Here is a 142,109-nt window from a genome sequence, read left to right on the forward strand (position 1 = left end):
GAGATGTGACCTCCAACGCTGCCCTGCTGAAATCCCCTGGGATTCTCCAAAGGCCTCTGCCTCCAAGGAGAGAGCCTCTTCAGTCATTCAGCTATTTAGCAAATATTTATTGAGTGTCTGCTGTGGGCTTGGTGCTGTGCCAGACTCTCACTGCACAGAGACCTGGGAGGCCAGAAGAATGTGCAATGACGGGAGCCGGAACTGGAGGCAAGAGACCCCAGGCCCAGCCCCCCCACTCTGCTTCCAGATTGCTGAGTCTCTGCGGGCACGTCACTTAACCTCTCTGGGCATGTCACTTAAACTCGCTGGGCCGTAGTCCTCCTTATCTAATAAAAACAGAGGACAGACAGGATAAAGTGGCCTGCCTGATGCCCATCTGATGAAGAGAGGGTGGGTTGAGAGGGGCCAGCTACAAGGACACACAGTTCTTGGAGGAAGTCCTGTGGGGTTTACTTGCTCACGTGTAAACATCCCCAGGTCACCTGCTTGGCTCGATACTCGATGCCCTAGTTAGGGCTGCTCCGTGTGGCTGGTCGGGTGTGGTGTCAGCTGGATGGAGGCCTGGCCACTCCTGACCCGAGGTGGCTTGGCACTGACCAGCCCTGGCCCGGTGTGGTCACCCGAGCTAGCACTTAGCTGCCTGACTCAGGCCCCAGCTGGGGTACCAGCAAAGGGCCCGCTGGCTCCCGGCCCAGAATTGAGCGGGGCTCTCCTGCTGGTCTTGAGGTCACCCTGGCAACTTCAGGCCCCTGTCCTTGAGAAGTGTGATATGTGGCAGAGGCCCCACAGATGTGAACGGGATGAAAATGCAAGTCAGAGACAGAGGCGGGCACTGGAGACCCCGTGAGGTGTCAGTGCTGGGGGACTGCCAGAGTGGTCAGAGAAATCTCAGCAGGCTTCCTGGAGGAGGTGGGTTTCCAGCTGAATTTGGCCAAGGCGAGCCACGGAGCCCCTGTGTTGTACCGTGGAAGACGTCGAGACACCTGGGGTTTTGTCCTGGCTGTGCCAGCGACCGGCTGGGTGACACTCTGGGCCTATTGCTGCCCCTGCTGGCTTCGATGCCAACAGCTGTTAAACTGGGAAGGTGGACCAGATCCCTTCTTGGGCCCATATCCCGTGGTCTGAGGATGAATCCCAGCGGGACAAGCTCCTACTTCTCCTTCCATACTTCATTATCCCTTAAGGGATGGCAGACGAGCTCCAGGGACTGTTTCCATCTACTGAGCTCCTCTTGTGGTCACACCAGCTACCTGCACCCCATCCCTCACCTCAACATTCATTGTCCCCACCCCTAGGAGCACTGATAATTTGGGGGTCTCTTGTGCCCAGAACACAAGGATGGGTGTCAGGAGCAAGTTATAGGGAGGCAAATTCTAAGTTTACAGAAGAAAGAAGTTTCTAATATGGAAACCTACTGCCCAGTCGCCCCCCCCCACAACCCTACCAAAGATGTACTGAGCTCCCCAGCCCTGGAGTGATGCAAACAGAAACGGGAGAACTGTCTCAGTAGTAGTAGAACATTCGGTAGTACTGAGTGTTAGAGAAGGGATGAATCGGAAGGCCGCGCCAGAAGTTCCTGGGGGACTGGTTAGGATGCATAGTCCCGCACCCCTGCAATTCTGAACGTGTTGTTTGGAAAGACGGGGCCCAGGCTCTGCATTTTTAACAAAGTCCCCCGGGCGACAGCAAGCGCTGGAGGATGACATCGGTGGCCCTCCCCACCTGAGCTTGGAAGGTGCCAGGGCAGCCCATCCTCAGCTGCCTGGAGGCATGACCCACGGGGACCCACGTCCTCAGGCCTGGAATGGGGGCCGGTGGGAGGCCGGATCGAGGCCAGTTACTGCCGCTTTCTCTGGGAGCTCATTTGTCCCCGGCCCCCCAGCCCTGCCCCTCATCCCTCCTGGCGCCCCCCCTGCCCTGGCCCCGCCCCTGCCCGGGAGAAGCCAGACAGGTGTGTTTGGATTTGTTTGTTCTTGGTTCCCCTCCTGCCCAGCCCTCTCCCCTCACTAAGCTGTTCTACATGTAATTATCCATTTTATCAGGGTGAAAGGCCCTGCAATTCACTTGTCGAAGCCCTAACGAGGCAGCGTGGATGCTTTCAAGTCCGTAAAGAAAAGGGAAATCCTGCTAGAATTGGCAACTTAATTCACCAAGCCAGCCTCGACAGACCTCATTAAGTCCCCGTGTATTCATTTCAGGCTAATGGCTGTCATGCTGACTGCTGTTTGATTTGCTGTAATAGACTTTTATGGCGTTCCAATTTGCTCAAACGTGTTTGCCTGTGTCTGTGCCCAGCGGCACTGCTCCGCTACCTCCATTAGGGGCGTGTGTCCGCCTCGCTGACCTTCAGCTCCTTCCCCGTCCACCGTGTCCTCCTGGGGCCACCCCCTCAGCCCTCCAGGTGTGCCCTGGGGAGGCGCCCCTGGGTCCAGGATGTTCGGGCTGGAGGATGGGTGTGAGGTTAGACGTCAGATGCTGCCAGGTGTCTCCTGGGGTCCAGGAGTCAAGGAGGGCCTCTGTGATCTCAGGGACGGCCGTGTCCTTGAAGTTCTAACAAGTTCAGCCGCCTTTGCTGGCCATTCAAGGCTGCTACCCACCTGGCCTCAACCTGCCTTTCTCAACTTACCTGCTGGCTTCCTCCGCACGGATCGGCCCAGGGGCCGATTCAGTGCCTGTGAGCGTGTGTCTGTGTCTCTCTTTTCTCTCGCTTCAACGCACACACATTGTACTGTTCTAACTAGATGCGGAGTGTTTGCTTTCTGCTCTCAGCCTAACTCAATTCTGCCTGTCCTTCGAAGCCCGGAGCTGATGCACCATGCCCTGATCTACTCAACTTTTTTTTTATTCTTTTTTTTTCTTTTTCCTTTTTCCTTTTTTTTTTTTTCTTTTAACGTTTATTTATTTTTGAGACAGAGAGAGACAGAGCCTGAACAGGGGAGGAGCAGAGAGAGAGGGAGACACAGAATCCGAAACAGGCTCCAGGCTCCGAGCTGTCAGCACAGAGCCCGACGCGGGGCTCGAACTCACGGACCGTGAGATCATGACCTGAGCCGAAGTCGGACGAGTAACCGACCAAGCCACCCAGGCGCCCCTCAACTTTTTTTTTTTTTTTAAAAGTTGCAAATGTTTTCAGCAAACATTTGCTGAAAAGCTATGGAGCAAGGCCCAGGGATTCTAAGCTGACTTGGACATGTAGAAGAGAGAAAACGGACTCTGCCGCTGGCCAGCTGTGCAGCTTTGGGTGGTGACTTAACCTCTCTGGACCTCAGTTTTCTTCTCTATGAGACAAGAAACAATATTGGCCGGGTGGGGTCATTGTGAGGTGTAACAATGCAGGTGGGTAAAGCCCTTAGCCCAGTTTGTGGTACATTCAGTAAAATGCTGGTGATTAAGACCAAGGCCTTGTCCTTAGAGAAGGTAATCTTACAGAGACAAAAACACATAAGAGGGATGTCTAATGAGGGGTGCCTGGGGGGCTCTGTCGGTTGGGCATCCGACTTCGGCTCAGGTCATGATCTCGTGGTTCGTGAGTTCGAGCCCCACAGTGGGCTCTGTGCCGACAGCTCGGAGCCTGGAGCCCGCTTTGGGTTCTGTGTCTCCTTCTCTCTTTCTCTGCCCCTTCCCTGCTCATGCTCTGTCTCTCTCTGTCTCTCAATAATAAATAAACGTTAAAAAAAAAAAAAAAGAGGATGTCTAATGACATATAAATGTACTAAATGCCGTGGTAGCTTAGGGTGTGCCAAAGCAGGACGGAAGCAGGAAGGAATGACCTGGTCTATACGCAGGGCTATTTATTTGGGACCTCACAGGATGTGTAGAAGTTTGGTAGTCTGAGAAGGAGATTATGGTGCCGCTGAATATCATATGCCTTCTGACCTTTCTTTAGCTTCTTTTCATATGTTGGAATTTCCAAAAGAGGGAGATGAACTCTAACCCCCGACCAGAGATCCTGTTGAGGAGGGACAGTGGCTACATGGGTATGTGTGTCCCTTGCAGGTACCCAGTCTTACCTAATGGAAATGCAGCTGGCCTGGAAGTAGGCTCCCTGGGTCCCTGCCCAGGTCACTGTGACAGGCAGGTCCTGCATAGATCTTTGTCACCCGTGGCTTCAGATGACCAGCTGTGAGATGCGGAGGAGGTTGGAGGAGGGAAGGTTGGACGGAGATGAGACAACAGGGGCCCGAGAGACTGAGAGTACTTGCCTGAGCCCCCGGCTGGGGGTAGGGTCCAAGCCAGGTCCGAAGCCTTCTGGCCCTGGGTTCCCCTAAGCCGCATCGTCTGTCCATGTCATTCAGCAAGGACAGATGAAAGTCACTCCTCGCTGTACCTCCTTACTAGAGACGGGAAAGCAGGGAGAAGGATATTCCTGGTGACCGTTTGTCGGTGAAACAAAATAACTCATTTCTATGATAATAACAGTAAGTTGACACCGTGGTTACTGTTGAGAGTTTCCTACGTCCCCACGGCCACGCTTTCCGTGGGGGAGCTCACTGAGTGCTTTCTCCTACATCACAGGCTAGCCGCATGCGCGTGTTATTCCCATTCTGCAGGTGTGGACGCGGGAACAGAGAGGCTTCGTGACTGGCCCAGAGCTCATCAGGGCTGGGGCCAGGATGAGGAGAGACAGGCCCGGGTACTTGACTTTTGGCAGGTTGCTTCCATTCTACCCGAAAAATGGGAATAATTACGCCCGCCTTGCAAAATCGTTGTGAGGATTAAAGTAAATGGGACCGCGGGCGGGAAGTACTTAGCACAGGGCTCCGTATAAATACGTGTCCAACGCACGGCCGTGGCTGTAGCCCTCTGTACATTCGTCTCCCCAACCCGCCTGAGCGGGGACCGTGCGCCCTCAGCACCCAGCCCGGGGCCTGGCCCGTGGACGAGAACTTCACAAACAGGCAGAGCCCCGCGGCTCCCTCCACGTCTTGGGCACTTGGGAGGACAGCGGGATCACTCACACAAAGCGCTCTGCCCCCGCCAGCTCTCTTCACCCAGGCGAGGGGTGCCTTACTGCTCGGTGAGAGCAGCCGGGCCAGGCGCTGGGGTGGAGAGGGTGCCCACACTGCACAGGACGCCTGAGACCTCACTGCTGGAGCTCTCTAGTGCCCTCTGTTGCCCGCCAGGTCCTGAATCTCAGCCCTGCGTCCTCTGAGCGGTGGGCACACAGGGAGCCCCGGAGTGGTGGCCAGACGAGGCCCCGAGCACGCGGAGGTGGGCATGACCAGACTCATTAGCACCCACTGGGGCCGACAGCGGCGGCCCCACTGCCCCCCTCATGGCGTGCCCATCAGACGCTGAATGATTTATAAACTGCATCCTCGGTTTGCAGCGAGGGGTGGGGGGTCAGGGGGGCTCCCACTGGCTTGTGCCCGCCGCTCCCCCTGAGATGTCAGCTCTGCTCAAGAGAGTGTCGTCTCCCACGCCAGGAGACGCAGCCCCTTGACAGGCCATATTAATTTATACCTTGGGGCCATGGTGCCCAGCAGCCCCCTCTGCATCTATAACCACCCACCTATTGATCTGGGAGAGGGAGACCAATAAATCATCTCAGGGGCTCTGGATCCTGCTGACCAGGGCCAGAGTGGTTTGTTCTAGCCAGGCGGCAGCCCCAAGCCGTGCCACGTCTCTGTGTCTCTCGGCGAGTACCCTGAGGTGCTCATGCCCCCTCTGGCCCCCCGCCGTCAGCACGGTGACGAATACTTCCTTCCGCAGCCGGCAGGTGCCACAGCCTGCGGCGGCCAGGGCAGTGAGCTTTGGGCTCGTGGGGCTGGAACGACATAGGCACGTGGGCAAAGCCGCAGGGCCACGTGTTTCTACGTCGTCTTGAGCTGGAGCACCGCGTGCGTGCTTATTTAAGTAATATCATCTCCATATCCGAGTGTTTTCAGCATCTTTCATTTGTCCTCTTGTCGACTCTGTAAGTGAGGGGAGAATTGTTCTTCCCATTGAAGAGACGGGACAAACTGAGGCCGAGAGAAGTGGACCGGCCTCTCCAAGTCCCCCAGAGTCAAGTATACTTACGGCTGGAGCCATGGCCTTGCTCTTTCTCTGTCTCAGCGTCTTCGCATATGTCCTTTTGTAGCTTGGCCATGGCCTGCCTGTAATTTGCCCGAGGTTGCAGAGAAGAGGCCTTGAGGGAACCAGGACGGGGGCGGATGGGCAGGGAACTGGGGGCTGTCACATCGCGCCCCATACGCAGGCTGCGGTCGGTGGTCCAGTGGAGAAGCTTCATTCAGCGCCCGCTGCCCACTCTCCAGAGTGAGGACCACCTCTGGCGGTCAGGACCCTGCCACGGTCAGAGTGACACGCCTTCCTAGTGACCTGCAGGGTTAGTGTGTCCCCACCTGTAAGATATCAGTCCCCAGATGCGCGTGCCACATTGTTCCGCGAGAAGTAGAAGCCCCATCCCTACAGGTAAACACCAGCCTGCTCCCCAGGGGAGCCAAGGACCCCGGGTCCCCCATGACCCCTGCGGCACCCCCTCCTTCCATGCCCGTGGGGGCACGGCCAGGGCTGTGAGCACCCTCTACCACCCTCTGCACAAGGAAAGAGGGCAGCACGCACGGGAGCAGGAGACAGAAGGAGCCCACGTGTGATTAAAATTATTTTTTGTTTGAACGGTAGTAATGCTCTTAATCACACCGGTTTCCTCGCCGATTCTGGCTGGGAGTCTTCGGGGGCTCATATAAGTCTATTGCGGTGGCTGCAGGACCCTCGGCCGTGAATATGAAGCGGGGGCCTATGTGCAGAGCCCAGCTCACGTGCATTAGGGATTCTCTGGCACATGCTGAGCACCTTTTGTTGTGCCCTCCGCCCTTTAAATAAAGACCCTCTGAATGGAAGGAGTTGAGAGCCGGCTGCTAGGAGATGTTCCTGCAGCAGTATTGGACTGCCAGCCTCACGTGGCCCGAGTCCACCTGTCGTGGCCTCCTCTCCCCTGCGGTGGGGCCTATAGCCAGAGGGGTCAGGTCTCTGGCCTACACCCCTTTTCCTCCAGGCAGTGGGGTATCCTCAGACCCTGGGTGGGCAGCGGGCGAAGGAAACCGATAGTCAAAGAAGGACCAGGTTTTGCCTTATTGCAACTGACTTGCGCTCCCTTTGTGACATGGGGACCCTGGTCCCTACTGTGGCACACTCTGTGAGACAGCCGCGCACACACAGGTTCTGACTCCAAACTGGGAGGCCATGAGCAAGATGCTTAGTCTCTCAGGGCCTCGGTTTCTTTATCTGTAAAATGGCGGTATGTTGGGTTGTGGAAAAGTTCAGGGAAAGCACATTATGAAGCGCGGCATTTTTGGGGGAGAGGATTGGTATTCCCGTCGTTATGAAGAATTCTCAGAGAACGTTGGGAAAGTAGCTTGGGGTCCAAGGAACCTGACAGAGAGGCTCCGTTGCTGTGGACTGATTGCTTGACACAGGGGTGTTAGTGGTCAAGAAGCTTACGGCCCAGTGGGAGACAGGAAGCATGTGGAAAAAATGAAATGAAAACGTGACAAAGAAAAAAAAGGAAACGGTCATCGAAAAATAACTGACAATGGCCTGAGATCAGGCCTTCCAAATGGGTTCCTGGGAACCAGCGCCAGAGGGACTGAAGTGACTTGATCCAACCACACATTCTGTAGAGGTCAACAAAACCAGAGAGAGGAAAAGATTTTCCCCAGGTCCCCCCAGAAATCAGTGGCAAACCACTGAAGACCTAAGGCGATCAGGGAAGATTCTCAGGGACATGGTTTCCAGAACCCAGAAGACCGAACCCATCCATTCCTCTGCAGGAGATGCGGCACTGTTTTCCCGGGGTGGGGGTGGGGGGGGGCTGATGCCCAGAGCAGGGACGGGGAGGGGTGCTGCCTCCTGGGCTCCCACAGCCCCCCGCAAGCCCCAGGGCAGTGGCCTGATGTAGGGCACTGAGGCCCATGCTGAGTGTGTTGGCTGACCGCCAGCAGTCTGCCACTGTTTCTCCTTGTTCTGGGGGCTCTGGAATTTTGTCGCAGCCCTTTCGTTTGCCCAAACGAGTTGGAATATTGTCAGAACAGCCCGAGGACAGGCCTGGCAGCCCCCGTGACATTGAGCCCCCCCCCCGCCCCACCCTCCCCATTCCCACAATAGGCTTGTTTGGATGTGTTTGCAGGCTGCCTGACCCACCTTGTTTTCTACCAGGAGGGGGAAAACAGGGGAAAGCGAGCAATCTCTTGGTTGGTAGAATTATTATAATTTCTCTGATTCCTTAGCAGCCTTTAATTACTTTGCAACTTTGTGGCACAGGCTGGAAGCCAGGAGGGGCTGGGCTCTCCCTCTTTATAATAACCTTACGCGGAAACCTCCCGTCCGTCTATTAAAAAGACGGCTCTTCTCTCCGAACGCAATAATGCAGCCGAGAGATTTCACCCAGGGCGTAATCACTAGGTACAATGTAATCTTCCCGCTCACTGTCTTCATCACCAATCGGCCAGCCCACCTTCCAGGCATGGGGGACTGCCAGCCACAAAGAGCCGAGTGTCCGGTCACGTCCTTGTCCAGTAGGGTCACAGGCTCAGGAGGGACCCTCTCCCAGTCCTTCCTCTGAGAGGGAAACGGCACAAAAGCCTTTTCCCGCTGACTCCTCCCCTCTCTGCGCCCAGCCTCGCCTCCTGCCATTCCCAACACAAACCCTACATGCTAGAAACCCATCCCTTTTGCATGAGGTTTAAGCTTCAGGCTTTCCTGTGCTTCCGGTCCAAGATCCTCACTGTGGGTGGCCGCTTTCCTGCCGCCCTGCCTTTGCTCATGCTGTGCCCTCCCCGGAGATGCTCTCGTCCATGCCCCCTGCACGTCTTTCCCCCAAATCCTATTCTTCCTTCCTTCCTTGGAATGGTACAGTGGGGCAAGTGGGGGAAGTGGGTACTGTGTCCCCATTTCACAGACAAGCAAGCCAAGCGTTAGAGAAGTCAGAAGACTTGCTAGGTTATTCCCTTTTTGGAAGGGGCTGGCTGGGATCTGACCCCAGACCCTTACCTGGGCTTCTCTCTGCTGGGCTTGAAGGCACAGGCTTCTTTTTAGTCCCTGCCCTTGGAGTTGCTTCCTACACCCACTCCATCCTGGCTTGTAAACCCCACTCTGAGATGTACCTTCTGCCTCCTGACCGTGGCCTGACTTTTTCTGCCTTGCGGTGGCCTCAGGAACACTGTGGGCAGAAGTTAGCTGGATGTAGGCCTGGTTGCTGAGCCTTCCTGGGGCTGACTGAGCCAGAGGGAGCCTTTCCTGTCTCGGTCACTTGTCTGTACAGCTCAGTGAGTTAGAGTGGGGTGAACTCTAGCCTGGAAGGAGCAGGAACCCCACCACCTGTGGCTGGGAGACGGGTCAGGCACTTCCCCCTTCCAGGGCTGCGTGTGTGAATTTGCCCCTCTGTTAAGTGAGACTAGGAATCCCGGACCTGACCATGCCATCGTGGAGATCAAGGACAGGACTGATAGGAAGGCCTTGAGCTTAAAGCCTTGTGCAAGTGGGACAGATTAACCCCTAGAGTATTTTCCCCCATGCACCCTTCGCCACCAGCTTCATGAGTTTTCTTTTTTCTTTTTTCTTTTTTTTGTTTTTGAGTCTATGTATTACTTAAGTACCTTTACAGAGAAGTGAACAGTCATAGATGTTCAGCTTTATAAATAATTGCAAAGTGAACATATTTGTGTAACTAAAACCGCATCAAGAAACAGAAACTCTCAGGGCACCTGGGTGGCTCAGTCGATTAAGCGTCCGACTCTTGATTTGGCTCAGGTCGTGATCTCACGGCCTATAAGTTGGGCCCCGCGTCAGGCTCTGTGCTGATGGTGGGGATCCTGCTTGAGATTCTCTCTCTCTCTCCCTCTCTGCCCCTCCCCTGTTCATGATTTCTCTCTCTCTCTCTCTCTCTCTCTCTCTCTCTCTCTCTCTCCCCCTCTCTCCCTCTCTCCCTCTCTCCCTCTCCCTTTTTCTCCCCCCCGCCAAAATAAATAGGTAAACATCAAAGAAAAGAAACTCTCCAGCACCTAGAAGCCCCACCATGATTCCCTGTCTCCCCTGCCAAAGGGCAATCACTACCTTAGCTTCTATCCCCACGGAATACATTTGCCCGTATTCATTTTTTCTGCCTACCCTCTGGTTTTTATTGGCACCAAAGCTCAGGAACGGGCAGCCTCCTCCAGGAGGCCACTTCCCACGGTGGTTAGGATCGACGTGTGGGTTAGTGGTGTCATCCTGCTCACTGCGTCCACCTACAAGTCCCTGGGAAGCGTCCCGTCTCTGGTAAAATGGGTGTGGTGCAGACACAGGGGTGCCACTGTGCTCATCCCACAGTGTTGCTCTGCCTGAGGCTGTGATGCTGTGTGTGCGGTGTTCAGGGGGCAGCCTGTGCTCAGAGAGACTGGAGGGACTCTCCCCTGCAGGCATCCCCCCCTGGGCAGCCTCTCCCAGGGTGGGCTTCTCTCTGCAGGTGGATATGGAGCTGCCCAGCTCCGGGACAGGAGGATGCAGGGGAAATGGAAGCTAAACGCAGTGAGCAAAACTTGGGCCGCGTGGAAGGAGGAAGAAACACAAGGGGAGGGGCCCTTTCCCCTTAGTGCCTCTTCTGGACCCCACAGGAGTCCTTCAGGTTAGTAAGGAAGGTCTGATTGTCCTGACATGTTATTATAAGCCAGAGAAGTGAGCCCAGGCAGGTTAAATGACTTGCCCAAGGTCACACAGCTAGTCCCGGATTTTGTCCTCATTGTACTGCCCCCAAAGCAAGTCCAAATGCATTTTACCCCCCCAGCGTATCCACTCAGGGTTTGGGGTTTAGTGAAAGTGTCCGCTGCCTTCAGAGGAGCCAGCCTTGAGTCTGGAGAAGGTGGAAGGAGGAGGGTGTCTGGTTAGGACAAGGATTCTTCCGTAGTGACCTTTATTATGTTCTAGCACCTTCAGTCTCCCACAGAGCTGTGGCTTATATCAGCAACCCAATCTGAGCTCTGCGTGCATGCGCGCGCACACACACACACACACACACACACACACACACACAAAGATCTTTAAAGGCTTCTTAGCAGCAGCTTGAAGTGGTTGTTTTTTCTTTCCCCTTCATGGTCAGGGTTGGGGCAGGGCCAGGGCGATGGGAGAAGACGAATAAAATCTCCTAAAGACCTGCATTTCTCCCCACCTCCCCAAACCATCAGATCCCTCAAATTCAAGGGCCACCAAACCTTGAAAAAAATCCCCCCAGTACAACCCAAAAGGTGGAGACGCAGGGAAATACAACAGCAGCTATTGGGGCGGAAAGCCCTAAATGGTGTGGAAGTAATGTCTAAAGTGTGTTGGCGATTACAGACATTTCCACGGGACCACGCTCAGGCTGCATGGGTCGGTGCCAGCAGCGGTGGGGAAATAAATAAATAAGTGAGCAAGCGTCGGAGATCCCGTTAACTGTTGCCGTGCGGAAGGGAGGGATGGGGCAGGTTGCTGGTGAGGGAGGAAGGAAGGTAGACAGGCTCATTCATTTGTTGTTCAATCCATCCATTCATTCCACTGTCCTGAGTCCCTGGGAGGCACAAAGAGTACTGCTAAAACCTTTCTGTAGTTGGTGGCTGGAGTCCCACAGGCTGGTGGGGTCTGATCCCAGCCCCCCTGCCAGCTTCCCCGTGACTCTCTGCTTCCCTGCGCCTCCACCTTCTTTCTGGTCCCTGAGAGCACCATGCCACAGGGTCTTTGCACGGCAGTACCGTCCCGTTTTTCATGAACTCAAATCCCCTGAGATCTTCGATCCCTGATTGATCTCTTTTCCCAGTACAGAACCTATCCCTGTGTTTTGGGTCTTCGGAGCATCATAGCTGTGGTCTTGGGATATAATTGGTCACTTATTTCCAGGACTGCTTGATCACTGTCAGTCTCCCATGTGAGACAATGGGCTCCATGAGGGGCATGCCCATGTGGCCGTTTCTCCACCACTGCACCTTCAGGATCTTGTGTCCTGTGGGGACCCAGTAAAGATTTGTTGCATGATACAGTTGACACTGCTTGCCTTCTAGGAGTTTCTCTTCCTCCTCTCCTCGGCAGCCCATATCCTTTCAGTGAGCAATTCCCTGGACCAGTGCTTGGCATGCCGTACGATGGAAGGCACCTCAGAAGTGCTAACAAGTTCCCCACCAAGGCCTTCCGTCCCACCAGACTTCCCAGGCAGCCAGCGGGAAATGGTGGGGCTGTTGGAGGAAGGGGTGTCATTAAAGGGGCTGGGCTGTGGTAGACAGAGGAATAGCCCCACGGTTGTCCATATCCTAATCCTGGGAACCGTGACTGTTTCCTCGCATGGCAAAAGGCTCTTTCCAGGTGTGCTTAAGGACCTTTGTAGGGGAGATATCCTGGCTTTTCTGTGTGGGCCCAATGTAACCCCAAGCGTCCTGATAGGAGGAAAGTGGGAGAGTCAGAAGGAGAAGTGACATTGGAGGCAGAGATCAGAGAGACAGGTTTGAAGGTGTAAAACTGCTGGTCTGCCCGGGGAAAGAAGGGTCCGGAAGCCAAGGAACATGAGTGGCCTCTTGAAGCTGGAAAAGACATGGAAGCAGATTCCCCTGCAGCCTCCAGAAGGAATGCAGGCTGCTAACCCCTTGATTTTGGTCCTGTAAGGCCCATTTTGGACTTCTGGCCCCCAGAATTGTAAGATGCTCAAGTCGCAGTAATTAGTCGCAGCAGTGAGAGGAAGCCGATACAGGGTGCTAACAGGGAGGCATAGTGGTGGCAGCATGCATTCTACAGGCCACCCCTAGCAACCCAAACTCAAGTTCGCTTGTTCCTGTGAGATGCTTCAGGCAGGAGGACTGGTGTCCCGGGGCTGGGCTTCTAGATATACATAGGTGTGAGGCTGGCAGTCACTGGGGATGATCCATGAGGGCTAGCCATGGGGCAAGGGCCCCTGGAACTGGGGAGGGCAGCTGGCTGGGAAGGGGCCCTGTAGAAACTGGGAGGGGTGAGGTGGGTGAGTCTGAGTGCCTGTGTGGCGAGCGTGGAGAGGGAGAGCTTTTAGGTGAGTGGGGGAGAGCGGTGCCGAAAGGGGCTGCGTCCGAGAACTGGCCGCCACACCACTGGGTCCCCTCCCATTGCACAGAGGATGGCTTAGCAGGGGCCAGAGTGCTGGAGACCCTCCTGGAAAGCTTGGCCTCAGGGCACCAACCAGCCCAGAGACCAGAGAGAGAGGGGAGTCTCTGCTTGGCTTGCTTCCAAAGTGACAATGACTGCAGGAGTGTCAGCTCCAGGCGCCTGACCCCACCCTCATCCACTCATTCATCAAACATTGCCTGGGTGCCTCTGGATGCCACGCCCACGTGGGATGCTGGGGACACAAGACCATGAGCCACGGTTCCTGGCCCCCAGGAGATCCTGGCTGGGCCCTGCTCTGTACCCACAGGGCACCCTTTAAAACGGGAGGGGAGGCCAGTGCTTGAGGACCTGGGCAGCTACGACCCAAAGCCAAGCTGTCTCTAGGTTGCTGAGGGGTGGAGTGGGGCCCCCCACCCTTCTCCGCTTGGTGCTACAGGAAACCCGGGTCATGCCTCCCACCTGCCCAGTCCTGGCTCCTGAGCCCCTTAGGGCATGAGGCATGTATTGCTGTCTAGTGCGTATCCCTCCAGGCAGCAGAATTGGACAAACAAGTTCTAAATGAGCTCAGCAAATTGGTTCTCTCTGCTCCGTCCCACCCCTCTGCCGCCCTGCCCTGCGGCAGGCTGGGCCTACCTGTAGGTCGCTCTTGGTAGGGCTGGGGAGGGAGGGAGCAGGGACTGACTTGGGTCTGAGGCAAGCAGAGAGAAACCCCCCCACCCCCCCCCACACACACACACTCCATCTCTGGGCCCCCATCTGCTTCATTATATCTGAGGTGGATAGAAACCCCACGAGATGGAAACGGCCCTCCCAGAGGGTTCAGGGGCATTACGGAGACGGGGCAGGGCACGGGCCTCTTAGAAGGCCTGGCACGGGTTCGTGATCATACCTTTTCCTCTGACCTCCTATCCCAGCCTCTGTTTATACCATTTGTCTGATAGGTGGGTCCTCCGGGTCCCACGTTCCAGCATTTATGATCTGATTAAAGATAGGGTCTGTGCCTTACAATTCCTTGAACCCATAAGCTCCGGGGGTACTGGGCATACGGGAGGCGCGAGGAACGACAGAAATGACAGTAAAGGAGACTGTGCATACATTCACGCGTGTACTTGTTATGGCCAAGCTGGGGTATAGGTGCTAGGTCTATTCCCGTGTTCAAGGTGGGGAATGTGAGGCTCCAAGAGGTTAAGTCAGTGGCAGAGCCAGGATGTGAGGCCTGGCAGTGCACCCCGAGGCCCCCCAGACTGTGCTGCACCTGTGTTGACAGTCAAGGGGCTGAGCTGTGCCATGTTCCTGTCTTGTACATCAAGTGCCCGGGACACTCAGGAGCTAGCAGGCAGCAGACCAGCGTTAAGACTTCTGGGCTGTGGTTTCTGGCAGGCCTCTCGAGGTCTCCCCTCATCCTTCTCTCCCAGGACAGTGCCCGGTGCGCCACGGCCGGCATGGGCCAGAGACAGTGGTGGTGCCAGTCACCTCTCCCAGGCCTAGAGAGCCAGGCTGGGCCCCGGTCCTGGGGAGACAGCCTTCTTACCCTGCACCAATGCACACACGCATGCACACGCCTCAGGCATGACGTCCGCCCTGCCTCCTCCTGGCTTGTGTGTCTCCCTCACGGGTCAGCGCCCCAGAGTGGTAAATCATGGACAAATCGGCCACAGCCAGCGGGAGGCCAGGAGGACAGAAGGAGGGGACACTGCCATGAGAGCCATTAACACCGAGCCGGCCAGGCAGGCAAAAGCACAGCTGATTGGGGCAGAGCAGACCAGCCTCCTCTGGGCCCTGCTCTGTAGCCCTCTAAGATGTGACATGGGAGGGGACACACACGTGGAACATGCGTGCTCCCTGGGAATCACTGAGCATGCAGGGTTCACGGCATGGATGCTTGGTCAGGCCTCCCCCATGAGAACAGTTTGCAGATGGGGACAGTCACTTCGCATGGAAAGTGGCGAGAAGAGAGAGGCTGGTTTCTGCCTGGAATCTTTGGGCTCGAGCAGACCTCATTCCCCTGCCACCCTCCATGGACAGCGCTGGACTGGGATTCTTCCATACATCCTTGGGCCTCCCTGGGTCTCAGTTGACCCACCTCTACAGTGGGGTTAATCCCCTTAGCTCTGACCAGCTCCTTGGCTGGTCAGTGTTATAAGAAACAGATGAACCAATGATGTTATGGGGTGTAAACCATGGCCCCAGTTCCCCGGCCGTGTTCCTGCTGAGTGATGCCATTGGACCATGGCATGAAGAGGGGGGTCTACATGGCACCCCTGCCCCCGGGAGGAGAAGGCAGAGCTACTGTTGTGACACAGAGGATCGCCATAGAACAGGCCACCCAGGGCACCTCTCCGGACTTGGACCTCAGTGTTCCTTCCCCAAGGTCGAGGGCCAACCAGTCCCAACAGTTGCTGAGAAGTGGGGGCATGTGTTGGAAAACCGAGGTCGGGGACCCCGGTGCCCTCTCTGGGTAGCCGTGCCTTGGGACGGGTCCCTTCCCGCAGCGTCGCCTGGAGGGATTGCAGGCAGGCAGGCCTGTCCCTTCTGCACGGCTGGCCTTGCAGCCGGCCTGCAGCAGACACGGCTTTTTTGTTTTTGGTTAAAAAGCCTCATTGGAGCGTTATGATATTGGAATGTGAAGGGTAATTGAGCTGAAAGCTATTCTCTTCCTGCGACCGGCACGATAGGAGTGATTGAGGCGCCCGGGCCTGCGCACCAGCCTGGGAATCCTGATGAAAGTTCTGTGCAGAGATGGGGGTGATAGATGGAGTAGAGCGAGGCTCCCCGATCCTTCTTCTCACCCCAGGGGCCCAGGCCCACCCTGCAGTGTGCTCCTCTGAGACTCTGAGCTGCCAAGCTAGGCCTCCACCCACCTGGGGTAGAGATGGCCAAGGCCTCGGGGGGCTGAGCGCAGGCAGAGGGTCTCCAGGGACAGGTCCACAAGGAGAGGGCTGGACATCAGACTGAAACCAGCAGAACAACCTATTAGCTGCAGCCTCTCCCCTTCTTACTGCTTTGTCTTCTGATAGGACTCATCTCCTGCCTCTAGCCCGCAGAGGGTTCTCTCTATAATTTCTGCATTTCTATCCCCCCATGTTCTACCCGACCTCTGCCAGTATTTGGACAACTCCAGTGTTTTCTAAACTGGTTTTTTTTTTTTAAGTTTGTTTATTATTTTGAGAGGGGGCCGGGGGAGAATCCCAAGCAGACGCGGGGCTTGATCTCACGAACTGTGAGATTGTAACCTGAGCCGAAATCAGGAGTCAGACACTTAACTGACTGAGCCACCCAGGCGCCCCTAAAATGGGAGCCCTATTAGCTCACATAGGAATCATCTGAGGATCTGATTAAAATGCAGATCCTGATTCAGCGGGTCTGCGGTAGGGCCTGAAACTATTTCTGCCATGCTCCCGTGTGATGCCGACGTTGCTCCCACCTTGCTTTGAGGAGTAAGGTTCTAGGAAGTAAGCAGCCTCCAGATTCTCAGTTCAGGGCCCAGCTGTGAGGAGACACCACTTCCTGAACAGGGCTGCCCTCTGTGGTTGTGCGGGTAGAGCACTGAGCAAGGAAGGGGGTGCTGGTGCAATCCAGCCCAAGCGTTGCTCTTGAAGCTGGGTACCTGGAGCTGGGTGGCATCACCTGGCAAAAGGAGCACGTTTTTCTTGGCACAGAGGGGCAGTTTGTGCACCAAGCTATGTATTCACAGGGCGGGGTCCACTCCAAAGGGGTGCCTTTTTCTGATTTCGTACAAAGGCGCCATACAGACCTTGCCCCCAGACTTCAAGCTGTTGCTGTCGGCCTGCTTCTGCCCACCCTCATCCTCTTCCATCTCACTGCCCAATCACCCAGCTTCTTCTGGCGGAATATGGAAGTCCAAGGAAAAGGGAGACTGGAGTGCATTACACTCATACGCTTCTCCCTGCAGTCACCCCAGCCCCTGCTGGGTGGGGAGAGGGGGCCCAGGCCTTCCTGAGCCCCGGATGCCTAAGGAACAGATCCTTTCCAGCCTCCTGCTGCCTCCGTGCCCAGAGAGCTCAGCTGGGTGGGTGAGGCTGGGACAGGCCCCTGTGTCCCAACTGGGGTCTGCTGCAGGAGGGGGTGTCCTTGAGGAAGGAGGCTCTGGCTCACCCCAACCCAGCCTGTGCCCTCCCCCTAGCATGTACACACACACACACACACACCCACACACACCATACTCAGTCTCTCGGCGTGGTCCATTATTAATTGCCATGCAGGCTGAGCTGAATGGGTCCCATCAATATGTGTTCCAGCAGCTTCAAGGAGCTGGGGCCTTTGGTGGGACGCCACAGCTTATCTCTCCCAGCCAGGCTTTCCCTGCACAGGACTCCATTGGCATATAACGAGCCCTCCTTGGGGGCTTCTGGGCCCTTGTGCCAGGCCCAGCAGAGGGAGAGAGGCCCGCCCCTTCCGGGCTCCGCCCTGCCGGCTCCCAGCTGAGCACAGGCCTGCCTCTTGCCCTGCAGGTGCCTCCAGGCCAGGTGGGGGCCTCTCTGTGGCAGCGGAGTCACAGGACGGGCCTCTGCAGCTGCCATGCCCGGTTCCCAGCCCCCACACCCGGCCTGAAGGGACCCCCTTACGCCTTAGACTTGACTTCCCTCATCCTGCTATGCCAGCGGTTGCAATGAAACTGTCGTTCTTCTGGCCTGGTGGCATGTTGTCGGTGGGCACGTGTGCAGGGCTGGGTCTCTGGTCTCGCAGGTGGGCAGAGCACCATCTTTCCCAAGCACCTGCCACGGCCTCTCCTCTCGCATCCAGCTGCCTTGGGTTGGCATTCACGGCCCCTCCGACCACCGGAAGAGGGAGGAGTCCAGATGGTCGTTTGTTTGTTTCACCTCTCCTACCAGCGAACAGAGTCATATGCACAGTGACTGCTTTTTGGACGATTAATGCTTAATCACACACGTTCCGCGTGCCAGGAAATGTGCTTCGTTTCGTTCTTAGGCCATCCTGGGGAAAGGGATGTTCCCTCTTCTCATTAGGCAGATGAAGAAGCAGAGACCCAGAGATGTTAAGTGGCTGCCCAGGGTCACACAGCTGGCTAGCAGCCCCTACGATATGGATGACAGATCTAGTGCCCCTGTGTGGACACTTGCCCGTGACATGGAGCTCCCAGCTTCCTGGGGCCACGCAGGACATGTTCGGCCATCTCAAAATAAAGAAATTACCCCTATCCATTTATCCAGGCTTGCTGGCTAGGATTGGGCTCCGCCACCATGGGAGGCTGCCGTGGGTTGAACCCACCTCCTTGGGCCCATTAGCACCTGTGTGTGAGCCTCTGGCCGGCTTGTGACATGCTTGATAGGAGCAGAGGGGCCTCAGAGTAATCTCTTCTTCTCCAGGACTCCCCCCGCTGTGAACCCCTGGGCCTCATCTGCTCTAGCTTTTTGACAGGGAAAATAGTGAGTACTCCCACCCCCCGGAGGTCATAAGCCCAGTGTCCCCTGCTCAGGATTCGCAACTCCCTCTGTTGGGGGTCCCCAGACTCCACGGGTACTAACACACCTCTAAAAGTATGGCTTTTCTTGCCTTCTAAGATGCCCATTTGCCCCTCCTTCTAAAATATATGAAATTGGGATTCATCTGAGTTAGCCACCTACAGCCTGTGTCTGCACAAGTAGTGACCACAGTCACCTCACCAGAGTGTGGCTGAGCTGTTGCTCCTTAGCTCTCTGCACCCCCAGGAAGTGGCCCAGGGCTGCTGCCCTTGGAAGCATGGGCATGGCTCACCCCTCCCAGGCCCAGCAAAGCCAGGCTGAGTGGGGGCGGGAGCGGAGGCAGGGGCTGAGGATCAGAGCCTCTAAAGGCCATCACTTCTCTGATCCTCTTAGCCATAGACAACACCCACATTTGGCACGAGAGTGGCCTTAGTGAGGGTCAGATGGGGCTGTAATGAACTGAAGACGTGTGGCAGCTACAGAGGAATAAGTTCCTGTGTCGGCAGGAAGTGCCGACATTTTGGACTCTTCATCTCGGCCCGCTTCATCAATAGTGTGGTGTGTCAGTACCAGTCCCTTTGGACCGAGATTTTCCTCATCCCCTGACCCCGAGTGTGGAAGTCAGAGCCCAAGTGGGGGGCAGCAGTGGTAAGTTTTGCATTCTGTTCACAAGTTCAGTTTCTAAGGAGTTGAAGAGTTGGGGACTGGACCGAATACTTCTCACTCTTATTCAGAAGACCCTTAGTCCTCAGAGAGATTGTTAGCCAGCCCCTCCCGGGAAGAGGCTGACCCCTGCTATCCACAGCAAAAGGCAGAAGGAGCAGCTTGGGAGCCGGGGTGGAGACCCCTCCAGGGTCCTGAGACTCGGGGAGCTGAGTAGCTTAGGCATCGGGACCTTTCGGAGGGAAGCCAGTCAGCCCCCTCCTCCCCCACTGCCGCCCTTCCCAGAAGTCCTCAGGCAAGAAGGCTCTAATTGATGAACTTGTTCCTCTGTAGCTGTCACACGTCTTCAGTTCATTACAGCCCCATCTGCCTCTCACTAAGGCTGTTCTCTTGCCAGCCTCCCGGCTGGTCTGAGGGAGAAAGCACACGCAGCAAGAGCAGCTGGGATCCGAGGCCCCGTGATTATCTTGGAGAGTCCAATCAGGGTAATGGCAGGTCCTTCTGGAGGGGAACTGACCGTCGGACAGGGGTGCTGGAGGGGGGATCTTGAGGCGGTTAACCCTTAGCCATCTAAATCTGGAGGCCAGGGCCACAGCCAGGCACACCTTGCTAGTGCAACCCTGCCGGTGGCTTGGGAGTCACTTGGAACACCTAGGGGCTGGGCCGAGACTCAAATAAGCGTGGCCTTTCGAATCTGTAACCCTGAGCTCTCCTTTGACACAAAGCACTGGAGCTTTCAGGCTAGGAGTGTTACGTATCCGGCACCATGGGGCGCGACCCTCCGCGATGTTCTGCGCCCCCTGGGTGGGCTCCCGCTCTTGGTGGAGTGTGGATCGCCGGTACTGCCTGAGTTCTAGATGATGCTCCGTAAGTGTGTCATCGAACAAACGTGTGGAGGGGCAGTCTGCTTCGCCGCCGGATCACAAGCCCCCTCTGATGCCAGTCCCGTCTTTGCCACCAGTCAGGTGACTCTGAGTGCCATCATTCACTATTGGACTTTGCACCGTGAGGATATGACCACCTCCTTGCCCACCTCCCTAGGGCTAGGCCCCGCCATGCTGTATTTGGCCTTCGATTTTATGGGCGGGACATTCAACAAATACTGGCTCCTAGGATACGGAAGATACAGCCTTGCCATCCAAGGAGACACGTAGAAACCCACACAACTGTTGAGCCCAGACCCCAGATACCACCGGGGGCTGCAGAGGCTGAAAGCCACTTAGTCGGGGAGGCAGCTTTTGCTCCCCACTAAATGGGCTGAGGTGGAGGGGAAGGGTTGCCCAGGTAGGGGGTGGTGGTGAGGAGTCAGCACAAGGAAAGGCCTGGAGGCTGGAAAGGGCCAGGTATGCTTGGGGAAGAGTAAGGACAAGGTTCTGGAGCAGGCCCAGCGGACATAAGTGAAACACAGATTGAGTAGAGCCATAATATAAAGGAGCCCGTGGTTTGGACTTTCTCCTCTCTGGTAGTAGAGAGGGGTGGAGCGCCTTTGTGCCAGAGAGGGATGCAGTCAGAGCTGGGCTTTGGGGCAGGGTCTCTGATGGCGGCAGAAAGAACGGATGTGGGTGGCAGAGCTGGACGTGTGGATATTCTCTGCTCCCCCCGCCCCACCGCTACATCGTCAAAGCTGTCTAAATCTATAACTCCCTGTTTTAAAGAAGGCACTGTCCCACTTCCCGTTTTCCCGCATTATTTTTTTCCTCAGGTTTCAGAAAACATCTCCTTTGAGGCTCCCACTGTTCCCTCCTCATTTCCGGCCAGGCTCTGAATTTTAATCATTCTATTTTCTTTACCGATTTTATGATAAACAGCCCATGTTTTCCGACGCCTTTCCTAAGTGTGTCAGGCTGTCCCTCAAGGCGCTGATGCATCCCTTCACTCTGAGATGCCCAATCTCATCCCCACCCGGCGGCGTGATTGTCCCCAGATCTCACTGGTGCCTTCCGAGTGGCCGGCACATCTCCAGCCCACCCCAGATCCATAAAATTTGGGGGCGAGTTCCATCATCTCAGGCTGAATCTGGGTCACTCTGGCTCATAAACTAACCCACAGAACAGACCCCTTCAACTCGAGCAAGGGACATCTGTCCTGATTTTCACAGTTTTCCTGCCACTTCCAGGTCTGGAAGGACTGGCTTCCCCTGGCAACCACTAAATGCACCACCACTCTGCTGAGCAGAACTCTGCCACGCCGTGGAATCCCCCCCGCCACCCCGACCCCGGCTTGGCTGATGCCTGACCCCAATTCAGGCTTTGTTGCTGAGAGAGAAATGAAATCAGTTTATTGAACCTCTCAGAGCGGGGTGCTTTCTTGAATTGCCTCTCGTTTCTACTGTTGAGAAGGATCTTGCCAGCTTGGTAGGCACACCCATGTCCTACCCCCTGCCCCCCCTCCCTGCCCCGGAAGGCTGTGGCCACCTCTCAGAACCAACAGTTAAGCTCCTAGGATGGTCGGACCAGGTCACCTGCAACGTTAGAGCCCAGTGACATTTTAAGTCTTCCACCCCCATTAGCTCTGCGCTGAGGGGGGTAATCCCCAGGTATGCTAGGCGCCAAAGGTAGGGCAGATACAGACATTGCCACCGGCTACTTCACTCGGGGACCTGAACTCTCGGCTCCCGGAGCACCCCCTCCCCGGGCTTGGACAGGCAGAAGGAAAGGCCCTTTCAGATGGGAAAGCCAGCAGTCCCGGGCCTGATGCCTGAAGAGCCCCCGTCTTGCCCTCCCTGCCCCGGCGGCCAGGAGACGGCCCCTGGGGGGGGCTGGGTTCACTTGGCCTCTGTCCTCTGGGGCTCTTCAGGGAAGCATGGCTGACTGCCTGCTCCATGCCCAATCTCTCCCATCCAGACTGCTCATTGCACTTTTTATGGCTTGGAGCTGGTGGTTTATGGAGCAGGAGAAAGACAGCAGTAGAACTGAAGGAAGGGCAGACTGGTTGGGGGCGGGGTGGATGGGGCTTGTAACCTCTGGTTAAGCCCAAAGACATTTGTAAATTATGGCCCGTGTCTTCCTTCACTCTCATTTTGCATTCCTGATCAGCTCATCACTTTCCGCCGGGAGGGGGTGAGCTCCGGTCCCCCTCACACGCGGCCCGGGACCCTCCGGCCCTCCTGGGTCTCGTTCTAGGTGCCGCGGCGTCTTTAAAGCCACAGGCACCACGAGTCCGTTCATTTTTCAAGTTGATCCTGACTCACAAATATATTGGGGCTCATGGCATCATAGAAGGCTTTGCTCTGCATCCTGGGAGCCCAAGAAAACCGCCTCGTGCTGAGACCACTCCGTGGGTTGTGAGAAACAGGAAAGAAGCTCGGTTCACGGGCAAACCCCCATCGTAACGGGCTTTTACTGTGTGGAGCTTTGCGGGGTAGGATTTGACCTGTGTTCTGCCCGTAGAACGGTTTGAGTGTTCTCTGTGCCCGTTGGCACTCGCCCTGGAGCTGGCTAGCGGGAGGAGACTCACCCCTCGTGTCACCTCCCCCAGGGCAGGTTCATCAGACTTGGATAATCAGGCCAGGGCATAGCTGGGGCCCACCCTCACCCCTGTGCCCTGGGACGCGGTGACTTATGTGAGGCAAGGGACATCACGTCTCCACTCTGTCACCCAGAAGCGCTGACCAGGCAGCTGTCTGCGTGTAGCTTTGAGTTTGGACACCAAGGAAAGTGCCCATAACCAAAGCAGACACCGTCAGCCCAAAAGAGAGAGTCCGGGAAATGGCTGAGGAGAGGACACGTGCTCTTGGTTGACGTTCTTCGTCCGCATGTCGAGGGCCTGGCTGCCCTGGGCTCCACGCTGGCCAGATGTGAGGGGGCAAGCAGAAGGGCAGGTCCCCTCCGGCTTGGCATGGCCCCTGCCCTCAGGTCGCCTACATTCCGTCACAGGAAAGAGAACCTAAAATAGAGGGGCTTCATGGGGACAGGGAGACAGAGGGGCAGGATTGCTCTGTGGGGTGCAGGCTGTGCACTCCCCCCTTCTGGGGAGACCCGTGGGGGCATAAGGGCCTACCTCTGTGGAAGGAGGACTAGAGCCCAGGATAAGGTCTGGACAGATGCTGAGGTGATGACAGAAGTGGGCAGAGGAGCAGAGGCGGGGACCGCGCGGTGTGGTTGGGCTGGTGAGGAGGGCTGGTGTGACCGAAGCGGGGCAGGCATCCAGGGGAGGGGGGGCTGGAACCAATGGAAGGAACTGACCATGGAGGGCTTTGAAAGGCATGCAGAGCATTTGCTTTCCAGGCAGTGGAAATAAGGAGCCTCTAAAGGCTTTGGGGTGATGTCGTGCCACACGGGAGTGGATTGGGAAGGGGACTGCCGTGAAATGGGTTGAGCGGGCAAGGCTGCTGGGGTTTGGACTGCACCTTCCATCTAGGGTGAGGCTGGGGACCCGCTGAGGGGGCGAGGTCGAGTTAAAGACCAGGGGTCATGGAAATTCCGCCATCGATAATCCGTCCATAGTCCTTCTGTTCCTTCCAGACCTAAAAGGGGGTCAGCGGGGCATGTGACGTGACAGAGGAAAGGTCCTCACGAGCCAGGGTCACAACAAGACAAAGAGGCTGGGAGCCCATGTGTCAGGTGGTAAAAGGACCGACTCGTCAGAGCGCATCAGTCGTTAAAGGGTGAGCGTCTCAGACACGTTCCTCATGCCACAGGAGGCTTCATGGCCCTGGAAGGTGGTTCTAGTCTGGCCTATAAAACTGGAACAAGAACTTGGACTGTCTGGATATTTGTTCGCAAGACTGTCCTTGAAGGTTCCATTGTTCCTTTGACGCCGTAGATTTGACAGAATCACAGCACGAGCCAGTGTTGACCCCTCAGCTGTTCCCCACCCTCCGTCCCCATCTTCCCAGCTCCCACTAGGTCCACAGCTGAGGGCCAGGAGGTAGGAGCAAGGCACAGCAGTCACCCTTCGGGGCCGCAGCCCCTACTCCCCAGACAGAAGGGCAGCTCGGTTGAATAGTGTGTGGAAATAATGGGATTTCTCCAGAACCATCGGTTATGTTTCAGAGCCAAATCATAACAAGAAAGTCATTAGTAGTAATAAACACAGCAGAGAGGATCCGTCAGGGGCCTGACAGAGACCCAGTGGGGAGGGGGACAGCATTCCATTTGCATTGTCGTTAGCTAGCAGAATGTCACCGACACCCTCCTCTCTCCCCGCAGAAGTCAAGATTCACAGAAACGCATTAATCCGAAGGATTTTTCTCTGGTGTTGTGATGCCAAGGACAACACAGCCAGTGATAGCCTCGCCTCTTCCAAGCGGCTCTTTATTTCCTTTAAAAACTGAGAGTTATCAAGGCAGTTTCCACGTTCCCCTCCCTTCCCCCTTTGCAGGGCCCAGAGGAGCCCAGCAATGAATGAACTCTGTGTGTGCCTGTCCTGGGCCTCTGGCTTGTCTCTGCTCCCTGCCCCGTCAGTCTGGCTCTCCGTCTCCCCAGCCCACCCCCCAAAAAGAGCCAGCTGCCGGCCATCCCAGTCGCTTTCCAGGGCCCCGAACTAGCAGCGTTAGCCGCCATCCGCAGAGCCCGTAGCGTGGGCCAGCGCCGCGGTGACCGACTTCAGAACGTCCACGCATTTCCGGCTCCTGGCTCCCCCGAGATGACAGCGTTAGGATCTTATTTCGCCAATGAGACTGAGACCGAGGAAAACTTAAAAAGTCAGCTACCGGCGTTCACTTGGCTGGTGTAGAGCAGAACTGGGATCCACACCCGTGGTTTTCCCTCCCCCTTCCCTGCAGGGTGAGTGCCCAATAAACGCGTTGGTTCATTCCTCGCACAGCCCTCCTGAGTATGACCCAGGAGCCAGCATCGTCCTTTCCATAGGAGTTAGCTGGGGCCCAGAGACGTTGCCGACATTCTACAGCAGGCAGAGGAGAAGATAAACAGGTCCGTGTTCCTTCTGCCAGCACCCACGCCCACGAGTCTCCTTTGGTTATGCCGCTCAGGGAGGGGCAACTGGGAAAGTGATAAGTGCGTTAATTTTCAAATACACTAAGGGTGACCCCAAAACTGTGAGCTTCTCACACCCTCCCACATGTGCTAATAACTCACCGCCAGGTCCCCAAGGAGCCGGGACAAGGAGGGGAATATGTCAGTCTGGTGCTTAGCTGTTTGTCTGGTTTGTGGTTATGACGGCCACCAACGTCCTAGGATTCCGGGGCCCTGACTGGCCTCGGTGGCCCGCTCCTCACTTGACATTTGGGGAAACTGAGGCCCAGAAAAGAGACGTGAACTGTGCGTGGGCACACGGTCGGCGGAACCCTTGGTGCCCCCAAGACCCCTTCTCTTCCTGTTCCCCGGTCATACCCAATATATCTTTTCCTGCGGTTCAGATTAATCTGATTTTAGCAAAAACAGAATAGAAAGCAAGCGCACCGGAAGAACCCTCTGATGTTGGGGCAAGTGTATCCTGGCAAATGACAGGCACCCAGAAGGACTGCCTTGTTGGTGGCTATAGCACACTGTGAACTCCCAGGACTTAGCTATCGATCGTAACTGTTTGTATTTTCTTGTCTTTCATTGAGCACATTTGGGCTCTGAAAGTGTACCAGGTGATATCGTGTGCATGAGTCTATGAAATCCTCACCCACACCTCGTGAGGTCGACAGGACAGTCCTCATCTCTCCGGTACAGATGAGGAAACGGAGGCTGCGTTCACAAGGGAAAGGGAAAGGACTGGAAATCAGGAGACAATGTGTGAGTCAGAGAGCAAGAACCCTGGGCTCTGTGACTGCTGTCCCCTGCCCCCAGGACTGTTCCTGCCTGTCTCCTGGGAACCTAGGGACATGTCTCAAGTCCAGACATGTGTCCCTTTCCCACTCACTGCTTCCTGTTTCTGTTATCCCAACTGGCAGGCGAAGCAGGTGACAGCGCCCTCTTAAGGCCAGAGGCCTGCACTCGCCCTCCCCATGCCCCCCTGGTCTCCCGCTCTGCCCGGGCACCCCAGCCAGGAACTCAGAGTGAGCCCCTGGGTTTATGGTGCTCCCCAGGCCAGGACGGACTCCTCTCCTGCCTGTCCTGCCCCTGGCCTAGCACGTCACGCCTCCTGGTTCCTTCAAGCAGGGAATCAACTCAGAATAAAAGTCTGCAGCATCGGCTGTGCTCAGAGCCAGAGGAGGGCCACACTTCTGCCTGCCCCCCGCCTTGCTTAGCCTCTCTTTCTCCGATGTCTTTCTTTGCCTGCTTGTGGCTTTGTTAGACACATGTCAAGCCTGATGAACTAAATGATGCAAAGCTGGAGATATAACAGCTCATTTTATCTCTCATTTCAAAACCCAATTTGTTCTTGCTGTCTCCTGAGGGCTGCACTACGAGCCCAGCCTCTCCCCGACCTGAGGAACTCTGCGTATCCTGTCCCTGTCCCCGGCTCTCTCAGCCCGCGCTCTCTCCCTCCCCTCCTCTTCCCCTTCCCTCTTTCCCCATTTATCCACTTCTCTGACTTGCTTGGTGTCTCTGTTCCTCTCCCTCCCTCTCCCTCTCCCTCTCCCTCTCCTGCTCGCCCCCCTACTCATCTTCCCGCTCCTCTCCCTGGGGACAAGCTGCATGTGTTCGCCTTCGTTCCATTAACCCGTTAGCTGGTAGAAGAGCAGTAGCCGTGCTGGTCGAGGCACGGGTGGCCGCGCGGCTGGTGGTGCGGATGGCAGGGAGTTGGTTGGCTTCGTGACCTTGCAGCCTGGATCCTGGCTGGGGACTCAGGAGCCTCTCTTTTAACAGGACCCCCCTGGGATTCGGGCGGGGTGGGGGGGGGGACTTTCTGCTCCTTAGGGATGTGGAGCACCCACCACTATCTCAGGTGTCCAGTGACCAGGTGACATGACTTTTCTCCTGTCTCCCCACCCCCACAGCCCTGGGTGGAGGGATGGGGCCTGAGGGGGCTGAGGTCCCTCACAGACCAGAGTCCACGACCCTCCCAGGCTTGCACTGGGAACCTACCCCGTGAGCAGCCTAGACCCTGGAGCCAAAAACGGCTCCTCGTCCTCCACCTTCCCCACACGTCACTTGGCAAGTTCGGCCTGAGTGGGTGACTCAGTGCATGGTGCCAAGCTGCCTGGGATCCTGTGGGCACGGCTTATGTGGCCCAGTTACTTGACCGTGGTTGTAGAGTGCCCTGCCCATCCCAGCCTCCCGGGCGCAGAGCTCGGGCCCTCGGGGCTTGACAGGAGTGGGGACCGCTCTGATCGCCCTGCACAGGCCATGCACGTGCTCCTGGTGATGACCCGATATGCCCTCCACTGCCCCAAGAGGCTGGGGGCACGATCACCCCAGCCTATCCCTTCCCTGCCCCCTTTGAACAGAGGAGGGGAAGAGCTTGAGATGGGCCGGAGAAGACCCTTTCGGGAAGGAGTGTCTCCTCCTACCTTTGTCAGGCTGTACCGACTAGACCCCAGCCCGGAATCGCCGGCCTCCCGGCTCTGTGCTAATCTGAGGTCCCCGGGGAGGACTTCCCTTGGGCCTCTCTGGGGCCGGGGATAGGGCTTGCCCAAGACAACACAGCAGATCAGACTGCTGCCTGGCCTGGGACAAGGTGGTGTCCATACTGTCTCTGATTGGGATGGATGGTCTCCCTCGTGAACCCTGCCGTCTCCACCCCAAGGCCTGGCTCTTGGGGCCTCGGATTCCTGGCAAGGAGACCCCACCGAACCCCATATCTGGGGTGGTCAGGAGGAGGCCAAGGATAGGACCCCCGCTCTGCCACCCCACATAGCTTTCCCTTGTACAGTTATACAGGCAGCCAGAGCTCTGTTCCTCCCATATACAATTCTCATGCAGCTGATGGTCCCCTTGGAAATAGACAGTCATCAGGCTCTTATGGATCTTTCAAACCCCCTTTTCTCCCTAATAATCCCTCCTCTGGGGTGGTATTGATTCCTAGCCGCCGGCAGCCTCTTGGTATGCCAGGGCCCAGTTTGGGGTGGATAAATCGCTGTGCTGTCATTTTCACGCAGCAATTACCCGCTCTGATTCCTCTCCTCCCGGACCCCTGCGCCAGCCACACAGCCACCTGCTTATTGACAGCATATCAAGACCAGGCCACCTGGGCAGGGGGCCCGCACACTCAGGAGCCACGGGAAGTTGGCAGGCACAGAACTTTGGGAAGGCGGGCCTGGGGTCCGACTCTGGGCTGGAGGGCAGGAGGGAGGTAGGTCCCCAGGGCTGTGGCTGCTGGGTGGAAAGCTCTGCACCCCAGCCGTGGACTGGGAGCGTGCCCGTGGTGTGGCCCGGCACTTCCTGTGACTCCCCGTGCCCCTGTGAATAGAGAAGCGCTGTTCCATCCAGCTTCCTCCCTGAGCCTTTCCACCCCAGGCTATTCCCAAGGGTTCGGAGCCCAGACCCAGCTCAGCCTTGTACATCAGGGCTGAGCAAACACATTCCGGAAAGAGCCTGATGGCAAATGTCTCTGGCTTTGCAGACCACGCGGTCTCAGTTACGGCCACTTAACGTTGTGGTGGCACAAAAGCAGCCACGGATGACAAACGGGCATGAGTGTATTCCGATATGACTTCACGGGTGCTAAAATTTGAATTTAATGCAATTTTTCACATGTCACGAAATAGGATTCTTTGACTTTTATTTTTCAAAACACTGAAAACCGTAAAAGCCATTCTTAGCCATTGGGCTATAAAAACCAGGCAGTGGGCTTAGATATAGCCCATGGGTCATAGCTTGCTAAGCCCCGATTTAGATGGAAAAAGGCCTACAAGGATTTGTGACTCCCCCCACCCCTCCTCTCCCCGTGTTCCAGATGAGGAAGCCCAGGTTCTTAGCCACATACAGGAGGAGGGCTCCCTGTCACAAGAGATCTGTGGGCACATGCAGACCTTCTTGGGGGAAAATGGGGAACAGTGGGCTAGAGGATGAAATAGTCCAGAAGGAACTTCCAGCTCCAAGAATAGCGATTAGTTTATGACTGATTATTCAGCACTTGTTCCTTTGTCTAAATGTGTTTCGAGAGCCTTGGTCCGAAGGCCCCACCTCCTACAGCAGGACTCAAGGCGCGGCCTCCCTGTCTATCTAGCGGATATCTGCTCTCCAGGGCCCCTCTGCCTATGAGTCTTGTCTCTGGAGCAGCTTTTCTCGGGGCTTTTCAGGGAGGCTGAGCTCAGCGGGCGCCTGGCTGGGCAGGAGGCCGAGGAGATAAGGCCAGCCAAGGCCTGGCCACTGACACCTGGCGTGAAATTGAAAAGCACCAGACTCCTGCCTGCACAGCCCGGTGCCCTGAGTGAGAGAAGACCAGAATGGTGAATGAAACCTAACTGGCCCCAGCCCGGCCGCTGGGCTGGGCTCCAAGCCGCCACACTTCAGTCCTCCTGGCCCCTCCTCCAAGCAAAAGTGTAGGAAGGGTAGGCTCTTCTATGTTTGGCTTCTTTGAGGATGCCAGTGGCTCTGACCAGGGAGCCCCTTTCCAGCGGTGGCTTGGAGGGGCTTTCATGGGCCGGGATTTGTAGTGGGTATAGTGGCCCCTTGGGTTTGGAGGGAAGAGGGAGTCATTCGGGAAGGGGGTTGGTGAGTGTGTAGACTTTGCCCCTGTGGAATTATGCCCACCCAGAACTTCTCAGGATGGCCTGGTGCACAGACTCACAGAATGCTCCTGCACTGGCCCCGTTCCACAGGTGAGGGTACCAAGTGAGCTAGCCACGTGGCCCTCGGTGTGCAGGGAGTCAGGTGCAGGCACAGGTCCCTGATTCCTGGGACAGAGCTCTCTCCTCTGTTCTAGAAAGTTCTGATCCAGAACCTGTCACCCTCTGGGCCTCCTGCCCTGCAGAACTCTGTCATCCAAAAAGCCCTGAAAGGAAACGTTGCTACAGAAGGCCTGAGGGTCGGGCCCGGGGCAACCCTCCTCTCTTCTCACCCTCACTGATAAAGCACCCAGTAGGGGAGGACAGATGTTGCCAATGTCCTCTCCAGGGTCCAGCCCCCAGGGGCAACTGACCAACTGCATACTTATTAGGATCCCTACACCACCGATGCTGCTGGGTGATTTCCTGTAAAAACACCAATTCATCATAGATGGTTCCGGTTATAACAATGTGAGCAAACCGGGGGGGAAGACCTCCATCTTTCTATCGGTGACTTGAATTTTCCCATGATTCCTCATACTTCTCCTGACCACTCTGGCAAGGGAAAAGGTTCTTGGTTTCCACTTGACAGATGGGAAGATAGAGGCCCAAAGGGCTACTCTGATCACCCTCAGGCGTTCCAGGAGTTTAGGGGCCAGGGTGGAACTGAACCCCCCAGCCTCCTGTGCTCAGCCACCTCGACCCCATGATGAGGAGAGGGGCCGGTCTGCCAGGAACTGTTGCTTCTGAGTGACTCGGTTCTCCCAAAGCTACTGAGTACTGGTGGCTAGAGTGAAGAGTAGCAGATGTTGGGCCTCTTGGAGAGCTGAGAAGAAGAGAAAAGGGTGAGAAAAGGCAAAGTGGAGGCGAGAGCAGGCTCCATTTTCCATCCCTACAACCCTCTCCTGCTTTAAGGGGCCAGCCTCGTCCTTGCGGAACACGGGGAGGATGAAGAGGCAGGTCTCGGCTTTTAATCAAAGTTACACTAGCTGGAGCTTTTCTCTTTCACCTGGCTTTATTATAGCTATTTTTACTCTAAGGTGAGAAGTTAATGTTCCTGATTTTTACCGGACTCCGGTCTACGTGGCTGCCGTAGACGCAGGCAGGGTGGAGGAGAGTAGTGGAAAAAAGGGGGGGGGTGGGGAGAAATCAAGTCAAATAAACTCACCTCACCCAGCAGACCAAGAGGGTGGACAGAAAACAACTTTAATAACAGGGGAAGCTTCCAGAGGTGGGAGCAGGCTGGTGAAATCAGGCCTAATCAGCCCTAGCACGAGGGGTGCCAATCACCCCCAGCTCCACCAAGGGGAGGGCCACGTGGAGAGTCTCGGAGCAGGGGGCCATGGGGGCTGGACAGCGGGCAATCAGGGCCCTGGGAGGGGAGCCTGCCCCGGCCCCCGGCTCCCACCCCCTCCTCTGGGTTCTGGCTGTCAGGGTGGGGGAGGGGGGCTGGCAGAGAGGTTAACCGGTTAGCGACCAGACGAGGGAGAGGCCCAGGGGCATGGGCGTATTGCCCCCAACCCTGAACACCCTGCCCACATTCTGGCATGAAGCTGGGGTCACCAGGGCCACAGACAAGGCCATGAGGCAAAGACCCTTGGCCACAGCTGTCTGGAGGGAAAAGACACTGCGGCTTTACCTCCTTCTCTCTCCACCTTCAAAAGGAGTCCTGTCATTCTGAGTTGACTTCTCAGCTGGTCTAGCAAATGATGTTCTAGTTTCTTCACAGTTTGGGAGTCGTTTTCTGGCTCGATGCACTAAATCTGGAGCAGTTAGCCGGTAGCCCGTGGCTAGGGTCTGGTATCCGCCTGTGACTGCAATGTGGTATAACCTGTGTCAGCCCTGGGCCGGGGTCAGGGCTCCCCACTCTAGCCATAGCAGTGGCAGAAAATGAGCCCTGCCCCACCCCTGCCCCCCATAGATTCCTGTCCTAGGAAAGACTGGCAGCCTCCGGGCACAACCCTTAGCCAGAAGCCCCAGATGAGATAGCCAGAAAGCCTCCCCAGCCTCTTCTGGCCACGGATGGTCTCATCTTCCCAGTTCCTCCTAGAAGGAAGAAAGAGGGCTGCAGAGAGGAGAGGTAGGAAGGGGGCACGGGTGCCCCAGGCCCTGTTTCATGTTCCAGGGACAAGGGGGCGTGTCAGGGAGGGGATAATGGAGCGTGACCCTCACAGAGGTCAGCGGCCTGGAGAGAAACCCGTTAGGCTGGTCATACCCACCCTTGAATTCCATTCGGAGTGGCTCGGGGCTGCAGCTCTCAGCCCAGCAGCCAGCACCCGCTGGATCCCCTGGGTGGGGCTGCAGGTGGACATTTTCCATCTGCCCCACTGGGAAACCTTATTCTCTAGGAGCCTGTGCCTTTTGCCTAGTGAGGGTCAGATGCCACGGGTCACCTCCCTATCCCTTCACTCAGTCAGAAACAGTTCTTGAGGGCTTACAGTATGTCGGGCACTGGCCTCAGCGGTGCGGACCCAGCCCGACAAAACTGACAAGGTCCCTGCCTGCTGTGGAGGAGACAGCCGAACCCACACATAAATCTGTGTCTGTCGCTGAGAAGGGCCATGAAGGAAAACAAAGCGGGCAGGGGCTCTCGCGGAATCTGTGGCCAGGGAAGCCTCTCCGAGGACGCCCAAGCAGAGACCTTGAGGGAGTGAGGCACACAGTCTCCTGGGGATGACGATGCCAGGCAGGGACCACCCCCCACCTCGTACCCCACAGCATGAGGGCAACACCAGGAGGGCTTCTGGAAAGGAGCGGACACCGAGGGGCACCCCAGGGCCAAAAAGTGGAGGGGTTTGGAGTCTTGTAGAGCCGGGGCATCCAGGCTTGCAGGCTTCTGACCCTGCAGCCTCATTTCCCCTCTGATCTGATGGCCATGGGGCTCTCAGACTCAAGGTAGGGACGCTCCAGTCTTCTGACTTCTATCCCCCCTCGTGCCTTCCCTCTTCGTTAGTGGCCATGGCCTTCTCACAAGCGCCCCTTCTCCATGTTTCCTTCAGCTGACTGCACCTCTGTCCAGGGTATCTCCCCTCTGCCTTTAAAGCTTGTGGAGACACGAGTGGAAAAAATGGAGGGATCTGTTCATGCAGAGAACAGATAATCAAATGGCTGCTCTGTGCTAGGCAAGGAGCAGCCCGGGAAGGGGCCTCCGGAAGCTTGTAGAATGGACACCCAACCCAGGTTTGGGAGTTAGGGAAGACTTCCTGGAGGAGGTGATAACAAAGTTGAGACCGAATACGCGTAGCAGTTTGCCAGCGTGTCCTCTGCACCTAGAACACTGCTCGATACATACTAGGTGCTCAGTAATTATTTGTTGGATGAATTAGTGAATGAGGAAGAATGTTCCAGTCGGGGAAACAGCATGAGCACAGATCCAGCAGGTACCAGATCCGGGTGGTGGTGGAGCTGGGAGCCAGAACTCAGACTCAGAATCTGCCTGTCACTGACACCCTCAGATTGCCTTCCAGACAGCACGGATCCGCGTGCCATCACCACCTAGCAGACTCCAGAATGTCGGAGGCGCTCAGTTAGGATTTGTTGAATGAATGCAAGGGAGAGATTTTGGAGCTGGTGTGTCCCGAGGAGAGTGTCAGTAGGGGGGTGCCCCGGATGTCTCTCGTTCAGCAAACGTTGTTCAGCGCCAGCCATGTGCTGGGCCCTGGGGGCACAATGGTGAACAGAACCAGACGCGGCTCCCACCCTTCAGGGGCTTAGTGGGGGGAACAGAGGGAAATAGAGTCACATAATTATAAGGTGAGATTGGAGCCCCCAGGAAAATCCCAGGGGGCCAGTGCAGCCAAAATCTGAGCTAGACTGGGGGATTCAGAGAAAGTTCTGGAGGAAATGGGACTTGGCTGAGATGTGAAGGCTGAGTAGACATGAATGGGGGTAAAGATGAGAAAAGAATTCTGGTGGATGGACAGCACCGGTGGCTCAGAGGCCGAGAAGCACCTCGTTCCTGTGAGGGGGTGAAAGAGGGCCCTGCGTGGCCGAGGCAGATGAGGACAGGAGGGCTGGTGAAGGAAAGGGGCTGGAGACCTGGGCAGGGCCGGGCCGTGCAGGTTCGTGGAAGGGATTCTCTGACATTGATCTGAAGGTCAGCAGGGAGCCACTGGGCGGTCATTGGAGCATAAGCCACACAATCAGATCCATGTTTGAAAGAGTTCATACCAGGCCCTGGTGGAGTCTCCATTGCAAGGCCCAGGCAGGAGGCTGCTGCAGCCGTCCAGGCGGGTAGACACTGGGAAGGGCAGACCAATGTTTGGGAGAAGAAGTTGCTTGGCCGACTCTGGTTTCTGGCTTAGCAACCGAATACAGAGAGAATGTGTTGCCATTCACAGGGCCAGGGACGCGCTTCCCAGGGGAGATGCTGAGTTTGTTCTTGGACGAGTTGAGTCTAAAAGCACCTTTGTGACTTTCACGTGGCTTGTTCAGAACCCCTAGGGACCTCCAGGGAAGCTGGGGGTCCCTTGGCTGCTGCAGCCGGGGGTAAGGAGTGGGTCAGCCTGTCTGGCCCTGCCAGTAACAGAAGCCAGAAGAGAGGCCCAGCGGGGTGAGGTCAGTCAGAGCCTGGCCACGGCGCTCCAGCCTGCCCGGGGCCTGTCAGTGGAGTGGTGACAGAGTGCATTTCTCTGCACCAGAATAGATTTGAGCTTAGCAGTTGGCTCTAAGTGCTTTTTGCCCTGACGTGTGGAAATGAGCGCTATGGGCAGCGGGAGGGCTGGGATGGGGGAGGGAGCCCAGGGGACGGGAGCCACAGCCTGCTGGGGCCTGCTGCTTGCCTGAATAAATACATGTTTCCCTGACAGCCACATCATAACTGTCATCTTGGTGGGGAGTGGGGGGTGGGGGTGTTTCAGGGCAGAGAGGGGAGAGTGTGTCTGCGTGTGGGCAGTAATGGCCTATGGGTTGGTGCCCCAAAGTCCAGTGGCATCGGAGGACAGGAATATCTCAAGGTCCGGGTAAAATGGACAGAGCCCGGCAGCTTCTTCTCCCTTCTGTGTCTTCCTGCATTTAGCAAAGATCTTGGCCAGAGGCGCTAACTCTCCTCCAAGCCAGGAATTGGGAAGCAGGGGAAGCAGAATCTGAGATGGGCATTGAGGTGGGCTGGGAAGAGGCAATACAGAGCCCCTGGGGAACCAGAGGAAAATCCAGTGTGCCCACGCAGCCACCATCTAGATCTCTAGGGCTCAGTGCCAAACCTGGCCAAGGACACAAGGAAGAAGGAAGCAGTTACAGTCTCCAGGGAAATACTTAGTGGTTGACATTTCTTGTAGGGGAACCAAAGAACAGCTTTTGTATAGTAAAGGCTTCATTTAGGATCAGTGTCGCGCAACCCCTCATCCAGTGGCAAAGTCTATTCCCGTGGAGCGGTCATTGCCTTCGCCACTTCTGTGGGGTGTAGCCTGCGCTCAAGCAAAGCCCTCTGAGAGTTCTCCTTGAGAAACCAGCTGTGAGCGTGGTTAGACTGCCTCTGTCTTGGCTTGAGAGAAGTGACAGGCTGCCTGCAATTCCTGTAATTGATGGCTCATGAGGCAGAGACAGTAAATAATTGTTCCACAAGTTTCGAGAGTGAGCGTAATTAGTACAGTTAACAATCTTAGGTGATTAATTGGTTCATTCAGTACCAGTGTGAATGGGGGAAAACGTGAGCAGGAGAGGGGGCTGGAGTCCCCCCAAACACCTAACTGTGGGCTGTGGCCCCCTTCTAGCCGGCATCTCATAGCCAAGTGGCATTCACCTTCTACAGCGAGGACTCCTGGGGCCAGGGCGGAGGGCAGGTCCTAGGGCAGCAGCCAACACGATTTGGCCACATTAGCAGCATCTCATGGGTGTAAAAGCTAGATTTGGCTCCCATGGTGTTTTACCTGTTAGCCAAAGGTCAGAAAGCTGTTGTACGAGATAAGACCGGCCGATTGATTCTCGTAGGCAGGTGGGAGGAACTGATTCATGGAGTCCCAAACTCCCTGGGTTCAAAGGACCCAAGAGGTCATTTAACCAACCTCTTGGCTACCGTGCTGAACTGCTCTTGGGCGTTCCCGTCAGAAACTGGATCCTATTTTAAAATCCTCCAGGGAGAGATGTTCTAAACCAGGGGTAGCAAACAGCTCTCAAATCATGTGTCAACACCAGTTCACGGATAGAAGCTGCTTAGAGCCCTGGGCTGGGAACCCCAGGCTGAGTCCGGGGAATAGCACTGCGATCTCTTGGCACTTTCTGCCCTGGGTGCAGAATGGAGGAGGGGCAGCCTGTGTGCCAAGGATTTGCAGAACTAAAACCCACCTGGGTCATCCAGGCCCGCCTGATGCTTTCTTCCAAGTGTGGTTTCCTGGGACCTTCCCTATGGCCCTTTCAAAGCAAGAGTGGTCTTGGCCTCAGCTTCAGGGAACTGAGAGGGTGTGAGAAACAACCAGGGTGGAAACTGTAGACCCAGTTTGTTGGTCCCTTTCTGGCCCCCGCAAGATTACAGCCCAGAGCCCTGAGCCAGGGGAATGGAGAGTAGCGATTGGCTGGTCGGGTCATCCAGGCTCTACCTAGTCTCCACCAGGATACTGACCTTTCCAGGCAGATGGCAGCTTCTCCTTGCAAAAAGCTGGTGTATTGGGAGCTTGGGGACCAGGCAGAGCTGAGTCCCACGCGTGGCCCTTCCTTACTCGAGCTGTGGATGGGTTTGAGCGCTCAAAGCGTCTTTTGTGCCCTTTCCGATGGGACAAAGCCTCTGGGCCCTGGTGAGGACTGCCGTGGAGAAAGTGGATGCTACTTCTAGCACAGTGTTGGTCATCGGGCCCCTGGATTGTGTCCCCAAGACCCTCAGGGGCTTGAAGACCAATCTGACGTGGGGAACCTCGGAGAACAGACGGCTGCTATAGCTGCACCCATTCAACCCTCATCAAGCCAGGCTCCACCCCTGGGCCATGTTGTTTTTATTCCTTTCCCCACTACCCCTTTCTTAGGGACAGAGGGTATACTGGGTGTGCTGGATAGGGCAGACCAATAGCAATCACACCCCTTACACGGAGTCCCTAAGCCTGGGGCAGGGCTCTGGGGACAGAAGTTCTCTGGAGGTTGAGGTGGGAGGAAGAAAGGGAGGAAGAGCAGGTGCAGGGAGGTCCGGAAGAGGCTTTTCGCTTTCACTGCCACAGAGCCAGCCACGACCGGCTGCCTCCCCCAGCCAAAAGGCGAGGGAACACTCGCAGCAGAAAACATATACACATATTTGCAAGCTACAGTACAAACGAGCCGCAAACCTAATGATTCGTGATTATTATTTGAAGGGTCCCACTGTTACAGATTTATTTGTCATTTCTTGTAATAACACCAACGGTAATGAATTCATTTGTATTAATGTGAGTGTCACAAGGACTTCCGTCGAAATTCTGCATTAATTAATGTACCATTAAAACAAAGTGTCGCCCAATTAATATCAAATGGAGGTAAGGCTGCCAGGGTCCTCTTCATCTGGGTTTCATTTGTAATTCATGGTATTAGCACCCCTGCTTAATGAAAGTCATTTGCAATTCCTACCCGTGGTGTCTCCTACTTCCTGCGGGAAGGCCAGTGTGCCCCTCTTTCACTGGGCGCCCTGGGGCCAGGAGAAGCAGAGATGGGGAGCACTCTTTCTTGGTAGACATTGGTCTCCACGTTCATAATTCCAGGAGGGGCTTGAGGAGACCTTTGGGAGGTCCTAACCAAGTTAATCATCAACTTGAACCACCAGGAAGGTGTATGGAACCACTTTCTCTGGGTTGTGTTAGGAAAGGGAAGGCTGGTTTCTTTCTTTCTTTAAATTTTTTTAAAATTTATTATTTTTTTTAATGCTTATCTTTATTTTTGAGACAGAGAAAGACAGAGCATGAGCAGGGGAGAGGCAGAGAGAGAGGGAGACACAGAATCCGAAGCAGGCTCCAGGCTCTGAGCACAGAGCCCGACGCGGGGCTCGAACTCGTCAACTGCAAGATCATGACCCGAGCCGAAGTCGGACGCTCAGCCGACTGAGCCACCCAGGCACCCCTAAAATTTATTATTTTTGAGAGAGTGAGAGAAAGCACGTAAGGGGGGGAGGGGCAGAGAGAGGGGGGAGGAGAGAGGATCCAAAGTGTGCTCTGTGCTGATAGCATAGAGCCCAATGCGGGGCTCGACAGACCATGACCTGAGCTGAACCTGGCGCTTAACTGACTGAGCCACCCAGGTGCCCCTTGGCTGGTTTGTTTCTTGGTCAAGTCTGGTCTTAACGGAGGCAGCCATGGCTACCATAGGACTGCCTTACCCTGGGCAGAGCAGAGTGCTTCTGGGATTCTGGGTCTCCATCTTTTCTTGGGGTCGGTCTAGTAGTCTTCTCATGGTTTTGTGTGCCAGGCTTCTGGCTGTCCCTAAAACGAGTGATGGAGCCCATGTGCCTTGATGTACCAGCCACAGTAGACCAAAGAATTGGAACCCCTGCCGTGTGCCTCCCACACCTCCCTCAAAGGGTGCCCACCTCCTCAGATCTGTGGGAACAGATGCTCCATGCCACCCCAGCCTTTAGAGCCCTCATGGTCCCCTACTATGGGAACGTTCCCAAGGACAACAGAGAGGGGTATCCTCCCTCCTCGGGTATGTTCCTTGGGTGTCTGGACCTCCCTGGGCCATCCTTACCCAAGCAGGAGAGTGTCATCCATGTGACCCCCATCAAGTCCCCTCTGCTCTCTGGGTCTCAGTGTTCTCAACTGTAGAGTAGTGACTGGGAAGGGCAGCGCTCCACCCTGGCCGTGCATGAGAATTCCTCGGGGAATTTAGAAGCACAGAGGCTGGGGAGGGCCCTGGCACTGATATTGTTTCCAAGCTCTCCAAGATTCCAAGCCCTGGCCTAGGTGATTCTTCAAGTCCTTTGTAGCCAGGATAATTCCAGTCTCTGCCTCTTGACTCTTAAGCCATTTCCCAGCTCCCCCACCCCCACCCAGGCCAGTGAGTTCCTTCAGCTGCCCTCTCTCTGCCTGGGTCCTGGGCCCATCAACCCCCTCTCTCCAGCCCTCAGCTCTCCTGCAGCCTATGTGTGGTCTCCCCCAGACTGTCGGCCCTTAAGCCCCTGGGCTCCAAGTGACAGGTTCTACTTATCACATCACACTGCCTAAAGGGCTGGCAGTGTTAGCCACCGGGATTGGGGATCTAACAGGGAAAAACACACCAGGCCTGTGCTGCCTCCTTTACCCACCCCTTCAAAACGCACACCCCAGCTGGGGATAAAGGGGCACACTGGTGGGCGGAGCCTGAGGGGCATGGGGAGGAGAGATGAGCAGAAGTTGTATTACTTGAGCTGTCTCCTTTTTCAGAATCCACTTATTAGCCTCAGCTTCCCATAGATGTAAGGCCTGCCCTAAGGAGATTTGCATATTCATTTTGTTTAACATGATTCATCATTATGCAGGGGAATGAATTTGGGGGCGGGGAGATGGAGCCCCGTTTGTGAGCCACGGAGCCGTGCACCGAAAGCTCAGGGCAGCATTGGAGGCACCACACGGCCAGCGGGCTCCGCTGGGACAGAGATGGGGTGAAGGCCACAAGGAGGCTTTCCCTCAGCCTTTTATCCAGGACTTTTGTCTCTGCTGAGAGCAGAGCAAGGACCTCACCCTTCAGAAGCATCCCCTCCCCTTCCAGACCTCCCCACCAGAAGTAACATTTGCAAAGCACTTTACAGTTTATAGACCCTTACACGCACCCTGAGAAGGAATAACATTATGATAGAGCCTAAGGTGTATTGAGCAGCGATTTTGCACAAAGCACTCATCGTGTGTTATCTCCTGTAAGCCTCATGATAATCCTGTGAGATAGATCTTCTTATTCCCATCTCACTGTAAGGAAACTGAGCTTCAGAGAGGTTGCCTAGCTTCCCTAAAGTCACACAGCAAATAAGGGCTGGAGCTGGGACTCACACTATAATTTCCCTGATGTATTTGCTCTTTCAAAGCCTCCCTTTGTTGTGTCTGTCTTCCTCCCCATAAATAACCACCTGGAATTGCTCATAACCATTTCTCTTTCGGAGGGGTGAAGAGTGTGAGTGTGGCCAACATAGTCTTGAACTGTGTTATTCGATAAATATGTTTGGGATCGCTGGATGAAAGAATCGGACAGCTCCTGATAGATGACTAACTCTTACACTTCCAGCACCTTCCTGGTGACGTCTGACACTTGTTGCTTTCTGAACCTGGAGCCTCTGGGTGGCCTGAGTTGTCCTGTGGCAAGCCCCTTAAACGTCACTAGTAGACTCTGGCACTTAGCCAGCATGACAGGATTCCCAGTTTCTCAAGGTCATCTTGGCCATCCCCCTGCTTCCTAGACCTCGTACACTTTGCTCACTCATCACTGAGAATAATATAGCATGGTGGTTAAGAGCTTGGGCCCTCGAGCAGCCTGCCTGGGTACAAACCCCAGGATTCCTGCTTACTACCACATGGCCTTGGACATCTGGATAATGGGAATGGTAATAGTGTCTGCTCCAAGGCTTCCATAAGGACTGTACAAGATAGTGCATGGAAAGTGCTTAAAACAGGGCCTGACATATACGATGTCTTCAATAGATGTGAGTTATTACCTGAGACCCACGGAAGTCTTTTTCTTACTTAAAAAAAATCCCAGGAGACTCCATGCATCTATTCATTGTCATTTTCCGTAATCTAGCAAATCTCAAGACGACCTCATGCCTCAGCTGATCCCTGTTTCCATTCAGAACTCAGCACCCTACAGTCCTGGGCTCAGGGACGGTGTCCTGGAACCTAGACAACCCAGGTTTTGTCCCTCCAGGGTAGCTTTTTAGAGAGAATTCTTCTGTAGGTCACATCCAACCTTTCCCTAGTTTTTTTTTTCTCTTCAAATTGTCTACTTCTGCAGAAGGTGGTGATTTTTATTTTGACCTTTGAGATTTCAAAGCACTTCCTCCACTGTTAACTCATTTTGTCTCCCCTGCAGAGCTATGTGGAAGGCAGTACGGGAATTGTTATACCCATTTCCTGGGTGGGAAAACCGAGGCATCAATGTTTGCATCAATGCTCTGTGACAACAGAGAAGGAAGTCCTGCAGATGGTTATTGGAAAGCCAGAATGCGACCCAACATTTCAGAACTGTTGTTTCTGAATTTTTTTCCAGTCAGGCCAACATGCATGGGGAGTAATCATCACCTAATGAATGCTTCCAGGTCTCCAGAAGCTGGTTTCTAAGTCCCTGCCGGGGGAGGGAGGCGGGCTGGCTTCCGGGAGCCAATCAGTTTAACTTTCAAGTCGGGGAGGGGTGTGAGAGTAAAGCTAAACAGCCCAGGTCATCCGGATCCACTCCTCTGCTCTGTCACTCCTCCCATAACACACAGAGAGAAGCAGAAACTGGTTCCCTGGGGGAGGGTGTGGCACTGCCTGGTGTTGAAAGCAGCATGCTGTGGGGACTGGGGCCGGTGTGGGCACAGGGGCCACCCCACCATCATGGCGCTCCTGTCCTGTGCTCTCTGCACATGGCGTTCAGCCAGCTGCTGGCCTGTCCATGGTGCCCTGTGCTCCCACAGGTCAGCAAGTGAGAAGGTATAGAAGGCGTCTGGGGGAGGACAGGTGCGTGGACAGCCCTGGAATGTGGTGCTAATGGGAGGTGGCACTTGGTGGAGGAGGTGCCTTGGAACTCTACTGCCGTTCCTTATATAGGAAGGACACTGGGCTGGGGCTGGGGTGGGGTTGCTGCAGTGAGGGGTGAGAAAAATGGCCTGGGGTTTCCTTAACCTCTGAATGAGGAGGAGTGGGGGCCTTTGCACACTTAAGGATCATACCTCGCTCTGAAAATCAAGCTTCTGAGAAGGGAGGGAGGGCCCAGATGTCTGTTGGATGAGGCTTCTCCCAGCCCTGCACACCCAGCACGTGTGTAAAGGCCAGGGCCCATGTGTGTGGGGTGGAGAGAGAGCATCTCAACCTCAGCCTGGGCACATATGCCTAGAAACCTGGGGAGCCAACAGCCTTTTCCAGGAAGGGAGTGTCGTCTCTATATGCTGGATGGTGATGCCTACTCTCCAGGGAAAATACCAGAAGGAATTTGGATGGAGGACACAGAGCACCATGAGCAAAGGCTAGAGGTGGGCCCACACCCTGGGGGCTGCCCTGTAGAACAGTCTGGCCAAAGCAGAGTGTCTCAGTGGGGCAAAAATGAAAGCTGAGTTTAGAGAGGGAAGCTTTGGTCAGACTGTGGTGACATTCGAGGCCCAGGAGACCTTGCCTTGGAGGCAGTGATAGTGTCTGAGGAGGAGAATAAGCTGGGAGATCAGTGCTTTAGGGCAGTGACTTTCTGGGATCAATTACAGGGTCAAGGCCAAAAAAAAAGAGGAAGGGCTGCAGTAGACCAGCCTGTAGGGAGATACAATTTTTTCCACTTTTATATTAATTTTTATCAGAGTCATATTTGCATGAGTTTAAAAGTCAGGTAGTAAAGCCAGGTTTATAATAAAAACATCAATGCCCCATCTCGCCCTTTCTCATTCCTGATTCCCACCCTGAGACAGTCTCTTTCAATTTCTGATCGTTACCTTCTTATTTCCAAATTGCATGCGTGTACATTTTTCAGTTTTAGATATTGACTTCCAGCTCTGAAGGATGAGAATGGCACTTTTGCCCCACCCTCTACCTCATCTCTGCAGTGCACACACACACACACCCCACTCCTAACATGCTCTACCCATCCGCCCGACTTAACCAGAGCCCACATGACATTTAGTGTCTAAGGCATTGTGACTGTGTACATATTATTCAAACTGTGCCACATAGCGTACTGAAATTAAAAAAAAAAAATCCTTTTTTGTTTTCTCTGGAGTTAATGATTACCTCTCTTTCTTATTTGTTTGCTTAGGGTTCTGTGAACCTATCACTTATTCTAAATATTCTGACATAATTAAGTATCTCCTCTCAGTATATTAAAAGTATATTGATTTTTTTTATCAGTTTGTATTTCTCTTGGCAGCATTCCCCTTGGAGCATCCATCCTCCAGCTCCACTCCAGACGGGCTGTGCTCTGGTTCACTTTGCTCTTCTGGAGGCTAAGTGGCTGAAGACACCTGTGTGGGGCATGGGGGATGAGAGGGGAATCACCCAGAGAATTTCTTTGTCTCTTTCTACGTGGGTCCCATAGCTTCCTCTTTCTTGGTTCACACCCTCTGAAAAGGGATTCATGGGATTTTTTTTTTACTCTGTTTGAAAAATGTGTTTATTCTAAACACATATTTGTTGATAGTTTAGCTGGGTATAGAATTCTAGAATGAAATCGTTTTCCTCATAATGTAAAGTCATTTCTCCTTTGCCTATAATGTTGCTGTTAAGAACTTCAGTGCCATTTTGATTACTGATCCTTTGACTAGACTTTTGTTTTCTCTCTGAATGTGTCTCAGATTTTTTTTCTTTTTAATCTGAGGGTTTGGAAACTTCATAGTTTTATGCTTCAGTGTGGGTCTGTCTTCAGAACACAGTGGCCGTTTTCCATCTGTAAACATGTCATTCAGATCTGGGAGATTTTTTTACCTCTCTTTTCAGATAATTTCCTTCCCTTCACTTGCCCTGTTTCCTCTCTCTCTGGAACTCCTATTAGTTGGGTGTTGAATCTTCTGAACTACTTCTCTAATTTTCGTATTTTCTCCCCCAGTCTCCATCTCTTTGAGTTTTGTCCTACTTTTGGAGAAATTTCTTTATCTTCCAACTCTTCCATTAAGTTTTCATTTCTATTATCTCTTCCTCTTGGAATGTTCTGATTTCAAAGACGCTATGTCTTGTCTCTCTGGATGTTAAAACATTCACTTTTGGGGTGCCTGAGTGACTCAGTCAGTTAAGGATCCAACTTGATTTCAGCTCAGCTCATTATCTCACGGTCATGAGATCAAGCCCTGTGTTGGGCTCCGTGCTAAGCATGGAGCCTGCTTGGGATTCTCTCTCTCTCCCCCTCTCTCTGTCCCTCCCCTACTCGTGCATGCACTCACATACACATGCACTCTCTTGCTGTCTCTCAAAATAATTAATTAAACATTTGAAAAACGTTACTTTTGTTATTCCTTCCCACTGTCCCCCTACCCACCCCTGTCTGTCTTTCATAGTAGAGGCTCTCCTCAAATGTTTCATGACCCTCAGTTGTATGTTTATATTTAAGAGTGTGTTCACATTTAGGCACATGGAAACCTGCTGTGTGTGTTAGGGCAGGGTAGGGTGGAATGCTCTTGTCAACCAGCAGACTTCACTATGGGGTGATTTGGTGAGGACCTAGCTGTTTCCTTGCGAGAACTCTACCATGTTAATATTAGTGTTTTCTCTGAGGCAGTTTTCCTATCTCCTGCCAGGCAGTCAGTATTCAAGAGGCCAACTGGCTAAAGAGGCCTGATTGGGGATGTGAGCGGAGGAGAGATGCAGATTTTCATTGGACCTCCTTGTTTTCAGTGCCTTATCCAGCTCCCAGCCTGGGTCCAGAGCCTGACTAACTTGGCCCCTTGAGAAAGTAGACCTCCTGTCTTCTGCACAAGCCAAAGAAGGCATTTGGGAGTCTGACTACTCTTTAAAGATTTGCGGTTGGTCTCCCTGGTTTGGGCATCACCTGGTATCTCCAGCTTCTGATTTTCCAGGGTTCTGAGTTGCCAGCCTGAGCTTTGGCTTGCCCCTCTTTCCTAAGGCAGGCTCCTGTCCCATCAATTCCTAGTTTCCAGGATTTTGTCAACGTCTCTCATCTGCTTTTGCCTCCTCTCCTGTTCTTTTTGTCCTTGTGGACCTATGCATTTTTAATTATCATATTGTCATTTTGGTGAGGGGTTGGGACAAAAACAGAAATAAATGGACGTGTTCAACCTGCCCTGTTGAATAGGAAGTCCCGATTCTGTTAAAACATTTATTGAATGCCTTCTATAGATTTGCAAGTGACAATGCTAGGTGTCACTGCAGAGGTGGCCAAGGTAAATAACAAAGAGAAAAGGAAGGATGTGAGGAATGTTGAAGCAAGAATTGTCAGGTGCTGGTGCCTAATGAAGAATGGGGGGCAAGTCCAAGATCACGCTGGCAGGCAAAGACCCTCACAGGTGTGGGGAAGTCAGGTCTGCACTTTGATGGGTGTCTTCCTGGGATTCAGAATGGGCAGTGCACAGCTGGAGGCCAAGAAGGAGGGGGGGACTCAGATGGACAGGCCAGAGCTGGCCCCAAGGAGATGTGGAATAGCTAGGAAAGTGCTTTAATCATGCCAGGGTGTGTGGCACTCAGAGCTCAGCCCTTTGGGGCTCCTTGTGCCCACAGGGCTTGTTCCTCCACCCAGCAGTCTGCCCAGCTCTCAGGGAAGACCCAGCACCTTTTGGGGTCCAGTGCACATCATGTGAGAGACAGCAGACACTGATAGAGAAAAGAGACGTTGTGAATTGATCTCTTCCGGACTCTTCTGCAGAGAGACGTGCTGGAGTGCCCATTATACACATGCGGGCTTGTGCACAAGCCAGTGTGCCCTCTCCCTGACCAGAGGGGACCACCTGAGACATCCATCGGGGCCCTGTGGGCACTTGCCTCTCCAGGTCCCCTTCAAAGCACTGTTTCTCCATTTGGACCTGCTTTCAGCTGGAGCTCGCACACTCTTTCTTGCCTCTTTGAGAAAGAAATATGGTCCGTCTCCCACAGACCCCGTTTCTCCCCTTCCCTAAGCTGGAATGCCACAAAGCCTCTATAGCTTCACATTTGGAATGACACCCTCCCCAAGACCCCAGTGGACCCCTGCCTCCAGAGTCATCAGTGAAGTGGCACCTGCTGTGGCATTCGATGGAAACTAAAACACCAGCACCTCCCCTTTGCCCCAGGAGCCCCCTTGTCAGAAAGGCCTCTACTTCTGATTTGACTTCCTCTTGGCCCAGTGGGAGCTCATTTCCTGATTCCCAGTAGAAGTGTGCAAATTTTGGGACACTCTCTTCCTTCTGAGTTTTTGGGGGGCTAAAGCTCCCCATCAGCCTTCCTTTCTCCAGTGCAAACAACCCAGAGCCCCCCCCCCCCCCCCCCTCCTCCGCCTCCCATGCCATTCCCAGCCCTTCCAAGGAGGGAAGTGAGTGAATCAGCCCTACTTGAGCAGGTACCCTGAGTCCACTCTCCACCCTCATCTGCAGGGTCCCTGAGGTCTGGGGACACAGAGGTGACCTGAACTTGAATCCTAAAATTCCATCACTCACTTACAAGCTGTGTGACTTGAGACAGATTGCTTCATTTCTCTGAGCTTTCATTCTTCCGCTCTGGGGGAAAAGGAGGTGATGAGATAATATTTGATGGCTCCTGGGCCTGAGGATGGAGGAGTGAGCTCCCTCCCCGCCCCCACCCCACCTCAGGTGGGGGGCGGTGGGGGGGAAGGGGGCGGGCAGCAGCCCAGCCTCTGAGCAGCACGCGCACGTTCCAGGAGCGTCTGTTCCCAGCTCCGATTCACCAAGGCGCCCGCACCTTGTCAGAACTCCATCTGTCAGGAATTTATTACTAATGCATTTTATAACAGGCTTTATAATAAGATATTAAAGACTGTGGCGGCATCCAGCAAGCATTCCATAAATATTAATAACGCCTTTAGAGACGACACCTACAGTGGAAATGGTAGGGCTTCTTGCGGAGGTGGGGTCGAAGGTACAGAATAAATCGAATTGAGGAGGGTACACCGCGAAGATGAGAGGGTACGGTGTGCTCTACTTCCTTTCTCTTGGCGCCTCGAACTTTTGTTCTTCTTTTCCTTTGTTCACAACTGTCCCTCTGCACTGTCTCTTTTTCTCCCTTTCAGTTTCTTCCTCTTTCCTTCCCTCTCTCTCTTAGGCGTGCTCTCCCACCTCACCCCCTGTTGCTCCCCTGTTGTGCTCTTTCACTGTCCCCTCCTAGTTTCCTTTGTCCCCTGTCACCTTCTTCTCCCTCCCCTGCCCCCTTCCTTACCGTCTCTCCTTCTCCGTTTCCTGCGCCCTCCCTCTCTGCCGCTCCACCTGCCCGGCCCCTTCCTCCCTTCTGCACGCCCCCCCCCCCCCACCCCACTGTTCCAGTGAGCACCCCGAGCCACCTCTGTAGAAGCCTGGAGTGTAATGTAACTCACACTGCATGTGAGAAGTGAGCTATTTATCATTATTATTAACGAACAAGATCCCTTGCACAGCAGAACATTCCCAGAGTCTATTCCCTTGTCACCCCAGGAGTAGCAAAAAGATTTATTTGTCTCTGAATTGCACAGGGTGGCCCATTTGCAGCGGGTCCATCAGAAGTGGCGTGGAGCTTAACCGGGAACTGGAAGAGGCGGGGGCCTGCCCTGTCTGCGACCTGCGTGGAGTGGGCCTCTGCTGAGAGTGATCCAGCTGGCAGTGCAAGGGTTTTGCAGGGGGGTGGTGACTAAACACTGGTCCCTGCCTCCCAGGAGGCATGGGCGGTGCATCTGGGGAGATTTCCCTTGAAACGGCCCAGAACCTATGAGGGAGTGGGCAGGCCTGGGCGGGAGAAGGAATGGTCATAGAGGAAGGGGTGCTGGGAGCAGAACTGGGGCAGGGAAGCAAACCAAGAGGCCTATCTCAGAGGCAGGAGTAATCACGCCCCGTGGAACCTTTCCTCCAAAGACCAGCCGCCCCTTTCCAACAAGAAAGTGGACTCAGGGCCAAGTCTACAATGAACATGTGGGGAGAAGTTGCCCTAGAACGGGGCGGCCCACGTCGACTGGAATGGGCCTTTTGGCCCTGCCTCCACAGCTCAGGACCACCCTGGCAATGCTTCTGTAGACCCCTGAACCCCAAGCCTAGACTCCGTAGGAGTACCTGCCCCTGGTTTCCTTGCCTCCAGGTGGGCAGAGCCTGGCCTTGCAGAGCATTGCTCATCCAGGCCTGTCTTGGCTGAGTGTGTCAAGCCCATGATCAAGCTGTCCCCTGCCCGCCCCTGCCACCTCCACATTCATGCTGATCATTGCAATGACCTGAATGGATTTGCATGTTAAATGGAGTGTCTGGGGACGCTTAAAAAGGAGAGGGAGCCCGCATTCATTCATCTAGGCTGTTTTATTCTTCTCCCCATTATTACCTCCCTTGCCCCCAGCAGTCTAGGAGCAGTGGTAGGGAGCTTTGCTTTCTGTGGCCCAGCCTGGGCGTTAAAAGGACGGAATCCCTGCCGGCAAGAGTCAGGCTGAGCCTGGGGCAGAGCTGCAGGGATGAGGAGGCCTTGCCTGTGGCTGGATACATTCTGGGGGTGCCACGGGGCAGGCAGGAGCTGAGACCCACGGAGGACAGTGTAAGCCAAGGGGGTAGCCATGGGAAGGACAGCCCAGATTGAGTCTCTACACCACAGCCAGGGATAGAAAATGAAGTCCAGTCAGGGCCTGTGACGACCAGGGTAGGGGAGGCTCTCAGAGGCCCTTGTCTCTGCTTTTCTGTCTCACTGTGCTCATTGTCATCGCTGCACATGGGCTTCCTTGGCCTGCCCGTGGCTTCTCTGCTGCCTGGTAACTGTGGCTTTCTGCTTGCCATGGTGCCCACCCCAGCCCCAACAGATAGGAAGAACCTTTGTCAGGTTTGTGCAGAAAATTGGTTTAACTTGCAAGGCCCCATCTGATTGGCCTGTTTGAGTCAGGTGATTACCCCTGGACCAATCAGATGTGGCCTAGGTCTGAAGGCGCTTGGTACAAACTTGGCTGCCTACATCCATCCCCTTGAGCAGAACTGTGAGTACAAAAAGCATCTTTACTTGGAAAAAGTGTGGGCGGGGAGGCAGGGGTTGGCAGTCTCTGGATGGGGCAAATAAAGCACTATATGTAAGGCAAGGCATCATATTTCCAATCGTGGCTGGACTGGATAATCCCCAAGGCTCCTTCCTTGCTCCTACATGCAAGCCATCCCTGAGTGGTGCATGGTCAGGCCTGGCCTCAGGTTTAGGAGCTGTCTCCAGGCCCCCCCTCCGACCCCTTCCCCAGACCCCAGCCCTCTTCTCCCAGGCCCTCCAAACCGGCTGGGGAGGGTCTCCAGATGTTCTCCTACCCTGGATCTGTCCGCAGCAGCCATGAACCATCAACAAAGATGTTCTCTTTCTGAATTTTTAAATGCCCGTTTGTCTAGGTTGATGATGAAGAGATTGATTGGCTGTTTTTAATATCTCCCTTTAAATAGAGCTCATCTCACCCTGCTTGTGATGGTATTTTATTACCATAATAATAATTGCAACGACCATTTATTGAGTATGGTTCAATATTGCCGTGTGCCTGGCTCAGCAAGAAGTTTTTTGGGTTTTTTTTTCGTACCTTGTCTCACTTAATTCTTTCTTACAACCCTGGAGGTAGGTACCGTTAACAACTCCGTTTTTACATTTTCCCTGGTACAGGGAAACTGAGCCAAAAGAGTTCAACAGCAGAAGTTTGAGGTCTCCAGCCAATAAGTGGAGAGAGAGGCTGGGACTCAAACTTGGAGGGGGGGTGCAGGGGGGTCTGACTCAGCATCTCTGCTCTGAGTCACCAAGTTCTACTGTCTGCTTGGAAGCCCGGGTGTACCTGGCTTCACAGAAGAAATCTGCTTGCATTGAAGGGGCAGATCTTTAAAGGGGGTACATCTGCACATTCGCATGAAATAGCTGCGTACTTGGAGAAGCCCCCAGTGTCGGTGCTGATGACCACCACCCCCCGCCCCATTCCCCTGATAGAGCATGGCACCCGGGACCTGAAAAGCAGGAAGTCAGCATTCTTTTCCCTCCAATGGCTTGTCCCTTCTAAGTATATGAATGGCTCTTTGCCAGGCCCGTTTAAAACCTTTCGTAAGTTACGCACAAATTAAATGGGTTTTCACTGCCGGGCATGAAACATAATCTAAGAAGGTCAGACACAGGGCCATTCCCTCTTTTTCCCCCTTTCCCCTGTCTTCTTGGATCTCGCTTTTAAATCCTCTAATCAGTTGCCCAGAGAGCCTTTGCCCCGGACCGTGAGTTATGCACGGGTGAAATGTCCCCTGCTCCCCGAGGCAGGGGGCTGCAGAGCTGACATTCTCGAGGGAGCCATCCCTTCCCTCTGGGCACTGGCTCTGTGTGGGGTGTGCTCTGAAGTGCTGTCTAGCGGCCTCACAGGGGGCTGGCTGCTCTGAAATGGGAACGTGTCCCTCCCTCCAGTGGCAGAACCCAGGCCCTGATGGAATGGCTTGGAGGGTTAGGCTGGCTCCGGTGCTCGCGTATGCTGTGCGTGTTGGATCTAGAGGGAGAACTGTAGTTTGGCTGAGAGGCTTGTAAAGATCTCCTCGAGCCCCGTGCCATCGTGGTGGCATGTGAGGGCGGGCACCGGCTCCACTGAGCCCAGTGCCAGAGGGCCTCAGACTTCGGGGCCCTGCGTGCGGTGGCCCTGGGTATGTATGTGCAGAGTGCCTGTATCCATCAGGTCCCCAGGGAACAGTTCATCTCAGTTCCAATAAAGGCATTTCAGTGAAGAGCCATCTTACAGAGGGTGGGCAGGGCGAGGGGGCATGAAGGGCTGTTGAGGCACCTGAGACCAGCAACAGCCCTTAGGGCTGCAGGGAAAAGGGGAGGGGATAGCACTGCCTGCCTGGACCCCACTGAAGGCTGCAGCCAGGGAGGAGGGGCGGCTGGCCTGGAGCTGGAGGGAGTGGAAAAGTATCCCCCAGGCTCCTTCTCCTCCTGCCTCTTTCCCAAACTCTGAGCTCCTACGAGCACCTCCCCCTGGCAGAAGCTAGTCTGCAAGGGAGCCTGGGGGTGGATGCTGTCCACTGAGGTCTTGCCGGGGGCAGGGGGGGTGGGGAGACAGAGCAGGGTACTCTGCATCTGGAGGGTGCAGACAGAGGATGCCCAGCACGGTATTATTAATATTCATTGTGCGTCTTGACACCTGCCTGCCCTCCCCTCGAAGGCGTTCTTGTCTACAAGTCTTCTGGAAGGCACCAGATGACAAAAATCCCAACTGCCAACTTCTAAGCACTTATTACATGCTGGGAAATTTGCACTCCTGAGCTCACGTTCTCTTCACACTAACCCTATGGGACGTTATTGACTCCGGTGGACAGAGAGGGGATTAAGGATCAGAGAGATTAAGGAACCCAAAGACACACGGCGAGGCTGGGGCTCCAGCAGAGGCCTATCGATCCCTGAAATCCTGGCACTTGTCCGCTCTGCCCCCTTGCACACTTGATGCTCTTCTGGAGGGAAAGAGAGCATCTGTTTTCCAAGTCACCGAGCTGAGGAGGGAAGGCCTAGCAAAGGAAAAGGAGGTTCAGAGGCTCCAAGGTGTGAGGCAGCCTGCTGGGTTTGGAAAGTACAAATAGCTCTACCTACCAGGAAATATTAAACTGATAAGAATAGATGCTACACATGATCTTAGCTAAAGGCCACTAAGGGATACCTGCCAGGAAATAAAGTATGAAGGAGGAGATGGGGCCAGACCATGAGGGCCTGTGTCCTGTGCAAAGGGGCACTGGGGAGTCATGGATGGTGTGGAGGAGAGGGGCCTCCCTATCTGCCTCCTGTGCTCAGTGCTGGTGGGAGAAGGACAGGTTATGAGCCTGTTTATTCAGCCTGACACATGCTCAGTGATGGGGGAGAATCCGCACACTCAGAAAGAAACAATGGCAACTCCATCACATCGTTCTCCCGGGGCCCCTTCCAGCCTAAGCAGGGGTCTTGTAAAGAACACTCTTGCCTCAAGCAGATAGTCCCGGGGAAGGGTTGCCAGCATGCCCCAGTGAAAGAAGTTGCTCAAAGCGGTGACACAGGGCCCACGTCACGGCCAGCAGCACAGACAGGAGGCAGCAACGCAGATGCCTTCCTTGAGAGAGACCCTGCAGGTGTCAGAAGGGACCCAGTCATTATCCCAGCGTGAAAAAAACACAGGACCAGGAATACTGTCTCTGCCCTCAGGGAACTTACGGGCTAGTCCCACACTCCTGGCCAGGAGGCTTCACTCAGGCTGGCACTGACACAGAAGAGTCAGGACGAGAACTGCCATGGGTGTTTAAGAGAAGTATTTAGCGTAGAGCTTAAGATCGGTGGCTTAGAATTGGACCTGATTTCAAGGCCACCTTCTACCATTGCCTAGCTGTGTGCCTTGGGCAAGGCACTTCACCTCTCTGAGCCTTAGCTTCCTTTTCCAAAACCGGATACTAGCTGCCACCTAGAAAGCTACTTGTTACAGAGGTGGACAGACGCAGCGCACAGCACAGGACCTGGCATGTAACAGTCAGTCGACGGGAGCGGGGATTGTTTTTACCCTCTCGTCTCCACGAAGAGCCTCATTAGCTTGCCCATCTTCAGATGTGCCCAGAGCTCACTAAATTATGAATCGGTTCCTTCGCCCAGCATTTTGCCGGCGTGGCTCGCGTGCCAGGCCCTGTGGCGGGCGCTGCGGTGACAAGAGCTGGCCGTCGGGCAGAGATGCAAACAGATCCCGAGAATGTGCTGAGCGCTCTCTGGGCAGCTCGCGCATGTCTTGAGAGAGGACACTGACTGAACACCTGCCATGTGCCAGGCACTGTGCTAGGCAAGGCAGCTGGAGCCCTGTGGCTTCCACGGAGCACGGGCGCTGTGAGGGAAGACAGGCGCGGGCCAAGGAATTATAGAAGATATGTGGATGATGAAAGCATCCAGGGTGAGGTGGGAACCTTAATATAAACAGCGGGGGGGGGGGGGGGGGGGGGGAGGGGCTGACCTGCCTTAAGGGTCTAGAAGGTTCCATAAGGAAGCAACATTTCACCAAAGACCCCACGTCGGAAAAGGGCAGGGGTCTGTACGTAGTGTATAGCAGAGGGAATCATGGCAGGCTCCCAGGAGGTAGTAATATTGGAGTGGGGCTTGTGGGCCTCTCGTGGCAGGCTGCCATGGCCCAGGGATGGCTTGTGGATGCCCTACCCCAGGGCAATCCGAGTAACCTCCATGCTGCCAGCAAAGCCCTCGGGGCCCCCGGCCACCTGCCTGTAGTGTGCACCTCTCAGCTCCCTGCCCTTGGACCTCCCGACACACTGACTCCCAGGTGCCCCACCGAACCCCCCGAGCCCGAGGCTTGGGCAAAAAGGGGCACTCAACGGACGAATCAGCACCACCAAGAAACAGGGGGCTTGGGGACCAAAAGGCCCTCATCCAGAACTCCAGGATGAGCAGATCATCTTTAGAACTGGTGCTGTTACGGCCACCAGGAGGCCATCAAAAAAAGGAAAAAAAAAAAAAAAAAAAAAACAACCAGATACTGCATTTTAAATTCCTCTGAACCCTCTTAGAATAAAAATGACAAAGCCGCGGGTCCGGTTGGCTGGAGGGACGTGGTTAATGGGCTCTGGGGGAATAGTCACCGACGAAGGCAGCTGCTCTGAGCACTTCTCACCCTTTTGTTTGCTTTGCTTCACCCCCAGAACACACCGGTGGGGACACCCATCTTCATTGTGAATGCCACGGACCCCGACCTGGGTGCGGGCGGCAGTGTCCTCTACTCCTTCCAGCCCCCCTCCCTGTTCTTTGCCATCGACAGTGCCCGCGGCATCGTCACGGTGATCCGGGAGCTGGACTACGAGACTACGCAGGCCTACCAGCTCACCGTCAACGCCACGGTGAGTCCCGCGTGGATGTCTGCCTTTCCCCCCCCCCACCCCAGGGGGAGAGCAATGGGACATCGGCGTCCTTCCCTGCTGGTCAGGCTCAGCCATCGTGATGCTGGTGATAGTCACAGTGAGACCAAGGGCCGGGCTGGGCTGAGCACTCGGGTGGATGGTCTCCATGAATCCCCACGGCAGCCCCAGCTCATAAGTAATAAATGCCAAGTGACCCATGTTACAGACGAAGAAACTGAGGCACAGGAGCCATTCCGGTGACGGTGGTGACTCAGCAGCTTCACTCCCGTGCCCGCGCTGGTAATCCCACAGGACATCCGTGGTGTGGGGTGTCCCCTTGCTCTCTGGAACATCAGGCCGAGGTGGGAAGCCAGCTATGTCGTGACACCACCCGACATGCAGGGACCAGAGGGTCCAGGCATCCTGAGTAGGGCACGCTATGTGCTCCAAGGACCGCGCTGGGGCCTGGAAATTCCGGGTTCAGTTAGTGAGGAGAGGGAGGAGAGAGAGAATCATCGTCCCGTTATATGGCTGACGCTGTTGAGACTCACAAGCCGACGAGTAGCAGGGAGCGAGCATTCAAACTTGGCTTATCTGCCACCCGTCCGGGGCCCCCACGGCCAGGAGTTTCTGAGTTTCCAGAACATCACAGCGGCTCGGCCTCTGTCGCCTGCTGTTCGGGAGGACCTGAGGGACAGGCAGGCCACACCCTAAGCGGGCTCCTACCCCTGCCTTCCTGTCTTGCCTGCTCCTGCCTCTTCTCCAGGCACAGCCGGAGCCCTCAGCAGGCCGCAGGGCAAGAGCTGGTGGCCGTTTGTCCCTTATCGCCTGACACACGCCCTCTGGCCCCGTGTCGCTGCAGCGGGGACTGCCAGTGGTGCTGGGGGCTCCGCTTGGCCGGTCACAGAGCCCGGATCCTGGGGTAAGACACACGGACTAGGTCGAGGGTCCAGTGTGAAAGGTGGGGCTCCCCCAGGCTTGGGCAAGGTGGAGAGAGGCCCCAAGAACCAGGAAACGCACTCTTTTTCTGGGGAGGCTGCTGCAGGAGACATTCACGTTCTTCCCTTTCTCCCCTGGTTCCGTGTTCGTCGCCTGGGAGGCCACGTGTGCTGCTGTTAGTAAACCTGACTTCTGGGACCGACGGGGCTTGTGAGAGCAGGGTCCGCTTTCTGCACGCACCTGCACCCTTGTGCGCTCCCTTGCCCCCGCACCCAGCTGCGGTGTCCCTCCCGCCACCCGCCATTTGCCCACACCGGGGCCCAGAAATGCACAGACGCTTGCTCTCTTTCTTGCTATGAGCCTGTCTCTGTGGAGTAATTTCCATCTTCCGTAAAAATGGCTTTGGGCTGGTGGGGGAGAGACCAGAGCTGGGCACAGGCTCAGGTCTGGGTGGCCGGGCCTGTCAAGAGGCCTGGGCTCAAGCTGAGACGGTGAATACAGTTAAATTGCTGTTAATCTCCCAGCGCTCAGGCCCTGAAGCAATAGAACGGGAGCAGCCCTTCGATATTGATGGCTCCTGCACCTGCACAGTCCCCCCTAGGACCTGTGCTGTGCCCTTGGCTGCTGGGCATTTCCCCAAGGAGAGTCTCCTGTGTGACATCACAGGGAGCAGGGTGGGGTCCCAGCCGCCACGGGGTGAGCACCAGGTGGGGAAATGTGAGGACTTCCCCGGAGACGGCTGCCGAGAGCTGCAGGCCCCAGAGTGGCAGCTGGGAGCCCAGCGTGTCGCCTGCCCTGCCAGGGTGCCCTCTGCCATCCCCATTCCCCAGCCGTGGAATCCGAGATAGGCTGCATGGGGACATCTGTGGCGGGAGCAAGGCTGTGGCCCCAGGACTGCGGGACGGAGGGGAGGGCACGTGCCAGGCCGGACAAAGCCAGCTGCCCACAGAAGACTGCTAACGGCAAATGAGGGTCACTGGCCTCCCCTGCTCCGAAAGTCAAGGGGCTTTCTGTTCCTCCCACTCTGGCCCTGTCTGCCTGGTTGTTCAGGTCCCTGGCGGAGAGCTCTTACCACGGGCAGCCCCCAAGCCTGGGCTGTGGGTTCCATTGTCTTAGAGTCTGGGAAGGTGTCTCCCTGATGGATCCTCTGCCCAGCTCCTCCTGCATCCAGACTCTCCCCCACCCTACCGCACGCACCCCTCATCCCCAAAGTCCCTCACCCTCTCCGCGACTGTCCCTGAGGACTCTTAGGACAACCTGCCCTCTCCCCCGCCAAAGACTCTACTGCTGCACCTGTGTACCTGGAGGGCAGGAACAGGCTCTAGGCTTGTTGAAATGGGGAGAATGCTTTGCATCAGTCAGGTCACCCCAGACCAAGGGAGACCCCATCAGAGGACGGTCACTCTCAAATCCCAGACCAGAGAATGTACAGGCCTGAGGGTCCACGGAGGTCATTGTGTTGAGCCCCTTCGTCTCCCAGAGAAGGAAATTGAGACCCCACGAAGGAAGAGAACTTAGGCAGAGTGACCCAGCAAGTCAGGGGCTGAGATGACGTCAGGGCCCCGGATCAAAACAGGGCAGGTTTGTATTGCAAAAGGATCTGAGTTTGAGTCTGGGCTACACATGCACCATCTGCGTGACTCTGGGCAAGTTACTTAACCTCTGTGAGTCTTGGTGAACATATCTGAATAATGGGCACATAGTATCTACAAAAGCAAACAAGGCGCGAGCGCAGTGCCTGGTACGAAACGTGTATTCAGCGTGTAGTTTCTGTTCCTCTTGGCTATCGTTATTTGATAGCAGTGGGCTATTTAATCAGTTTATCATGGGGGGCTGTGTATTTGGGGGTAATAGAAGATATGTTTCTGATTTCCTCTCCTGGTGAGCTTTCATAAGACTAAATTTCCAATTGACTAGGAGGGTTCAAACACGGCCTGCCTGGCCACAGGGGGATGGCCTACACGACCTCTCAGGATTTCTTCCTGGAGTCCCCCAAATGTCACATGCCCCGGAGCTCCCCCTGCTGTTCTGTCAGAAAAGTTGCTTGACCACTAAACCCTGGGTGCAGACGGGGAGGGGGCGGGGATACAGGTCTCAGACTGGCCCCCTGTCCTGTGAGAGGGCCTTTCTTCTGAGGAACGCCCATCCTGGTCCTTCCCTTGCTGCCCTGGGGTGAGAGGGGGCAGGAAGTAGGCATGACGGCAGCCAGTGGCCTCTGCCTGAATCAAGAGAAGTTGCTAAGGACAGCACTGTCTCTTTACCCCAAGCCGGTCATCCCACCCGTGAGGTGTCCAGCATGATCAGGGCTAGGCTGGGCGGGGACGGGGGGGGGGGAGATCTACCCTAACCCTCCTCTGTGACACTGGATAAGCCACCTTCTGCTGGGCCTTGGGGACCCTGTTTGCGTTTTCCTGCACAGGTCAGAGATCACCGTGGGTTCTTAGAGTTCTTGAACTTCTGTGTACTAACGATCTTTGTGCAGGAGTGTGGGAACCTGTGCGTATATAGGCACACAGGTTTGTGCACATGGGTGTCGTGTGTGCAGGTGTGTGTGTGTGTGTGTGTGTGTGCGCACACGTGTCAACAATGTCACAACCTAAGGCTGTGTATTCTCTGTCCTCTAAGGATCAAGACAAGACCAGGCCTCTGTCTACCCTGGCCAACTTGGCCATCATCATCACAGATGTCCAGGACATGGACCCTATCTTCATCAACCTGCCTTACAGCACTAACATCTATGAGCATTCTCCTCCGGTAAGATGCTCCCTGGCCCTCGTGGGGCTTCCCTCTGAGCTTCCGTTGGGGCCGGGGGCCCTGTTTGGTAGGACAGGCTCTTCCTTGGCATTTCTTATTCCCTTCAATCCCTGTGCATGTCGTGATGGGTGTCTTGGCACAGTGAAAACCCAACCCCGTCTTCATACCGCACCCCGTGTCCTCACCCTCTCACTTCATCTCCAGAGGGTTCCAAGAAGCAAAACACAAAGACTTACTAGCATAAACAAACAGGAGCAGCTCAGAAAGATTTATGTGGGATACTGGGGATGCCTGTGGAACCAGCCTGGTCTGGAGAGCACATTTGGACTCAGCCAGGCTTAACCAGATTTGGGCTCAGCCATATTCATGGGTCGATCTGCCTCTCCCAGCCAACCAGTGCTGCCTAAGATGGCGGCCGTTTGCCCCTCTCTCCCCAACCCTCTCTGGCCTGGCTCTTCTCTGAGAGCACACAGCTCTGGCTGCTCCTCCTAACTGCTGTGTCTTTGGATTTCTCAAGTCCACGTTTTCAAAAGAGGCACCTGGTTGGCTGCGCTCATGGTTTTGTGCCACGTTGCACAGTCACCGATCTCCAGCCAGCCGGGAGATTGGCTGCCCTTGGGCTCTGTGTCTGCCTCTGGTTCAGTCGGTTGTGACTGGGAATCTTCGAGACCCAGACGTGCTACTGCCTGCTTGGCAGGGGCTGGGAGCGGGCAGCTTCACTCGCCCATCCCTTGCCTGGTCGCCATCCGTGGTTTTGCGCAAACTCGACTAAAACACACACTAGGCTGATAAATTAAGAAACGCTGGCTCCTCTCGGCAGGTGCAACCCTGGACATGCAGCTTGGGGAGTCTTTTCTGTGGAAAGAAAAACGTGCCCTTCCTTTTGACGGAGCTCGGTGTGCTTAGAGGAAAGACACACAACTTGGAGAGCAAAGCAGGGCACCCACATGCACACCTGCATAGGCTCACAGGATTAGGTTATCAGTGAAAGGCAGGCTTCCCTTGATCAGGGTGAAGACTGTACCTGTAAGGCCACCACAGGCCAGGGAAGCCTGACCTCCAGTTTGGAGGCTGTGGTCCATCCTGACCATGGCATCCTCGAAGCACTGTGCTTTAGTCTCCGGGTTTGTGAGGGTAGTAGCCATGTCTTTCTTGGGGCCAGGTATGGGCTGGAGGCCCTAACAGGCAAGATCCTTTTTAGTCTCCTGCTGCAGGCATCTGGAGATATTTTTGGGGAGATATTTTCACCTTCTCTTTCTTAGTGGTCCATGGACAGCAGGACCTCTAGCTTTTGAGGCTAAAGGCTATCTCCTTCCAAAGTCTCTTTGCTACCCCCACATCTTCTCAGCCCAGGGAGTCCTTCCCTGGCCTTTCAGAGAAGATAGGCCCTTCCAACTGCCCCTGGCCCCTAGGTGTCCCCTTCTTAGCACTCAGCACTCTTGGACAGCTGGCTCAGCCTCTGCTTCCCTGCTGGACTGGAAGCGTAGTTGGGCAGGGATTGGGACTGCTGTGGGCATAGCACATCAGGGGTGCTAAGGATGTGTTTGTGGAGTGAATGAATGAATGAATGAACGAATGAACGAACGAACGAACGAACAAACGATGTCCTGGTCAGACCAGCCCTCTCACCATCCTGCCATCCTCATCACCCCTTATGGCTGCTCCTATCACCAGTACAAAATCTGCCCGTCTATTGGTTCCCAGCTCACTGGCCACTTTTCTTTGATTTTTTTTTTTCCTGGCTTTATCCTCACCAGCCCGCAGACGTAACCAGCCATTTCTTTCCCTCACCCCTCCCTGTGTTGCATAATTTACCACTGAATTATAGTTGTCCCTATAATGTTCACCGACGTGTGAGTGGGTTATTTTGGAGCTCCTGGTAGTCAAGGTACCTGAGTCTCTGGGACCTGGTCTCAGGCTTCCAGTGGGTCTCCCAGGGCATCGTGCCCAGGGCTGAGTGCAGAGAAGATGCTCAAAGCCAACTTGTTGGTTGAAGTGAGGATGTGTTGGTGACCAGGCAGCCAGGGAAACTGGGAGCAGGTCCCCGCACCCACCTTGGCCAAATCACACACGCTCTGGATGGCTTCCTCGCTGGGAAACAGACTGGGAATGTCTACAGTAGTGTCTCCATCCCCCGAGGGCTTCAAGGATTAGAGGTTGCATGCTTGTGTAGAGTACCCAGCGAGGCATTCGGTCACAGTGGTTATGAGTAGGTTGTCCCTTTGGCGCCATGAGGCCACTAAAGCCAATGCCCCAGGAGCTCCCAGGGAGCAGGTGTGAGCCCCACCACTTAGGTCACGACTGGGCTCAGGGGAGCCAGACGAGGAAGTAAGGGGGAGGTTTCAGACTTTCCCGGGCACCCACAGAATCTTCTCGTGGGCACACAGCTCGGCCTCTCCACCCTGTCCCCACACTTAAAAGGAACACTGTCACTTGTGTGTCCCTAGCACAGCCTTTTCTGCTGCAGGCCAATTCCCATATACCCCAAGCGTGATTTTCCCAGGCTTCTAATCGGTTTCCATGCCTTGATCCGGGCCCTGCGTGTCCCTTTACAGTGTGGAATCCTGACTTAACTGAGTACTTCCCAGGCCGGCCAGGGCCAAGGAGCACTGTGGCAGGCCCAGCCTCCTCGACCCGAGGACCCAGGCATCCCCACTCCCAGCCTTGCCTCTGCTGGCCTCGGGGCCTCCATTCGGACCCCGGCCCACTCTGCCTCACTCTTCCTCTTTATCTGCGGCTCCCAGCATGTATGCCTCTCTCTATCAGTGTATCGGGCCAGCATGCCTCATCTAAAGTGTATATATTACCTAATAAAATCCTTCTTATTTGGGATTATTGCATCAAATTTTAATTTCCTCACTCGAGCAGCGGCATGTCGACCTGCCCGTCAGTGAAGGACCGATAGAAGGTGAAAAGAGCGGATAAACTGCACAAATTACTGCCAGCTGATGCCTATCAGCCCTTTGACTGGAATTGACTGGAATTAAGGACTGAGAAATAGGATTTTCTGCCTCAGAATCTGCTGTGGCAGCTCTTGTCGGAAGTCCCCTGCAGCCCCCACGGGCCCCCTCCCCCCACGGGTGCCTCCCACCTCCTGAAGCAAACTGTGTCCACCTTTCAAGTCCTTAATCTTGTCATGGAACCGGGAAAGCAGTCCCAGGGGAGAGAGGTGGGCTGGGACCCCCGAGGCCTGGCAGAGCCTGATGGGTTATAGCTCCAGCTCCTGTCCTGGCCGCTGCTTTGGAAAAGGCAGGCCACCCAGAAGGGAGACACAAGTTCCTTCTAGAGAAGTCTGAGCTCCTCTCAGCTCTGCCCCCGACTTCCCCCGCCAGTACCCAGACCTCGGAGGCAGGGGCTGTTTCGCACACCTCCCCCACCCCTGGCTTTGGCACACCTACTGGGCACAGAGCCCCGGGCCTGTCACCTCTGCCAGCCGTGGAGTCCCCCAGACCCACCTCAACCCAAGCCCTCCATTCCCCAGTCATCCGCACCCCACACTTTGGGACTTGAGACCAATTCTAGAACCCTCTGAGCCTCCGTTTCCTCACATATTCCCCCACACTGGGGCTTGTGAGGAAAACGTGAGAGTACCTGTGTTGGGTGCCCAGCGCGGTGCTTGGCACAGAGTAGGTGTTTAACCAGTGCTAGCTCTCCCTGGGCTGTTAGCTGCTCTCTCTATAGGACACCCAGAAAACACCTTACCCGTAGAATGCGTGGTAGGATTCTGGAGTGCTAGGGAGTCTGAACGTGCCGAAGTCCTTTGGAACATCACATGCATGCGCTCCCTACGGAGAGGCAACTCAGCTTGCATCAGATCTCACGGTGGTCCCCGTGAACAGTGACCGTCACGTCTATAGCATTTGCTGTGCGTCCTGGGTGCAGTTCTAAGTGCTTCGCAAATATCAGTTGCTCAGGGGTGGAGGCTGTCATGATACCCATTTTATAGATGGGGAAAACAAGGCAGCGAGAGATCAAGTAATTCACTCGAAGGGTTCGCAGCCCAGACAGCCTGGCACCAGTCAAACCCCGAACCCCGTCACCATACCGCTCTATCCGCCACCAGGAGCCGGGACCCTGGGGGCCTGTGCCCCCTTAACCTCTCAGGGGAGCCTCCTTTCCCAGGAGGCCTCCTGCTTACAACATGGGTTCCTGTGACAGGAGGAGCCTCGTGGCAGGGTGGACCCTTCCCTGACCCTCCTGGGCCTTCCCACCTACTCTCCCAGCCAACCCCGCCCCTAGCTGGAGGGCCAGCCAGTCAGGGGCCTGGCTCTGGGCCGGGCAGGGGCCATGCTTCCCCATCCCCTCGTCTTTGGAAATAAGTTTCAGTATATTGAAAATATAATTACTGAGACTCCGAAACAAGAGCCGTGGGATCCCAAGAGCCCCCATTCCTCCCCGTTAATTCCTTCTCATAACATTTCCAGTCTTTGTGGCTGCACTTGTATTAAAAGCTCAGGGTTTTATTAAAAATGGATTTATTTACCCAAAAAGAGATGAAACCCCAAACTTTGTCAGGAGCCTGTTGGATCTCACTTCCCAGAAGCTCAGGTGTGGCTCTTCCTGGGGAGAGCCGGCCTCCTCGTCATCTCATCCTGGATTGCCTGCCGGCCCCTCGGAGCCCCACCGGCAGCCCAGGGTGGGAGTGCCCGTGGGGAAGGTGCTCCCAGGACTCTTTGGCCACCAGGTCCCTTATTTGCACGGGCCACCACCGGCCCCGTTTCAGTCCTCCGGGGGTCACTAGGCCCAGCTCAGCCCAGCCACTCCCGGATTGTATGCCCGGAGACCTGCGGTCGCTCCTTGAGGTTTCTTGTTTAGTGACCTTCTAGAAAGGTGTTCTGGTAGCCTCAGGGCCCAGTTAACCTGGCAGGCTAGTCTGTGCCCTCAGCAGGCCAGGGGCTGCCTGGGACCTGGGAACCCTCATACTGGAACACGTTTGGGGCCCAGGCCACATGGGGCTCTAGAAAAGAGGGGGTTGTTCCCATGTCCAGAAAGCCCATCCTGACACCCAAGACTCACACCGTTGGGACCTCCCCCTGGGGACAAATCCAGGCCCCCCCTATGTGAGGAGTGGCCCCCAGAAAGGCAGACACCCCCAAAAGTGCCCTGTGTGGGGTGATACCAGGGGGAGCAGTTAGCATAGACTCTACAAATCTGATGAATGCCTCCTGAATGACCCCCCCCCCCACACACACACACACACAGATGCCTGGGTTTGGGACCATTAACTGATGTTACAGGAGAAGAGTCTGTCATCAGACCAGAAAGCCCAAGAGAGCAAAGGCTAACAGGATTGTTGTTGTTGTTGTTGTTTTAACCACTTTACTAACTTCTAGGAGCCTTTACTACACTAAGCCCAAGGGAAGGATGGGATATGTAAGTGGTCCCGAATGTGACATGAGCTAATGCTTGTGAAGTGCTTAGGTTGGTGCCTGCCACATCACAGGGACTTTCATAAATGATAGCGTCATTATCACAGAAGCTGGTAGACAGGCAGTGTTGCCTGGAGGGCAAGAGCATTTTGTAGGCAAAGTATCTGACTTTGAACCCTGGTTTCACCATTCATTCGTTGCAATGGGACCACGGCCAGGCCCCGTAACTCGAGTTCCTCAGTTTGCTCATCCGGAAAATGGGGCTACTGGGGTACGTGTGAGGGGGAAACGAGTTCCTAGCAGGCGTTTGCCGCAGCAGAGTGAGTGCTTGAGAAAGAACAGCACCTGCCTTAGCGGGAACTTCCTGGGCTCTGACCCCCTTTGGGTCCTCAGAACCCACCTGGGGAGATGCTCATTTAATGATGTCTTTCTCTGACTTGGTAACAGTCTATTTCCCCCCAGGGGGTGTCATCAGAGCTCTGGGATCCCTTATCCCAGCGGGGGGGGGGGAGCAAGGAGGGAGCCACATCTGCTTTCTGCACGGCCTTGGCCTCGGGGCAATGGCCGTGTTTCTCCTGGAACATTCTCGCCTTCCCTCAGCCCACCCTAGAGGTGTTCCAGATTGCTGCATACCTGGGGCCAGGAGAGGATGGAGGGAGAGATGTGTAGGGGCAGCACTGCCCCGAGTGAGTGAGGTGGTGAATGCCCCTTCTGTGTCTGGAGGGGAGGTGTCTCGCTCCAGGGCCCCCCTCCCCCTCAGAGGGCCTCCGTGTCAGGGAACAAGACTCTCTCCACAGGAGAAGGTGTTCAGGAGCACGTGGCCTACAGACTTCACCCTCTAGCTGACAAGCAGCAAATGAGTGAGAGGCAGCATATCAAGGCCACAAGAGTTCATCATTAGACATGTAAATGCCAGGGTTGACATTTCCCTAGGGGATGGGGACAGGGCTGTCCTGCTCATTATTTATTTATTTTTTCTTTTTAACATTTATTCATTTTTGAGAGACAGAGAGGGACAGAACGTGAGCAGAGGAGGGGCAGAGAGAGAGTGAGACACAGAATCCGAAGCAGGCTCCCGGCTCTGAGCTGTCAGCACAACGCGGGGCTCGACGTGGGGCTCGAACCCACAAACTGCGAGATCATGACCTGAGCCGAAGTCGGACGCTTAACTGACTGAGCCACCCAGGTGCCCCTGTCCTCCTCATTATTAACCAGGGAGAACTGTAGCCCAGACGAGAATCTCAGGCTGGCATGGTGGACAGGCTTGGCTGGCCAGACAATGGTGTGCTAGGGCCTGGAGGCTAAGGTGAAGGTTGCCGTGGGCAAGGGACGACCCAGCAAGTGGTGGTGGTGGTGAAATGAGAATCGTCTTGTATACGTTCATTCATTCAATCAGCCAACCGACCCATCAACTGACATGTGAATGTGCCCATTATATGACAGGATCTCTTCCTGGAGAGTCTTATGGCTCCAGGCCTCTGCCTGTGCTGCCTAGTTTGCCTTCCGGATCATTTTCTCTCCCTGGAAAACTACTCATTTCTCATGACCCGTCAAAATGTTGCTGCCCGTATAACCCTTTGCCAGCACCTCCAGGTGGACTTCTGCATTTTGGGGTACATTTCTGCATCTAAGCACCCTAATGTGTGTATAACAGTGCCTGTGAATCTGTCTGCGACCCCTCCCCATAGACTGTGTACTCCCTAAAAGCGGGGACCCCCGAGTCCTCATCCTGGTGGTCCCAGAACCTGGCTCCTTCTCCCCCATTGCTGCAGGGAGGATGAACAGGGTGTGCGACAGAGCCATTTGAGGCAGGAACCGCTGGTGGTACTGCTGGATAGGGCGTGGTTCATAGGGCCTTGGTGGCCTCCCGGGTCATCCCTAGAGATACTCACTTTCAGGATTTATGATGCTTTCGTTAGTAGAGTAATTGATCCATGTTCTCCTTTACTGAAGTCCTAGTGAAAGCAAGGTCCCAGGGTTATTGCTGTTACCCGTACTAAGGTGGGACAACTGACACCAGAAAGGTGCAGCAACCCTCCTGACGTCCCACAGCAATTTGATGGGTGGTTGAGAAAGAGATGAGATCTCTTGTCCCCCAGCTGGATGCTCTTCTTTCCTGGATGCTCACACCAGATGGAGGGAGATGGGGAGGCAGAGAGAGAATGATAGCATCAGCAAGATTGGGCCTCCCCATGGGACTCTGAGGTGTTTGCCAAGGCCTCAGTGTTATGTCCCCAGGGTGATGGGGACAGCCGAGACCTGAGCACTCAGCAGCTACTTCCTAGGCTGGCCTTGCAACAGGGAGGCCACCCAGGGGGGTGGACAACCAAACTCAGGTCCCTCCTCTCTCCTGCCCAGGGCACAACCGTTCGAGTTATCACTGCCATTGACCAGGATAAAGGACGTCCCCGGGGGATTGGCTACACCATTGTCTCAGGTAAGTCCTTGGGAAGGGAACTGAGTGGATGAAGGAGGGAGGAGCCAGGAAGGAGGAGAGGTGCTTGGGACTGAGGCTAAGGTGTTGGGGGCTGCTGGGGTGGTGTCGGGTGACAGGAGTGTGTGCCACTGTCCAAGGTCCGAGACATGTGAGCACTTTGGGGCTCCGAGCCCAGGTCATTGGGGACTCCCATCTAACCTCCTTCAGTGCTCTGTTTTTCTTTGTTTTCTTTTCTGACTTGATGAAAGGGTGGCATTTGTACATCATTTTAGAATGAATAGAGCTACACCTCAGCTGATTTCATGCTCCCATCACATTTCTGAGCATTGGGAGTTCATGTCTGGTCGCAAGGGAGGCACAGAGCCCCTCCTCTCCCACCCGCTCTCTCGGTTGAGCGGAATGGAGACTGGCTACAAAGAAGGTTCTGGGAGATGGCGTCCCTGACCTCATATCCCCACCCAAAGACAGATCATGTAGCAGCTCCATTTGGCTGTCCCAGGACTGGGTGGCTTTGGAGAGAGGGAGCCGGTGACAGGCCCATGAGAGGCTGCTCACTCACGCACACTCTCCGGCTCTGTCCCTGTGTACCCTGCCCACCACACATGTGGCCTCCTTCCCTGCCCACTGGTCCGTGAAGGGTCAGCCTAGTGCATGTGGGCAGGCCAGACTGATGGCCAGGAGGATGGCAGGCCACCAGGCCAGTGTCTACCCCGGCGCCTCTCCTGACCACACCTCCACAACAGAGAGCAACATTTTGGGGACATATTTTCCCTAAAACTCAAAAGACACCAAGGTGTAATGATGACGAACGTAGAGGATGGAGTCTCGTGAGTGTATTGCCTTGGGATGGTCTCCATACCTCAGTTTCTCAAACATAAAATGGGAGCAGTAGGAGTACCTACCTTGGATGGTTAAGGGTCAGAAGACTTAATATATGTAAAGAACCCAGTTAATGGATCTAAGGTCCTTTATAAGTGTCAGTTGCTGTTATTATTTTTATTGCTAGCAGCCAATAATAACCTTGCAAAGTTGGGGATTAGCTGGTGGGAAGAAGCACCCCCCATCCTCAGGAACGCAGGAAATCAGGAGCATTGTGGGTTCCCTGTGATCTGCAGCTGCTGGCATGACTACCATTGTGTCTTCCAGCCCAGGACCCAAAGCAAATTCCACCCCAGCTCATGTGGTCAGCAGCAGCATAGATTTGGGCCTCTCTTCCCCCACCCCACTTCCTCCCCATTCTGGTGCCCCACACAAGACTCAGCAGAGTAAACACCAATATGGACTTGTGGAAGGAAGGAAGGAAGGGAGGGAGGGAGGAAGGAAGGAAGGAAGGAAGGTAGGTGACTCCAGGGTAGTGGGTTTTCAAATTCCAGAATGCCCAAGGATCACCTGGGGCTCCTACCAAAAATAGAGTCCTTGGCACCCATGGAGAGTTTCATGCTGTGGAACTAGGGTGGGGCCCAGGAATGGTCCTTTGTCACAGTGCCCCAGGTGCAGATGGTCCTAAGGCCAGGGTGTGGGAAAGCTAGTCCTAGGAAGGAAACCGTTCTGCAGGAAGGCAGAGTCCCCCCCCCCCAGAATTTGGGGGCCCTCTCCCACTGAGCAGAGGAGGGAGGCCCATGCTGGTGTTGGTCTCCTTTATGAGTTTTTCGATTTGGGAAGCAAATCAAGTGCCTCCCAGGGGCAAGGAGCTTGTGCTGGAGAGCTGCAGAAACACCGGTGAGCCCCAAGGATGATAGTTGAGGGGTCAGGATAAGGTAACAGCATGAAGGGGACACCAGGCTGGGTGGGGGATTGTCTCCTCATCTCATTGCCTGTGCACTGGTTCCAGACATACCCCCGCCTGGATGAGGTGGGGAGCAAGGAGCCAGGAGCTAGCCTGCAGTCACGGCCAGACGGGAAATTCCTGCAGTGACACTGAAAGGCCATCCTCCAGGGTGTTGGTCCATTCCAGGTTCATGCTGGGTGCTAGGCCACCAGCCTCAGACCCTGAGGCCCTCTCCAGCCTTCAAAGATGGCCCCAGCCAGCTCTCCCTCCTCACCCCATCCCCTGGGAGCAGGAGGCTGGAGGGCAGAGCTGCTGAGCCTTGGGTGTCTGAGCTGGGCTCTGGAACCTGAAGTCTGGGGCCAATTGCCTGTGGCAGCATCCTACGAGATTTCCAGAGGCATGCTCTCCTGGGCCAGGTCCCCAAGTATGAACCGCAGGATGAGAAAGGAAACCCGGAATGTGAAACTACAGGTAGGCGATGTGTGTAAAGGTGGGGGCAGGAGGCAGAAACTTCTGGAAGGCCTGGAGCACTTAGCGTAGCTTTATAGGATTCCCACTGCCAGCAAAGATGTGCTTTGAGGGCTTTTTTAGAAAGGTTGACAAATGGGTTTCCTCTCACATGCCAACTGTGATTGATTGGTAATGGCTGCCTGAAGAGGACCCGTGAAGCCAAGCAGGCTCAGTGCGGTACTCAATTGGTAGAGCCTGTTACTGATGTGGAAAGAGAGAGGGCAGCATGTGCAGCAAATAGTTGCCATCCTTGCCAAGATAGCACTTGGACTTCGCTTATAGGGTAGCCTTGATGGTCCTTTAACTCCTTCATGGGTGTTTGTCGCCACAAAACCCGCAGCCCCACCCAAATCCTTTTCAGGCAGCTGGAGGAAAACGTTTCCCTTTTCCTTCCCTCCCGATCCTGCTGCCCACCTGCCTGTTCCTGCCCGCCCTTCTCTGGCCCTGGGATGGCATGGTCCTCCTGCAACCTGGCCTCACCGTGAGCCTAAAGCAGGCAGACCAGCAGAAGGGCGAAGTCCCCCAGGGGAACAGGAGACTGAAAGCTAGGATGTGGCCTCAACTCTACTTCATTCGACCACCATAGACACTGCTGCAAAGCACATTGTCTCCCAAGGATCTGGCCTCACACACATGCCTTTCCAGTGATGTTAAGTCTCGGCCCTTCCCTGGGAGGCTCAGCCAGTGTCTGTTTGGCTTGAAGCAGGAAGAAGGAATGCCCCCCAAGGGCATCTTCACATGGACTGCCCCAATTTGGCCCTGAGTACCCTGTGGGAGCCTGCTTCAGCCCTCAATACTAGGGAGCCATTTTCATTTGAGAGGAAAAACAAGGGTCTTGGTGGCTCCTAGAGCCAGGTGTGAGTCCCGACAGCCACGGAGGGTGACCCAGTCTCTGGGCACCTCCAGAGCCTGGGAAGGGGGTGGCTCTGTCTGTATGTGGGTGGACACAAGTCTGAGCCCATGAGTGATCCATGGCGTGCGGTTAACCTGCTGGGCTCCTTGAGGCCCCCATCCCCTCTGGGCTGTTTATCAGCCCTGCAGCTGGGGGGATTTATGTCTGCACACCAGCACTTTCGCCATTACTAATGACCCCTTTGTTTTGCCAAGAACAAAGAGGCCTTCAGAGGTAAGTTATGGCTCCATTGCCATCAATTTGTTCTCAGCCTCTTGTGGCCAAACTGAGACTGAAGAATGACAAGGTTCTTTTCCACAGAGGACCTGGCACGGACCCCATCTGCTTCCTCAGCTTGTGCCTGGCCTGCCACTCACCAAGGGCATCACTTCATTCAGGACCCGAGCAAAATGGGGCTCCCGTCCCCAAAGGCCAGCCCAGCCCGGGGTCTCAACAGACACCTTCCTTTGCCAGATGGAGACAGTCCTGCTTCAAGGGGCAGCTGTGGCCCTCCCCATACAGAGCACTGGACTTGCAGTCCAGAGTTGTGGGTTCAAGGCCCAGCTCTGCCACCTGCAGCAGTGTGTCAGAGAAAGGCGTTTGACCCCTCTTAACCCCATAATCTTTAACCATGGTACAGGGTTAATAATCCCTATGGCAGATAAAATGGTGCCAGAGAGACTCTAAAGGGCCATAAAGTATTAAGCATTATTAATTATCAAGGAAAGATCAGGCCCAGGGGTCCTAGGAACTTCTATTCACTCATTTCTTCCTTCATCCATTTAAGTAGGGAAGCCGTGGAGAGGGCAGGTTCTGTGGCTGCTGTCCAGGGTGCTGACCGCTAGCTGTGCTGGCCAGTACGGTTGCCCTGTGGCTACTGAGCTCTTGATATGTGGCTAGTCTGTAAGATAACCCAGGGGATTTTGAAGACTTATTATGCAAAACAGGTTATAAAGCATCTCATTAATAATGTCTTATATTGATGACATGTCAAAGTCATATTATTTTAGATAGACTGAGTGAAATACAACATATTATTAAAATTAATTTCATCTATTTTTTAATGTTGAATGTTTTTAATGTTTAATGGCTACTAGAGAATTTAAAATACCACATGTGGCTCACATCCTATTTGTGTGGGTAGCTCTATTCCAGAGTCAGACCGCCTTGCTCGCCTGCTACCACTGACTGTGTAACCTGCGTCAGTTTTTCAGTCTGTGAAATGGAAAGTAGGAGTAGCCTGAGCCTCATAGGGAAGCTATGCACATACAGAGAGCAAAGACACATAAGTATGTAGAAGAGTGTCTGATTTTATAGTAAGTGCTCAACAAATGTGTGCTCTTGGCATCCACCCGCATTGGATCAAGGGTCTTCTCCGAGCCAAGAGCTGTGCTAATGTCCTGAGAATGTGTGGGACTGGAGGCACTGTCTTAGCCTCTGGAACCTGTAGGGTAGGTGGGGAAGCAGACTGAGATACGTGGGCTGCGTCGGTAGCTATTGACATGGAGTGATGGCTCCCTGGAAGGTCCATTAGACTGTTCTCTCTACTTCTCTGTATGTTTGAAAATATCTGTAATAGGAAGTGAGGAAGAATCCATGGGAGGGGCCACCTCCCCCAGCCATCGCTGGGGTGAGGACACTCACCGAGAAGAGATCATCTAAGCCGCCCCCTGACTGATGAGCAGGAACTACCCGGGAACTGTGGATTTAGGGTGTTACAGGCAGAGAGCACAGTGTTTACCAGGATCCCAGAGCAGCAGAGAGTGCGGTACATTTGTGGAACTGCAGTAATCCAGCATGGCTGAGCGCAGCCTGCAAGGGAGACCTTGGGGAGGGGAGGCCACAGAGGGAGGCAGGGCCCAGCCATACAGGGTATGGAATGCCCAGCTCAGGAGAATGTGAGGCCTTGCTCCTGAGGGTGGTAGCAAGCCAGTTCTAGGGGGGGGTGGGTGGGGGGGGTGGGGGGGGGTGGGAGATGTTGTTGAGGTGTGTTGTGTGAAGCTCCAGTGGTCAGTCTGGAGCCAGTGGGCTGGAGGAGGGCAAGCAGAACAAGCAGGCCCAAGGGGAGGCTGCCGTGGTGTCCCCCAACTGGCTGTCACATTGGGAAGCTGGGATAGCACAGCCAAAGGAGGATGAGGAGGCCGAGGTGACAGGAGGTGACTGATGGGGCAGGTGGCACAGGACCGGCCCACTGCCTGAGATACCTCTCGAGCCCCCTTGAGCAGGGAAATTGCTTACTTTAACATCTGACTATTGTTTGTTCCAGAGAGGAACCCTGTCTTCCTAAGTACCCTTGAGTGGGTGACTGAAACTCTCAAAGGACCAGTTTCCCCAGCTTTTAATGGGGCCAGTCATATCTTTCTCGCAGAGTTGTGAAAATAAGCATAAGTGAGGCCACTGTCTAAAATGGGCAGCGTTTGGTGAGTGTCACATAGGTCAGTTGCATGGTAGGCCCTCAAAAGAGGCCAACCATTTATTTCCCTCCTCCCTCAGGGAAGCAGGATGTGGCAGAGGCACGCAGGTGTCATGCTGCCCGAAGCCCGCATTCCTAGCCAAGGCCACTCTCACATGCTAGCAAGCTGGGCTCCCCCAGTGGCCAGGAGCCCAGGTTGAAGGCTTCCATCAGTCATCCCCAAGGGCACTGAGGATTCTGTCCTGCTGTCACCTTTCTGCAAATACCCAGAGTTTTTGTGGTTTCTCCATCCCCTGATGTAGGGAGCCCATCTACAAGAGGCTGTAGAGCAGCGGTTCTCAAAGTGAAGTGGGGGCCGTGGACCAGCAGCAGCAGCCCCTGAACTCTTGTTGGTCATGGGAGCTCTCAGGCCCCACCCTGGAACTACTGAATCAGATGCCCAGGGCAGGGGGCTTAAGGAGCCCTCCAGGTGGTTCTGACGCCATCTGAATCCTTATTGGAAGCGTTTTCATTTTCCACACGTGCTAGACTGATGGGTTCTGTCATTTAATTCTCTCCTTCCTGTAACTGATGCTGAACGGACTCCTTTCCAGTGCCTGGGGTGTGAGGGTGTGGTGAACAAACCCTGGACAGCGCTTTCTACCATGTCCTGCCTTACAGCCTCTATCTCAGCCCTGCCACACCTTCCAGGCTACAGAAGCCCCGCCTCCCTCATCGTCCTTGCCTTGCAGGCCATGTCCCTTTTCCCATCACAGCCCTGCCTGCCTGGGCCTTCTGCAGCTCTGGAGTGTTCCCCAGGGTAAGGGGCAGGGAGAGCCATTTATTGGGTGCCTGCCATGTGCCAGGCACTGGCTGGACACATTTATCTCTCACAGCAGTCTGTGAGGGAGACGTTATTACTCCATTCTACACACAAGTAAAGTGAGGATCTGCGAGTACATAGACTGGCCAAGGGTCACAGCTACTAAGTGGAAGAACGTGAATTTTTTTAAATATTTAAAAAAAGGTTTTTAAATCTTTATTTATTTTTGAGAGCGACAGACAGAGAGAGAGAGAGAGCATGGGAGGAACAGAGAGAGAGGGAGACACAGAATCTGAAGCAGGCTCCAGGCTCCAAGCTGTCACCACAGAGCCCAACGTGGGGGGCTCGAACTCATGAACCATGAGTCCATGACCTGAACCGAAGTCAGATACTCAACCAACTGAGCCACCAGGTGCTACTTTTTAATTTTTTTTATGTTTATTTTTGAGAGACAGTGCAAGCAGGGGAGGAGAAGAGAGAGAGGGAGGCACAAAATCTGAAGCAGGCTCCAGCCTCTGAGCTGTCAGTACAGAGCCTGATGTGGGGCTCGAACTCATGAACTATGAGATATGACCTGAGCCAATGTCAGACACTTAACCAACTGAGCCCCCCAGGCTCCCCAGAAGAACATGAATTTGAACCCATGTCCCTCGGGTTCCAGAATACATCCATTTTTCATGATGACAGTGGTCTTCAAAGTGTGGTCCCCAGACTGGTGGCATCAGCATCAACTTCTAATAATGGGAATTATTAGAAATTCAAAATTTTGCACCCCAGTCTAAGCCTACTGAATTGGAAATTCTGGGGGCAGGGCCAGGTGATGCTGAGGCTGCTGGTCTGGGGACCACACTCTGAGAAGCACTGGTCTGGAAAAGCATGTGTAGTCGATAAGGGCGATATCACCCGCAAGGAGGTAAAAGTGTGTTATGGGGGGTGAAAAATTTTTACTCTGTTTATCAAGCACAGCTGTATATGTGCAGACATATCTGTGGTATTGGAATTTCACGAGGGGAAGCAGTTAGGAAAAAATATCTTAAATGGCTGGTAGCAGGGGCAATAATGAAAGGAAGGTTGAGAAACAGTGGCCTGGAATCGAGAATCAGTGAGCAGTGTCAGGGCTGAAACCCCTCACTCCTGCTTGAAAGGCAGTGGCCTCACTTCCAGTCATGTTGGAGACTTGCCCAGGTGTGTTAGTGAAGGACAAAGCCCTCACTTGCCAGTCCTTTGATCTTATGTCAATATTAACAAGTGAGGACGTTCCTTGAAAACACATTGAGTGCTTTGAAATGAAGGCTGCTTGTGTGTGAATGCACGTACAAGTATGGGTGTGCATGTGCGTGTGTGTGTGTGTGTGTGTGTGTAGAGAGAATAGTCAAATACAGTCAGACTTGCTCAAGCTTACACATATGCCAATAACTGGACTGGGCCCCTGGCCGTGGCCTGGCAGGGGGTAGCTATCACAGGAGACCATATTTTGAAATACATCAAAGCCCTTGTGATTAAGAGGTCTGGTGTTTTTTCTCCCCCACCCCCTGAGAAGTGAAAACTTGGGAGAATCAGACCTGCCTTGGACACCTGAATCTCATGCCACAGCCCCTGGCTTGGGATAGCATAGCGGGTGCCTGGAAGCACGTGAAACTTCAGGACATCTGGCTCGGCACAGGGCGAATGGCCCACCTGGCTGGAGCCAAGAGGTGGCCAGGGAGAAGTGAAGGGCAGATCACAGACAGGTGGGGGTGGGAGCAGTTGGTACAGGGCATAGGAGGCAAAATGAGTGGGTTCTTGAGCAAGACTGGCGGTGGGGAAGGGGAGCAGGGGGCCATCAGAAGATTCATCTTGTCTGGACAGATTGGAACAGGAGGCACGGGAACGAGGAATGATCTGCTAATAGACTGTCACACTAACTGGGTGGCAGGGGTGGTCATTGAGGAGATGTACGGGAAGGAAGGCAGCAGGCTCTGGTGATGTACTGAAAATAGAAGCACAAGAGAAGGAGGAGACAAAGAAGCTTCTAATCTCTGAGTCGAGGTTTCTGGGGTCCTGGTGGTGGCCTAGACAGAAAGGGGCATATTCATAAGGAAAGTTGATCTGTTTACACCTGTGATTGCTACCCTGGACGTACGTCAGCACACATACCAGAATTTACTGATCACGTACTGAGGCAGACATCACTAGCTGATTCCAGCACACTTTCCCGCCAGCCTAGACAGGCCACCAAGCCTTACCCAGCCCTCCAGAAGCCACTGACAGTTGGTAGGCACTCTCTCTAGAGCTGGAATGAATGTGTGCAAGGTGTATTCCTTTTGCAGCCCATGGCTTTTTCAAAACTATCTGGGGACAGTGCCTCTGGCAGGTTTTTTATGTGATTATACAAATACATTGGCACGTTATTTACAGTTCTGCCCCATCACCACACCTAAATGACAGTGATGAACCTCAGGAAAGCCTGTACTTCATTCTCCCCTTGATCTTTCTCCTTCCTCTCTTCAGGGGCGTGCTAACCAGCTGGCCTGTTCTTGCTCTCAGTGGCTCTCCTTTGCGCCCCTTTGTGATCAACCAGAGAAGTCTTTGCTCTTCCCCCCTCCTGTAAGGAGACCCTATGTGCTCTTTGCCAGGATCAGCAGTTTGCCCCTTGCTTCCCATGGATAACGTTGGTCAGCAGACTTTTGAGAAGTGTCATTGCCACTGGGTCTGAGACCCTCCCTTCCAGCTTCTTCTCTCTCTCACATCCTCTTCATGGGCAGGAGTCTGTCCTGTGCTCAGGATGCTATAGAACCTCCTACGTATACTGTGGGAGGACCCCCCAAGATCTCCCTCTTAGGCCCAACTCAAACCTCTTCTGCTACAGGTCGGGTCCACCTCCCTAGCTGGGCAGGGAATGGACCTCAGCTCAGCTCAGGGAACCACGTCTCTGGGGTCTGGCAGACCAGTCACGGCTGGAGGTTGCTCACAGGGGCTGGAGGTTATCCTAGCTCTTGGCTGGAGGTTGTTTGGCAAGGAGGTTCTAGTCCGGTTTCCCTATGTCAACAAACATTTGTCTTTTTAACAAAGTTGATCCTTTTCCACTTTTCCTCATCTGTAGGGTAACTGCTTTGTATTGGACTTCCAGGGCTTTGAGACCTTTGGGGGATTATGAAATTAGCCACCATTTATTTTGCATTCTCTTTCTGTATTACCTCAAGCACAGGGAACTGATTCAGACATAATTCTTGGATCATGATCAACATTGGTCTATGTTGGCCCTCTTTAGTTTCATTATTAATTTTTATTTAAAAAAAATTTTAATGTTTATTTTTGAGAGACAGAGACAGACTGCGAGCAGGCAAGGGGCAGAGAGAGAAGGAGACACAGAATCCGAAGCAGACTCCCGGCTCTGAGCTGTCAGCACGGAGCCTGACGCGGGGCTCGAACTCACGAGCTGTGAGAACACGACCTGAGCCAAAGTGAGGCGCTTAACCGACTGAGCCACCCAGACCGCCCCTCATTACTAATTTTTAATGACACTAATTTTTAATGAAATTTTTAATGACCCACCAACCAACCCAAGAGCTCAACTGTCACCCATACCTCATATCTGGCTCTGTTCCTCCCCATCCCTATAGCCTTATCTTTGAATCTTGTGTTTTTTTTCATTCCCTTGCTTTTAAGAACTATTTTGTCACATATAAATGGATCACATGTTGTTTGGGTTTAGTTGTCTTTGAACCTTACTTAAAAAGTGTCATGTTATGCATGGTCTCCAGGGACTTATGTTTTCTACCCAATATTATGTATCTGAGATTCAGTCATATTTTTTTTTGTGTGTAGGTATCATTTGCTCATTTTTATTACTGCACATTATTCTATCGTGTGAAAATACCCCAGGCAATCCACGTTCCTATCGATGGGTGCATGCATTGATTGCTGCTATTACAAACCGTGCTGCTACGGACAACATCTTGTATGTCTGTATGTCACAGAACATGTGTGAGAGTTGCCTTGGGCCAGACATCATCTCTGACCCTCACCATCACTCAAGGATGTGGCTGACCAGAGCCATTTACAAACAAGGAAACAGCTCACGTGCTTAGGGTCATGCAGCGCGTAAGTGGTGGACGCAGGATTCGTATCTAGATCCTTCTGCTTCCAAAGTCCACATTCTTTCTGCCATCCTTTACTGTTCCGCCTGGGAAATGAAGTAATTCCTGTCCACCCACTGGTCTGTGTGTGGACTAGAATCCCAGGATTCGTTCACACAGTTAACCGTGAATATTGATTGAGTGCCTACCGTGGGCCAGGCTTCATGTTAGACCAATGGCGAAGTGAAAGCCACTGTCACTGCCCCCGTGGAGCTCATGTCCCACTGGGAAGGAGGGGAACTAAATAAGTCTGCAGAGGCGGTGCCTGGTGGCTGGGGAGGAAATACCGGGTGAGGAGAAGGGAGAGGGACCGTCTGGAAGGGGGTCAGGAGGGCTGGGCTAGGCAGGTTGTTGTGCTTGACTCAGGACCCGCCCTACGCCACCCCCTCCCCACCCCCCGCAGGCTGTGGGCATTGGAGGAGACTTTGCCCCTCCCCTCAGAAAAGGTCTCAAATACCTTTTGGGGGCTTTGAACCTGAGATGAGCCCTCTAAGCAGCTCAGATTCCCAGCTCCCTTTTTCATCTCACTCCCTGGATGACTGCTCAGCTTTCAAGGCAGCCCCCAGCCGGGGCTAATCTGAAATAAAAGTTTTTATTTATCTAGCTTGATACCTGGTGCAAGGTTAAATCATACAAGAGAAAAAGCAATAAAAGAGAAAGATTAAGCGAAAGGCGCCGTCTTAGGCATGCCCTTTTGCAATATGGTTACAAAGATATTAAGCCTGAAGTCGCCCAACAACCCCACGCTGCGGTTCCCAGTCTCTCTGGGCTCAGCTCGGCAGGCGGGGCGGAAGGAGGAGGAGCGGACGGGGTGGGGGGCGCAGGAGGGGGCCGCCCTGGGGCTCCCCGACTGGGTAAGTAAGCAGATGGAGTTCTAGGAGCTCAGCCCGTCACCATCTCCTACCCCCACACAGCTCTGATTCATGACTTCCCGGGGGAACAGAACCATTGCATCTGCCCCTTCGTTCCTGTCAGCATATCCACGTCTTCAGTGTTTTACTTCGTGCCGGCTACGGGCAGGGCACCCCAGGGAGAGAGGGTCTTAGACCCGGTGCTCCTCCCGGCCAGCCTGGGCTCCAAGGGCAGGTGACCCCAAGCAGGTCGCTTCTCCTGTTTGTGCCTCGGTCTCCTCATCTGTAAAATGGGAATGTTAACGGGGTGAACATTAGCCAAAACATTATTGTCTGGTGACAGGCACAGACAGGAAAAGATACTAACGTTGCTCAGCATGTAGGTGGGAAGGGAGTCTCTAAAAATACAAAAGTCATTGGCTCGTGCCTGTCTCCCCTGCCTGCAAAACCTAACACTTCAGCTCTCTGTAAAATCCCCAAGTGTCGCAGGGGCCCCTGGAGGAGGGGGGATGGTGGAGGGGAGAGGGTGAGGGAGGCAGTTCCCATGTGCTATATGATTGACCTGGTCTTTTGCCCCTGACCCCTTGCGGGTATCCCCTGCACCAAGATGGAGGTGGGTGATTCACCAGGGCCCCTGCTGGCAGCGCCTTCCACAGCCGTTGGAACGGCCCAGCTTCCCTTAGATGCACCATGACCCGGAACCAAAATGGATCGTGGGCAGAGACGGGCTGCTTCTCCTCCCCTAGCACAGCTGTGCTCGGGATGTGGGCCCCATGGCACCCCTGCTTGAGTCCCTGTGCACTGCCTGCCCCACCCCTGTAAACAGCTCCTCCAACTCCAGCCTGCAGTCCTCCTCTCTGTAGGGCCCAGACAGGGACACGGGGACACCACGCCACCCTCCCCACTCCCGTCCCTCCCACAGAACCGTGTTTTAAAGCAATTTAAAACAAGAAAGGGAAGGGAAGGGACCTTTCTTTTAGCCAGAATGTCAGCCACTGAAAGCCCACCCACCAGGTCACTTGGACATGTCCAGTTTGGGCCCCAGGGAGAACCCAACTGCACAAGTGATTCATCAGGAAAGCTTAAAGCAGAGCGTGTATAACAGATGCCTCAGGAGGTCAGAAAAAGGTTTGTTCTCTGAGAAGACAGCCGTCTTGTGATGATTTGGAGACTGTGAGGAAGGGAATTGTCACCAGCCAGGGCAGGGAGGGTGTGAGCACACAGGCAGGGGACTTCCTCTTCCGCCCTAACACCCTCTTACGGCATTGGGACTCACACTGGAGAGCTCTGAATGCCAGACTAAGGAGCAGCCGTGATCAGTAATAATAGCTAGCAGTTCGTGAATGCTTAGGAAGTAACCCACATGCTTCGTCGGCATCCACTCTTTTAGTCCTGCCAGGAACCCCAGGAGGTGGGTACTAACTATCGTTGTCGTCCCCTTTTACGGATGAGGAAACTGAGGCCCGGTTGCCCAAGGTCACATGGCCGGTGGGAGGAAGAGCAGGCTGGTTCCACAACCTGTACCTCTCCAGGAGCCCTGGCCTCACTGCCCCCTGCCCGTTCTGAGCACCTGTTGGGGCTGCCGAGGTTTGAGAACCACCAGACCTACCTCTGGGGTCAACCGTCTCGCTGTGCCCCACGGCCTCTCTGCCTCTCCACCTCTCTGTCAAGTGCTCCGCCCGAGTCAATTAACTAGCTGCCCCATTCAAATATTTGACCAATGTCCTGGAAACAGAGATTTCAGGGCAGATACTTTCAGACATTGATTGAAGTGAACAAACACTCTGGCACAGAATGAATTTATTGTTCTCACGGTCTCCTGCCGCGCTGTGCTCCATCCCGGCCCCCCACCCCAGAAGGCACTGCTTTCGTGGGGGAAAGCAAGGTGGGATCAGGCTGCCTCAGTTTTCCAGCTCACGCCCCTCCCACCCGCTCCTGCTGGAGGTGCAGGAAGATACCCCACTTTGAGGGACCACATCAATGAGGCGCTTTTGAATCAGTGCAAATACAGGCTGAAGGGCACTTCACAACAGCGTCCGGCATAGCAAGGGTTATTTTAAAGGTGCCAGTGGCTGATTTTTCTTCATAAGGGTGGCGGGGGTCTTTAGTTCCACGAGAGCAATTTAGGTGAGACTTAAGGAAGCGTTTTGCAAATGAGGACTTGAGGTCCTGGGGTGTTGTTGGTCCTCTAGAAGTCTGCAGGGACGGGAGAGTTGCCCGCTCACGACTCAGCAGATGCTTAGCAAAGTCTTGAGCTAACCTCCCTGCTTGGCCATCCTGGGGAGACAGGCTCTAGAATGGAAGCTGGAAATGGAAAACCCTTCCGTCGGGAAGCTTTGAGGAGTTGTGGGGAGGTGACCTATGAGAAGTCGATCATCCGTCCACAGAGCACCCACTGAGCAGCAAGTGTTGTCAGTGAGTCCTTAGAAAGATCCAAGGAGGGTGGGCAGTGCTAGGGGGCTGGGGCTGGGGCGAGGGCAGTGGCTTCCCCACATGCTGATCCCCCAGAGAGGTGATTTTAAGTGGTGCACGGGTGGGGCGTGAAATGACATCGAAGCACACAGCGAAGCGGTTATCCCTCTTCTCAGTTCTCTCTCAGAATGTCTGTTTCTGTCAGTTTTGTCCAGGACAAAGTCTCTCCTTTGGCTTCTCTTCCCATTTAAGGAGAGCTGGCTGGAGCCATCAGATGTCAGGCTGATGCGGCTAAAATCTACCCACGTAGGCTCATTTTATCCATTTTACAATCAGTCCCCATTATGGTCAGTGAACTGGTTCTCCGTCTGTGAAACTCCTAAATACATTCTGTTGGAATGAGTTGTCGAAGAAAAGAATCAGATTAAAGAAAAGAGTAGATAATAATAATGCAAGTTGCAGGCAGATGTGGCAAAAATTGGGAGGGTGGCATCCAAATGGTTGAGGCTTAGGCATTTTGATGGGCAGGAGACCTGAGCTGGCCCTTTCCCCAGCTGTAGCGTCAGGGGATGGGATGGTGGAGGCTCTGAGAGTCACATCAATACACGCAAAGTGCTCAGAACAGCGCCTGGCGGGCAAGAGCTCAGGACGTGCCAGCATTCTGTTGGGTAGGATCGTGTAATGAAGCCACCTTGGAAATGGAGGAGTGCTAGCACCCACAAGGCGGCATCACTGGGACAGAGGGTGAGTGGCTTAGATGGGGAGGGAGGCATCCTGGGAAGGGGGTCTGACCAGAGCAGAGGCTTAGTTAGAGAGAGGACTATCATGAAGAGTCTACAGGGCAACTGACTAGCCAGGCTGCAGAATAGGGAAGATGATTTGAAGGGTCTTGAGGGTCAAGCAGAGGGGCGTGGAGTGTTCCTTTCAGGGCATCTGTGGTTCCAGGAATCTGAGAGCACTTAGGAAGCTTCAGGAAAGGGGCCTCCCGCAGGAACCCCGGGCAGACCCTCCTCAGAGTGGGGCCTTCTGGGAGGAGGGACTGAGGCAGGAAGGTTGAGTACGCTCTCCTTTCTTACAGAGTTTCCCATGGCTACCGTAATAAACCACTACAAAGTGTGGCTTAAGGCAACAGAAATTTATTCTTTTATGGCCCTGCAGACCGGAAGTCCAAAATCAGTCTTACAGGACTAAAATCAAAGTGTCAGCAAGGCTGGATCCTTCTGGGGAGCCCAAGAAGGATCCATTTCTTGCCCACCCCAGCAGCTGGTGGCTGCCAGCTTTCCTTCATCGGCCCGTAGCTGCACCCCTCCAATCTCTTTTCCCCTGGCCACATAGCCTTTTCTTCTGTAGTCTCATCTCCCTCTGCCTCCCTCTTCAAGGCCCCTTGTGGTGACAGGTAGAGCCCAGAAGGTAATCTCTCCATCTCATGATGCTTAACTGAAAAACATATGCATGTAAAGTCACATTCAGAGATTCCAGGGATCAGGAGCTGGCTTTGATGGCCATTATTCAGCCCACCTCTGCATCTTTTCCCCACCCTAGTTATTGGCCCACTCATCTCTCTCTATCCCACTGGCTCCCTCATGATCCCACCTGGTCCATGATGACCATACCACCCCCTCTCCATCATGGCTGCCCCTGGACTGTCCTTCTGGCTTCCATCTCAGCTGTCAACCAGCTTCATATTCTAGTTTTCTAATTCCAGACTTCCTGCAGGGGGTCAGGTTGGCCAGTTCATCATCACCAGCAGTGTCCACGAGCCATAGGGAGCTGGCAGCCTGAGGCGGTGTCACCTGAGGCAGCCGGTACAGAAGAGGGCAACGGGGCCATGAGCAGGGCGGGCCCTAATCCTTCCAGTACATCTTAAACGATAGGCCAATGGGACAGAATGCGGCTGTTAGAACTAGACCCACATATAAACACGGGAAGTTGATATATGGAAAAGGTGGTGCCACAAATCAATGGGGAAGAGAGGACTTGTTTAGTAGCCGGCGTAGTTGGGGAAACTAGCTCACGATGTGGAGAAAAATAAAGCAAGAGCCCCACCATACACCGTATACCAAAGTGGACTTCAGACGGATGAAAGACGTCAACATGAACAGTAAAATATAAAGCTCATAAAAGGAAACGTCGGGGTATATCTTCATGACCTTGTGCTTGGAAAGGACTCAGCGCCCAAAGAGCACGTGCCGGAGATGAGAAACGGATCTACATCAGAGGATTTCCAATTCAGTGGGAATTATATAGACGAAGGTAACAACAGAGGACCTGTAGGGAGAAGATTTTTGCAGCAATTGTAACCAACAAGGGTCTGTAGGCTATAGGAGGAAGCCCTGTAAATCAGTAGGGAAAAGTTGAGAAATTCTATGGAAAAGTAGGCAAAGTGTATTCACCAGGATGGGAGAGCCCGCCGACTAGGGAGCCCCAGTACAGAGGTGCTGAAGCTGAGTAGAAATCAGGGCATTGTAATGGCGCCTGCGATGACCAACCTCTTCACACCCCCCAATGTGGGCACCTGGGCCACGTGCCCCCCTCCACTGCCTGTTTCATGTGATCTCAGATGAAAGCTGAGCTAAGAATGGATTCCAAAGAGTCATTTTGCAGTTGGCGTCGTGCTAGTAAATCCTATCTTTGAACTCCGCTTACATGCAATAGTATCTCCTGCCCCCGAAATTCCGTTCTCCTCACTCGTAGACCTGTATTACAAAAAAAAACTGTGCTCAATTATTGTTGTATTTTGAATTTCACCAAAAATGTTGTGGCAACTTGTTTTCTCTCTTGTTAGATAGGGACCAACATAATGTCCTCAATTTTGCCTCAAGACCTGCAAACTCGAGAGAATTTACTATGGCCTTTTACAGAAAATGTTTGCCAACCCCTACACCAGTATTCTATATCAGACGCCACAAACTAGGAGGTTAAATCACATGAAATCACTATTTTTGCAGGTCAAAAATGGTGGAATGTCGGCAATTTCACATGGCTCGGCTCAATAGATGTGCAGATAGAAGAAGAGATAAATCTTTACAACCCAGTGTGGAGTGGTAAAAGAAATAGAAAGGAATAGCCTAATACCACATATGTAAGGTTAAAAAGCCAATAGCGACCGTGGATATTTAACAAGAATACGTACATGTGCAGGGACATTTTAGCAAAGCACTGGAACTAGGAATTTGACTTTGGGACAAGGAGGTGGCAGAAGAAGGGCTAAAGAGGAAAACCCAACTGTGATAACAATTATCACCATTTATTGGGTAATGGCCACGTGTCCTGCTTTAAGCAGCTTACCTGGGTTCATTCATTTGCTCCTTATAGCACCCCGGCGAAGAAGGTACTATTGTTCCGTCACAGATGAGGAGCACAGAGCTCAGAGAGGTTAAGTAATTTGTCCAAGGCTGCTCAGCTTGTCAACATTGGAGCCAGGACTGGACACAGGCAGTTGGGGCTCCCATTTTGGAGATCAGATCTGAAGTCAGGAAAGCTAGTGAAACCCAGAGGGATGTAGGTGCACCCAACAGATCTGGCTCCACCCTTGTCCCTCAAACCCAAGCTGTCTGTGCCCAGCAACCCCCTGCTATTCCCTTCTCACTTCTGCACAATTCAGAGCACACCCACCTTAGCAGCTGGCCATGCTACAGGCAAAGAGCCAAAGAGTTAGGAGGTATGGACACTGTCCCTACCTTGACCCCACCTTGGGTGATGGGATGTGCCACCCACAGGATGAAATAACCGACCACATGCTCCCTGAGAAATGGCTCTGGCTTTGGTGTGCTGAGGCAGCAACTTTGGATCTGCTCAAATCCTGGTCTGAGCCAGGTCTGAGCTCAAATCCTGGCTACCAGTGCAACAGCCTGTGGGACCTCGACAAATCACTTCTGTAAATTGAGGTTAAAATACGCACTGCAGAGGGAACAGTGCTTAGCACAATGCCTGGCATATAGTTAATGCTTAGTAAGTTACTATTATTCCCAAGTTCATTGACTTCACCTAGGGGAAGTGACCATTTCCCATTGCATGTTCTTGACAGAAGGACAGTCAAGAAGAGTGGGCAGGGGCCTATCTACCTAAGAAGCCTGTCCCTCCCTTATCCATCTGTCTACATCCTTCCCTTGCTTTGAACTTGGTCTTCCCGCCCACTGCCTCCAGAAGCCCTCCCTGACCACCCAGCTTTCACGGTCTGGTTAGTTGACGGAAGCAGGTTGGTCATCGGATGTGCACGCTCTCCAACCAGCTCACCTTCCATTTTCTCTCTGACCTGTCACCTCCCGCTGCGTACACAGCCCCATGCCACCTCTGGGCTATGACTACCTGCTGGGCTCAGGAGTTCACAAGGCTCTGCCTCCTTTGCCTCATTCTCTCCCTCCCCATCATGGGGATCGTGGAATCCCCTGGAATTCGCATGTCCATCAGGCCCCCGGGATGTGAGCCGCTGAGGCTGAGGCCTGTTTGGGCCCCAGCCACATTGCCCTGAGAACCCAGAAAGAGGCCAGGCTTTCTGGAGGGGCTCATGTGGACTGAGCAGCTACAGGGGACGTCACCTAAGTTATCCGTCCTCAGGATGACACTGCAAGGGACGGCTGCCTTCCCACTTTACCTCTGAGAATATGGAAGCCCACCCAGTGCGGCCTGCCCGGGAGTACCCAGGTCGTGTGTGGCATGGCCAGCACTTGGCCCCCAGCCATCGGCATCCCACATCCAGGACCTCTGTCACTCCCCAGCCACCTCTGCCCAGAGGGGACCATCTAACACCCACGTTTCTACTGTGATATTCACTCCCCTCCCTGTTTCTCCAGGGAACCGAAGGCTGCACCAACCGTCTCTGCTCCGTGGCCCTTGTGACTCAGAACAGCTAACTGGGGCTTGGCTAACTGTGAGCTGGCTCCAGGCAGCCCTCCTGCGGTTAGCACCGATTTTCCTTGGTTCCGAGAGTGGTGCCTTCTGTTTGGCTCCACTCCGGGGCAGAGGAAGATTTGCACACAACGTGGGCTCCGCGGGGAGAAGGCACTGGCCTAGAAGGACAGCAGAAAACAGAAAGCTGTCATGAGCCCACTTCTCTTGGAGCTGTAGTTGGGATGCCAGTGGAGTCCCACCCAAGGATGTCACGCGAGTCCCTACAGAGGCAGCATCTTACGCTTACAACCAGAGCTACCGCTGCCCCCGTGTCACAGATGAGAAAACGGGAGCAGAAAGGTTGTGTAACATGTAGGGTCGAGCCAGGTCAAGAAGTGGCAGGTCTGTGTGAGTCTGGAGTCCGTGCGCTTTCCACGAGGCCACCAGCCTCACTGGATTGTCGTGATGATGCCCGTTATGTACAGACCCTACCTACACTGTTCCCTTTTCACAGGTGGGTAAACCGAGACTCAGGGAGCTCCAGGAACTCCAGGTTGTATGGTCAGGTGAAATGGTAGATACTGAACTGGCTCCTGATCCAGTCGTTATTCTGTCCATTGCATGCAGAACTTCTTCATCCATACCCAAGTCTGGGCAGCAGAAGCGTAACGAGGTGGGGTCATCCTGGGAGGCCTGGTTGGTAGAGGGGTCAAGGAGGGCCAAGTTGCAGAAAGTGCTGGAAGCTAGGCAGACTTGACGGGTGGGGCAGGAGGGCCTATTTAGGGTCTGGCAGGACAAGTGAAGTGTCTTACAGTGTCTGTCTGCACAGCCCAACCCAGGCCCAGTGCTCCCTCCCCTGCAGGGTGGGGACATCTGGGCCGCTGAGGTCAGGTCTTTGTTTGAAGGACAGATAATTAATCCCACGAAGTAATCCCCGAAACACTCCGGCAGATTTATGGAGATCGCCTCTGTCCCAGGAACTCTGCCTTCCCATCTTTCATTTCCTAGGCAAAGCAAGTGACTTGTTATATCACGGGCCCCACGCCAGTAGGAATTTCATTTAGGGGAGTTCTCCAGGTGGAGGGAGATTGATAACCCAGGCTGAGAACCCGCGGTGGCGCTGGGGTCAGGCAGGGAGGGGAGCAGAACAGGAACCATGCTACCTCCTGTCCCCTTGCCCACCGCCGTCCTTCTCCCAACACTGGGGGCCCAGTTTCGTGGGGTTTGCCTGCCACAGGCCACAGGCACCCAGGTAGCATTCCGTCTGACCCTTCCGAGTCACAAATGGGCAAAGCAAGGCCCAGAGCAGGGAGGGAAGGGCCTATTTCCCAGGCCAGCTCTTTCAGCCGCTCTGTCCCATCCTTCCCCACGGTTACCTCTCCCCCAGCCCCACTCCCTGCTCTGCCGGGAAGCTGCCCCAGAGGCAAGAGTCAGAGTTCAGCACTGGTGGGAGCTCCTCAAAGCTCCCCAGTGGGAGTCCTTGGAACCTGACTCCCAAGGGGGCTTTTATGGTGGAGAAGGGGGGGTTGTTGACAGCTCCCCACCATGCAAAGAGGGGAAGGGGGGACATGGTCCTGGAGGTCATGGTCGTTGCTTCTGGCCTGATGGCTCTGCTTGAGCTTGCTGGGCCATCTGGGAAGCTTGTCCCTCTTTATAACACAGACTTTGAGCTAAGGTGATTACTCACAAATGTTTATCAGGCACCTCTCCTCTGCCAGCCTCTGGGGATATAATTACGCGAACGAGACAGATAAAGCTGTTGCCCTCGTGAACTTACGGTTTAGTAAGGAAAATAGAAAGGTGAAAGTAAGCCAACAGATGAATGCGTGAGATAATTTTAGAGAGTTGACAGGTACTTGCAAGCAAATAAAACACTGGTGGGTTGGGGACAGATTGGTGAGTGACTGAGCTGGGACGACTTGGCTGGTGTGGTTGGGGAAAGCCTCCTTGATATGGTGACATTTGAGACGGGCCTGAGCAACGGTGGAGGAGGCAGCCATGTAGAGCTGAGGGGGAAAAGAGTTCCAGGCAGAGGAAACAGCACATGCAAAGGCCCTGAGGTAAGAATGAGCTGGTGTGTCTTAAGAAACAGGAAACCAGAGAGGTGTGGTGGGGAATAGAAGGTTCGGTATAGGAAATTCAGAGATCTGGACAGGGATGGATCATGTAGGGTCTTACAGACCAGGATGAGGAGGTGAGATTTTATTCCACTTGCACTAGGAAGACATTGCAGTGGAGTAACTTGATCTGTGGTCAGGCCTTTAAAAGATCAGAGAAAGGTGGAGCGTGGGCTGGAGAGGGTCAAGAAGAGAAAGCAGGGAAGCCAGCTGGAAGGCCACTGGGGTGACAAGGTGAGAGAGGATCTGGAGTGCTTGTGCCAGCTGTCCCAGGCTCTGTCCCTTTGTCCGTCCAGCCACTCGCAACCCTTCCTCACCGCCCCCAGCTTCTCTGGCAGCTCAAGACAGAGCTCTGCAGTGGGCCAGCCTTAAGCTGTTCCTCCTGCGTACCCTGCCTCATCCACACCCCCACTTGATCTCACCCCTCCCTCGAGGGCAGGGGGCCAGGCCGTGGGCACCCCAGAAGTGAAGGGAGAGCTGGGTCGCCACCAGGAGAGAGCCGGGGATGGCGTGGCAGCATCCAGGACTGTCCTCGCCAACTCGGCACCCCCTTGTTCGACAGGCACCGAGCCTGGTGGGGCTGGCTCCTTCCTGAGGCTCACACCCGGCACTGGATAATTAAAGCCATAAGTCACCTTCCGTCAGGGGAGCTACAGGCTGGGGCTCACAGCTGGCACGGCTCGGGGCTTAGTGCTGGGAGGGAGAGTGGGCAGGACATCTGGGCAGAGGTTGGGGGGCTGAAGATCAGAGACTACCGTCCCTTCTGGCTTTGACTGAGGTGGTGTTTGGGCTCTCAGACGCTGCTCGGTGCCAGGGACGGTGCCAGGAGCTCCCTCCACAGACGAAGGACTTAGTTCCTCTTTCCCGTGGGCTCTGAGTCTCAAGCTTGCAAACATCCCCCCAAAATGCCATCTGTCTTCAGGGAGATTCTATGCTCCTCTTCCCCCTCCAGAAGTGTCTGTTCACAGAGCTTGGATTGGGGGCGCCGTAGGGTGTCCGTCCCCTTAGCCGCGCCGGGGAGCTTCCCAGAGAAACTGCCCCCCCCTCCCGCCGCCAAGGGAGTAGGTCTGTAGCCCAGATCAGCCCCTGTCACTGAGAGGACCCCAGCCGCATATCCCGAGGGTGGCCCCGTGAGAAGGACCCTGCCCTCTGACCTGTGACTCTCTTTCTCAAAACCGTGCCTGGTTAGAGTCTTTGCCTAGATTTTGGTTGCTGACCCTCCTTGGCCAAAAAAGGCAAGGACGTCTCTCTTTCTCCTGTTTCCTGCTTGCTCAGCAGAAGTTCCTGCCTGTGCGAGCCAAGGGGACGGGAACAGCTCGGGACACCCCTCCCTGTCCAGCTGGGCTCACTCGTCAAGCATGCTGAACACCCACTCGGTGTGGGGTGCTGGGCCGGGCCCCAGGGACATAATGTGACAAGGAGGACTGATGCTCAGGCTGCCGCCCCACCACAACCCTGTCCGGGACCCCTGGCCTTCGTCAGAGAAGCAGGGCCAGGATCACTGGCAAGTGGAAATATCACACTTTTAGAAAAGTACAGAACCTGCTACAACACACCCCCTTGTGTTCACCCACCCAGATGACATTTTGCCTCAGCCGTTTCTCATCTTTTTTGCTCTTGCTTTTGTTCTCGGTTAGGCAATGAAACTTGACGACGTTTCTTGCATTTTTCAGGAATCTCCGAGGCTTGGGCTCTGAGGACCGAGAGCAAAGGGTCGAAGCCTCCAATCCTAATGTGGCTTCAAAATTGGGGTCCCTGCTTGAATGTGGATTATGTCTCAAGTGACATTAGGAATCATTCATTTTGTTTAGTGTGATAATGACAGGTTCAGTGCCCTAAAGAAGTCCTCATCAGAGATGTGTAAGGATGAGCTGAGCTGGCTCTAATAACTCTAGAAAATGTTGGCGGGGGTGAGTTTGATAAGTGATTGACAAAATGCCGATGATGGGTGAATCTGGGTGGTGGGTGTATAGGGCCTCGGGCCCTTATCTCCACATTTGTGTATGTTTGAAGCCGTCCACAGCGAAAGCTTGTTTCTTTTTAAAAGTGTGGTCCCCAAAGCTGCCGGGGGACCCACCACTGGCCTGGGACCCGCATCTGACTGTGGCCCCAGGGAGGCCCCCAGACTTGAACCAGACTTGAGGTTGACCCGTCAGACCCAGCTCTGCCTCTTCCGTGCCGTGCGATGTCGGCCAGGTTTCTCCCCATCCCTGACCCTCAGTTCCCCAGGGGAGATGGAGAAGTTTGAACCTGATGGGCTTTTAAGCACTCTTCCGTTTTCTGTCTCTGACGCCGCACGCATCTAACTTGAGTGCTCAGAGACCCCACCAGAGGGTAAGTGTGGGAACAGCCCTTTTTACACCTTCGGTTACCTCAGCGGATTTCCCATACCACCCCTCAAGAGAGCTCGTAGAAAAAAGGCCCTATGGCCAAAATAAGTCAGAGAGACATTGCATCACAACATCCTTGCCCTGGCAAGTCACAGTGCACGTCGGCACATGAAAGGCTCTGACGAGTCCTGCGGTGAAGATATCTGTTCCGTGTTTCCAAAATGTTTTTGATCTCAGAACTTTTTATTTTATTTTTTTTTAATTTTTTTTAATGTTTATTCATTTTTGACAGAGAGAGAGAGAGACAGAGCATGAGCGGGGGAGGGGCAGAGAGAGAGGGAGACAGAATCCGAAGCAGGCTCCAGGCTCTGAGCTGTCAGCACAGAGCCCGACGCGGGGCTCGAACTCATGGACCGCGAGATCATGACCCGAGCCGAAGTCGGACGTTCAACCGACTGAGCCACCCAGGCGCCCCGATCTCAGAACTTTTTAAAAGTTGGCTTTTCCTATATCCCATGCATCAGAGTTCCCGGAAATACCCTCTAGGAAAACCTGACCTTCTTGTTTTCAGATTGGGGGCTCCTACCCAAGAGGACAAATTTGCCATCTTTTCTTGGGAACGTCATGATTTCTGACCCATTTTCAGTGGAACACAAGATTTTATGTTTTCCACACTGATGGGTGGGTTTTGTCCTGAACTAAATTGGTAGTTATTTCCCCTAGTCTTTCCCTGACCAGAAATATCTGCTTTGATGTTACAATCTGAGTCACTGACCAGATGCCGGAAAACCCTCCAACATTGGGAAACTATGCCTGGCACAGTCTGGGGCTTTCCTGCTGAGGCCTTCTAGAAGCAGCGTTTCTAGGGAGGGGTAGGGCTTTGGCATTAAAAGCTGTGGGTTCAGATTTCAGTTCAGCCACTTAGCAGCCACAGGACTGGGGACACATTAGCCTCCCACATCAGTTAAGTAATCAGTGGGTCCCCACGAGGCTTAAGCAGCATAGGATGTAGCAAGTTCCAATTGTCCTTCTTTCTCCAAAAGAATTTACAGCAACAGCTAATGTTTATCGAGTACTTGCTAGGTGCTGGACACCGTGCAGGACTAGAAAGAGGCACTACCAGCTTTGGCATTCGTATCGGCTCTGTGAGATAAATATTATCCCTCCCCTTTTACAGCCAAGGGAGCTAAAGCCCAGAGAGGGTAGTTAACTTGCCCATAGTCACACAGCTCGCGAGCAGCGGTGCTGACGTTTTAACGCTGGCCTTAGGCACTACGACAATGTGCCCCTTTCAAAAAGATCAGATCCGGATGAAGACATTAATCCTCTGAGCCTCAAGAACTACACCTGTCTGGTCTTCAGCGTCTCTTGGTCCTAGGATGACCTACACGGCATGATGTCAGGCCCTGTGCATCCTTGGGGATACACTCGTAGACAACCATGGGATCTTAAAAGTGAATGAGTCCATGGAGACTTCCAAGTTCCCTGAGGCCCCCAGCCTCTAGCCCCATCCCGTGGGGCCCCCTCTGTGGGCGAGGAGGGTGCCGAATGTGCTGGACTCCATCACTCCCCCCCACCCCCAACCCCGTCATCTGCTTCAGCCAGGGCGGTTAGCTCAGTTCTTGACTGTTTTATATACTGGGGTCCTCTGCAAAATTGGGTCTGATAAAAGGGTTTGCTACCCAAACAAAGACATTTGAAAAACCACTGCCAAAGGAAAACCCGTCTGTTTTCAACAAGGGAGGACCCTGAAGCCCAGAGAGGTTAAGTAACTTGCCCAGGGTCACCAGCCGTCCTCCTGGGCGGCAGGCAGATCTCTGTCCTGTCTTCAGGACTCAGGACACGGGCCAGGCTGAGGGGGGCTTCGCAGCCCCCCAGGGAGCCCCTCAAGGTCAGTCATCCAGGCCGGTTCTGCCCGCTGGTGCCCAGTTTCTATGAAGATAACTGTGTCTGAGGCTGGCTCCCTGAACCTCGTCCGACCACATCTATTTCTGGGCAGCGGAGCCCTGACGGAGCACAATTTGATTCATAAATTACCCAGCTCAAGGTGTGTGTGATGGGCTCTCCTTCCCAGATTTGAAAGTCATTCACTCCAGAACTTGTAGTACTTGGGGCTGGAGGTGGGGGAGGGGTGCAGCTGTGGGATTGTCGGGATCAGCAGTCACAGAGGGGAGGTGGCGGGGAAGATGGGAGGACTCGGCGACTCAGAGAGCATTGCTGTGAGCCGGCCTCATGCTCGTGGACTCCTTAAATCCTCCCAGCAACCCCAGCAGGCAAATTCTAGTATCATCTCTGACTGGCAGGGGAAGAAACTGAGGCTCAGGCGGGCGAAGTCATTTGCCCGAAGTCACGTGGCTGTAGTGGAACTGGGATTCCAACTCAGGGCTCTCTGATGCCGGAGTCTCTCCCACACGATCATGGCGACAGCAAGGCAAGGAACACAGAGCAAGTGACATTTAGAGGACGAGGCTAGACCCTGGGAAATAGGGTAGGAAGGGGAGGTTCGTTCGGGTCACCAAGGCTCCTGGTTCCACAGACTTGGGTGTGCACCTGCAGCTGGTCTCGCTCCGCACCCTGCCCCCTTCCCACAGTCTTTGCTGCCTAATGCCATTCAGTTCCGGGCAAAGCTTGGTTCCACCTGCCCCTGGATGCTTGCGTCATCATCCTTGACACCTACCTGACGTAGGCTCGGTACATTACCACTTGCAAAGCCTTTTCGGATCCCTTATCTCACTGAACCTCCAAATAGCCCTGCGAACAGGACAGATATTCTCACCCACAATGAGGAAACTGAGGCTCAGAGCGGCCCACAAGCCCACAAGTATGAATCCAGTCTCCTAACTTCATGTCTTCCGCCATTATATGTAGGTTTTGTCCTTCTCCTGGAGGTGACCAGTCCTCCTCATTAGAATGTGGGCACCTGGGGGCATGACCCATGTCCCCAACCTGTGCTTGGCACCTAGAGGCTCAAGGTGTGTGTGATGGGCTCTCCTTCCCAGATTTGAAAGTCATTCACTCCAAAACTTGCAGTACTTGGGGCTGGAAGGAGGGGTGCAACTGTGGATTGTCGGGATCAGCAGTCACAGAGGGGAGGTGGCGGGGGAGGTGGGAGGACTCAGCGACTCAGGGAGCTGCCTGAGGGCCCCCACTGCCCAAGAAACCCCTTCCCCTGCACCTGTCTTTCCCACGTCCCGCTGCTAGGACAGCACAGAGGTGTTGGAGAGGAGGGGGTGGTGGCCCACAGGCTGACAGCGCACCCCCTCCACCACCACCCCCCCCCCCCCCCCCTCCTCCCCCTCCTGGGGCATCTGCCCCCCCCCCTTTTTTTTTTTTAGAGTGTCCCCCCCCCCCCCCCCCCCCCCCCCCCCCGCCACTCCCTCTCCGTGACAAGGCCTTTCAGATCATCAAATATCACACTCTTCTTATGCGAGGGCTGAGATGGCTTTATCGGAGCCCGTAAATCTCCCAGAGCCCTGACGCCCTCCTGAGTGCCAAGCCTCAGGTGAGTTATGTGGGCCGGGCCCAGCAGCGGGCGGCACAGGCGGGCCTCCGGGGAACACGGCCGAGCGACCCAGTGCACCTTGGCGCCCACCCTCGGCTGGGGGAGGGGCTCCAGCTGAGGGTAGGAATGGATGTTCTGGGCCCACCTGCCGCAGGCCATGGAAGCAGCCAGGCTCAAGGCAAGCGAGCAGGCAGGTTCCTGGGGGATCTGTAGCCCTCCGCTTTCCTTGTCTCCTTGATCATCGCCAGCCAGTCTCCAGACCCACACAGGAGAGACCACAGCGTCCATGACGGACATTTGAGACCCGAACCACCCCGGTTCTAATCCCAGCATGGTCACTGAGTAACCATGAGCCCTTGAATATGTCACCTCCCTGACCGAGCCTCAGTTTCCTCATCTGATAATTGGGATGGCAGATAGCAGATTCTCAGATAACATTCTGAGAATGCAGTGAGCTCACACATGTGAACGAACTTGCCAAGCACCCTGCCAGGGGGCAGAAGCACGTATCTTCCCCACCTCTCGGGGGCAGCCTGGCCTGTGCACGAAGCCTTACAGCCTGGAGTCAGCCAGCCTGGCCTTGAGCCCTGGCTCTCCCACTTACCAGCTGCGTGACTTCAAGCCAATCACTCAGTCTCTCTGTGCCTTGGTTTTCTCACCTGTAAAATGGGAAGAACACTAACACTGGGGATGATGAGGATGATGATGCCTGCACGCGGAATTGCCGTGAAGCTTAATGAACAGATACACGCGAAGGGCTTAGAACCTTGCCTGCCACACGGTGGGCCCACACTAGATGGCCCGTGTTATCGCTCCTTTTGTCGCTACCATCACCCATTCCGTGCCCGCCTCACCAACAGGCCTTCCCGCCTCCAGAAACTCCCCACAGGACACAGGTCCAAACTGCTTACCCGGCGTTCAAGGCTCCCACCTCCTCGTGTCAGCTGGTCCTGACACCACTGTGTGTGAGCCCTGCTCCTCCAGCTGGCTCCCCTGCCGTGAAAGGGTTACTCTGCCCTCCCACTTCTGCTCTTGCTAGACTCCCAACAGGAAGGCCTTCTCCCCTCCGTGCTTACCCAGACCTGCCCACCAAGGCCCAGTGAAAGGAGCTCTTCCCACACCGGCCCCCATGAGCTGCCCTCATCGGGGCCGGGCACCTTTTTGGGCACAGGTGCCATTTTCTCATCTAAACTGGACGCCACTTGGGAGCAGAGATGTCATCTTGCGCTGCTCGGCCTCTCTCTCTTTAGTGGCTGACATGACTTCCATATAATAACTTATTTAATTCCTATTCCTGGACATGGAGGTTGTTCCTAATTTTCTTTATGAAGCAGCACCTTGGTGAACATCCTGTGCAGCTGCACGTGTGGGCACATGGGGTTGAAGAGAAAATGTTGCCCAGGAAGTGGGGAGATTCTGATCCCAGCCGTAACCCCTGGCGATGTTTCGCTGATCCCCGTTCAAGTGTCCTCAGAGGCCCGGAGGCCGCCTGCCTGAACCACCTGTTTTGCAGGGAGCCACGCGCTGCTGTGGGTGAGAGGGCCGTCGTTGGAACCCCAGCAGCCCTACGTAATAAGTTTTACTACCCTTGACTACTCGGGTTAATGTTTCATACATTGGAGCCAGTTATTAGCAAATTAATCAGAGTCCAGTTTGTGGTCTTATTAGGAGAGGTAATCATTTGTTGGTTTAAGTGAGCTTGATGAAAACCGCCGTTCTGTGAGATGCCTGCAAGGCAAGCAGACTGCCGTTCGCGTTTCCTTGAGGGACTGAAGGTTGTCTTTCCCTGACTGGACGGTAGTAACGGTAATTAATGCAGGAAGCACTCAGCTCAAGAAACATACCACTATGGGTGCATCAGGAGCATTATGATGGCCCCAGTTAGAATCGCTTATTGGCCGATCCCCCACTCAGAGCCCTGGAGCATTATGGTCTCCGTGACATCTGATGTTGCAAGTCACGCCAGTACCGGGGCGCCTAGGGGGCTCAGTCGGTTAAGCGTCAGACTTCGGCTCAGGTCATGATCTTGCGGTTTGTGAGTTCAAGCCCCGAGTCAGGCTCTGTGCAGACAGCTCGGAGCCTGGAGCCTGCTTCGGATTCTGTGTCTCCCTCTCTCTGCTCTTCCCCAGCTCATGCTCTCTCTCTCTCTCTGAAAAATAAACATTAAAAAAAATTAAACAAGTCACACCAGGACTGTTCTGCCCCACCTTTTACACCAGCCTCAGAATGGCCCCCGGACATCCCTGTGTCAGTGCATTTCTTCGTTCAAACAAAATTTGCTGAGCCCCTTCAATGCATCAGCTGGTCATCTGGGGAAACCAGTCCTTCCTCTCCTGGGGCTTATGTTGCAGGGAGGAGAGACCATAAGCAAACACGTAAATGGGTGAAAAGAGAGGTTGAGAAAGTGGACGTGTTCTGAAGGCAATAAAACAGGCTAATGGAGCAGAGAGTGAAGGGGTGTGAGGGGCCAGCGCGGGGATTAGGGAGGGCTCCTTTGAGGAGGTGATGTTGGAGCTGAGGCCCGAGTGCGGATAAGGCACCCTGCAAGGTCTGCAGGGACAGGGTCGGGGCACAGGAGCTTCAGGAGAAGCTTCGGAGTGGAGGCCTAATTCCCTGCCCCTGCCTCCTCCAGGGTCCTCCAGAGGGGTGGCACGCTCTCAGCCTGTGTCCCCTCCCCCGGTTGAGAGCAGAAGTAGCCCCCCCCCCCCCCCCACTGGTTGCCATGTGTTGATCACGGAGCTGTTGAACACAGCCAGCCCGGCCCACGTGCCACCCAGGACGCCGGCCCCTTTTGTCAGCAGGCAGTTAAGTAACAATTTTTAATTCATAAGACATCTTACCCAAAGCCCACGTCTCGGACTGACTCCCCGTTTTCAGTATACGGCCATAGAGTCAGACCGGTCGGTGCCGGGCCCGCGGGCCAGCCTGCCCCACTGGACCCATAGAGCTGTTTCATGGTCTACCCCTGGCACGGGAAGAAGGAAAATCCAGGGCCTGTGAGACGTGATCTCTTCAGCTGCGTGAGAGCTGAGTTTAACTCTGTTCCACCCCTCACCACCTGAGTGCCAGCTATTTTTAACTGCTCTGTGCCTCAGGCTCCTTAGCTATAAAATGGGGATGCAGATATCTATCTCATGCGCGGGGGGGGGGGGATGTGAAAATGTGTAAAAGATAATGCATGCAAAAACACCGCGCGGTACCAGCCGCGATTCCTGTCGGCTGCTGTTCGGAGACTCGCCGCTCCTTCTGGACGAGACGGGCCACGGTCGGGAACGCCCTGCTTTGATTCTCCCATTCAGGAGGCAGGCGTAGCGGGGAACGGAGGACCAGGCACCAAAGCGTGCGCCTACTATGTGCCAGGCACCACAATAGATGCTTTATGTACAGGATCACGCCTGATCCTCGCACAGCCTCGTGAGGTGGGAGCTGTTATCTACACTTTGCAGATGAGGAATTTGGCTCAGAGGAATTAGCAGTTTGCGGGAGGTCTCACAGCTGGTAAGTGGCAGATCTTTTGCCAGCACCTAGGTCTTTTTTTTCATCCTGGGCACAGTAGGTGGTCTCTTCACTTGGGTGTTGATATAATAGGCTCCAGGCAGAGACCGGGACTAAAAGAGAGACCCCTGGAGAGAAGGGGCTGCAAATCCCAGCCCTCCTGTCTTCCCTGGGAAGGGCCCCTGACCCTGGACCTGAGGAGGTCAGGGTGCCAACTCAGAGGCCAGGTGACGGAGCAGACACCCATCTCCTGACACCTCCTTCCTCCATTCAGGGACTGGCATTTGAGTGGATGGATGTTTGTGCCCAGAAGCCCAACCAGATCATGAGCTCCTCATAAGCGTGGCCTTTTTTCCTCTTCTTCCCTCCACAGCCCCAGCTCAAGGCCAGGCCTGCAGCATGCCCCCACCTAGTGTGTGCTTACTGACCCTTCCCAGTTGCTACAGAGTGGGGAGCGAAACTTCAGGCATCCAACAGATATGTCATGAGCGTCGTGCCATGGGGGACAGAAGTGGGAAACCCTGGCCCTTATCCTCTAGGCCACACTGAATCTCGCTGTGAGAACCAGGGTCGCCCCACGGCTCAGGTCTCCCCACGGCCAGCCCAGCAGCGTGGCTCAGCGAGTGTGATATGGCACAGCCCCCAGGATTGGTTTCCTGAGGCCTGTGCCATTGGAGGTGGATCTTAAGAACAGGAAGGACCAGGGTGGAAACCATCGCTTTTCCTTGAACTTGGAGGCCCGCAGGACCAGTGGCTGTTAGCCCAGCAGAGCAGACAGAGCAATTGAAAGTCACGCCTGTGTTCCCACACGCACCATCAGCCACTCGCTAAACTGCTTCTGTCCCAGACCTGGCTCGCTTCGGGTCAAGATGCTGCCAGGGAGATAACAAGGGGACGAGAGGTGGCAGTGATGCTGTTTAGCAGGGCCTTGGAGGAGGGGCACCTGGGGAAGGGGGGAGGCTGCCAGCCTGGGAGGAACAAGGATGTGGGCGGGTGAGCCCCCCATGGCCCAAAGAGAGAGCTGCATCTCCTCCGGCTCCCCATGTCTGACCTCCTGCCTCTCCCTACTCCCTCCTTCCAGCTTCCCTCTCCTACAACCTCCTGCCTTTGACCGGCTATAAAACACAGAAGCCCTTTGCCTGACTCTGCTGCGCCCTCTAGCTGCCACTGGGCCTCTCTCCTTGTTTTTTTTACTCCCCAAGCATCTGCACCTGCACTCACTGTCCCCACATCTGTGCCCCACCCGCCCGCAGTGTCTCACAGTCTGACCTCTGGGGACATCTGAAGATCCAACCCGTGGCCGGTGCTGGGATCTTCCTTCTCCTTAGCCTGTCTGTCGGCACTGCCTGACCCTACTGACCATCTCTCTCTCGGAATTTCCTCCTCTCCTGCCTCCGGGCACCTGGCGCTGTATAATTTCCAGACTACCGCCTGTCTGTCTAAATTCTCCTGCTCGTCCTCACTGGAGCCATAGGTCTGCCCTAAAGGTAGCCTTGCCAGTGCCGTTTGTGTGTCACCACCTCGGTGCTGACAGCTGCCTGCAGCCCTGCCTTCCCACTAGTCCCCACCGCAGGCCCTCCTGGCCACCACCTGGGGGACCTCTACATGTGGGCATTCTGCTTGCTACATAAATCTTCCCTGGAGGAATGGATCTAGAACTTGGGAAATGTATAATGTTTTTACCTAGTACTCCCTCCTGAGGAAAAAAAAAAAAAAGCAACTTTGTTACATCCATTCTACGTGGGATGATGATCTCTTGTGTATCACTTAGCACAGGGCCAGGTGCAGAATGGGTGCCAACGCGGTGTAGGGCCAGTGCCTGCGGGGCAAGGAAGAGAGACGTAAATGTACTTCCAAGCCAGCCATTTAGCAGCCACGTGGCCTTGGACAAGCTATTTAACGTCTCTGAGCCTGCTTCCTCGCGTTTGACGTGGGCTCTGTTCTTACTAAGTCATTGTGAAGAGTAAGTAATATGGTTGTGCAAACGGCTTAGCCCCAGTGCCTGGCATATGGAACTGCTCAGTAAGTACTGGCTACTGTTTTTAATAAATAGGGGAAAGAAGGCTGGGACTCCCCCCTCGGCCGCCTTTCATGCTTTAGCAGACTCTGTTCACATCCCCGCCCCACCCCCGCCCCAGCCTTTCTTTTGGGAATCTGAAGAGGCCTTGGTGCCTGGAGCTCCTAGAGGAGATGGCTGACCCCAAGAGAACCGGCAGGGTGGTAATGACCTGCTTCTTCTCTTTTGCGAACGCTGTAAGTCCCCAGTTCCCAGAACCCTTAGGGTGCTGAGGCGCGGACCTGCTGCATCCCAGAACCACCCCCACAAACCAGGTCTATGCGCAGGCACCATGGACAGCACCTGTCGACCCAGGGGAAACAGCTGCCTTTCTGCTCAGTGGGGGGGGGGGGGGGGTGCTGAACAGGTGAAAGGCGTCCCTGGGAAGCCTCCCCAGGCCCCCCCAGGCCCCCTGGGACTCAGATAAAGAAAGTCCGGGAGACCAGAGGGCTGACAGGGTGGTATCAGTTTCCAGGGTAGCAGAGAAACTTGTTTGTGTGGCTGCCAAACCCACAGAAAGGGAGGATGGTGGGAGGGGAGCTAAGGGAGAAGAGTAAGGAAGTGGTGACCCACTCCCCACCTGGAGGGCAGAGCCCTAGTGAGATGGCCTGTGAGATGCCCTTGACCTTGGCCTCAGGGCTGCCAACTTGTACGGATGAGCTTTTCGTTGTGAGGCCCTCCTGGCAAGAGGGCAGGCTTGGCTCAGTGTTCCTGCTGGGCAAACAGCTCTAGACACAGGGTTGTGGGGTGGGGGTGGGAGTGGTGCCGGGGTCCACGGTGGTGTCATCTTGGGCAAGTACAGGTGGCCAACCCTTGTTGAGAACTTCCTCTGCGCCAGGCACTGTATCCACTCATTTAATCCCTGCAACAACACTCTGGGGTGGGTACTATTATTGCCCCCAATTTACAGACTAGGAATCCAAGATCATCCAGGTATGTTAAGTAACTTGACTGAGGTCACCCAGCTAGCAATAAGCAGAGCTGTCTGAGCCCATACAGTCTGCCTCCCGAGAGCATAATCTTAACCACGTCTCTGTGCCATGTTGCCATGTTGCTTTCCTTCGGGAGCCTGAGCTCAGCAGGTACCTACTTGCACGTTCAATAGCACGATTATGTCATCAATGTCGATCTTTGCTGTGAGACTGAAGGCATGGACCTTGCCTGCTTTTCTCTGTGGATCCTCCAGCACCCTGCCCACAGTAGGTGCTCAATCTGAACTCAATCAAATGGGCGATCTAATCAGTCCATCAGTCTTTGAGTGCGCCCTGCCCTTGGCCCCCACTGCTTAGGGCACAGGGCTCACCTCCTGTCTATGCCTGGACCAGCATCCCGGTGAGGACTGCTATTGCCATGGTGACAGGAGACCATCAGAGCCAGTGGCTCACTCAGGTGGCCCTGTCAGCTCACTGGGTATAAGCCTTCCTGGCTGCTGGTCCTGGGAGTTAGTGATTCATACTTGGCAGGAGGCTGAGGTAGATATGGAGAATAAAAGGATAGGTGTGGGTGTGGGGGGGGATGTGTTGGGGGAGGATCCCCAAGCTTGAATGGGTACCAGTTGGAGAGTAGTTGCCTGCTGGTTTGTTGGAGAAGATGCCTGGGTTGGGGGGAGGGGATATTTTATGTGCTGGAGACAGATTTCAGGTTGGGGATGAGCAGTATGGCCATGACTGGGGCAAAGGTGCTGAGTGGGGAGGCCCAACTGGGTGTTCCAGGGTTGATAACCCCATTTTTCAAACAAAAACCAAAGCACATCATTCAACAAGGGGCTTCTGGTTTGTGAATGATTTATAGGAAAAATCTTGCAAAGATAAAAATTGAATCACATTTAGTTAAACATTTGAGAGGTTCCTTTATTGGGAAGAATAAATTTATATGGAAATTCGGAATGATGGGATGCTAGCCCTGGAGCTGGGGAGGTGGGGCCAAGCTGGTGGCGGGGGGGCGGGGGGTGGTGACAGGTGACAAGAGGCTTTGAGGTGTTGCCTCAGGGCAGCCCTTCAGCTCAGTATTAGGGGCTCAGAGGACACAGCGCCCACCTGCGATGTCCATGCTTCACCCCACCTCAACCCTGATCACCCTGTGATGTGAATGCCTGGTTGAGGGCTGTATCCCCTGCTAGAATGTGTCCCTGGCACATCATAGGAGCTCGATAATCGTCAAATGGATTAGCTAATGACAAAAAGATGAAAGCATGCATCCCCTTGTTTGCCCGGCAGCAGAATTCCTGGCTAAAGAAAAAGCCCTTACACTCATGCGTGTCTCTGCCTCCTTGCAGCCCTGTCCTCCCCACTCCACGCACTCAGCGGGAAGGTACCCAGGTTTGTCTATGGCTACGGGAAGAAGCTCAAGACAAGGGGGAGGCTGGAGTGACGTCCCATCCCTGGTCAAGCCCCACATCAGATCCCCAAAGCCCACAATCAGAGCTGCACGGGCTCCGCAGTCATCAGCTGCCTCTCCCCTGCCTCGGCCAAGCCCTGCGGCGGGCTGGGAGGACAGCGGAGGGCAGCTTCTAGCCACCAACCCGGTAGATGTGGGATGCCTTGCCAACCAGCGGAGGTTTGGCCGAGAACAGTCCCTGTCCCCAAGTCTAAAGTGAGAAGAGGTCATTGTCTGCTCTGTGCTTTCCCTGGTCGACTGAAGACACGATGTGAGCCCCTAACTGTGCACAGATCCCTTGAGAGCCGGGGCCACGGGTGAGTGAGGAGATCCAGTAGTTTCTACCTGTGTGTGTTGAAAGCCTGAGGATCCGTTCACACCTATGGAATCAGTGTCCATCAACCCCTTCCCCAGTCCTGCCCATCATCCAGGGCCCAGCTGAAGCCATACTTAGTGAGTACTTACTTTGTCCGGGAACTGTTCCAAGCCTGCATACATACTGTTTTTCACTCTCATTTAATTCTTATAACCTTATGAGCGAGATCCATTATTATCCCCCTTTTACAAATAAGGAGACCAAGGCATAGAGGGGTTAGGTGAATTGCCCAAGGTCACACAGCTGCTACACGGTGGGGCAGGGGATGAATGCCCCCTCCTCCGTGAAGCTTTCCTTCCTTGAGCCTTCCCCTGCGTGAACAGTCTCTCCCTGCTGAGAACTCAGAGATGCTAAGTCTCCTACGTGTCAAAGCCCCGTCACCAGGCTGCGAGTGCCTCCCTCCGCATCCCCCACGCCACCAAGCACGGGGTCCGGCCAGAGGACACGCACCCTGGAGATCGCGGACTCTGTGAAGGAATGGCAGCGTGTGCGTATGTGAACGAACCAACAAGCTGGTTAATGAGGGCGAGAGAAGAGCGGAATTGGGATCTGCCCGCGTGAATTCGCAGCCTGGTGGGAAGGGCACCAGGACAAGTGTGGGGGCCCCAGTGGGCTGGGAGCAGCGATCCTTTAGGAACCTGCTTGCCACTGGGTGCCCAGCACTGGCCAGGCTCCTTGAGGGGCAGTCATGAAAGGCCCCCATCTTCAGGCTGGCCGGGAAGACCGCATGAACACACGAGCAGCAATGGGAGAGAGAACAGAGCAGTGGCGACTGCCCGTGAGCACAGAGGGTCAGCCAGAGAAGCAGGGCCACCTTCCTGGAGGAGGAGGGGTGGCCAAGAGAGGAAGGTGGACACGGAGACAAGAGGAGGCAGGAATGGACGTGGTGATTTGGGGAACCTGGGGAGGCCCTCGGGGGGACACGGGGTGCCTGTAGAGGGAAGCATAAAATGAAGTCGGTGAGGGAGAGAGGGGTGGACACAGAGGCCTTGGTCTCCACCAGCATCACCTGTGTGTGATTTTTGCCAGTACTTTAAATATGCACTTCAAGGTTTTTTTAAGTTTATTTATTTATTTTGAGAGAGAGAGAGAGAGCACATGAGTATGAGGCAGGAGGGGCAGAGAGAGAGAGGGAGAGAGAGAATCCGAAGCAAGCTCAGCATGGAGCCCAATGTGGGGCTAGAACTCACGAGACCGTGAGATCATGGCCAGACCTCAAGTCAAGAGTCGGACACTTAACCGACTAGGCCACCCAGGCGCCCCTGTACTTCAGGTTTTGATAAGTACTTAAAATAAAGGCTTGTTCTTAAAATCAAATTATATTTATTGTACAAGGGAATTGTACCACTGCTATGTAGAAAATCAGAATAGGATAGAATGGAATAGAATAGAACATGAGCTTAAAAATAACCAAGCAAAGTGAGCTCCTGCTTTAGTCCATTCGGGCTCTATGACAAAATACCAGGGGCCATATGGCTTACGGACAGCAGACATTCATTTCTCTGCTGGAGGCTGGGAAACCCGGGGTCAGAGCGCCAGCACGGTCAGGGAAGGGCCCTCTTCCCAGTTGGCAGAAGGGCGCTTCCTCGCTCTGTCTTCACATGGTAGAAGGAGCGTGGGATCTCTTGGGCTCGCTTTTATCAGAGACCAGTTCTACTCAGGAAGGTTCCACTTCATGACCCACGCACCTCCCAAAGGTCCACCTACTAATACCGGCATGTTAGGGCTTTGGACGTCCCCATATGCATTCTGGGCGGGGGGGGGGGGGGAGCAAGCATTCAGACCCTCGCGGTTGCTGAGTCCTGGCTGCGTGCTGCTCCCTTTGGAAGGCATCCAGCCAGAAGCCTGCTCTCTCGGTGAAAAAAGGAGAACGAGCGAGTGTTAAGAGAGATACCAAAGGCATACTAGCACCAAACCAAGGCTTCCCCCTTGACTCAGTCAGAAAGACGGAAGAAGACTGAAGAGCTGAAAGTCGTCACTCTGCAGGTCACTGCTGGCTGTGCCTGGACTCCGTCCTCCAGAACCCTTCCCATTACTCCTTGAGCCAGCGTCCGCGTTAAGTTACTGGTTTGTCCCTAATGCGCAGAGAGGAGCCCTCACCGAAGCCCACGTCCACCTGCCCTGGGCCCCAGGCATACCTGGAATGTTACTCTTTCCTTGCAGGGAATACCAACAGCATCTTCGCCCTGGACTACATCAGTGGAGCGCTGACCTTGAACGGCCTACTGGACCGGGAGAACCCCCTGTACAGCCATGGCTTCATCCTGACCGTGAAGGTGAGGGCCCCGGGGCGGGCACCTGCAGCCCGTGTGGAGGGGTGCCCACACTGCGGTGCCAGCCTCCAGCAGAGCCCCCGGTGAAACTCCAGGAGGGCAGCGCTCCTGGCCTCCCACCCGGCGTGCCCAGGGCCGCTGTCAGGAACGGACAACACTAGCCAAGCACAGGCCACATCGGGGGCCTTGCTGGGCACCTCACAGCCATTGCCAAAAGTCACATAGGATTGGGACTTTTATCCCCACTTGAGGAATGAGGGGACACACAGTAGGTGCTCATCCATGGGGCCACGTTCTGGTACTCATGATGCCAAGTTCTACATCGTAGCTGCCTCAGATTCTTACGTTTACCCCATGTCTGGGATGCATCCCGCTTCTAGCTTCCCTGGGGCTCTTCCCTGGTTAGGAAGCAGCAGCACAGTGGGGAGAGGTGGAAACTGCTAGAGTCCTTTCCCTGGAGGTGTAGTGGAGCCACAACCCCCAGGCTCCTGTAGCCCCCTGCCACCCAGGGCCCGTTGTAATTAAAACCTGTGCTTTGCAGAGCCATTCCCTGGGAACCCCATTTAGGGTATGGACCCTACCTGGGCCACAGGGGTCCTCCCCAGCCCTACCCATCGGTTGAGGCAGGGCAAGGCACAGGACTGAGGAGAGGGGCTTGGGGAAGGAGGCCCTTCCATCCTGAGGAGAATAAGGCAGCCCAGCCTAGCCCTCGATTGCTCTCCTTGACCTTGGGAGGGCTGCAGCAGCGGCCGGTTGATTAGCCCTCCCTGGCCAGCCGGCTTCTCTGTCTCCACCCAGTGTGCACATGTGGGCCGGTGAGGGGAGGTAGGCTAACACCGCCTTTCCCCCCCACCCTGCATCAAGCTGCCAGCCAAGCCATGGGCCCCTCTCCGCCTCCCCTCCTCTCTGCTTGCTTCCTGTGGAGGCACACATTTCGGGGTGGAGAGAGCTGTACCCTGGCCCCAGGGGACCCTGAGCTCGGTTTTTCCATCTTTACATAAAATGTGAGGGTGAGTTCCCAACTTTGGATGTGACTCCAAATCTCCTGGGGAACTGGCGAAAGGTACTTAGTCCTGGGCCTCCCACACAAAGATTCGGGTCCAGAAAACTGGAAATGGGTATTTGGGAGCCGGGGGCCTCTGCCCCAGAGACTAGGCACCCAGGGATTTGAGCCCATCTTTCCTGAGCCCGACCCAGACCCTCATGGCACCTAGCTCAGTGTTTGGGCCATAGCCGATGCCAGAGTAAGTCTTGATTACCTGCTAGCACAAAAATGCTTGGCCTCGGTTTTATCATCTGCCGCATTGAATAAAGAGTCTCCCTTTGCCCCTCAGTGAGCCCCCAAATCTGTCTTGTCATCACCATGCCCCCCGTCCCCTTGGTTCTGGAATCCTCCTGCCTCAGTTTGCTACCTACTCTGACTGTTGTCCTTATGCAAGTTACTTAACCTCTCTGAGCCTCGGTTTCCTCAACGGTAAAATGGGGATGCTTATGACAGAAACTTCCTCCTGGGGTTGTGGTGAGGGGATGGGATAATTCACATAAAGCACAGGAGATAGCATTGGGAAAGCCTTCGTAAATGATGAGAGCGTGACTATGGACGCCTTCGTCTCTGGGATGTTTGTCCTCCACCTGCAGGGCACAGAGCTGAATGATGACCGCACCCCGTCCGAAGCCACAGTCACCACAACCTTCAACATCTTGGTTATCGACATCAATGACAATGCCCCAGAGTTCAACAGCTCTGAATACAGCGTGGCCATCACCGAGCTAGCCCAGGTCGGCTTTGCTCTACCCCTCTTCATCCAGGTGGTGGACAAGGACGAGGTGAGTCCCGGGAATGCGTGGTCTCTCCAGACCCCCCGCCCTTTCTGGGCTTTGCAACCCTGAGAAAGATGCCAGGTATTTCTAGGCTTCCAAATCCCCAGCTAAAAAAAAATAGAAACAAACGTTGCTACCTCCTCCCCTGCAAAACTCAGCAGTCTCTAAGCTTTGACCCCCGCCCCCACCTCTGCAAAAGCTATTTGAGCACACACTTCCAACGTGTAGTTCTTCATTTAGTCATTTATTTAGTAATGTATTTAGAAATATATGCCCATCGGGGCACCTGGGTGGCTCAGTCGGTTGAGCGTCTGGCTTCAGCTCAGGTCATGATCTCGCGGTTTGTGAGTTCGAGCCCCGCGTCGGGCTCTGTGCTGACAGCTCAGAGCCTGGAGCCTGCTTCGGATTCTGTCTCCCCCTCTCTCCGCTCCTCCCCTGTTCACTCTCTCTCTCTCTCTCTCAAAAATGAATAAACGTTAAAAAAATTTAAGAAATATATGCCCATCTTACTAATCTAGTACGTGCCTTATAAAGCATACACTGAAAACTAGAAATTTTAAAAGTTGGAGGCTCTTGTATAAAATCTGTTCCTGGAAAAAAGTTTGTTTTCTGCTTTTGGTGTAGTGAGGACTCCTGCTTTTCCATGCGAGGAGCTTGAATGTTTTCAAGGGGATCCCAGGCCGCAGGAGACCAGAGGTCCAGGAAGCTAGAAATGGGACACACCCATTGTGTGTCCTTGCAGGGCCTGCCTGGCTGAGGCCGGTCTTGAGAGGAAGGGACATGGGCTGCGAGTGAGGGAGAGCTTGAGAAGGACAGGAGGAGGGAGACTTGGGGATGGGGCCCGTGCCCCTCCAGGCCGGGATGGGACGGGCTTCCGAGCTGATGGGGACGCTCTCGGCCTGCCTCCTCCCTGCCCCTCTCAGGCACCAGGTCTCCCCTGCCCGTCAGCAGCCACAATCGTTAATAGCACTTATATTTATTACCGCTGTTCCCTGGCCCATTCTGCTCAGGAATTCCATTAGGTTTTCCAGCCTGAGGGGCTTCTCTGCAATTACTCCTCCCTTCTTGGGGCTCCCGCACTGGCCTTGCTCCAGGCCTGGCTTCCTGCTCGCTCCTCCTGCCCCTCTCCACTCTGGCTGCTCAACAAACCAGCACACCTGCCCAGGGCCCCCCCTCCCATGATCCACCGCTCTCCCGTCAGCTTCTCTCAACCGGACAAGGTCCTCCCCCTCCTGCCCTAACCCCCCAGCCCCCTTCCCCGACACCAGCTCACCCCCGTCCCCGCCCCTCTCCGCCCACCCCGCCAAGGACATGACCGTGAAGAGGTCAGTCCCAGGGTGCGCGCGGGCACGCACACACAGCACATCTTTCCATCTCTTGCTAAATCATCCCATACCTAGCTGTCTGGGATAACTAAAGTATGTACTGAGCACCTCCTGTTTACAAGGAGCTATATTTGGCCCCTTGAGGGAGTGTAGCCCACGGTCACTGTCCTAAAGGGCCAAGCGTGCTTATGCAAGGGCAGTATGTAGTTTTGAAAATATACACAAAAATGTCAAAAGTTTAAAAGGTGGAGATAGATAGGTGTAAAAAGAAGTTCCAACATTTTCTCACACCCCAGTGGGTCATCTTTTATCCCCCTGGAGTGCAGCACCCCCTTTAGACACCGCTGTGTGAGTGAGAGCCTCAGGAAAAGTCCCATCTCTGGTTTCAGGCTATCACTAATGTCCAAGAGAACAGACACCCTTGGTACCAGGGTGCGGGCCAGTAACAACGAGCAGTGAGGGCTCCAGAGCTCAACTGAGGAAGGGGGAAGAAGGGGCCAGAGGACCGGCAAAGGCTCTATGGTGAAAGGGGGCCCAGGGCTGAACCTTGGGACACAAATCAGATGGCAAAAGGCAGCCAGGAGGGCTGGTGGGGTGGGCAGTGGCCCACAGAGTGGTGCAGAGGAAGGAACCTGTACAAAGGTTTGTGGAGTCGGCTGGTGGGAAGGTGGGCCAGGACACAGGCTTTTAGGGCCTTGAATGCCAAGCCAAAGAACTGGGGCTTAATTTTGGAGGCAACCCAGAGAGGAGGCAGCTTGTGTCGTGGTTCACGGCCCAAGCTCTGGAGACAGACGGGGCCTATGTTCAAGTCCAGCCTTGCCATTTGCTAGCTCTGCGACTTTGGGTGAGTCATTGACCCTTTCTGAGTGTGACTTTGCTCATCTGTGGGAAAATGTATCTGCTTCTATTGCAGTAACAAATTAACCCTGAAACAGAGGGTTATTTTTTCCTCAGAGGTTTATTACTACTCGTCTGGCACAGGTGGGCAGGGGGACCCTGCTCCGCGTCGTCGCTCAGGTGCACGCTCTGCGGTCACGTCAGTCACTGCAGGAGGGAGGGGGCAGCTAGAGGAGAAAGCACCGGCTCTTCTAGGCTTTGTCCTGGGACTTCTGCCCAGTTCTAGGGACGGGCCCCACCTCACTGCCAGAAGGCTGGGAATGTGGACAAGCGGCTCCACGTTTGCGTCTGCCACAGAGAATGCCAACAAGGCTCAGAGATAGGAAATCAGACCATTAGTCTATAGGACTTAGCCCAGTACCTGCCACACACCCAGATGTTAACCAGATGGGTCCAGGGAGCATTGCCACCAGCAGGGCCAGAAACCCCAAGGCCCTTTCACCATGACTGGTTGGGGGATTGCAAGGTCACCCGGACCCCTGGGGTTTAGCTCAATCCTGCTTTGCTGGCAGCCCTGTCCAAAGCATCTGCAGGAGTGCTGAGGGGTGTCTGGGTCCAGCCTGCCTCTAGTGGCCACCCCCCACCCAGGCACGGGCAACAGCATGCCCGCTGTGGACAGGGTACCCAACACTACCAGCGACCATTTCACCGCTGCCCCAGGGAATTGACCAGTGTGTGACAGTAAAGGGCTGGCCCCATGTCTCCAGGGCACGGTGAGGTGCAGAGAACCACTGATAAAGAAGGGCAGCCCAGAAGCCCAGACTCCCCACCCTACAGTCTTCTGGGTCACAGTCCAGCCTCCCCAGGAGAGCTACACCCAAACCATCCCAGACATGGTCCTGGACCGATTCCTAAATAAGAGGGGAGAATAAATTGCTTTCTAAATTGCCTTGCTCTTTTGTACCTCCCATCTCTCCTCCACTCCCCAGAATTCTGGAAGGATCCAGATCTGGATGGATCCAGATCTGGACGCAGTCTTGGGTGCTGAGGGTTGGGCCCCAGGTTCCCGGGGTGGAGCGTTTAGCCACATTGCCAAGAGGGAACAGAAGGCAGCGGCCACCGGCACTTGAGCACTGGCCAAGTTTCCAGAATCTGGGGGAGATCAGGGAACCTCAAAGAGAAATCAGGCATCTTTTATAAAAAGAGATTTTTTAAAATGTGTCCTTTCTTCCAGTTCTCTTTTGTGGGGGGAGAATGCATCTGTTGGGATTTGTGTCTGGGGTGAAGGTGACTGGATTTGCTAGGGTGGCAGAAAAATGTGTTCATCGAGCCGGCTTGGATGGAGGAGGGAAAGGAGCACGAGGAGAGGTGAAATCCCTTTGTCAGGGTCTAAAGAGCCACGTGATTCTCCCTCGCACTCACCATCATTGTGGGTTTATGGTTATTAATGTGATGATCTCAATAGTATCTATCTCCCCGATTAGACTGAATGATGCTCCCCGATGTAACCCAGTGCCTCACACTCTACCTGGCACCTGGGAGGCACTGCAGAAATACGAACTGGTTCAATTAAAGCATGATTAAATGATAAAAGTAGCAATGAGGTGGCTCCGGGCTTTGTCCAAACTAGATCATCAGTCAGTGCCCCTGTGCTAAAGCCCAATTCCCGCTGAGTTTCTGTGAGAAGGTGACCTCAAAGTTCCACAGTGGGGCAGTAGAGGGTGCCGATGGAAAACAGAAAGGGAAGGAGGAAGCAGTTTATCCCGTCAGTTAGCACTTTGTGGCAGTCATTCCTAGTAAGGATGCTAATCTAACTCACAAAGACTAGATAATGCCGCCATCCCCTCCACATGGGAGATTTTGCCCAGTTTCTTGCTGAATCTCAGGCTCTGCAGGAACATTCAAGACCACAAAGGTGCTTGAAAGAAGCCCTTTCTGTCTCCCAAGGACTCCGTCCCCATTGTCAAGTCCCGCTGAGTAATTTCTTCTCTTTTGCCCAGCTATAGGAAACTCACGGAAGCCAGAGAGGGAAGGGATAGGGTGGGCTGAAACCACTAACAACCCGTTTGCACAGCATGACAGTTGAGATGCAAATAGATGGTTGTAATGCAAATCACAAAAAAAAAAAACAAACAAACAAACAAACAACTCTCAAGGCAAAGGCCCCAGGAGTCAGCCTTGGTGTGGAGCGCAATCTCTGAGTTTCAAATTAAAGGTTGTGGCAGCCTCATTCCCCTGCTCCTGGCTACTGGGCGTTCTCCTGTGTCTTCCTCAGTGTTCTGGAAACCCACAGGAAATTAGCAGCACACTCACCCACCGGGATTCCTACCGTATCCCCACCCACCCCCTTGGCCGCAACACGTTCTTTTGTGTTTTCTCCAGTTTGGTCTGCTTTTCCTCTCCCGATCAAGCCTGCAGCGCTCCCCACCCCGTCCTGCCCACAGCTGAGCTAGCCGGCCACGTTTTCCCATCTGCATGGGGTGAGGTTATTAGGATGGTTGGAATTTTCTGTTCCGTTGTCCTAAATTCCACTCTTCTCCTTAGAAGCAATCAGATCCTCTGCGTTCTGCGTCCTGCCTGTGCGGTGGCAGTGAGTGTAGGAGATCATCCGTGCCTCTGGCTGCTTTACAGATTCCAGCAAAGGGCTTTGTTTTTAAATACCGTTCGGCATCGGGCACGACCCCTCCCAGCAGATTTTTGGATCGCCGAAAACTGGTAGTACCTCTCCCCTGCCCTGTACCTTTCTTCTCAGGAGTTGGGAGACTTTGGTTCTCTTCATTTCTGTCTCGTTTCTGACCCCAGCTTCTCAGAACATATTTCCTGCTGTCCTTAAGACATGTTTGCAGAGGGGTGGGGTTGGAGTGGGGAAAGGGACACCCAAGTCCCCCAGAGAGGCCTCTATTGCCTGGTTCTGGCTGTTTGCAGGAATTGGAATCATCTCAGAATGGCCTTCAGACTTCATTAATTTGCTGGCCTCCTGGCCTTTCTGAGGGCCTAGGCTGAAATTTACATAGATGAACGATTATGTATTCATTCATTCAACACACAGTATCGTGCACCTACTATGTGCCCACCACTGGGGAGTTAGTGCTAAGGATGCGGTGGTCCCCGCCCTCCAAGAGCTTACGTTTCATCCCAGTGGGGCAGCTAGAGGAATAGGCACCAACATCGTTGTAGGTGAAAATGAATGTCAAGAAATCAATAAACAGGGCAAGTGATGGGGCACAGGAGGGGGCTATCTTTGGCTCCATGGTTCCAGAAGGCCTTCCAGAGAGGTGCTGTTTAGAACGGAGTTTAAGAGGCGTAGAGGAGGCAGCCACACGGAGCTGCAGAGGGAGAACATTCCGACAGCAGGTGTTCGGCTGCAAGGGCAGAGGCCCTCGGAAAGGGAAATGGCTGGGCATTTTCAAGGAGCAGGAATGAGACTGGTCAGGGGGCACTAGAGAGGAGGCAAGGACGAAGCATCGGGCAAAAGCCAAAATGCCTGGGGAAGGCTTTTCTGTTACTGGGAGCCAAGTGGGGAGCCAGGGGGTTGACATGCTCTGAGTCACCTTTCTTAAGGAGCCCTCTGATTGCTGTGTTGCAAATAGGCTCTCAGGGGCCAAGGGTAGAAGCAGGGAAATGTGGCAACGTGGCACGGAAGCCCCTCCCCCTCAGCCACCTGTTCCACCCAACGTGTGCTTTCTTTCCAGCATCTAACTGGAGGTTCTCTTGCAGTCGGGCTGTTTTCCTCTTAGGGTGGCGAGAAGCCAGAGAACCCCAACCCCCTTATTAGGAAACCTGAGAAGTCCCTCAGAAACCACCTTCAGAACTCTGCCCAGGAGGACAGCACGAGTGGCCACCTTTGGTCTTTGTGACGGAGGCTCCCGGGTTAAAATCCCAGGATTCAGAACCCTGGCCGTGGCGTTCTGCTACCAGACCTACCCCAACTGCCCAGGGAAGGTGGTAGAGAAAACCCCCCCGAAAGCCAAGCCCCGCCCCCATTCTGCTCCTCACTCACAGTGATTCCAGGCAAGGTGTGGGGCCCACTCTGCCTCAGTGTCCTCTGGAAAACCATGGGTTGGGCCGGTCAGCCTCAATTAAGACTCTCTAACCTTTAGGTCCAAGAGGACCGTGGTGGGAAGGGGAGGGTGCCACCTGAGCTTCCCACTTCACCCCTGCCCCCCGTCCTCCCTTCCCTGTTGCTGCAGCTGCCCTGCTCCCTGCTTTGGGGCTCGGCCCCACCACCCTCTCCCAGCCTGCCCGTGTGCTTGTTTATTTGGTATTACCTGGAGCGACCTTTCTCTTGTGAGGGAGGGAGAGGCAGCTGGAATGGTGAACAGTAAGGACTTTGAAGCCAGACCGCCGGGGTTCAAATCCTGCCCTGCTACCTTTGATCTGTGGAACCGGAGGGGACTTAACTTATCCTCCCTGCAAAATGGAGACAACAGCAGTACCTGCCTCACAAAGCTGTTGTGCGGATTCGATGAGTTAATCGGTGTGTTTGAAACAGTGCCTGGCCCATAAAAAGCCCTCTTTAAATCTTAACTATTTTTTATTATCCCAACCGTGAGAGAGATGGGCATATTGCTGTGTGTCCTCAGAGAGGAGGGAATCGAGGCTCAGGGAGGTTAAGGGGCTCCCCCAAGGTCACACAGCCAGCGGGCACAGAGCTTGGCCTCGAACTCTCCATCCTGTGATTCTTGCATGTACTGGGGAGCCCCCCTGTTCTCAAAGGTCTGGTCCCACCCAAGCAGGTGTCTCCTCTACCTCCAGCATGGCTGGGGGGAGGGCAAGGGGGGAGGTAAGGCAAGGGGGGGGGGCATCTGCTCTGCAGAGGTGAACGGGGACACATCTGGCAGGAGCTAATTCCTATTTCAGGCAGGAGATGACACGATTCATTTGTTTGAGGGGCATAGGGAAAAAACGAGAGAATTACCCACCTCCCCAAGGAGAAAACATCACCAAATAAATAAATAAAAGGAAACAAATGACAGGGGGGAAAAAGCCGTATTCTGGAATACTAGGTTTACTTGTAGGGATGGAATGGAGGCGGGGGGTGGGGGGGGGGCAGTGAGCAAGGGAGATTGCTCTTGTTCTGCTAATCTTGGCCTTTATTTTTATCCATCACCCTCATTTTCCATTCCACACGTGTTCCAGCCTTGTCAGGGAGCCCAGCCCGCAACCTTGTATTTATTTAAATTTGTTTTCACATGTGTTCTTATTCGTCAGTCTGTCCAGCATGCAGTTTCTCTGGCCCCTCTCCCCACCCAACCCTGCAAGGTTGTGGCGGCGGGCTCCGGCGGGGGTGGGGGTGGGGGGGCTCTGCCAGGCTTCCTTTCAGCCCAGAGGTTCCTAGCCCAAAAGTGGGGGTCCACTGACTCCCTAAGGCATCCAGGACCCTGGATGGAGAAAACCCTGTATCTTTGTTTTCACTAACCTGTAAGCGACCTTTAGCACTCCCTTTAATTATGAAAATAGAAACAAGAGGTGCCTGGATGGAGCAGTCGTTTGAGCGTCTGACTCTTGGTTTCAGCTCAGGTCACGATCTCATGGTTCATGAGTTCGAGCCTCACACGGGGCTCTGCGCTGATGGCACGGAGCCTTCTTGGGATTCCGTCTCTCCTTCTCTCCGTCCCTCCCCCACTTGTTCTCTCTCTCTCTCTCTCTCAAAAATGAATAAGTAAACTTAAAAAAAAAGATTTTTAAAAGAAACAAACAGCCGTGGTATCAGCCGTAGCTAGGGCTTTAACCCCAAAAGAAACCTCAGACATTTGCATACCACATTTCAGATGTCATAGGGATCTCAATCTATCACTTGCAGTCATCGCTACTTTAAAATTACAGCGTATGTCAACCCCGTGCCAAATCTTACTGTGTACAGCATTAAGAACTACATAATTCTTCTTTAACACCCTTTTAAAATGCCTGGTAACTAGATTTCAAAATAACAAGTTGACTGTATCTTATTTTTTTTTTTTGCAATTAACAATGTTATTCTAGGAAGGGGATCCCTGGGCTTCACCAGACTGTCAGAGGGGTCCTTGGCACGAAAAAGAAAAAGATGAAAAACCCTCCTTAATCCCTGCTCACGAACTAACACCTTTTAGCCCAGCTCCCTCCGTGGGCTTCTGCCATAAGGCTAACATTCTGCTAGTTCTCGGAGCAGGGGTCCTGAGCCACACATCCACTTGGATGAGGTAGGAACAGGGAGGATCTGTGTCACACGTTCGGCTGAGGGTCCATTTTCCAGCTGCGGAGGGTCCAGGCCGCTGTTCAACTGGCTCCGTATATCTATCTACCAGGATCTACTTTGCAGTAGAAACACAGGAAATATACATTCCCTTGCCCTAAACTCTCCCTCCCTGCTGATGTGACCCAGAGCGTGGACCTCCGTTTCCCTATTTTCCAAAGCAATTTCAATGAGAAACCAAACTCTAGAAGCAGTGAAGAGGTGGGGAAGAGAGGGAGGGGCAGGCTGCCAGCATCCATGGAAGCAGATGTAAGTTTTTATACTTTCTGTGGATGTATGCTCATCCAGGGATCCAGACCCTTTTTTCCCCTCGACTAAGGAGATAAGGGGGATCTGACTGGAAATCACCCACCTCCCACCGAATCCCCTGGGTGGTATGAAGGATGTAGATAGAATGCCTCCAACATTCTGGACCTCTCACCCAGCTTATGATTTCATCAGCGGAGCAAAGCTAAAAGGAAGGAAGGAAGGAGGGCCCTGGTCCAGGGAGCAACCAAGATGAGGTACATACATAAATAAAGGCCAGCACTGCCCTTCCCCCAGTCTCCAGTCCCCAGGCCACGGTGCCCACCCTGGCTGCTCCTATTTCTAAAAGGTTCTCCGGTGATTTGGTTGCAGAGCAGAGTGAAGCATCCACCCAAAGCAATGTCCACACAGCCGGTACCTGGAATCCGTGGTGCCTGGGCGAGCCTTGCTCTGCACCTTTGTGTGCCTGGCAGCGGGCAAGGGACTGTTTGCAAATTCTGCTGGGTCGCAGCGTCAGCTCCCATTTCTAGGGTTCTTCTCCCAAGATTTAAATTCTCCAGGAAAATATCTGTGGACTTCAAAGCAAAGCCATTCTGGAAGGGAAGCCAGGGGGAGCAGGGCAGCCCCATCTGTTCTTTTTCCTATTAATTTCTCCCCAGTTGCCTTCACTGAGGCTCTTATTATGACGATGGTGATTATTAGGATTTTTCTGTGCATGGCTGCATCCCGTGGTGTGATTCCTCCCAGCATGCTAAGCTCCAGCCTCCCCGAGGACCAGAGGGTGTCCTCGGTGTGATTCTGACACCTCCTAATTTAGCCTCATCCGTAAATCTAATTAGCGTGCTATTTACACCAGGCCCAGGAGCCCTGGTGGGGTGTGAAGCAGGCAGCCTCTTTCCTCACCTCTCCCCTCCCCAGTGCCTGCTCCCCGGCCGGCCAAGTCCCCTCCAACGGCTAGAGGTGGACTTTCATCTTGGATGTGGGGAACTGTACCCCTTTCACCCACTGCCCTGGCAGCTGTCCCCCTCCCCACCCCCCCACCCCCGCTCACGACGGGACCTTGCAGGAGTCATTTTGTCTTTGGAGTCACGCTCCCTAAATGCAGAGTCTGGTCTTCCTCAACATCCCCATGGGGATCAGGAGCAGAGCTAGCGCGCTTCATCCTGCGTTCTCTTCCTCTCCATTACCTCCTGGCCGCTTCATGCCCACTCCGGCGCCCCCTTTACCGTGGGCACCTGTTTTCTTGCTCCCACACTTCCCCACCTGCCCCATCTGCCACCCCCGCCACACCCCTGACAGCCGTAGATGGTTTGTCTTGTTTATTTATCCCCCTTTCTCGAAGAGTAGGGGTAAGCACAACCCAGCAGGGAGGGGTCCCTGCGCGTCTCACCCCATCACTGTGCTGATGGATTGGAGACTGCAGAGCCCCGCTGGGCAACAGTGGTGAGGGTGGGCCACCAAGCCGGGCATGGAGCTGGCAGCCAGCTCTGCTTTGCTCCTGCTGACTCTGTCCCCCGAAAGGGGGAAGTGGTGCAGGGGTGGCGGGGGGGGCGGGCAGGAGGAATTTCTTGGCTGTGTTGTCACTCTACCCAGGAAGGCGCAGGGTAGACGCTCACTCCCTTCTCGCCCTCCAAGGAATTGGGTGTGGGAAGAAATTCCCAACATCGAGGTTGTCACACATTTCTATCCCAGGTTCAAAGGTGCAGCTGTTTCTCTGCTTGGTCCTGACATGTGCCCCGAGCCCAAGGGCAGGTATCTCTGCTTCTCACACATGGGCAAAACTGGCCTGCGAGGAGACCTTCCGCTAAGTCCACGCAAAAAGATACACTGCGGCAGCCGCTGGAGGGCAGGGTGGTGAGCACCCAGAGGCCTGGGGCACGAAGAGTAAGAGACGCCCTAGAAGGACCCTTGCAATGACCGTTCTAGGCACTGTTCGCAAGTGAACGCAACAGCCCAAGTCCAGCCCTCGGGCAGCACATGGCAATGAGAGCCATGGAGAAAGACAAAGCAGGGTGAGAGGGGTTTAAAGGAGTCCCGGGGGGATGGAGGCCTGACGGAGGGAGGTGACATTTAGGAGAGACCTCAGTGAAGAGAGGGTGAGCCACAGGACAGGAATACTTGGAGGAAGAGCATTCCAGACACAGGGCACAGCAGGCATGTGGCTCTAGGCAGGAGGACGCCCGCCCACGGGTGGAGGAGGGGCCAGGAGGCCCCTGCCCGACCCGGCAGGGAAGGTCAGAGAGACAGCTTTGCTGTCAGGGCTCCGCTTGCACAGGAAGGGGGCAGGAAGCCACCTGAGGGCAGTGAGCAGGGAGCGAGGCACTTACGAACTGAAATGTCAGAAGGACAGTCCATGCAAACGACCCAGGTGGCCATCCACCCCTGAGCACATAGACAGAATGTGGTGGCTCCCCACGGGATATTACTCAGCCACGACGGTAACGAAGCATCGATGCGTGCCACCACGCGGATGAACCTAGAAAACCTTATGCTAGGCGAAGAAGCCAGTCACAAAGGGCCACAGGGTGTCTGATTCCATTTGTACGAAATGTCCGGAACAGGCAAATCCATAGAGACAGGAGCGCAGGTCCGTGGCTGCAGGGACTGAGGGTGGGGGGTGGGGGTGGGGAATGCGGCGTGATTGCGCACGGGTGCGAGGTTTCCTTTTAGATGGACATGTTTTAGAACAGGATGGAACGGTGGTTGCACAACACTGTGGATGTACTGAAAACCACTGAATTGTACACTTTATGATGTTAAAATGGCGAATTTTATCTCAATCAAAAAAAATTATTTCAAAGGATGCTCAGGGCAGGGCCGTCACTGGGAGGGAAGGACAATAACTGGAGGTACCGTGGGGGGGGGCGGGGAGGAGTGGTCAGCTCCCGGGCCGTTTTGAAGAGAGAGTTAGGATTTGCTGGTGTGTGTGTGTGTGTGTGTGTGTGTGTGTGTTGACCTTTGACCTGAGCAGTTAGAAACACGGGGTCCTTCCTGCCTGAGACAGTGAGGTAGTAGGTTTAATGAGGGGAAGGCGGAGTCCGTAGGTTAGCTTTCGACACATTATGTTTGACGTGCTTGTTAGACAGCCATTTGGAGACATCGAGAAGGCAGAGGGGGGGTGCTGATAAATGTCCAACAAGCGGCTCTAGGGTGGGGGCCCCCTCATCTGTAGCACTCAGTGGTCTCTATGGCGTAAATCCCCCTACCATGCCTACCTCAAGCATGACCGCGGGTGCTCACCGAGATCCTGAAAACCTAGCACCTGGCTCTCCGGAGTCCACGATGTGGACCCACAACGGAGATGGAAATGTGAGCATTGCCAGCATCTGGACTATATTTAGAGTCACAGATCTAAGCTGGGCTCACGGAGGCAAGGGGTGTGAGTATAAGGAGAGGAGAGCTGGGGCGCCCCAGTGTTCACAGGAGGGGAGATAGGGACGGGCCAGCGAAGGTGACTGAGAAGGAGTGACCCCGAGGGAGGAGGACCAAGAGGGAGCATTGCAGGACCGGAGCACGGACGGGGTGGGGAGGCGGTGGGCAGGTGCTATCAGCAGGAAGAGGGGTAGGGCTCAGGAGAGGGAGGAGGCAGCCAGCCCTAACAAGCAGCAGTGTTTGCCAATTAGCATATGGATCTGTGTTTACTTTTCTGTTTTCAGCTTAATGACTCTTAATTGCCCTCATTAGGGAATGTCCAAATCCGCCAACGTTTACAGAGCAGGCCAAGCGGGGCTTTTTTTTTTTTCTTTTTTAATCCACTTGACCCTCTTCTCCCCTGCCTTCAGGGCCCTCCCCTGGCACACTGGATGTCTCACCCCTTAGAAGGATGCCGGACTGCCCCCTCCAGCTCAGCGCCTGGTGAGATGTCAACTCAGTCCTCTAGGGACGGAGCTGTGCTTAAATAAGCAGACCTCTACGGGAAAGTGAGAATCGGTGATTTCAAAGGCAGCATAGGAAGTGAAAGCAGCCGGTCTCAAAGGCTACATCCTACATGATTCTTTCACGTTCTCAAAAAGACAGAGAACCCAGCAGTGGTTGCCAGGGGTTGGGTGTAGGAGAGGGGTTGACTGAAAAGGTAAGCGCAGGGGAGTTTGGGGGGCGGGCTGGCGGCACCGTTCTGTACCCTGGCTGTGATGGGGTAGCATGAATCTATACATGTGTTAAAATTCATAAAACTGAAGGGGTGCCTGGGTGGCTCAGCCGGTTAGGCGTCCGACTTCGGCTCAGGTCACGATCTCGCAGTTTGTGGGTGTGAGCCCCGCATTGGGCTCTGTGCTGACTGCTCAGTGCCTGGAGCCTGTTTCGGATTCTGCCTCTGTCTCTCTCTGCCCCTCCCCCACTCACGCTCTGTCTCTCAAAAAAAAGACATTAAAAAATCTTTAAATTCGTAAAACTCAATACCACAAAATGTCAATTTCACTGCACATTAATTATAAAAAATTATAAATTATTGACAACCTCTCCCCCCCACCTCTACCCCCTCCCGGAAAAAGATGAAGTGAAAGGTAGCCGCATAAATAGCACCACTGGTGAGCTTTTAGACTCCACGCCATCCTTCTCTCCACTGTCATTTGATTCAGCCCGTATGTAATGCGCACCCCCTGTAAAGCCAGAAAGGGAGACTAGAGGGCCTTGAATGCCGAGATGAGTTTGAACCTATTCAGCAGGCAAGCGGGAGCCATCGATGGTTCTTGAGCATGAGTGGTATCCTCAGAGCTGTGTTTTAGGTCGATTAATCTGGACACCAGGAGAGTGAAGACAGCAACAGAGGATGATGGCAGACTGCAAGGCAAGCAGGGACTGGATACGGGGTCTGTGGGAGAGGCAGGGGTTGGAATGCCGCTAGGGTTTGGAATACCGGGGACAGGAGTGGCAGAAACCCAGAAGGGGGAGCTAGGAGGAGGAAAGACAGTGGGAGCCAGCCTGCTGGGCAGTGGCCAGGACTTCCTGGTCTCTTTACCTCGGCTTAGTTCCTCATATGAACACCCTCCACCTACCATTGAATCTATTATCGTCTCTTGCCCCCCCCCCCTTCCCAGCCTTCCTCCTGTCTCTGTCTTCCGATTTTTTCCTCCCACTCACACATTCACGGATAAACACACGCATAACCCATTGATTCTTGCATCCGTTCCTTTGTCCATGCAGTGTAGTTGTTTTGTGCCTGACCCAAGTGTGGAATGTGTCAAATAGAAGGGGCTCTTCGCAGGCCTGGGCAGCTGTGCCAGGGTCAGACTTCTGGGCTGCCCAGTGACTGCTGAGTGACACATAGCGCTGTCACCATTCATGATCCCCCTTGTGCCTGAAGCCCAGCACCCTGTCCCAGCCCAGGACCCATCCCTGAGGGCATTTGTGATGTTGTTGTTCCCAGGAAGGGGATGCAAAGCTGGGCAGACCTCCCTGGCAGGGGGCTAGGATGGGAGATGAAATCACCGTCCCCCTTTTGGCTCCCAGATCCCCCACAGCAGGTGCGTGGCCTCCATAGAGTCTTGGGCTGTGTCCCTCGGGGCCTCCTGAGGCGATGGGATCCCTTATTTTGAAAGGCAGCCCAGAAAGGGCAGTTTGCCTGAGGTCACAGAGCTGGTCTGCTCAGGGGGCTCCCCTCCCCTTCCCCCACCCGCTCAGCCCCTCCCCCCACCCCCAGGCCTGGGGAGGTGGACTTGCAGTTGGAGAGGCAGAGGAATACAAAATGGTGTGATTAGCGGCAGGCAGCGTGCTCTCCCGATTTCCATAAGGCATTTAGATTTCTTTGCCTTGCCACACATTTTTCTCTCTGTGGGAACAGGGAAATAGTTTTAGCATGGTAAATAGACAGCGCCAGGCAGCTGCTGAGTGCAAAGCCCAGCTCCCAGCTCCGCACAGACCCCCTCCCCGCTCCTTGTCCCGAGGCCCCTTGGGGGCTGGATGCCCCCTCAGCCAGCCAGCCAGGCTCATCCTCCTCCCGGAGTGGCCCTGCCCCTAGAGTCCCCAGAGGGACAGTTCTGGGCTTGGGGCAGACTGGGATGCACACTCTTTTTTTTTTCCTGCATTTTGGACTCTCCTTCCTGCACATCTGAGAACACTCATACCCCGCTTCAGCCCCCTGTCCCGGTCCCAGCCAAAACTCCCATGCAGGGTCTGCCAGCGGAATGAGGGAGGGAAGGAGTTGAAGCCAGGTATAGGGGTGAGGTCAAAGTTGGCAGATTCTGATCGGAGTTGTAGACCTTGAGGGGAACGGTGTGGCCACCCTTGCTGGGAGGCATGCCTGGGCGGCAGGCAGGAGCAGAAGGAAGGTGCTGTGGAGCTTTCCACTTGAGGCAGGAGTCTTTCAAACAGGGTCCCTCGGAGGAGGGGCGCATGGCCTAGAGGATCTTTGGGATCTGGGGGGGTTGGGGATGGGACATGTCATCCTGAATGAAGAGCTCAGAGCCTGGGCCTCATGAATCCTACGTGGCCCCCTGTTCTGTGCACATGAATTTCCAAGTGGCCTGGAAAGGTCCCTGTGATCCCCTGGGCCTTCCACATAAGGCTTGCCCTTTGGCCATGCCCACAAGCACTATTCAGGTGAGCCTAGCCCTCCTGGCCAGTCCCCCCAGGACCACTTCATCTCTCTCAGGACTCCCTGGGCTGATTGCCCTGACACCTAGACATCTAGTACAGCCCAAAGATTTGGATTCCACCAGAAATGTCTACTTACCTGGAGCATAGAAATGAAGCCAGAGTAGCTGGTTCCAACTCTGGGGGTAGGGACATTTAGCTCTGCTGTATCTGTTGGACATAGGGGGCACCTCCAAGATGGGACCCTCCCAGAGCAAAGGTCACCAGGGCTGGGCAAGAGCCCTTGGTCAGCTGTGCAGCCATCCTCCCTGGCAGAGGACCAGCTCCTGTGTGTGAGCTGCATGGACATTGGGGCCTCTGAAGTGGTTCAGCCTTCGGGGAGCGCCTGGAGGACACAGGGGCTGGAGTGTCAGAGGCTCAGAGCCTTGTTTTCCATATCAACTGCATGACCTCCCCACCTGACAGTGGGGACAACTTATCCTGCCGTGCTCTCAGACATGCCTCGTGGAGTTGGGCACCGGCCCTCCTGTGCCCACTCGGCTTGCAAGTGCCTGGGTTTTAGCACTTTGAGTCCGGTGTCCTGGGAGCCCTCACAGTCCCAGGCAAGCCAGGACAGCTGATTGCCTAGGGGCAGGCCGGAGAGGTGGCCCACCCCCAAGGTTGAGAAACTGAGGCTCGGAGCCAGACAAGCCGGGAATGCCGGAGAGAGACAGGTGGTCAGGTATAGCTGGGCTTTGGAGGTGTGAGATTCCCACAGTGCACTAGGGTGGTGGGTTGCAAATTCGGGAAACAATTTGAAAGCACCTGTCCCTCATTTACCTTAATGCAAGTACCAAATGCACATTTTAATTCACTTCCCAGAAGTGTCGCTGCGGGGCCAGCGACAAGATCCCTCCTGAGGGAGGGAGGGGAGGCCTCATGCCCTCGTCTGTGAGCAAAATAATACGCACGTCCACGCGATGAAATTGACAGCTCTCTAGTATTCTTTCCCCAAAGTGCCAGCTGCCGATCGGATTGAATTAGATTTCACAGGGGTTTTTGCAATACATGGAATTCACCAGCAAATTACTCTTAAAGAGGGAAAATCAATCATTTGGAGCAGAGATAAGCTGAAGGCAAGGCAGCCTTGGATTGATCCCGTCTGTGCAGGCGTGTGTGGAATTCAGCAGATAACCTGGGGAGAGGAGGAGGGAGAGAAGGAGAGGAGGAGGGGAGGAGGGAGGGGGAAACAGGATGGGTGAAGGAGGGGGAGGGGAAAAAAGGAGAAATGGAAAAGAGAAAGGCTTGGGGGGGGTTGGAGAGCAAGGAGAAGAGGGCTAGAAGGGAAGGGAGGAGAGCAAATGAGGAAAAGGGGAAGGAAGAGGAAGGAGGGGCAGAGAAGGCAACAGCAGAGGAGGAAGTGGAGAGAGGCCTTAAGCGGCAGGGGGAGCGGAGGCAGGGGGAGCGGAAAGCAATCTGAGGAAGCACAACAGGAATTAACGGCCTTAGGAGAATCATCCCAGCTTGCAGATCTGGAAACTGAGGCCCAGGGACAACAAAGGGCTTGCCGCAGTCACACAGTGAGCCATGGCCAATCCAGGGAAAACGGTTCCTGTCCACACTGCTCAAGGGCCCGATCCACAGAGGAGCCGGGGAAGGAGGGTCTGGGTAGGCTGAGCACCTGACATTAAGGGCAGTGTCCTGACCTGAAGGGCAGTGTCCTTCGCCCGACGTGGGCCTGAGAGGCAGCCCGCTCCCAGGGCAGAGAAACTGAGGCTCTGAGCTGGACAAGCCTGGAATGCAGGAGAGGGGCAAGGCTGAGCGTGTGCCGTGGTCTTAGCTGGGGCCCTGCTCCCGGACAGGGCGTGGGGTGGGGGGACCGTGAAGAGACAGAGGGTGGTCCTTTACAAGCAGGTGCCGCGTCAGTCCTTCCGGACTCTGAAACATGGAAGGTCCCTGGGGATCGAGGCAGACTTAGGGGATGGAGGCAGTGACCACCGCAGGGCTCCTTCCCATTGCCCTCTGGACTCCAGCTTCACATGGGCAGCCTGTCCTGGGGCCGCGGGCAGGGCCAGAGGAGTGTGGTACGCCCACCAGGTGTAGGGGACTGTCAGGAGCAGTGATGGGAAGGGGTGCTGAGAGGCCCGCCCTGCCAGGGTTCACATTGGCATGTCTGATTGGGGTTAATTAAGTGAAAGGCTGGACAAAGGAGTGATAAAGAATCCATCTTGGGTGGACTTTGATTTCCTGCCGCTCGATAGCATGGATTAGACCAACAGAGCACAGGGGAGAAGGGAGACCTACAGCCCCTGCCCAGGCGGGAGGGGGTTCACTCACCCCTGCACACATCCAAGCCTTTGCCCTTCTCCGCCTGCCCCTCTCATTCCTGGCTAATGTCTGGAAATCAGCCCTTCCTCAGGGCCACCTCCTCCCCTCCCCCACTCTCTCCCAGAACGAGAACAACAACCCTTACTTACTAAGCACTCGCTCAGCCCCGAGCACTTTACCAGGATCTTGCAGCTCACCCAACAAGAGTGCTATCAGGTGGCCCTCATGCTTCCCATTTTGTGGATTGGGAAATTGAGGCTCAGAAGGGTGAAGTCTTTTGTGCCAAGTCACACAGCTGGAAAGGGCGGTGCCTCCGTCTGGAGTAGAGCCAGCCCCCAGAGGCTGTGCTTTTAGCCTCCACTAAAGCTTTGGGCTCCACACCCTGGAGTTTCTGTTCACGGGGCTCTTCCCTGGCAGGTCTGAGTCCTGGACACAGCTTCTGCGAGGGTGGCGCTAACTCTCGGGGCGCATCTGGGCACTCCGGACCCCAGCCCCATTCCCAGCTCAGGCTAAGGGTGTCTCACCAGCCCACAGAGCTCCCTGGCTCTTCTCTGTCTTACTTCACAACACTGCCCACCCCCAACACAAAGACCTTGGCCCTTGCTGGCCTCCCCTGGACCATCACACATCTGCGTGACCCTGGACCTTCCTCTTTTGCAGAGAGGAATTAAGGTCCCTACCTGGGTAGAGGGAGGTGCACAGGGTAAGGTGAGTACCTGTGGCGTTTGGGGTACAAAGGGGGGAAAAAAGCACAGAAAGCTCCTTCTAGGAGAGCCTCCTGTCTTAGGCAGGAAACCAGAACTCACGTCACCCACCAAAACAAGACAGGGCAAAGAGACAATACCGCTCCTTAATCCTGTGGGTATGCCTTCTTCTCCCGGCTTCACAGATGAAGCGGGATCAGGCTCCAGGAGTGAGAGTGGCCCAAGGTCACACAGCTAGAAAGCGACTGTCTAGTCCCCAATCTGAACCTTTCTCTATTGCATCCTATCATTGGTCACCACACAGCTACTCCCCTGACCTATGGCAGAGAGAGATGAACCTCTCCAAGGGGCGAACTGGCAGGGAGGTGCCCGAGGAGGGTGGGCAGAGAACCAAGCAAGAGCTGTGAAGGAGGCATCTGCAGGCCTTACGTGCAGGAAAGGAGTCTGGGGGCCAAGCCAGGCCTGCCTCTCTTTGGGGACCAGGTCGTCTGCGAGGGACATGCCAGTGTCTAGAACCTGCAGGTGATGACCCAGGCAAGCCGTGTTCAGGAGTCAGGCGCAGACTCTGAGAGAAGCCAGGCCACCCCCATGCAAGCCCAGGGCAGGGGTCTACCTGAGTCTGAGTCCTGGAGGAGGGAAGGGCCCTACGCGTGCCGCTGTTGTGAATGTAAACACCCCCCTGGGCCCTCCCAAAGTTGTGAGCGTTCTGTGAGCTGCTGCCCTAAGAGGGCCCGTCGCACACTAAGCTCTCAATGACTAGTTGGGAAAACGCCGCTGGTCCACTCCATGGAGTCCGGTGACCATTGGGACTGAATGTGGGTCCCCTGGCTGTGGGAGCTGCAAAGAGACTGGGGGGGGTGGTACTAGGAGGCAAGGCTTGCAAGGCCACCCCCCACTTCCGGCGGCGGGAGGTTGGGGGGGCAAGGTGTAAGGGGAGCCGAGGTGGGGGGGCAGCCCCTTCTGCCAGCGGCTGATAAGGAGGGCCCGACCAGGACGGCTGCCCTCTGCGGGGCAGGGGGGTGGGGGGGTGGCAAGCCTTCATCACCGGAAGCAAAGCAGGGCTGGCTGCACGGGAAGGGGCGGGGGGACAGCAGGAAGCGAGGAGTGATCTCCTGTGTCCTTCCCCCTTCCACCAAGCAAATAAAGCAGAGCTGTCGCAGCCCCGCAGGCAGCCGCTGGCACCCCAGCCCGGTGCGGGAGGGCAGCGTGCGGCTCAGCTCCGGCTCTGGGACCCGCGGCTGCTGGCTATCAGCCTTCTCATCGCCTCTCCCAGCTGGAAGAGAATTTAATCCACCGGCCTCCTCTCCACACGCACTGGGACTCCTTTTGATGTTCCTCTTTATCTCCCTTCCCAACAAAATTGCCCCTCGACAGCTCCAAGAGGGCCTCCTGCCGCTCCCCCGCCCTGCTCTCTCCCTCCCAGCCCCAGTGAACAGCCCTCCGTTGGGCCTGGCAGCGAGTGAGGGGGCAGGCTGGCACCCCTCCACCAGCCTGGGCCCCCTGACCTTGGCAGAGGAGAACTTCCCCCGGGGCCTCACCCCCCCAACCGGAGGACCACCGAAGTCCTCCCGGGGCCAGTTCTTTGCTTGCATGGGGAACAACTTCCGCAGTGGGAGGGGGCTCTCCAGCGCTGGGTGGTTGAGAGCTCAGGCTGCCGAAGACAGAACAGACCCAACTTCAAATCCTTTCCTGGCAGCCCGGAGGCCTGAATAGGTTGCCCGCCCCAACCTCGCTTTCCTTCTCCATGAGAGGGGTGGACGGACGCTGACGTCCGTGAAGAGCCTGGTTAGGTCCCAAGAAGCACACAGTTGGGGCTTGATAAACAGAAGCTGTCTGTCCGGAGGGCTGCCGTTAACAAGGGTTGTGCACCACTTTCGTGAACTGGGTGAATATCACACGCGTGTCCCACCCCGAGGGGCTGACGGTCATAAGCCAAGAGTCCCAACAGGACGTGGCCTTCTGGGCAGATTCCGAATGGGGCAGGCTGAGCATCTGATGGCACTTAGCCAGGAGGTTGCCCTGGGCTCTCGGGACAGCCATATATGGGGTCCTGACCACCGCGGCCACAGGCCTGAGTGAACTTCCAGCCCCTGGTGGCAAATCTAGAAGATTTTAGTTGAGACCCAGAAACCTGGCCTGAGGGGCCGGTGCTCCTGCCCCGCCAGGGATGCAGGCCGAATCCACGCTGAGCTCAGCACCCGCCTCACCAGGCACCTCCTCAGTGCCGCAGGCTGGTCCTCCGCCCTTGCACCGCAGTGGCCGCTCAGCCCCCACCCACGCACCCCGTGAGGGATGTGCTCGGTTTTCTTTCTCCAGCTGTCCGTTCACCACAGCTCGATGATCCCTTTTCTTCCCCGTTCTCAGAATCGCTCCCGCCTTGCCTCGCTCCACCCCTCGGTTCTCAAACTCCCATCAGAACACCCGGTGGGCTGGCTTCACAGTGCTGGGCCCCGCCCCTGGACTTTTCGATGGGTTAGTTCTGGGTGAGGCCCGAAACGTGCATTTCTGACAAGGGTTTAGGTAACGCTCAGCCACCGGTCCCTGTACCACACTCGCAGAACCACCGCTGTGCCCCGGGTAGTTCCCACTCTTGGATGCACACTCGAATGGATAAGGTGGAGAGCGTGACAAGGTCCTGAGGTCTGGTCTCCCCCAGCCCACCCACGTCTGATTTGCTTGGTCCGGGGTGTGGCCTAGGCATGGGGCTATTTTAAAGATCCCCAGCTGATTCTGATGGCTGGTCGGATGGAGCGCTGCCTCTCCGCCTCTCCCCTGTTCGCCCCCGTGGATCTCTATGAGCGCCACCAAGCCCCGGCCTGCCCCTGCTGTCGTCTCCTCCAACCTTGGCTGTGCAGCGCGGCTCCCCAGGAAGCATGGGAAAAAATGCAGCTTCCTAGGCCCCACCCCGAAGATTCTGACACGGTGGCCGTGGGCATCTGTGTGCCTGAGTTTTAGAGCTCTCCTGGCAGTTCGGATGTGCAACCAAGTGAGGAGGGCGGCCCCAGTGTGACCTGCACCCACTGCCAAGTTCACCTTCCTCGTTTTAACCACCGTTCATCGGCTTCAGAGCTTAGAGTGGCTCTCGTTGCGCACGAACGCAGTGCCGGAGCCCTCCAGACGGTGCCTGCGGTGGGACTGTCCCCCAACCTCCTGCTCTCCCAACAGTCTCGCCAGCTTCCCTACAAGCACCCTTTGCAAAGCAGCTCGCCTCGTCTGCCTCATCGCTAATCCTTCATTCCTGCTCCTATGCCTTTGCTTAGGCCAGCGGCTCTCAAAGGGTGGTCTCAGACCAGCAGCGGCCTGGCAGGCAGCACCTGAAACTTGTTAGAAGTGGAGCGCACGTCACAGGCCCCAAACTACCAAATCAGGTATTCCCGGCGGGTGGGCCGCAGGCTTGTGGCTTAACAAAGCCTCCAGGTGATGGCTGATACGGGCTAAGGACAGAGCTGGCTCCGCCTGGAATCCCTCCTCTTCGAGCTCATTTCCCCTGGGTTCCTGAAGCCAGTTCAAAACTCCCCTTTTCCGGGAGGCCTTCCTGCCCCGCCTCATCTCAGACCTGCTCAGACTTTAGCCTGGGGTGCTCAGCGTTCCCATCTCTGTTCGCTCTGGGAACTCAGACTGAGCCGGAGCTTCTGGTGGGAGGCGTCCCGACCCCGCTTCCCTCGGCCTGGGAGCTGGGCCTGGGCTTTTGTCCTCGCTCTGCATCCAACAACCTGTGCAACCTTGCGCGGCTCACTCAACCTCTCTGAACTCCCATTTCCTCTGGAGGGGTTTCTAAGTTCCAGTGGTCCTTGAGCACCTACTGTGTCCCTGCTCTGATGGGGGATTACACTGCCCGAGGCACAGTCTGTGCCCTCAAGGGCTCCCAGCATTCCACAGTGACCACAGAGGGTTATTCTGTCATTACTCTGAATGTGTCCGTGTTAGTAATATAGGCACCTGTTTATACAGTTACGGAATGATCTCCAAGGCATAGTTTTCAGTGACAAAACCTAACCCAGAACAATGCGAGTCGCGTGCTATTTGCATCGGGGCGGGGGGAGGGGCTAGATACCGTAGTGCTCCTCGTGTTTGGACAGGATATGATGGTTGCCTCTGGAGAAGGCTCTCCAGTGGCTGGGCCGGTGGGGACAGGGAGACCGACGTGTGCCCTTTACGCTTTTTTTTTTTTTTTCCAAAAGCTTATTTATTTTGAGGCGGGGAGAGGGGCATCCCAGGCAGGCCAGAGCCCAAGGTGGGGCTCGAACTCACAAATCGCGAGATCGTGACCCGGGCCAAAATCAAGAGTCAGACACTTAACCGACTAAGCCACCCAGGTGCCCCTACACTTTTGAACTATGTGAAAATTCTCCATATCCGTATTTATCATGTCTTAATATTTTCCGTGTTAGGAAAATTAAAACCTGACAATGCTTGGGGTCGTTTTCTGTAGGGGTTTGGTCCAGGCTCCTGGGAGTAGGACATAGTGACATGACCCATCTCCCCCCACCACCCCACCCGTGCTACCCCCACCCACTTCCCTCTGGGTGAGGACCAGGTGATCTGAGGAGCCCTATTCTCCCCTCACTATTCGCACCCTAGAACCTCTTCCTCGGCTTCCCTCTCCCTCTCTTCTGGGTAGGGGGCTGCACAGACCTCCCCACCCCCCTGCACTCCCAGAGGCTATGGCCCATCAGATACGAAGGGGGCTATTCCTCTGGAGCAGCATGTGCTCCTGGGGTCCGCTCGGCCCCTCTCCCTCACCCTGACCTCAGATCTCACCATCTTTTCTCTCTGGTTCCTTCCTCCTCTCCGTACCTTTCCGGCTCCTTCTCTGTCTCCATACCTTTTGACTGACCGACTCCCACTGACAGAACTTGGTAAGTGAGCCTGGGAAGGGCAGGGGCTGGGGGAGGATGGTGGGCATCATGGGGACGGGGCTTCAAAGGGGGAGTTGCTCTACCTGCCCAGGCATAGCTCAGCCCGCCCTCACCTTCTTGGGCCCCCCGGGTCCTATGGTGGAGGGAGAGGTGTTGGTGTCACCTGCTCAGAGCTGTCACACTCTGCCGCTTTTGGCTATTAGTGCCCCTTCGGGCATTTAATTGATCCCCTCCTTCTGACGGATGGATTCCACGCCAGGGAGAATTGAGGACCCCACAACCTGACGGGGCCAAAGGAGCATTGCCTGTACAGTCTGCTGGAGTCACTTTGCACGTGGGGGTGGGGGGGGGTTGGGTGGTTCTGGACGCCCTGCTGCTTGTCTGTACCCCAAGATTGGCAGTGCTGTTTTGCCAACTTATAATTGCAAATAGAAAAAGAAAATAGAGACTGATGGGGACATATTAACATGCTTTCGCTCCACAAATGTGTTTGACTGCCTGTGGGACAGGTCCAGGACCGTAAGAATTTTGCGAACTGTCAGGCTTCACTAAGGGCATTCTTTCCAGCCAGGACCATCCCCATCTGGAAAGACTTCCAGGTGGCCTGGCTGCCCCACCTCACGGCAGGAACAGGTTCTGGAAGAGATCCCTTCCAGAGATCCCTCTGATTACAAACACGTACACCGAGGGGTGGGGCGGGGCACCAGGCCAGAGGTGGGTAACACAGGATGAGCAGTGGGGACATTTCCTCCTGGGGCTGACAGCCCAGGTCTGAAAGCCACTGAGCACCTGAAATAAGGATTGGGAGACGCTCTCCACCGGTTGGCTGCAAAGCATGAACTTCTGCCTAGGTTGAAGGAGGCTTATTTGGGGGTAATTTCTCCCCACGGAGGGTGAGTCCATTTCTGAGCAGGTCAGACCCTGGGGAGTCAGTAAGTCACCTCTGCCACCTCCACCACTGGCTCTTTTGATCTGGGGTCTTGGGTAGCCTGAAGACCTCACACGAGGTGTCAGAACGAGCCTTCAGCTGCCGGGCCACAAGCAGATCTTGTGAAGGACATGGGAGCTCTGAGCTACCTGGGATCCACTGTCTTCCAGGCCCCCACCGGCTGGCCAGTGTGGGGTACACAGGGGTTCGCTTTGCCATTCAGCTGCTTGGGTGATCCCATCCCCTGTGTAGGGAAGCCAGCGTTCTCCCTGGTTGACACGTTCCAGGGGGAGGAAGGGGAAGAAGTTGTGTCCTGCTGTCCTTCTCCTGCCCAAGCCTACTGGGGACACTTAACTTGCTTCTCTCCCCTCCATTCCCTTCTGACCCTCTTTTCTCTGTCTCCCTGCTGGGTCCTCCAACTGCAGATCATTCCCAGTTGGGGTCACTGGGACTGAGGAAGGGGACAGGAGGTGGGAAATGAAATGAACCAAACCACATGGAGGGGACATTTTAGGCATCTGAAGGGATAACGAAGGCAAAAAGACCTGGTCGAGACTTCCAGAAGGCCCAAACAGGGACAGGAGGCAGGGTCAGAGAGCTAGGCCAGGGTCACCCAGAGGAGGCCAGACCGCTTTTGGCCGGGGGGGCAGGCAAGCCCCACCACGGGCACCTCGTCCACCTCCAACAAAGCCACTCTGCTCCTGACCTTGGCCTCCCGAGCCCTCTCTGACTGGTTTTTCTTCCCTTTGCCCCAGGGCCTGAACAGCATGTTCGAGGTGTACCTGGTGGGGAACAACTCCCAGCACTTCATCATCTCCCCCACCTCTGTCCAAGGGAAAGCGGACATTCGCATCCGGGTGGCCGTCCCCCTGGACTATGAGACTGTGGACCGCTACGACTTTGATGTAAGACCCCCCAACTTTGCTGGGTAGAAGCTATCAGGGGAAGCAGGGGTGATACTATCCCCTTAAAACTCCCCTTCCACCTCTCCCCATTCTTGCCCTATGTATCTGACTCTGAGAAGCCCACGGGGCCCCTGACAGGGGCCGGGCTGAGCCCCCCATTTTCAAGGAAAATGGAACAGCATTTTCAGCATTTCCAGCACAAGGAAATGTCTGGAAATTGAGCAGAATTTATAAGGCATGATCACAGCCTCAGAAGCCAATAGTGAGCCTCACTGCCCCAGCCCCTGCCAGCCCAGCCACCAACAGAATCAATGACCACCCTGGCCCTCTGGACACTGATGGGGGGGACTCACAGCAACACACATCTGGGAAGGGCAGTGATGCAGACAGAAACTCCCTGTCAGGACCTGTAAAGGCCCCAGAGGGACTTTGGGGGGAGAAGGCTCCAGGAGCATGTGAGAGCTTACCCAGGCCCCTGCTCTGCACACCCAGCTCTTTGCCAACGAGAGTGTGCCTGACCACGTGGGCTATGCCAAGGTGAAGATCGCCCTCATCAACGAGAATGACAATCGGCCCATCTTCAGCCAGCCACTGTACAATGTCAGCTTGTACGAGAACGTCACCCTGGGGACCTCTGTGCTGACAGTCCTGGTGAGTCTTGCTCTTCTACGGGGCCATTGAGCTCTGGGGATGCCCATGGGGAGGCAGCCAGAGGGATCTGCCCAAGAAACCTGGGCAGTCAGGGAGGGGGTGCCCCCCTCCAAGCCCCCAGAGGCTGTGCTGTTTGCATATTAAAGCATCTGGACTCTTTATAATGGGGCTCCCGTGGTCAGGGAGCACTGTGGAAAGAGCGCCAACCCGGGGGAGGATGGGATCGGGCCAAGGACACTGGTTTTCTGCCTTGGCCCTGAGAGGCACCGAGCCTGAGTAGGCCAGGAGCCCTGGAAGTGCCCTCTAATAGAGATAGGGGCCAGCCGGCTCCGAGGAGGGCCACCCTCGCTCTTTGAACACAGGCGCCAGGCAAGAATGGGCTTCTCAAGGGTATCTGGCCATCCCCAGCGGCCCTTGGCTGGGACTTTGACAAGAGGCCTCTCCCAGGGTCCGTTTGTATCAGTCGGTATTCTTGATGGCAAGGGACACAAACCCTTAAGTGGTTCAAGTAAAAAAGGACCAGCTCGTGTAATTCAAAGTGTAAGTGATTTCAGGCGTGGCTGTATCCAGGCACTCAGTTAGCAAGAATCTGGCTTTAGCGCCAAGGTGCTGCTTTGTTTTTGTTTTTGTTTTTTTTTTTACGTGGGCAGAGAGGATCACCAGCACCCCCAGACTTGCTTCTTACCAATTTATCACCCATCGTGGAAAAACCATCTTCTTTTTGAGTAGTTCCAGCAAAAGTCCCAGAGCCGATTCTCCTTGCTGGGCCATCCTGGACCCAATCATCATGATCCTGAAATACCAGAGATGGGTCACACTCCTCCCGGTGGGGCCAGAGGTTGGGTCAGCTGCATGCAAATTCTATGGGCTGGAAATGGGACAGGGGCTACGCCAGAGGGGCTCCTGTTACCAGAACAGAGAGGGTTGGTTGCCGAGCAGATCCAAGTGGCAGTTTTATGGTATGCAAGCTCGGCTCTCACCCATAGTAGGTGCTCCATAAATGTGATGCAGTTCAGCTCACTGCTGCCCTTCCCTGCCCACTCTGAGGGCCTCAGGGGCCCCGCTTCCATTTCTTGTTCCATCCTTACTCCCAGCCAACACCTTGCCTGCTGATCCCGGGCCCCCGACTCCGAAGTGTGTTTACTCTACCGACAGATGGTATGAAACTGTATTGAGCCCCCAGGCCCTTCCCATCTGACAGTTATTAATATTCCGAACAGATGTTTAGCTTGGCGGGCCATCAGACAGAAACAATAAGTCTGCCGTGGCCGTTTTCCTCCCCGCCTGCTTCCCCAGCCCGTGGCCCCGCTGGCTTTCACCAAGATGCTCCTTGCCATCAGTCACCTGGTGCCCGAGGTCCCACGGATCCTCTTGGCAGCCAGAGAGCAAGTGCCGGAGGCTGAGGTTGTCAGCTCCCCACCCCCAGCCATCTTCAGATATCAGGGCAAAGGACACCCAAGCAGCCTGTGCTTTAGGGACCCCACCCCAGCAGGCCCGGGACCACATGGCAAAGATTTCAGGCGTCAGGCTTGGGGGGTGTCCCTGGGGATGGAGGTCTCACTTTGCACTCACAGGTTCCCACAGCCCTGGAGAAGGGTTGCCGAACCTAGAGAGCAGGGGTGGGGTATGAAGGGGCAGGAGGCACACCTCTTGGCTGGTGGCCAGTTGCTGGGGTCAAGGACAGTGTGTTAGGCCCGGTCTCCTCCTCTGGGGCTGCCACTAGAGAGTAGGTCCTCACACTGGGTTTTCTCAAGCACCAGAGCAGTTCCTGGGCCTGCGTAGACCCCGGCCCAGCTCCCACAAACCCCTTCTCCAGTTGCTTTCCAAACGCTCCACGGATGCATTCAGCCTCCTCTGAGTGTCTCTTCCTAGGCCTGGCTCGTCTGGGCAGCCTCCAGTGCCTGAGTCTAAGCCTTGCCCACCTCCTTCTCAACACCCCTGGCCCCAGGGTTGTGGAGTCGTGCAGATAGGAAGGGGCTCTTTCACCCAATGATAAGCTCTGGTCCCAGGGCCGTGTGCCTGCAGGAGCTCCGGAGAGCACACGAAACTGGGTGGGCCCTGCTTTCCTTGCCTTTGCTGTGCGTTAGTGTAGCCACGTCACCTCTGAGAGCCTTCATTTCCTCATCTGCAGAATGGGCATGAGGCCACCCAAGACCGCCGTCAAGAGGTGTGAATGTTAGGTGTGAAAGAATCCCCTGCGCGGCCCCAACCCGACCCGACCCACCATCATCTCCCAGGGAGCTTCCACAGCTCCTAGCAGGTGGCAGGTTTCATGGCCACACCCACCCCCCTGCCCAGGCCTGACCTGGCCTCCCCCACGCTGCCATTTTCTGGGGTCAGTCTGCTCTTTCCCCCTCCTTTGCTGCAGAAGGAGCTGAAGTTATAGCTGTCTGCTCAGGGACTGTGAAATTCCTTCTCCATGACCTTTTCTGGGATGTTATTAAAATGTTTCATGGGCAGTTGTGTCAGAAAAAAATTACGAAGAAAAGGGAAATGTTTTAATTCGCACTGAGGAGGGCTGGGGCAGAGCCTGCTGTGAGGGGCCTCCCACACAGCACTGGCCCCTGCTTCCGTGGCTTATCACCTGCCCTGGGGTGGGGGGCAGGGGAGGCAGCAGGTTGACAGTGGGGAGGGGCAGCTGGAAGGAGAGGGTCTGTCCCCTCCAGCCTCGTCTCTGGCCAGGCTGGAAGGGCTGGGCCCTTGTACCTCCCCGCTCCCTGGACCTCCCCCAGCCTAGATCTTGAGACCCTTCTAGCCCCCAGTTATAGCACAATGAGTTTCCACTGGTGGAGGGGAAAGTGTGGGCACCCAGAGTGCAAAGGCTTGGCCGTGAGCGCTGACTCCTTGGATGCCTAGGGCTGCTTCTCTTCTTGTACCTTATCTGTGAAATGAACAAGCTAGACTAAGATGTGTCCTTGGTCCCTTCCAGACCTAGAGCCTGGGGCCATCATGCCCAGAGGAAGGGGGATGGTGGGAGCTGACCTCTGAGGACGGCTACCCCTGTTAGTGTTGCTACTGCAATAATCATTTCGGTGGCCGTCACTGTTGAGTCCTAGCTGGAAACGGGCACTTTCCATGCGCTGTCTCTAACCCAAGAATGCGCTGCCATTCTCATTTTACAGGTGAGGAAACAGACGCTTAGGTTAAGTGATTATAACTTGCCCGGGCCCCCCAGGCTAGTAAGTGATTGAGCTGCAGTCCCCAAAAAGACTGTCTGGCCCCAAGCCATAGGCCCTTAACCAGTGGGCTGCCCATCCAGAAGGTTCTGAGTTGGACCACTGAGCCTGTCCTTTCAGTAATGTTCAGAGCTGAGGGTGAAGAGAGGAGCCAGGAAGTGCCCTCTGCAGGACCCAGGTGGGCAGGCCACAGGGCTGCTCCAGGCATTGTGTCTCTGGGTGACCCTTGAGCCCTTCCAGAACCTCTGGCACCATCAGGTGAATTTTGGGCTGTGTAGGTCCCCAGCTGCTCAAGGGTCAGAGCTGCGTGAGCTACTCTTACTGACGGGAAGACCAAGTCGGGGAGACCAGAGCACTTTGCCCAGGGAGACGGGAACCCCAAGGCAGCCCGGATTAGAAGAGGCTTCCTGGCAGGAGGGAGGATGCAGGACAGATGTCCATGCCAGCCAGGACCGGTCCTCCAAAGGACGACCATGCAGGGGAAGGGCGCAGGGGCACATGTACCCACGCGTGTTTGGGGGGTGTACGTGAGGTATGCTTGCGGCAGGGGGAGGTGTCCACACAGGCATGGTCTTGTATCTGTACACGCACATGCGTATGAAGCTACGTGTGCCCAGGGGCATGTGTATATAACACACACGTTTGTGTCCATCAACATGTATAAAGGTTCCTGTATCATGTTGGTGGCTCCCCATCCTCTAGATGGCGCTGCTTGTTCCCCTCTCGTATCCCCAAGCCACTCTGATTCTCACCTTCCAACCCCACCTCCTGACCTGACAGCAAGAGTCAGGTGGGAAGGCTGTGGGGTGTCTTCGTGGGATTCTGCTGGGCTCGGGGCAGCCCTGCAGCCTGACCAGTTGGTACTTGGCACCTAGCAGAGTTTCCTGGACAGTAGGAAAGCAATCCAACTCTTCGTTCATTCAACATATGTTTTATGAATACCTACTATGTGCCCGGCACGTGGCCCTGAGGACAATAATGATGTGAATCTTGCCCTCATGAAGTTTACAGTCTCCTGGGAAAGCCTGATGTTCATATTAAGAAATGAATCTTTAATTATTATTTGCTACGAGGGAGAGCTAGGGGAACTATGAAACCTATCACAAGACGCCTGACCTTGACTGACGTCAGAGAAAGCTTCCCTAAGGAAGTGGCAACTGAGTAGGCATTAATAGGTGAGTGAGGGGAGGAAAGCACATTGGACAAAGAGGGAATGGCGTGTGCAAAGGTCCTGTGGCTGAAATCTAGTGAGGGGGGGATGTGCTCTGTAGGGAGGTGGACTTGTATTCTTTGGACATGGAGAGAGCTCAGCTCTTTCTCTTTTTGTCACCCACCCCAAATATAACCATTGGGCTGCTGTTCTGACAATGGAGAAGTCCTGTATCAAAGCATCCTCATTCTCTTACCTCTTCCTTCCTGGTGGCCTGTGGCAGGCATTTGGGAGACAGCTGACAGAGGTGGTACCTGGGATGTGCGATGAGCCAGCCCAGCCTCCCACAATAGGGTGCTCGTGTCCCCAGATTTATTAGCTCCATGTCCCTGGGCAGTGGAAGAGGAATGCTGAGAAGGGACAGCAGCCAGGAAAGAGGTTACTCCTAGGGCAGATCTTATTGTCATCCAGGGCCTCTGTCCCGGTTCCAGGGAGACCGGGCAGAGCAGGAATGGGCAGAAGATGGACAGTCTGACAAGATGGGATTCTTCTCTAGGCGTAGAAATCAAAGCAGGAAGGAGAGACACATAAGAGCCCTGACTGGGCTGGTGTGGGGTCCCAGGACCAGCTCACGGTTCACTCAGCCCAGGGGCGGAGTGCTACCCCTCAGCTCCAAGGTGGCCTTATAGGGGCCGATAGGCATGGCTCCTCTCCCTCCTCCCTGCCCGTCTTCCCAGTCTGTCCTTGGGAGACTGATAATGTCTTGGGCAGGGTCAAGAATCCTGTTCTGCCGCGGGCTGGCCACTCCGTTTCCAGGTTTGGTTCCCTTGCCACCGGCTTGGGAAAGTACCACCTGCCCAGCACACAGGGCTGGGTTGCTGGGAGACCCCAGCGTGCTGACGTGGATGTAAGCAGTCAAGGGCTTACAGTCATCCAGAGTGGATTTTCTTATCAGTGGCCTTAAAGGACCCTGATCTGGCTGGCCTGTACCCCTTCAGCCTGTGTGCAATCCCCGTTCTGCCAAGATGGGCCCTTGACGGTCAGCTGAGCCTGTGTCGTCCCCTCCGACCTGGGGAGGTGTGCTGAGAGGTCCTGTCTGGGAGGGCTGTTGTTAGAACGGAATGGGACAGTTGGGGAGGGCCCTCGGCACCAAGCCCGGCCCGCAGCATGTACTCAGAGGAAGGCAGGCAGACAGCAGATGTGACAGGAGGGCTGGCTTCCTGGGTGTCAGGCCTGGGCATGTGCTCAGGGGCCTGGACTCCAAAGGCCCCACACTTGGCCTGTCAGTGTCTTGAAATTCTTAATTTTTGAACCAGGAGCCCCCCGTGTTCACTTTGCACGGGGCCCTGCAAATGACGTAGCTTGTCCTGGCTGTAGGAGCTTTATAATGCCCTGCCCAAAGGCACGCCCTCCTCTGCTGTTTCCGTGCGTTCCCACACTCCACGCATGCTCGGTTAATGCTTGCTCTGTGCCGTGCTCTGGACAGGGACCCTCAGCACATGTTCCTATCACGTAAGAAGCCACCCAAACTTGGCTGCATAAAACAGGAGCCGTTTTCTTACCCTCACGGATGGATTGGGTAGGTCAGGAACATGGAAGGGGCTCAGCGGGGGCGTCCTTCTCTGCTCCTCCGGGTGTGGCATGCCCGGCAGCTGGAGGCTTGTCCCTCCCATGTCTGGTATCTAGGCTGGGCCCACTGAAGGTCTGGGTCTACCTGACTGTCGTGGGCACCCACACACGGCCTCCCCCCACGGTGCACACATCTCACACACACGGGTGCCGAGCAGGAGCCCTTTGGAGGAGGCCTCTGGGGAAAGAGTGTCCCAAGAGAACCAGGTGGAGGCTGTGTGGCCATTTCTGACCTAGCCTCGAATTCACACATTTGTGCTGAATTCTACTGGTTATTAGAGAGTCACCAAAGCGAGCTCACATTCAAGGGGAGGGGATGTAGACCCTCCCCCCCCCCCACCGCCCCGCTCAATTCTCAATGGAAGGAATCTCAAAGCATTTGCTCAAACACGGAGATCTCGGAGCCACTTTAGTGCTCAGTCCAACTCAGTACCCCTTTACCGAGATGTCCTATGAGAGCATGGTGCCGTGAGAAAGCAAGTGCCCTCTCCTCCTCCTGGATGCCCTGCAAAAACCAGCCAAAGGGGAAACCCTTCAAATCCTGTGTTGAGCCCTAGTAAGAGCTCTCCAAGAATAGAAGGGAGGGAGGGGGAAGGAAAAGAGAGTAATCCCTGCTGCCCCCAGGTACCCCCTGGCCAGTAAAGTTCCAGTGCCCTAGGCCTGGGTTGGCATTCGAGGCCTCCACACCCCGGCCCTGAGCTGTTTCCAGCCCTCTGCCCTGCCACACCCCTCACCCTCCTCTCCTGCTGACCAGATTGCCCCACTTCCCTTTACAACACCCACACGCTCTCACACTTCTCCCCCATCTAACTCTTCCTCCCTCCTGTCTGACACCATCAAAACTCTGCTTAACCTAAGAGCCGGCCCAGTTGCTAGCTTCCCCACAGGAAGCCCTCCCCCTGATCACTGGCAGCCTCCCTTCTCCCCAGCTCCCCTGGGTACCTGGCACCTTGTTTTCCCTGGCAGTTCTCACAGCTCAGGGCTTTCGTGGCTAATGTCCTTTCCTCCCCACTGCACTTAGAAACGTCACTAGGGCGAGCTTAGTCTGGGGATGCAGACCCCCAGCCCAGGAACAGAGGCAAGGGGGCTGGGAGGTGCAAGGGCCACCAGATTCCAGGATCGCCTGGGCCTCCCAGTCCTAATCAAGACCTGTGATTGCAAGGTCAAGGCTGAAATGCACCCAGCCCCTCAGCCTGGCTCTTCGGACAGGTGAGCAGTGGCTGACCCGGCTCCCTTGGCTGCTGCTGGGTGGCACTGGGTGCCACCATGCCCCTGTGTTTCTGCTGCAGAAGCCTTAGCCACTGTCCCCTCCCAGAGCAGGACTCCATACTCTCTGAGACAGAGCAGCCCCCAGATACAGCTACCGTATTCCATTCAGTGGCTGTTTATCGAGGACCTAGAATGACGGCAGTGAAGAAGACAGACATCCCTGCACATCCCAGGGGCAGGAGACAGACGGTGAACAAGCAAGCCCAGAGCGTGTCAGATGGGGATAGGCATCATGGGGGAAATTACAGGGGTGCGGGTGGGGAGCAACAGGGGTGGCGGTGTTACTGTGTTCTCTCCAGGGGTCAGGGAAGACTGACCTCGCACAGAGGGGGGCAGTGGATAGAGGCCTGAAGGAAATGAGGGAGGACCCCGGGGAAAGAGCTGCCCCCCGCTGAGGGAGCTGCAGGTGAAGACTTGAGACAAGAGCCTGGGGGTGTAGGTGGAGGAGAGGTGGCCAGAAGGTGACTGGCTAGGACAGGGAGCCCATCAGAAGTGCCAGCCAGAGAGCTCTGATGGTCACCGCGTGGGGAATAGGCTGAGGTGGGGTGGGGAAGAGGGAGGGCATGAGAGCACCAGGGTGGAAGCTGGGAGACCAGGTGAGAGATGACGGTTCCAGTCACAGGTGGCCGTGCTCACGCCCAGTTCTGGGCAATGGCTTTGCCATTCTCCGCAGGCCCAGCACGGCACATCCCTCTCCGTCTCCACCTGACTTCCGGGTGAGCCCTGCACCTCTGCAAACACAAAAGTGGGCAGACACTGGCTAGGGGTCCTGCCTCAGCTTCTTACCAGCAGGTTGGCCTTGGGCTTGTAACTTCCTTTCCCTGGGCTTCAGTTTCCTCCTCTATAACATGGGAGGATAATTTCCATCTCAGTAGTGTTGTGGAACCATCTATGGAAAGGTTGGAGTCCAGAGTCCCCACGTAGCCAACGCTTTGATAGTGGTACCAGCACCTGCTGCACGCCAAGTGTCCAGGACCCTCTGTGCTGTTCTAGAACAGTGGGCTCTCCGTGCTTCTGATAGCATTGGTTCAACCTGATTGTATCCTTGCATAAAGCTGGCAACAGAAATTGCCAACACGGATTATTAGTAAGTCTGGGAGATCACGTGAGCTGATGAGCGGGTCTCGTCTAGATACTTCAGCAAAACCCAATAGAGACAGGCAGGTCAACGCAGGGAAGAGCCCAAGCTAGACTTCTGGGACAAGCCTGGGCCACCTCTTCCACCTTCCCCTTCCTGAGAAGGGCCTCCTGGCCCCCCTACCTGGTGCTCTCCCACCCCACCCCCTCCTGACACCCTTCACTGCAGGCATCTTAATTGATCTCATTGTTCTCCAGTCCCTTGAGACAAGACTCCAGCTGTGCTTAAACAGAACAAAACCTCTTCCAATTTCCCCACCGTTTAAAAGAAAATTGAATATCTGCAGCCTGGGGAGGAGGAGAGGGAAGTGAAAGACACACACACATATACACACACGCATACACACAGTCAGCCCAGCCCAGCTCCCAGGCTTGACTAGAAGGCCTTTGTAGACACACCCTCCCCCATTCGGGGCGTGTCCAGGCTGTACTTTCGGACCCCTCTAATCTACTCCTGGGTTCATCTCCAGTCGGAGGGGACAGGTGCTGGAGGAAGCAGAACTGGCTGCCGGTGATTGACGGGTCGAGTTCCTCTGTCTGTCAGGCCTCAGTGCTCCTGGGCTGTGTGTATCTCTTTAATCTAAATATCCGTAAAACCGAAATGGGATGGGATGAGAGGTAGGACAGGCACTAAGGAGAGACAGAGAACACAGCTGGCTGCCGTCTGCCCACCACCACCCAGGGCTTCTGGAAGGAGCTTTGGCAGGGCCTGTATTAGGACCGAGAGCTGCCCGCCCCCACCTCTGCCCCTGTGGTGATTGCCCTGGACCTTGTTTAAGGTCTGACCATTTTCAGTCATCTCCCGTAGCTACTTGATTTTTGGCAAATTGACGGAAAGCCCCATTTCCTATCAAGCTCTGGAACCCTCCCACACCGGTGCCTCCAGAATCTCCTGTCCTTGACCAGAGCAGCTCTGTCACTGACCTTTGCCCCTTTACCAAAAAATGGGAAGAACAGGCCTTGTGAGCTTAGCAAATCATAAACCCTTTGTGATATGTTAGTCGTCTCTTCTGGATCCGTGGTACAGAAGCAAGCCGCGGATGTCTGGGGAGGTCAGTAACCTGTCCAGGGCCAGCCAGCTTAGTGCGTGTCCAAGAGCCAGGATTCCAACCTGGGTCTGTCTGACTCCAAAACCCCTGGACCCCTCTTCTGCTTGCTGGTCACCATCAAGTGCCACCCCACACTGGGCTCCAGCCTCTTGTTGGAATCAGCCAACTGGAGAGTCCAGGGAGATGGGCGGAGCACGGGCCTCAGATACAGGAGCTGCTCGGTTACCGGGTGACCTTGAGCAGGTCCCTGGTTTCTGGGGCCTTGGTGTCCTTATCTGTAAAATTAAGGGGTTATGCCTCACTCTCTGAGGCCCCCTCAGTGCTAACAATGTGTGACTTCCTGCCCCGGAGAGTTCCCCCACCTGCACCGAGAGCCTGTGGTCCCCTGCACTCTGCCCGTCAGAGTCCCCCTTCAGTAGGTTAGCTGCTGATTGTTCCTGCTCAGGCTGTTGCTCACAGGACACCAGAGCAGAGAAAATGGGCCCCCTGGGCGAGGGGACAATAGGAAGCCGTGAGAGTGGCCAAGGCAGAATGAGTTCATAAATGCAGTCAACCAAATGCCTGCACAAAAGGCACCTGTGCCCCGTGCTGGGAAGGTTATGGGCCCTGGGATGGGACCACAGGGGCAGGATGGGCTCCGAGCAGCCCCCAGCGCCTCGGCCTGACAATCTGTCCAGGGGGCAATTGGGAGAAAGGGGGCCCACAGAGGTTTAGGAAGAAGTTGAGCTGGGCCTATGCATTTGGGGTGACTTTGTCTTGCTGTACAGCCCCTGTGGGAGACAATGACAGCTGTGGTTCCTGCCAGCTTCTTTCTAGGAGGGGTTCAAAGTCCCTATACCCATTGGTTTAGTGTTTTCCAAACTTTACTATAATCCGTAATAAAAACTACATTTAACTCCATGGCCCAGAGTTAACACACACATCCATATCTAGAACACAAACAATACTTCCTTACCACATGTAATAATACACTCTAGCATTTTATTATTATTTTTTATTCTTTTTTTAAATTTATTTTTTAATTTACATTCAAGTTAGTTAGCATCTAGTGCAACAATGATTTCAGGAGTAGATTCCTTAGTGCCCCTTACCCATTTAGCCCATCCCCCTCCAACAACCCCTCCAGTAACCCTCAGTTTGTTCTCTATATTTAAGAGTCTTTTATGTTTTGTCCCCCTCCCTGTTTTTATATTATTTTTGTTTCCCCTCCCTTATGTTCATCTATTTTGTCTCTTAAAGTCCTCAGATGAGTGAAGTCATATGATATTTGTCTTTTTCTGACTAATTTCACTTAGCATAATCCCCTCTAGTTCCATCCACGTAGTTGCAAATGGCAAGGTTTCATTCTTTTTGATTGCCGAGTAATACTCCATTGTATACATATACCACATCTTCTTTTCATTCATCTGTCGATGGACATTTGGGCTCTTTCCATACTTTGGCTATTGTGGATAGCGCTGCTATAAACACTGGGGTGCATGTGCTCCTTCGAAACAGCACACCTGCATCCCATGGATAAATGCCTAGTAGTGCAATTGCTGTATCATAGGGTAGTTCTATTTTTCGTTTTTTGAGGAACCTCCATACTGTTTTCCAGAGTGGCTGCACCAGTTTTGCATTCCCACCTGCAGTGCAAAAGAGATCCTCTTTCTCTGCATCCTCGCCAACATCTGTTGTTGCCTGAGTTGTTCATGTTAGCCATTCTGACAAGTGTGAGGTGGTATCTCATTATAGTTTTGATTTGTGTTTCCCTGATGATGAGTGACGGTGAGCATCTTTTCATGTGTCGGTTGGCCATCTGGATGTCTTCTTTGGAGAAGTGTCTATTCATGTCTTTTGCCCATTTCTTCACTGGATTCTTTGTTTTTTGGGTGTTGAGTTTGATAAGTTCTTTATAGATATTGGGTACTAGCCCTCTATGTGATATGTCATTCGCAAATATCTCCTCCCTTCCATCACTTGCCTTTTAGTTTTGCAGATTGTTTCCTTTGCTCTGCAGAAATGTTTTATTTTGATGAGGTCCCAATAGTTCATTTTTGCTTTTGTATCCCCTGCCTCCAGAGACGTGTTGAGTGAGAAGTTGCTGCGGCCAAGGTCAAAGAGGTTTTTGCCTGCTTTCTCCTTGAGGATTTTGATGGCTTCCTGTCTTTCGTTTAGGTCTTTCATCCATTTTGAATTTATTTTTGTGTATGGTGTAAGAAAGTGGTCCAGGTTCATTTTTCTGCATGTTGCTGTCCAGTTTTCCCAGCAGCATTTGCTGAAGAGACTGTCTTTATTCCATTGGATATTCTTTCCTGCTTTGTCAAAGATTAGTTGGCCATACGTTTCTGGGTTCTCTATTCTGTTCCATTGATCTGAGTGTCTGTTTTTGTGCCAGTACCATACTGTCTTGATGATTACTGCTTTGTAGTATAGCTTGAAGTCCGGGATTGTGATGCCTTCAGCTTTGGTTTTCTTTTTCAAGATGGCTTTGGCTATTCGGGGTCTTTTCTGGTTCCATACAAATTTTAGGATTGTTTGTTCTAGCTCTGTGAAGAATGATGGTGTTATTTTGATAGGGATTGCTCCAGCATTTTATTCTACTAGATTCTGTGTTTTTTATGAGAACTTTTAAGATCAACTCTCTTAGCAACTTTCAAATATACCATGCAGTGTTAGTAACTGTAACCACCATGCTGCACCTTACATTCTCATGAACAGTTTATTTTATAACTGCAAGTTTGTATGTTTTGACCCCCTTCACCCATTTTTCCCTCTTCCCACCCCCACCTCTGGCAGCCACACCAATCTGTTCTATCTGTGAGCTGGGTTTTTTGCTTTTTAAGGTTCCACCCATAAGTGGGATTATACAGAATTTGTCTTTCTCTGACTTATTTCATTTTGTATAATGCCTTCAAGGTCCATCCATGTTGTCACAGATGGCAAGGCTTCTTTCCTTTTTTATGGCCAAATAATATTCCGTTGTAAATATACACCACATTTTCTTTATTCGTTCATTCATTGATGGACATTTGGGCTGCTTCTCTCTGTTGGCTATTGTAAATAATGCTTCAGTGAACATGGTGGTGCAGATACCTTTTCTAGTCAGTGTTTCCATTTATTTCTGAGATAAATACACAGACACAAGATTGCTGGATCATATGGTATTTCTATTTTTTTTAATTTTTTTTAATTGTGTATTTATTTTTGAGAGAGAGAGAGAGAGCAAGCAAGGGAGGGGCAGAGAGAGAGGGAGTCATAGAATCCGAAGCAGGCTCCAGGCTCTGAACTGTCAGCGCAGAGCCTGACGCAGGGCTCAAACTCACAAGCTATGAGATCATGACCTGAGCAGAAGTCAGACGCTTCACTGACTGAGCCACCCAGGTGCCTCCATGGTATTTCTATTTTTAATTTTGGGGGAGGGAACCTCCATACTGTTTTCCATAGTGGCTGCACCCATTTACATTTTCACTAACAGTGCACAGGGTTTCCTTTTCTCCACATTGTCTCCAACA

The sequence above is a fragment of the Panthera uncia genome, chromosome D2 (genome assembly GCF_023721935.1).
Source record: "Panthera uncia isolate 11264 chromosome D2, Puncia_PCG_1.0, whole genome shotgun sequence".
Taxonomy (NCBI): Eukaryota; Metazoa; Chordata; class Mammalia; order Carnivora; family Felidae; genus Panthera; species Panthera uncia.